This window comes from Notolepis coatsorum (genome assembly GCF_963971535.1).
Source record: "Notolepis coatsorum genome assembly, chromosome: 19".
Classification (NCBI taxonomy): Eukaryota; Metazoa; Chordata; class Actinopteri; order Aulopiformes; family Paralepididae; genus Notolepis; species Notolepis coatsorum.
In genome coordinates this window covers 35481746-35606730 of record NC_140183.1, presented here as the reverse complement: position 1 = coordinate 35606730, position 124985 = coordinate 35481746, and the positions used below count along the sequence as shown (strand labels likewise).

General features: G+C 42.1%; 2 protein-coding genes across 4 annotated transcripts; both read right to left on the bottom strand.

The window, feature by feature from the left end:
• Window positions 1-3928: 3928 nt before the first annotated feature.
• On the bottom strand, window positions 3929-34051 carry aldh5a1 (aldehyde dehydrogenase 5 family, member A1 (succinate-semialdehyde dehydrogenase)). 2 transcript variants are annotated; one of them, XM_084336467.1, is made up of 10 exons: window positions 33671-34051; window positions 18801-18884; window positions 17247-17417; window positions 14939-15055; window positions 13454-13597; window positions 10537-10680; window positions 9742-9900; window positions 8775-8938; window positions 7971-8029; window positions 3929-6210 (listed from the first exon to the last, which is right to left on the bottom strand). In XM_084336467.1, the coding sequence occupies exons 1-10, from the start codon at window positions 33956-33958 to the stop codon at window positions 5999-6001; spliced, it is 1542 nt and encodes a 513-aa protein (XP_084192593.1). In that variant the 5' UTR covers window positions 33959-34051; the 3' UTR covers window positions 3929-5998. The 2 variants fall into 2 exon arrangements, with proteins under 2 accessions (XP_084192593.1, XP_084192594.1); XM_084336468.1 differs by having other exon boundaries at window positions 18801-18881.
• A 1862-nt stretch (window positions 34052-35913) lies between these two features.
• On the bottom strand, window positions 35914-106072 carry dek (DEK proto-oncogene). 2 transcript variants are annotated; one of them, XM_084335993.1, is made up of 12 exons: window positions 105976-106072; window positions 105108-105254; window positions 93492-93590; window positions 92386-92495; window positions 84320-84414; window positions 74241-74364; window positions 73063-73353; window positions 64769-64939; window positions 51489-51561; window positions 44742-44887; window positions 44155-44223; window positions 35914-37775 (listed from the first exon to the last, which is right to left on the bottom strand). In XM_084335993.1, exons 2-12 carry the CDS (start codon window positions 105241-105243, stop codon window positions 37764-37766), a joined length of 1326 nt encoding a protein of 441 aa, XP_084192119.1. In that variant the 5' UTR covers window positions 105244-105254; window positions 105976-106072; the 3' UTR covers window positions 35914-37763. The 2 variants fall into 2 exon arrangements, with proteins under 2 accessions (XP_084192119.1, XP_084192120.1); XM_084335994.1 differs by lacking the exon at window positions 105976-106072 and adding an exon at window positions 105401-105576.
• Between the last annotated feature and the right edge of the window lie 18913 nt (window positions 106073-124985).

Genomic DNA, 124985 nt, shown 5'->3' with positions numbered 1-124985 from the left:
GCTATCACTGGTCAGGGGGCTGTTTTTTTTCACAATCTAATATAATAATTATATATATTTTTTGTGTTTTATTTTTTTTATTATTTTTTAAACAAACATATAGACAAACATGACAACACACAATAAGATATACAAGCATTATTAACAGTGCACATCCAATGAAATATAGTTAAATGTCTTATACAGGATATACCCCCAATACCTGCTATCTAATACCCTACACACATATGCTCTAGCTCGTACCCCCCCCCCTCCCGGACCCCCCATTGGATAATCCATCCATTATACCTCGCTCCTAACCAGACACTACCATTATATGCTAGCTTTTATTATCTCCACCACTTCTAACCACATTGTCATTTTGGATTCATTGAGACTCAAAATTCTAGCTGTAGATATTTCTTGATAAATCACATCGAGATATGTAATAATCCAGACCTTTCGGCACATTTTTTCCGGTTGGAACCATCGTGATGCTATCAGCTTTTTAGCCACTGTGATACCCGATAAAACCAATCTCTTTAGCTGTGGATTTACTGCATACTCAAAAACATCATTCAGCAATAGTACAGAGGGGTGTACAGGTATATTCAGAGTTAAGAGATTTGATAATTGCTGGGTCACCTCTTTCCAGAATATTTTAACTGGTGGGCAGTCCCAGTACATGTGCATAAATGTCCCCTCGTCCCCATTTGTACATAAGGAGCATTTGGAGTCTTGTTTAAGACCCATTTTTTTCAGTCTTATAGGAGTCAAGTATGTCCTGTGAATATAGTTAAGATTTATTTGTTGATGGTCCGGGTTCCTTGATGTAAATCGAATATTTGCCCAGGCTTCTTGCCAATCAAAATCGCTTTCCAGGTCTGGTATATCCCTCCTCCAGACGGAGTCTAGGTGGAGGGTTTCATATGAGGACGGTAGTAATTGATGATAAAAATCTGAAACAAAACCTCTCGATGTCTCTCTTTCATAGAAGAATTTGTGGTATCTGTGGTGTTCAATTGGTATCTTTAATGGAACACCGTGACCGTGAGACTTCAAACTTAACAATAACTGTGTGTAAAAGAAATTTGTGGACTTGGTGAGATAAATTTTTTTGCGTATTTCTTCATAGCTACAGAAACCCTGTTTGTTAAAAACATCACCTAATGAGTGTATGCCTTGCTTTTCCCATATAGGGAATCTTATAGGTCGTTTTCCAATCAAGAGTGCATTGTTATTGAATAAGGGAGTATGATTATGCCATTTATGTGGATTAGAATGTTTTTTTTGTGTTTCACGCCATATCCGGATCGCATGAGTAATTATGGGGCCAAATTTCCGTTCGCATTGCTTAATTGATAATTTAGTGTATGCTATGTCCTTCAGTCTATGTGGGGCTACTATATTTTCTTCTAATTTTCTCCAGGATACTAATGCTTGGGGATCAAACCATGTTGTCAATGGTCTTAAAGTGTACGCCTTAAAATAGTGGAAAAAATCAGGAAATGCCATACCACCGTCTGCTTTGTTTCTCTGTGCGGTGGATCTTTTTATACGTGGTGGTTTGTTATTCCAAATAAATTTGTATGTGGAGGAGTGTAATTTTTTCCAGTAACCCTCTGGAGGGGGTAACGGTAGCATTGAGCTGAAGAAGTTGATTCTAGGTAGTACGTCCATCTTAACTATTGATATCCGTGCCTGTACTGAGTTTTTAAGTTTTGACCACCTATCAAGGTCGTCTTTGATTTTGTTTTGGATTTTTATGTAATTGTGCTTCACCGTTTGTCTTATGGTGGGGAATATTTCCACTCCCAAGCATCTAAAGTGTTTTACCATAGGTATCTCTACTGGGAGGGTTATATATTTTTTTGCAGGGGCGTTAAGTGTAAGGAAAGCCGACTTCGGCCAATTTATCTTAAATCCCGATAAATCTCCAAAGTCCTCAATCAACTCGAGCAGATGAGGCAATGTGGTGTTGGGGTTTTGCATGAACAGTATTACGTCGTCCGCATATAAACAAATTTTATGTTGTGTGCCCTTGATTACGATTGGTTCTATGGATTGGGATTGTCTTATATATTGTGCTAAAGGCTCTAATGATAGATTGAATAGTCCGGGACTAAGAGGGCAACCCTGTCTAGCTGAGCGTGATACCGGAAAGATTCCGGAGGTGATTATACCTGTTGTAATCATGGCCGATGGGTCTTTGTATACTACTTTAATCATATCAATGAAACCTTTACCTAACCCCATCCTTTCTAATACTGCCCATAGATACGACCATTCCAGCCTGTCAAAAGCTTTCATTGCATCCAGGGACAACATCGCCTTAGGTATGGTGTCGTCCTTGTCAGCATCTAGTATGTGCAGTATTCGTCTTATGTTATCAGTGATCAATCGGCCTCTTATGAAGCCAGTTTGGTCCGGATGAACTAAAGACGTCATATGCTTTTGTAATCTGATGGCTAATACTTTAGAGTACAATTTGATATCGGTTCCGAGGAGGCTTAAGGGTCTATAACTACCGCACTCGGTGTGGTCTTTGTCTTTTTTAAGGAGGACTGTTATGAGTGCAATATTGTCGTTCTTATGGAAGTTCCCCTCCTTGACTGAGTATAAAATCATATTTAATAATAAGGGTCCAATTATGTCCCAACAAGAGAGGTACATTTCTGGACTGGTATAATATATATATATATTTTTTTACAAGTCAATTATTAATTTCAATATAGAATATTCGTTGACAGCCCTACAAGTACAATTAGTTACTGCACACTACCTCACCCCTGAGTGGAACATGGAAAGCCAAGCTTTCGCCCACTGTACCGAAAACCCGTACCGAACCTTGACTGCAAAACCGAGGTACGTACCGTACCGTGGTTTTTGTGTACCGTTACACCCCTATTTCCAGGAAGTCCAGCACAATTCCCATTTTCTCAACCCTCTCGCCCATCAAACCCATTTGGATTTGGAAAGTAATTCAGCTTACTCGAATCTGCTAACTTTCCCCTATATTTTTACATACTCTGATGAAATTGTTAGTAGCATAAAACTATTCTGGAATGTGTTATCGACAGATTAACCATTGCAATAAATGCTTACAAGCTACACATCTCAGTTAATTTTAAGCTCTCCCTTTTCTTTAAAGGTACATTATGTAGTTTGGGGAAAGACATATGTTGACTTTTCCCAAGCCTATAGTTTACAAAGAATATTTACTATTCATGTAATCCTTAGAACTATTCTATCTTCACAAATCAAAATCATTGTGAGCCACTGTGAACAAATCATAAGCCTAGAAGATACTACTTTAAATACTACTACTTCAAATTTCTTTCCCAAAAACGACATAATGCACCCTTATAAGTACCCATATGCTACAGGTGGACGTCAGCGACAACTTGTAGGCCTAATGCCCATGTGGGAATACATTTAAATAAATATGTATCTTCCATTCTCTATGTATTGATTCATCAGTGTCCATACGGTGAGACTTTTCTGCCTGTTCACCATTCTCATGATTTCACTGTCGCTGTGGCGTTGGAGATAGTGTTTGAGTGATATTTATATGTCACTGACTTGGCTCGTCTGTGGTGCTCTGGGGGTCACTCCATCTCGTTGTGAAATGACTGCTGCTTTGTATAGGCTACTAATACTATTATAGCTTAGTTAACTATGAACACATTCAAACTCAACACAATGCACAACCCCCTCCTCTGACATCTTCGCTCATGTATGTTGTGTTTTGCAGTTGGTTCATTTCTCTGGTGTTTTACTGGTAATAAACTCCAAACCGTCTCTAAAAGTCTTCTCAATGGTATTAATTAAGTATGCATTTTCAGACTAACTAATTGGTTAACTAATATCCATTCCATTCACAAACATTTTGCACAAGCTGTTAAAAGTTTTAAACAATTGTTTCTTTAATTTTCCCCCATTCACATTTACAGTAGTTAGAAATACTTGTTTGCACATTAAGAATATTTTTTTTTACATAAACAATCTATAGGGCTTGTGAAGTGGGTGGGAAGTTAAAACATTTGTTATGGATGCCGGCCGCCATCTTTGGAGGATTGTGTTGCATTGAGAAATTGCAAAAAGCACAAAAAAGGAAGAAGGAATAGAGAAAAGGAAGGGTGGAGGTTTCTCCCTGGATGGTCATGAGATTTTCTGTGGCAGCTTTTCACACAATAAGACTTCAAACCAAACCATCTTTTAACCCAAAGATCCACCATTCAACACACACAGTCAATGGGAATGATCCCCTACAAATGGTGGCTTGCCCCCAGAAATGTAGCATAACATTCCCAATTGACAGAATTAAGAAAACCATTCACACGGCACTTAAGGGACAACATTGGCAAAGGACATGACTATGATTCAGGCAACAAGCATTAACATTACAGGCTCAGAAACTACATACTACTGTATAGTTCACCCTGTGTCAACATTGTCAGCATAAGAAAATGCCAGCTAATATCTATGACAGTATTAATCAACACAATAAGCAACATGGCCTATTCAGTAAATTTTTATGAACACAAATAAAAGTACAATTGATTGATTGATTGAAAAGTTTATTAACAGATTGCAGAATGGGTACAGTACAGTACAGCTCAATACATACAATTGTTAAGGGGATGCAGACCAGAGAAAGACTTTCGTCTTGTTTACATCAGGGTCCCCCATTTTACAATACAATAAATCTTAATGTTTACTTAGGTTATTATCCCTTCACTGTTACAAAAATAATTTAATACTGAAAATGTTACATCATAATTACACCTACTTCTAGTTCATTATAGGATGTCAAGCAATGAATACAAAAGGAATCATTTTCAAAAAGAAAAATACCGCCAAAATAAATCTGCGTTTGTATACTTTTTTTTATAATTATAAATTCTGTGCTTATGCGTCCTCACCTTTTAACTCATTTAAATCATTGTGCGCTGTATTCCTCAACAACTTTTACATGACAAAAAAGGGTCTAAATTTCACATCTTGTTTTAACATACCGATGATACTACAGATTTTGCACATCCTATTGGTAATATCTCAAGTAAAGATTCAGAAGTCAAGGTTAGAGAACTGATCAACCAAAATCGAGTACATGCATATAGTCCCACACAACCGATGTCTGCTAGTGCTACGACATATTTAATAAGCTATGCTTCCACGTGTAGAATTTCCCCCAACAGAGGGAGATGGGAAGACGTGACTTCCAGGCAGGGGCTTTCTGTCTACACACTCCACAGAAAGCATGGTGGTAGTAGTAGTAGTCTCTTACTCAGCCATGTTCCTTATGCCAATGTGTCAGAGTGGACACGGCTGTAGCTATACGTCAGGGTTGTACATCTTGTTACAGGCGTCGTCACTAAATATTTGGATGTTTTTAATCCATTGCAATTTGCCGAAACCTTGGAATCTGTGCTGCTATGACACCTGAATTACCCCAAAGGGGATCAATAAAAGAATATTTTGTCTTATCTTAACAGAAGTATATAGGATTTCCATTTGGTCTCACCAATTAAATTATGCGATTTGGAGCACACTTTCATTCTTTTGAAACGCCCTCTGAAACATACCATGTCTAGCTAGCGACTCCTCTTCCCAGACCCCATTTTATTCCCCATAAAGGAATAACAAAAACAAACAGGGAAGCAGCGATGCGGCCAACATCACTGACTTTCAGAGTTTTAATAATTTTTTCTTTTATTCAGTTAATTCCACTGTTCGAGTGTACATGGTCCTCATTCCAAATGATTTAACATTACACCTATATTACACCTTTAAAATAGTGTGTTGTAAGCTAGACGTGAGCACATCCTGGCTATAATAACTGCATTACTGGTACCCAGTACAGGGTTGTTGACAGGTGACTCCTACCAGGGGTAAAACCTTGACTTCTCTCCACTGTACCCCATGTAGTTTGGATTAGAGGGGTAAGGTGGTCTGTCATGTAGTTTGGATCAGGGGGGGGGGGGGGGGGGGGGGGGGTAAGGGGGTTTGTCCTAATTCAAGGAGTCAGGCCTCCGAAGCACATGTACTTCACGTCCAGGTACTCCTCGATGCCGTACTTGGAGCCCTCTCTACCCAGGCCTGACTGCTTGACCCCACCAAAGGAGGCCTCTGGGGTGGAGAGGAGGCCCTCATTAACCCCCACCATGCCCACCTCCAGCGCCTCAGTCACACGCCAGATCTGACTGATGTCCTGGGTGAAGAGGTAGCCTGAGAGAAAAAAAAGCATGTCATTAAATACCAATCAGTAACAGCACTATGGCACCTTCTATTGAAAGAAACTAGCCACGTTCATGAGTAATTAACTTGAAGACATGACTACCAGATAGACTGATGTGAAGACATGACTACCAGATACTGACTTGAAGACATTACTACCAGATAGGCAGACTGATGTGAAGACATTACTACCAGATAGACTGACAGACCACTTGACACAAAGATAATTTGACAGCTAAACGTGAGGTTTTGCATTTCTTTTATAACATTAAAAGGTGTATGTTGCTAATGTTGGTTGACACTGAAGTACAACAGACCTGTATTTTGAATTGCATTGGGTTATGAAAGTCTCCAAAGTCATGATCTGAGAGGATCTATGTAAAATATAACCCACATTTATACATTTATAAGAAATTCTGGATTGGATGTTTAAAACCCATTGGAAGGTGTGGGTTTGTAGTGTTTCAACTTTCAACTTTATTTGTCACATCCCTGACTTTTTTACAGTAGATTCTTGTTTCTTGGCTTCTTGTTTCCGGCTGTCTCGTAGTGTTGACCGGAGTGCTGGACGTCCCACGATGATGACGGGGAGGTTGCGACCCTCTCTGCGCCGCCCCCTATCTCCCTGTCTCCGGCTGTCTCGGAGCAATGACCGGAGTGTTGAACGTCCCGTGATTAAGACGAGGGGGACGCAACCCTCTTTGCGCCGCCCCTGTGCCTCAAATAGATCCGCTATCAGCTCTATCTTTTAATTTGAATTTTTTTGATTATCTTTTTCCCCCTCCTTCTTTTTCCGATTTTCTCCCATCCCACTGTTAGTCGTTATGCCAATTCCCAACTCCCTTCCTGGTTGTTGCACACTTTTCCCCTACTGTTGGTCCGAGAGGCCGGAGACTGTCACATGCTTTCCTCCGACGCATGTGCAGCCAGCCGGCAGCCAGCCTGGCCGCGCAGATTCTCACCGGGAGAGTGTAACGTGTGGAAGGTCGCACTACCTCTCTCAAGATCCTACCCTTGCTGAGCAGGCGCCCCGACCGAACTGTAGGGGTCGCTGTCCACAACGCCCAGGACCCACTCACGGCTCCCCTCCCCCTAACTCAGCCAAACGAGTTAGTATAGCGATCAGCCCGAGCCAAGGCAAAAAAAAAAAAAAAAAAAATGCTGACTCTCCGGGAGTCGAGACCGCAGCCTCTTGCATTGGTGACAAGCACAATCTCCGCTACGCCACCTGACCGCCCCTATCAGCTCTATCTTTAATCTTTCAAAATGTTCAGTTGCTATCGCTATCAGCTCTATCTTAAATTTTTCAAAATGTTCAGTTGCTATTGCATGCACTCATCTGTGTTTCACTACACACATGAGTGCATGCTTACCAACTGTCCGTCTGCAACACTACTATCACCGACATCTAAGAAGGGAGATCCCCCCTTGAATGGGCCTTCTAAGGTTTCTCTCCTCCACACTGCCTGTGGTGCATTTTTTCCTATTGCTAGGTTTTAGTGAGTTTTTCCTTACCTTCGCGTGGGGTATGTCTGGGAGTGTTTGCATTCATTCATTTATTTTGCATTTATTTTAAATTTGTTGGACCTTATGGTGCTCTTGTTTTGTTCTCGACTTATTGTTATGTTTCTTCTTGACTTGTTTAAAGAAGACGTGTCCGGCCCATGGGGACATTAACGTGTGTTGTCGGGCCTTACAAATAAATTTTATTTGATTTGACATAACAAATAAATAATAACAGATATATTTACCTGCCAAACCCACGTGAGACGCATTGGCAATGGCAAGTGCTTCTTCCTCTGTATTGAACCTGTGAAGCATAACATTTTATTAAAAAGAGATTCTGGTTAGCCTGAAGCCCGTAGCATGTAGCCCGTAGCATGTAGCCCGTAGCATGAAGCCTGTAGCATGTAGCCTGTAGCATGTAGCCCGTAGCCCATAGCATGTAGCCCATAGCATGTAGCCTGTAGCATGTAGCATGTAGCCATAGCCCAATTCTCAGATTCTTGTTTTTCTTTCACTCCAAAATTAAATACCCACTATTTGGAAATGTATTATTGCCACAAACATAAAGCAAATTTCTGGGATACTTTTGAGTTCTTCGCTATCCCCAGCAAAAAGTTACATTGGTGTTTCCATATAATGAACCGATAGATTTCAGGTAAGGATTACTGTATACATTTTTTATAATAAAATGTAAATGGATATGTAGCGTTTTGGAATCCTTTTTGATGAATGGAGGACTCAGCGTACAATTGTTTTCAAATGCAACCCGGGAGAAGAGATAGTGTTTTAGCCAGTCAGACGCGGGAGTATGAAATTCCACCGAACAATTGCCTCAATGAATCAAAACAAACAACGCAGAGGATCGATAACACAGAGGCGATGAAGGCTGATCCAACTGAATGATCCAACACCGCAATCTTACACAGCCCAACAGAGCTTCACAAACATAAACTAGTACATACTAATTTAACTGTGTTCCACCCTCTTTAGGGGGACATGAACTGGAGTGCTCATAGAGTGCTCATGGAGTGTTGTTAGACTGGACCGACCTGATGACGGGCAGCAGCGGGCCGAAGGTCTCCTCTCTGGTACAAAGCATTTCGGTGGTGACGCCCGCCAGCAAGGTGGGCTCCATGAAGGAGCCATCCAGACGCTTGCCCCCTCGCACTATCTTGGCCCCCCGAGACACAGCGTCTGCTACCTGGTGCGCCACCTGACGGGAACAAAGGAGAACATATGAAGCTAAACATATCTTGGTTGGTAAACAATGTCATGACAACACTAGAGACCTGTAGATACTGTACCAATTTTACAATTTATCAAATATTTACTAGTTCATGTTGTTATTATATTGAATAAATCATTTAAGAATGGTCTGATTCTATTAGGAGATGGCTTGTACAAATGTTAAACATATTTTACCCTGTTGCATAATGACTTTCGTGCTTTCGTTCATCAATGAAAAGTGTCTAAATAAAGTAACTTTAGACCTGGTTTCAAATTTAAAGTATCTGAACCAGGTATAGAAAACTTTCCAAGCCAGATGCGTGCTGCCCCCGTTAGTCATTATAAGACACTAATACAGGAAATTCATTACAGATTTGCCAATGAAATGGTTCAATCAGTCGCCAAAATCCTAAAACCATCAGTCGGTTAAAGCGTAACTAAACCCATAGTAATTTAGCTGCTGTAGTAGTTGAAATCATCACCATGCTGCACACTCTGCCCCACCCCAATCTGTCAGAGTACCTCTTTTTCATCCCTAGACAGAAGTATAGTAGTATAGACATATTCGCATAGTAGGTTGTAATATAGGCACAGTAGATTACTTAGTAGTAAAGTGCATAATAGTAAAAAATAAGTACAATTTTTTTTTTTAATATTGAATAGAATAGAAATACTTGAATCATCCCGAGAGAAATTTTGATTGATAGAAGAAGTGTCTTTTTCGAGGGTGGAAAATAAGGCGGGTTTAGTACTTCCTCTGACATCACAGACATTGGTGAGCGGCTTTACCTTCTCAGCAGCGCGGACGTTGATGAGCGGTCCCTGGGTGGTGTTGGGATCTGAGCCGTGGCCCAGCCGGAGCTCAGCGTCCATGGCCTGGGCCATCTTTTCCACGAAGCGGTCGTGAATGCCGCTCTGGACCAGGAAACGGTTGGAGCACACGCACGTCTACGGAAGCAGTAGAGTGTTAACAATCACGTGGCTTTGTGTCAGATTCATACAAATGTTTCCAGTACCTGATTTTGGGTTTAGAGCACCACCTAGAGTTAAAAGGTCATACAGATTTGTTTTGGCGGGCCATCTTTGGTCAAACGATCTTTATTAACTCTTAACTAACTCAAGGTGGTAGAACCATTCAATCGAACAACAATTACACTCCAATTATTCAGGCAAAAATTCAATGCATCATACACCAGTCTTTTTAGATTTTTTTTTACCACGGTCAGCAACAGAATAAATGCCATTAAAACCGTGTACATTTAACATATTGATGTTGATCGCTTTTATTGATGCATCATACTACATAAAAAAAAATTACACCCATAAATAACATTGAGAAAGCAACTACAGTATGGTGCGATTTACAATAATAGTTAAGTTGGAAAGATTATCATTCGGTCTATCTGTATGTCATGTATGTTATATATGTTACGATGAATTGAAAATGGGGGACCCTGATGTAAACAAGACGAAAGTATTTCTCTGGTCTGCATCCCCTTAACAATTGTATGTATTGAGCTGTACTGTACTGTACCCATTCTGCAATCTGTTAATAAAGTTTTCAATCAATCAATCAATCGGTACCTGTCCTGAGTTTCTGAACTTGGAGCCCATAGCCCCCGCCACGGCCTTGTCTACATCTGCACTGTCAAACACGATGAAAGGGGCGTGGCCACCCAGCTCCATGGAAACCCTCTTGACCGTGTCAGCGGCATGCTTCAGCAAGATCTGGATGGAGAGATTTGACATTCAGAACCTTCTCTCCTGTATCGTGTCTCCCCTACTCTGTCTCCCTCGCAGCCTTCCTACTGTCGCAATAAAGAACCGTCTCTCCTGTGTCTCCCCTACTCCGTCTCCCTCAGCCTTCCTACCGTCTCAATAAAGAACCGTCTCTCCTGTGTCTCCCCTACTCTGTCTCCCTCAGCCTTTCTACTGTCTCAATAAAGAACCTTCTCTCCTGTGTCTCCCCTACTCTGTCTCCCTCAGCCTTCCTACTGTCAATAAAGAACCTTCTCTCCCGTGTCTCCCCTACTCTGTCTCCCTCAGCCTTTCTACTGTCTCAATAAAGAACCTTCTCTCCTGTGTCTCCCCTACTCTGTCTCCCTCAGCCTTCCTACTGTCAATAAAGAACCTTCTCTCCCGTGTCTCCCCTACTCTGTCTCTCTCAGCCTTCCTACTGTCTCAATAAAGAACCTTCTCTCCCGTGTATCTTCTACTCTGTCTCCCTCTCAGCCTTCATACTGTCTCAATAAAGAACCGACTCTCCCGTGTCTCCCCTACTCTTGTCTCCCTCAGCCTTTCTACTGTCTCAATAAAGAACCTTCTCTCCCGTGTCTCCCCAGTAAGAAGCATTTTGTATGAAAGTATTCTGTACTTCTGTATGACAACTATTAAAGAAACTTGAAACTTGAACTACTCTGTCTCCCTCAGCCTTCCTACTGTGAATAAAGAACCTTCTCTCCCGTGTCTCCCCTACTCTGTCTCTCTCAGCCTTCCTACTGTCTCAATAAAGAACCTTCTCTCCCATGTATCTTCTACTCTGTCTCCCTCTCAGCCTTCATACTGTCTCAATAAAGAACCTTCTCTCCTGTGTCTCTGCTACCGTCTCCCTCAGCCTTCCTACTGTCTCAATAAAGAACTTTCTCTCCTGTGTTTCTGCTACTCTGTCTCCCTCTCAGCCTTCATACTGTCTCAATAAAGAACCATCTCTATTTCTCCCCTACTCTGTCTCCCTCTCAGCCTTCATACTGTTTCAATAAAGAACCTTCTCTCCCGTGTCTCCCCTACTCAGTCTCCCTTAGCCTTCCTACTGTCTCAATAAAGAACCTTCTCTCCTGTGTCTCCCCTACTCTGTCTCCCTCAGCCTTCCTACTGTCTCAATAAAGAACCTTCTCTCCTGTGTCTCCCCTACTCTGTCTCCCTCAGCCTTCATACTGTCTCAATAAAGAACCTTCTCGTCTATATCTCCCCCACTCTGTCTCCCTCTCAGCCTTCATACTGTCTCAATAAAGAACCTTCTCTCCTGTGTCTCCTCTACTCTGTCTCCCTCTCAGCCTTTATACTGTCTCAATAAAGAACCTTCTCTCCTGTGTCTCCTCTACTCTGTCTCCCTCTCAGCCTTTATACTGTCTCAATAAAGAACATTCTCTCCTGTGTCTCCCCGACTCTGTCTCCCTCAGCCTTCCTACTGTCTCAATAAAGAACCTTCTCTCTCTCATGTATCTCCTACTCTGTCTCCCTCAGCCTTCATACTGTCTCAATAAAGAACCTTCTCGTCTATATCTCCCCCACTCCGTCTCCCTCTCAGCCTTCATACTGTCTCAATAAAGAACCTTCTCTCCTGTGTCTCCTCTACTCTGTCTCCCTCTCAGCCTTTATACTGTCTCAATAAAGAACCTTCTCTCTCTCATGTATCTCCTACTCTGTCTCCCTCAGCCTTCCTACTGTCAATAAAGAACCTTCTCTCTTGTGTCTCCCCTACTCTGTCTCCCTCAGCCTTCCTACTGTCAATAAAGAACCTTCTCTCCCGTGTCTCCCCTACTGTCTCCCTCTCAGCCTTCCTACTGTCTCAATAAAGAACCTTCTCTCCCATGTATCTCCTACTCTGTCTCCCTCTCAGCCTTCCTACTGTATCAATAAAGAAAACATACTAAGGGGAATGGACTTCTCACTCCTTAAAAAGGAGTAGAAGAAGCTCTGTCTTTTGTGTTTGTCCCGCCCTCAGCTCAGGACATGTCTTGGTCCCGGCTCCTGCTGAGTGAGTAGACCGTAGGGGTGGGCGGATCGATCCAAAATATTGATGTATAGATACCAACGTGATGAGATCGATACTTAAGTTTCAGTTTCTATTCTCTACGTTCAGCACACAACTCGTGTTACATCATAGTGGTTGTGCTCCTCTCACTCACTTCGCTCATGCTTACTCTGTCCCTCCCCTACATACTGTGAGTGTTGCCGGCATGCAGTCACTCAGCGCACTGCTGGATGATGGCAGAGATGAAGAGGAGCTCCGTTTGGTGTTGTTTTACAGCTATAGACAACTACTGCAAGCTGCACTGTTTGCAGAAAACAAAGTACGTACTACTGTGGCAACACCAGCACTAACCTATACAAACAAACATCTAAAAACACACCCAAGCAAAAGTATCACTATCTGCAATACTGGCCCTATATTTACTTGGTATCGGATCGATACAAAATTTTGCAGTATCGCCCACCCCTGGTAGACAGTTTGAGTGACGTACCAATCAATCAATCAATCAATCACTGTGTTCAGATTTAGAAAGCACAGTCATCAAACCCATTGGGTCAAATGATCGCTAACATTATAGCGTGCAATAATGGCACACTACAACGTAATGGAGAGGAGGGAGGTCTAACTAATGAGGCAAGCACAGTCATCAGCTGGTAACAGAATGAACTCTTGTCAGATTACAATGAATGTGAGTAGGTGTTGCAGGTATTCATTTTAATGAGTGGTTTGTGGTATGGTTGGTCCTACCTTGCCAGTGGCGGTGGAGCCAGTGAAGGAGACCTTGCCCACCAGGGGGTCTGTGCACATGACCTCTCCCACAGAGGGTGTATTGTCCCTGGAGCAGGGCACCACGTTAAACACCCCCGCTGGGATGCCCGCCTGGTCAGCCAGCTACATACACACATACACACACAGCAGATAATTGGATGCCTCCCATCATGACAGGGTTATCAAACTCACAGGGTGTATACATTTCAAATTACCATGTTATTCTTGTTAACACTTTGATTGCCACTCACGAGTTTTCTCGGATTTATAATAGTTACGTTGAAAGCCACTCACGAGATTTCTCTGATTTTTTTTTTTTTTTTTTTAGCGATCTGAAATCATATTGCATCACGCGAGCCTACCCTAGCCTGCCCAAGAGCCGCCGGCGATCAGATGTGGAAAAAAGCGCCCCCTATCGTCTCCCAGATGACATCAGGGATTTTGGAATGGACTCAATGAAAATGGATGGGGGAAAAAATCCTGTACTCCACATTTTCCAGTCCACTGATGCAGCCGGGGTTACCAGAGTTCATTATGGATCCTCTGAGCGCCGCGGATCATGAGTTCTACTGTATACACGTTAGATCTATACACTTATCGACTTTTTCGAATGGTGATCAGGAATTGGAATATACCAGTTGGATACCATCTGATGTCAGGTAAGGAATCTATGTTATCAGTGTTAGGATAATCAGACTCGTTTTGATGAAGATATAAGCTGTTTTGTGAAATGTGCTCTATCGGTTTCACTGTAAAATCCATGAGGAAATGAAAACGGCTATTATCAGCGCGCGGCTCGAATGGGCGTGCATGTACGTATAATATTGATCATCTAGTGTTTATTTGAAAACGATTCATAAATAGGCAGACAAATATCAACGTTCTGGAATATTCCAGTAAAAGACGATTATCACAGAATGGCCCAGAATGGGCTGTTTTTTACCTCAAAACGGGTGCTTTTCAAAATGCTCTCAAACGGAAATGAAGTGATAAAAAACCAATCTGCCTTGACAGCACTGACTGGAAAATGATTCTTTGATAAGCGACGGGCAGATTAGACACATAGCCATAATTTAAAACATAGATTAGGCGATATTAACGTTAACATTGAAGTGGATGGTGGCATTCAAGCACTAAGTCGTGCGCCCCCTGGTGGCACTGAAAGTGTTAACTAGATCTACCATTAGCTGTGCTTGATGTTAAACGTGTGAATTGGTTGGAAACATTAACATTAAACATTCAATTGAAATTTTTCAAATTGACGTTTTCCATGCCCGTGGGAACCCTGGAACTGAGCTATTCTGGCTTTCTGTCAGCTGACCCCTCTCAAACCCCGCCCTCTCCTCTTGATCCTCCAATCACGACTGCCACTTCCCTTGGACAAACCCGCAGGGGTTTGAGGCGGGTCAATTGTGCCGAGGCGAACATGGTGGAGTGGGCTGCTGCGTGTAGAAGAACACTGACCTCCGCCAGGGCCAGGGCAGACAGCGGCGTGTCCTCTGCTGGTTTGACCACCACGGTGCAGCCAGCGGCCAGGGCAGCGCCCACCTTCCTGGTGATCATGGCGCTGGGGAAGTTCCACTGAGACGACCAGGAGGGACGGGAGGAAAGTTAAAAAGGACACAGTTGTGATGTTTGGAACCCTAGCCCTACCTCTCACTTGATATTGATCGGTGGATGGTTTCTCAGCACAATCCATGCTGTTCCTCATACTAGCTCTGGATAGTTAGCCACAAGCTAATGCAAGGTCAACAGGGTCAAGCCGAATGAGGCTCACTGAAACTAAATGTGTCAACTTGCTACGTGGAGTGAACTATCTGTGGCACATTTAATGAGGTATTGATTTGTGAAGGACACTCAAGAGATGCCTACGAGTGATGCTGTCCCCCACCTCATTAATTTCAATGGTGGAAATTAATTCAAACATAATTGTTGGAGTGATTTTAAGAACATTGTGGAATTTAGGTCCTTGGCCTGCCGTCAACCTATGTGTGAAGTTTCATCCCAATCGGATCAGAACTCTATGAGTTATAGCTGGCATGGACAGACATTATCAGAACTGTATGAGTTATAGCTGACATGGACAGATTGATTGAATTGATTGACATTTTTATTAACAGATTGCAGAATGGGTACAATACAGTACAGCTCAATACACAGAATTGTTAAGGGGATGCAGACCAGAGAAAGACTTTCGTCTTGTTTACATCAGGGTCCCCCATTTTTTTTTTTTTTTTATTGGTCTTTTTCCCCCTCCATTTTCCTCCGATTTTCTCACATCCCAATGTTAGTCGTATGCCAATTCCCAGTCCCTTCCTGGTCGCTGCGCACTTACCCCCCACAGTCAGATCATCTGGGAGAGTGGAGGCTACCACGTGCTTCCTCCGACACACGTCCAGCCAATCACCGCTTCTTTTCACCTGGCAGCGCGGATTCTCATCGAGAGGGCGTAGCGTGTGGGAGGACCACACTATCCCCCTCGAGTCCTATCCGCGCTTAGCAGGCGCCCCGACCGAACTGTAGGAGTCGCTGTTTACAACGACCCGGACCCACCCCGCCAGCTTCTCCCACCCTCTAATACAGCCAATTGTATTAGTGCAGACGGCCAGCCAAGCTGGTGACAACCCCGGAGCTGTGAGCTGGATTCGAACAGGCGAATCCAGCTCACAGCTCCGGGGCTGGTGACGAACGCAATCTCCGCTCGGCCACCTAACCGCCCCGGGGTCCCCCATTTTCAATTCATCATAACATATATGACATACATGACATACAGATAGACAATACTGCTACATCTATACATTTATGACATACCAGATTTACAAATACAGTACCGTTTGTGATACAAAAAGAGTCTAAAAAAGAGAGTATATACATTTGACGAAGAAACTGTACATTGGAGGAGGTTGGGTAGGTGGGTGGAGGGGGGGTTGGGTAGGTGGGGTGGGGGAAACTGTACATTGGAGGTTGTTGGGTGGGTGGGGTGGGGGGGGTGGCTAGGCGAGGTGGGGTAACTACATTGGATTATCGACAATAAGAAGAAGAGGGTCTCGTGTATTATTGGGTTACGACATTTACTGTACATTGGAGGGGGTTGGGTTAGGACATTTACAGGGGCCAGTTTCGAATTGCAGTCTCCCGTAGGTGCTCTTTGAGAGTGGTTTTGAAAGTGGTACTGGGTAGTGATTCACATTCCTTTACAGCTGTGGGTAGGGTCGTTCCACATTGATGTGGCATAATTGCGAAACGTGTTTTGTCCCTTGTTTGAGCCGAATCTGGGATTCACATGATTTGTGGAGCTCCCTCTGGTGTTGTGGTCGTGGTATTCACTGACCTTTGGGAAGTATTTTGACATGTACATGCGTACCTTAGTCATGTAGTGCATCTTGTAGACCAGACAGGATCAGAACTGTATGAGTTATAGCTGGCATGGACAGACACACAGACAGGAGCGATCGCAATAACCCTTTGCGCGCGGTGTAATAATGACATCTCAGATTTTCTTTTAAACCCATTAATTTCATAGCCATTTCGGACATCACAGATGCGAGTCCATTGGTTTATAGCAGATTTTACACGTATTGGTTAACCGTTAATAACTGATTAATGGGTGGTCGTGACCGGTTAGAAGAATTCGCCAGAAATTGCATCCCTACACCAAACTAATGTTCCAAGTTGATAAAAGTTGTAGTAAAAGTATTAGAGTGTCTACATTTAGTAGTGAAAACGTAGTGGTTCTGAAAACTTATGGATCCTTGACATTCATCCTGCTCACCGGTGTTATGATTGAAGCCACGCCCACTGGCTGTTTGAGCAGGAGGATCTTGCGGTCCTTGGCGGGTGAGGGAACAACGTCCCCATACGTGCGCCGGGCCTCCTCTGAGAACCACTCCAGGAAGGAGGCGGCGTAGCCAATCTCTCCCAGAGACTCCTTCACTGGCTTGCCCTGAAAACAGAGCATGTGCACATACACACACAGCTCATTCGAGATCGACAACACACCATCTTAGGCAAACATTTATCACCAGTGCAATATCACTATCATATTTTTTTCACGTCATTGCCTGAAGCACATTTTGAACTAACCAGAAATTAAGTCTCTTGCGATTTGGACATTTCAGTCGTCAATATTGTGATTTTCAGCTGATTCGCAGCTTCAGTAAGCCTGTGTATTACTGCTTGTGCAGCTTCAGTAATAAGGCCTGTGTATTACTGCTTGTGCAGCTTCAGTAATATGGCCTGTGTATTACTGCTTGTGCAGCTTCAGTGTTAAGGCCTGTGTATTACTGCTTGTGCAGCTTCAGTAATATGGCCTGTGTATTACTGCTTGTGCAGCTTCAGTAATATGGCCTGTGTATTACTGCTTGTGCAGCTTCAGTAATATGGCCTGTGTATTACTGCTTGTGCAGCTTCAGTAATATGGCCTGTGTATTACTGCTTGTGCAGCTTCAGTAATAAGGCCTGTGTATTACTGCTTGTGCAGCTTCAGTAATATGGCCTGTGTATTACTGCTTGTGCAGCTTCAGTGTTAAGGCCTGTGTATTACTGCTTGTGCAGCTTCAGTGTTAAGGCCTGTGTATTACTGCTTGTGCAGCTTTAGTAATATGGCCTGTGTATTACTGCTTGTGCAGCTTCAGTAATATGGCCTGTGTATTACTGCTTGTGCAGCTTCAGTAATATAGCCTGTGTATTACTGCTTGTGCAGCTTCAGTGTTAAGGCCTGTGTATTACTGCTTGTGCAGCTTCAGTAAGCCTGTGTATTACTGCTTGTGCAGCTTCAGTGTTAAGGCCTGTGTATTACTGCTTGTGCAGCTTCAGTGTTAAGGCCTGTGTATTACTGCTTGTGCAGCTTCAGTGTTAAGGCCTGTGTATTACTGCTTGTGCAGCTTCAGTGTTAAGGCCTGTGTATTACTGCTTGTGCAGCTTCAGTGTTAAGGCCTGTGTATTACTGCTTGTGCAGCTTCAGTGTTAAGGCCTGTGTATTACTGCTTGTGCAGCTTCAGTGTTAAGGCCTGTGTATTACTGCTTGTACAGCTTCAGTGTTAAGGCCTGTGTATTACTGCTTGTGCAGCTTCAGTGTTAAGGCCTGTGTATTACTGCTTGTGCAGTGATTTCAATAGGAGTGTGTCTCTTGGTTTGGCAGTGTATTGCAAAATAACTTTTCAACAATTCAAAGACAATACTGTTACATAGTTTGTGGATTTTTTAAATGTTGTACACAATGAGCTAATGAGAACTTTTGGCATCTTGCCTGCTAAACTGATCCGCAAAGGTCTCAGACAAAACAGCACAATACTGGAAAGCGTACAGCCAGACAGGACGTACTCACACACTCAAAAGTGATCAGCTTAGCCAGGTCCTCCTTGTGCAGCGTCAACAGGTCGAACCACTTCCTCAATAGGACGCTTCTCTCCTGGGCACAAGATTCAGTTGGGCTGGGTATCACTGGAAATTACTTGTAACAATATATGCAGTGAATCTGTTACAATATGTTATGCTCCGTAATTCGCAATAGGGGGATTTTAAAAAGCATTTTCAAACTATAATTAACACTTTGAGTGCCAGCGACGCGTTTTGTCGTTAGTTCATGCCGCCCTTTGAATGCCACCAACGCTATATAGCGTTTTTATGTCGTATTCTTTTTTATTGGCGCAGCATGCGGCTCTTTGCCCCTAAAAAAAATTAAAAAAAAAAGATTATAATATTTTTTTTATTTATTACTTTTTACTTTTTTTTTTCACTCATTCCATAAGGACGTAGAATAAACAATTAAAAAAAATTAAATGGTCCATTTGCATGTTCTTGGTATCTGAATCTAGGGACATAATATGGATCAGTGTCAGAAATAGTGTGTCTGTTACTAGGCTTGAGTAAATTTTTTTTTTTTTTTTTATCCACTTTTTCTCCCATTTTCTATATTTTTCTCCCATCCCAATTTCGTATAATCCAATTCAACCCTCCCCTGTCACGAACGCTGTTTCTTGCCTCCCACAAGCCGGCTGCAATGTGGACTAAGTCATACATAGCACAAGTCCCCTCCGGTACTTGAGGTAACAGCAGTCGCATCTTTTCACCTGCGCAGCTCGATCTCTCAGTGGCGAGGAGTAACGCGTGGGAGGCTCACGCTGCCCCCGACACCTGATTCTACTGCGCAGGCGCACCAACCGACCTGTAGGAGTCGCTGTCCACAACGCCCGATCCCCACCCATCAGTTTCCCACCCCCTAATACGGCCAATGTGTATTAGTATGAACGACCAGCTAAACTGAAAGCAATGTGGAGCGCTGGGCTCGAACAGGCAAGCCCAGCGTCTCAGTCATTCGTGGCGCGCCTTGCCCACTACGCCACGTAGCCGCCCACTAGGCTTGAGTAAATTGTAATGAACCAAAAGGAGAATATCAATTCTATTTAAAAAAATAAATAAAATTCTCTTTGACTGTGAATAACACCATGCTAAAATTTACCAGACCTAAAAAATCTAAGCAAATGAATAAAGGGAAGATGATTAAACAGAAGGTTTTGTAGATACAGTACTGAATTCTGCCATCTTTTTTAGAATGTAAATTTCTCCACCGTTTTTTGCAAGACGTTCACAGAAAGGTAGAGAAACTAACTGTGTTCTGTTTTATGGCAATAACGTTCAGGTTTGTGGGAGATAATCCCAAAAAATAAAAAAGTAAATCCAGAAGTCAGATGATTGACAGGGGCTGGTGTGAGCTGGGCTGTGCCACTTCCTCCTGTCAATATGCGCCGGTTTCCGACTCAATGCCCTGAGATTTCTATAATCTTATATTTCACTAATAACAGTTAAAATAATTGGTAAACAAACGTAATGCTGAAAATACACTTGTACTGTATATCTCGGGTTTAAGAGGTTAACCATGTGAGGCCCAAATTAAAAATACATTAGCAACTTCAGAGGCCAGAGGGTGGGACATATAAAACACATTTACTATCAAATAGCATTATGAGGCTGAACAACAGGACCAATTGACTATACATGTGCTTAAATTTTTTTAAATAAACATTATTTTTTTAAATGGTTAAAAGTGATTTTGTAATTTTGCAACTTGGGTCTCACAGGGTACTTTTAACCCTGTGAGGCCCAAATAAAAAAGACATTAGCAACTTCAGAGGCCAGAGGGTGAGACCTATAAACACATGAAGGGTGCCGTGACTGAAAAAAAAGGTTGAGAAACGCTGGTATATGGTGTGGCTCTTTGTGGTACCACAGTAATTTTTGTGGCTCTTAGTCTCTGACTTGTTGGCCACCCCTGGTTTAGACTGATGAATGGGGGGGGGGGGGGGGGGGGGCAGTTTCCTCATTTTACTTTTCAGTCAAGCCAACTGAAGAATCCATTGTGATCGCCGACCATCAGAACAGCGTGGATTATGTATTTCCAGCACCCAACACTGAATCAATAAACGCAATCGATATTTGGAATGGCGATCAGGAATTGAAATAATCCTTTTGGATAACATCTGATCTGAGGTAAGGAATCTATTTGACCAGTCTTGGGATAGTCAGAGCTTTTTTCTTTTTTTGTATTTTCTTTTTTTATTATTTTTTAAACAAACACATAAACAAACATGACAACACACAATAGGATATACAAATACACATATGCTCCAGCTCGTACCCCACTCTCCCGGACCCCCCATTGGATAATCCAACCATTATAATTTGTTCCTAACCAGACACTACCATTATATGCTAGCTTTTATTCTCTCCACCACTTCTAACCACATTGCCATTTTGGATTCATTGAGACCCAAAATTCTTGCCGTTGATATTTCTTGATAAATCACATCGAGATATGTAAGAATCCAGACCTTCCGGCAAATTTTTTCCGGTTGAAACCATTGTGATGCTATCAACTTTTTAGCCACTGTGATACCGGATAAAACCAATCTCTTTAGCTGTGGAGGTACTGCATGCTCAAAGACATCATTCAGCAGTAATACAGAGGGGTGTACAGGTATATCCAGAGTTAAGAGATTTGACAATTGCTGGGTCACTTCTTTCCAAAATATCTTAACTGGTGGGCAGTCCCAGTACATGTGCATAAATGTCCCTTCGTCCCCATTTGTACATAAGGAGCATTTGGAGTCTTGTTTAAGACCCATTTTGTTCAGTCTTATAGGAGTTAAGTATGTCCTGTGAATATAGTTAAGATTGATTTGTTGATGGTCCGGGTTCCTTGATGCAAGTCGTACATTTGCCCAGGCTTCTTGCCAGTCAAAGTCTATCTCCAGGTCTGGTATATCCCTCCTCCAGACTGAGTCTAGATGGAGGGTTTCATACGAGGCCGTTAGTAATTGATGATAAAAATCTGAAACAAAACCTCTCGATGTCTCTCTTTCATAGAAGAATTTGTGGTATCTGTGGTGTACAATTGGTATCCTTAATGGAACACCGTGAGCCTTCAAACATGCCAATAACTGTGCGTAAAAATAATATGAGGACTTGGTGAGATAAAAAATGTTGCGTATTTCATCGAAACTACAAAAACCCTGTTTGTTGAAAACGTCTCCTAATGTGTGTATGCCTTGCTTTTCCCATCTAGGGAATCTTATAGGTTGTTTTCCAATCAAGAGTGCATTGTTATTGAATAAGGGAGTATGATTATGCCATTTATGTGGGATAGAGTATTTTTTTTGTGTTTCACGCCATATCCGGATGGCATGAGTGATTATGGGGCCAAATTTCCGTTCGCATTGCTTAATTGATAATTTGGTGTACACTATGTCCTTCAGCCTGTGTGGAGCTACTATATTTTCTTCAACATTTCTCCAGGATACTGATGCTTGGGGATCAAACCATGTTGTCAGTGGTCTTAAAGTGTACACCTTAAAATAGTGATGGAAATCTGGAAATGCCATACCACCGTCTGCTTTGTTTCTCTGTGCGGTGGATCTTTTTATACGTGGTGGTTTGTTATTCCAAATAAATTTGTATGTGGAGGAGTGTAATTCTTTCCAGTAACCCTTTGGAGGGGGTAACGGTAGCATTGAGCTGAAGAAGTTGATTCTAGGTAGGACGTCCATCTTAACTATTGATATCCGTGCTTGTACTGAGTTTTTAAGTTTTGACCACCTGACAAGGTTGTATTTGATTTTGTTTTGGATTTTTATGTAATTGTGCTTCACCGTTTGGCTTATGGTAGGGAATATTTCAACTCCCAAACATCTAAAGTGTTTTACCATCGGTATCTCTTCTGGGAGGGTTATATTTATTTTTGCAGGGGCGTTAAGTGGGAGGAAGGCCGACTTCGGCCAATTTATCCTAAATCCCGATAAATCTCCAAAGTCCTCAATCAACTTGAGAAGATGAGGCAATGCGGTGTTGGGGTTTTGCATGAACAGTATTACGTCGTCCGCATATAAACAAATTTTGTGTTGTGTGCCCTTGATTACGATTGGTTCTATGGATTGGGATTGTCTTATATATTGTGCTAAAGGCTCTAATGATAGATCGAATAGTCCGGGACTAAGAGGGCAACCCTGTCTGGAAGACCGTGATACTGGAAAGATTTCGGTGATTGTACCTGTTGTAATCATGGCCGATGGGTCTTTGTATAATACTTTAATCATATCAATGAATCCTTTTCCTAACCCCATCCTTTCTAATACTGCCCATAGATACGACCATTCCAACCTGTCAAAAGCTTTCATTGCATCCAGGGACAGCATCGCCTTAGGTGTGTTGTCTTCCTTGTTAGCATCTAGTACGTGTAGTAATCGTCTTATGTTATCAGTGATCAAGCGGCCTCTTATGAAGCCAGTTTGGTCCGGATGAATTAAAGACGTCATATGCTTTTGTAGTCTGATGGCTAATACCTTAGAGTACAGTTTGATATCGGTTCCGAGGAGGCTTAAAGGTCTATAACTACCGCACTCGGTGGGGTCTTTGTCTTTTTTAAGGAGGACTGTTATGAGTGCAATATTGTCATTCTTATGGAAGTTCCCCTCCTTGACTGAGTATAAAATCATATTTAGTAATAAGGGTCCAATTATGTCCCAACAAGAGAGGTACATTTCTGGTGGGATACCGTCTCTTCCAGGAGCCCTACCACTTTGCATTTCAGATATGGCCTCTCTAAGTTCATCTAGTGTGATCAGTGTTTCTAACTGTTTAGCGTCATCCTCTGAAAGTTTAGGGAGGTTAATTTGATTAAGATATGTGTCCATTTTGTTTTGATCGAAGGTCGTTTCTGATTTGTATAAGTTGGAGTAGAATTCTTTGAATGTCGTGTTTATTTCTTTGGGTTCTGTAACAAGTCCTTGTTGTGCTCTAATGGTAGTTATATCTGCAAATTTTGCGTTGACTCTTAATCGCATAGCTAATAGGTGACTTGGTTTGGAACCTTGGGAGTACTGCTGTTGTCTTGTGCTACGTATTTGCATTTCAGATTGTTGTCTGTATATGGCGTTAATCTCTTTTTTTAGTATATTGACTTGATTTTCCAGTTGAACCGAGTTGTTGTATTGTAAAGAATTAAATAACGTTGAGTAAAGCGTTTCCAGTTCAGCCAGTTTTGAGCATCGATTCTTGCGTATTTGGGAGGAAAAGCTATCAGTGAAATCCTTGATCATTCCCTTTGTCGACATCCATAATATTCTGGGGTCCTGCACCGAATTCTCATTCATCCGTAGGAATACCGTAAGAGCTTCTTTGATTTGTGTAATGAATTCCTTGTTATTAAGCAGCATCGTGTTAAATCGCCATCTTGGGGCTCGGGATGATAGTATACCAAATGTTCATTTTAAGAGTAAATAACAGTGATCAGACAATGCATTGGGTATCATTTCCACATCGTAGTTATCAAATAGTCTCGGGGTTGTGAAAACGTAATCTATTCTGGATAATGTGTTATGTCTCGCAGATCGACAAGAGTACTTCCGGGTCATGGGGTTGAGTGATCGCCATAAGTCAATTACACCTGTAATCTTCGACCAATCCTTTAATGCATTAGATGAATTTTTTTGTTCGTTGGAAAAGGAGGGGTTTGATTTGTCCATCCTTGGATTCCAAATGGCATTAAAATCCGCACCAATTATAAATGAGTATTCGGGAAGGTCTAACATTGCTCTGGTAAGTGTAGTGAAGAAACTAACTTCGTATAAATTTGGGGCGTATACCGCTACCAACGCTATTTTTCTGTTCTTGTGTAAAATCTTGGCTATAGTTATCCGACCATCTGCATCAGACCATACTCCCTTCAATTCAATATTCAACTTCCATCTAACGACTATGGCTACTCCCCGAGTTCTCGTTCCAAAGGAAGAGTGACTAATGTTATGATATGTGTTGTCCGCTAACGTATCTATGTCTTTCTCTAAAATGTGCGTTTCGCTTAGCAGAGCCACGTCCACCTGTTCTTTTTTCATCAGTGTGAGCACGCTTTTGCGTTTGTGTTGTTTATTTATTCCACCAGTGTTCCAGATCATTATATTCAAACTAGCCATAATCTATACATGTTGTTGTGTAGTTGTTGGTAATGCAATATTTTTTTAACGCTTGACCACATTATTTATACCCTTCACATTGAGGGTTATAATTTTAAGATCACTCATGTCAAAAACTCATATAATACATAATGTGTTGCATGAGTGCGTACTGGGAGCCTATTGAAGCTAATGTGGGCAGGTCTCTAAATGGCTGGAATAACATCGTTCCAGTGAAGCTGAGAGGAGTCCCGCCGCGGGAGAGTAAAGGGCCAATCTACAGAGTGATAAAATCCCTACAGAGATCGGCCCCTCTCCGCACACCCCCCCAATCCCCACACCGCCGTATCAAATGGTAGTAAATAGTTACAGAACCCAACAGTACTGGAGCTTCACTCCTTGTCTGTAGGTATAATTTCAATCAGATATTTAAAGATAATATAGGCTACTCGCATCCGATAATTTGACCAAAAATAGTATGACCATTTTCTTCTGTTTAATCCCTCTTATTTATTATTAACATTATTTCGTCCACATATTGTGGCCCTTATGGAGTTAAAGGAAACATTGCAATCAGGAGAAGAGGGGGGGGGGCTATATAATAATAATAATAATAATAGTAAATAAAAAAAATAAACTATGGGAATGAATCATATTTTTTGTGTATATATTCAAATTGGAGTTACATTGGTCTGTTTGTTTGTCTGAATTGCATGAATACTGTGTAATATGTGATAATAATAATAATAATAATAATAATAATAATAATAAGACAAAGATGGTTGTGCCACTGATCTATAATCATGATTTTGAATCCATTGTTTGATATCTGAAGGAGTTAAGAGTATTTAAACCATAAATCACGTGACTAAAGCATATCATGAAGCTATATAGCCCAGTGGTTCTCAAACTGTGGTGCGCGTACCACTACCACTAGTGGTACTTGGTGGTACTGCTGGTGGTACTTGAAAACATTTCCAAAAACGCAAAAAAAAAAAAAAAAAAAAAAAATTTGCAGTCAGGCCACTGAACTTAGAAGCAGGCCAGACCAGTGTTTCTTTAATTCAACTTCAGCCCTGATCATAACCATTTATTTTTTGTAATGTCAGATAAAAAATGAAATACTCCCACTTTTCTGAAAAGACTTGGTGTTAAATCTGACATTACAGAAAATCCATCAAAATATGTGTTGCTGCTAATCATTGACACATGCCTAGCCTGTAATAATCCCCCCCAGAAAAATGTACTTTGCATTTGATATATTGTAAATATTTTACTTTTTGTGTGTTTTTTTAACAATAATTTGTGATGCCATCACACAAACTGGCATTTAAAGGGTAAACATTCAAAAATGTATTGAATATGTGTTTTCTTTTTTACAATAATTTGTGATGCCCATCACAAACACTGGCATTTAAAGGGTAAAAATTCTAAAATTCCTGCACCAGAATGCAAGAAATTAAGTTTTTGTAACAAAATAATTGTGTGTGTGTGTGTGTGTGTGTGTGTGTGTGTGTGTGTGTGTGTGTGTGTGTGTGTGTGTGTGTGTGTGTGTGTGTGTGAGAGAGAGAATGACGGACAATTGTTTGCTGTGTGTGAGAGAGAGAGAGAGAGAGAGAGAGAGTGAGAGAGAGAGAGAGAGAGAATTAAGTACATTTGCTGAAATACAGTTGTTCTTAATTTTGTGGGTGAGAATGTTAGTTATTATTATGTTCTCAATGCCCATTGTATGAGTTGTGTGGAAGCGTTTGCTAGTTCTAGTGCTATCCCTTTGTACATTGTGGCTGTGTCTGACAAAAGTTAACAATAAATAATGGTATTAGGAATACATTTGCCTCCTGCGTGAACTGTGCATAGCTGAATAGACTGTATTTTAACGCCGGTCATATGGTGGTACTTGGAGAGCCAGCTACGTTCTCAGGTGGTACTTGGTGTAAAAAGTTTGAGAACCACTGGTAGCCCATATCAGATAAAGTAATACAAATTAAATTAAAAGAAAAGCAGAAAAGAAAAGAAAGGCGGGGAGAGCCCGGGAGATTACGGTGACTATGAGAAAATATCATCATAACCATGAACTACTGTAGCACTCCATAGGTTATAGATATGCTTGCCATATAGTTTTATCCAGACTACTCCATTCCAACTCATTGTGGGGGTTGGGGGGAGCCCCAATATTTGTGTGTCCGATATCAAAGCTGGACATTTCAATCGTAAAAACTAGTCTTTTAATACATAATAACCTATATCAGTATAATGTGAAGTGTGCCAGTAAAAAAGAAATAATAAAATGGGGAGGAAAAAGAGAAAAAAAAACAAGCAACAAAACTGGAGAGGGAGAGAGAGAGAGAGAGAGAGAGAGAGAGAGAGAGAGAGAGAGAGAGAGAGAGAGAGAGAGAGAGAGAGAGAGAGAGAAGAGAAAGAGAGAGAGAGAGAGAAAGAGAGAGACCTCAATACGTTCTGCATGAGCGCATTCCATCAGTCCGATTAATCAGTACCTTTAATCACGCCTTTCAGAAAGTCTTCCGCTTCTTGTGGGGTCTTGAAAAACTAGTCTTTTAATACATAATAACCTATACCAGTATAATGTAAGGTGTGCCAGCAAAAGAAATTGGGAGGAAAAAAAGAAAAAAAAGCAAGCAACAAAACTAGAGAGAGAGAGAGAGAGAGACCTCAGTCCGTTCTGCATGAGCGCATTCCATCAGTCCGATCCATGTGTAGGGTGGGCAGTACCTTTAATCCACGCCTTTCAGATAGTTCTCCGCTTCTTGTGGGGTCTTGAAAGAGTGGTCCTCGCCGTTGTGTGTAATAGATAGTTTCGAAGGGAAGCGCATTTTAAATCGTATCCCTTTTTTGATGAGCTGATCACACACAGTGTTGTATTTACGTCTTTCCATCCTGGTCTGATAGGAGATGTCTGGTCTGATCAGAAGTTTATTGCCCTCGTAGTTCAGTACGCCTTTCGCCCGTGCTGCTGTCGTAATTCGTTGTGCATCTTGCATAGTTTGAAATTTTATGACCACAGGTCTGGTTTTATCAGGCTGGATGTCTCCTGCAGCCCTGCGACACCTGTCAATCTTCACGCTGCCTTTTTCTGTATCGATATTAAGCAGAGTTGGAAGCCAGGTCTCGAAGAATTTAACAGGTTGTGTGCCCTCTGTCCCGTCTTTCAAACCCATAATACAAACGCTTTCACGTCGGCTTTGATTGTCGGCATCTTCCGCCCGCTGTTGCAGAGTAGTCACTGTTTTTTCCAGCTTTTTCAGTCTGTTTTCTGTTGTTGTTGTGTTGTCCTCGGCCGCTGAGATGCGGGATTCCGCCTCTGTAATGGGTTTGGTATTGTCTGACAGTCGGCTATTAAAGCCCTCAAGTGTTGCAGTCAGGGCAGTAAGCTTTAGGTCCATCAGGGCACTTATCTTTTCAGTCACATCGCGAACCACACGGGCAGCAATGTTTTCCCATTGACTTTCCTTGTCGCGGCCACCCGCAGCGCCAGGTTCAAGTTCAATTTCGACGTCGTCCTGTTTGTTTGTCGCTGAGCGAGTTTCAATTGTGGCGCGTCCTTGTCCTTCAGAGCTTTTTTCACAGATATATCAACGTGTCCCATATGTGTGTGTGTGTGTGTGCGTGCCGCTGATCAGGAAATGAGAGAATCGATATTTCAGCCCGCTTCTATAGCGTGCATAAGTACACATATACTATCGATAATCTAGCGTTTATTTGAAAACGATTCATAAATAGGCCGAAAAATGACAACGTTTTTGTGTATGCCAGAATATTCCAGTAAATGCCGTTTATCACGAAATCTATATATTTTCCCGAAAAACTAGGGCTTTTCTAAATGCTATAAAACGGAAATGAACCGATTAAAAAACAATCCGTTTCGACAATGTTGACTGCAAACAAGTCATTGATAAACGACGGGCAGATTAGACATAGCCATAATTTAAGACAGAGATTATGCGTTCACAACGCTATCATTGAAGTGGGTGCTGGCATTTAACCACGTTTTACCATGTTCACCAGTGGTAATCAAAGTGTTAATAAATGAGAGAATTTGAGACCAAGGCTGACAGACATGCTTCACACTCACACCCAGAAATGCAAGGAGATTGGTTAGTTATATTAGTAATATTGGTCATCACTGTAAAACCATAATAGACGGCATAATGCCACTCTTGCATAGCATGTAATGCCATATGGCTACTCTTACATAGCAGGTACATCATGTATTCCAAAAGTATGATTAAGAGGTTTAAAATATATGAAAAGGAAATGTACATTATAAACTTTTAGACAACTTAAAATATGACATTGCAAGACAGGCTATATTGTAATTGCAATAGTATCAACTGAAATAGTATGATAGTATGATATTTTGTCCAAATCCCTCAACCCTAATGTCAGTATGTCACCCAATACACTTCACCTCATATTTGGTTATAGCTGGCTTAATCCCAGCACACTTGCACAACATATTTTTATTTATACAAATTATTAATTAATTAATTAATCTATTTGAGCCTTGGTCAAAATGTTATGGTGCAATTCCTTTTTTCCCTAAATGATGGGAGTATAATCAAATAGGGTTGGATTAAATTGTTACATGCCTAATAAGTAAAGTATGATTTTCATGATAAATCCATGCAGCATCTTAGGCCCATGTCAGAATCATGTATGTTTCCCCATGGATTACCACAGGGTGGACTACTGATTGCAGGGATGGATTGTTAACCAAAGAAGCTACATAACTGACATTCTCCTTGCACTCGCCTCCCTACCCGTGAAGGTCTTTGAAAAGACACTCAAGCCCCACATCATCTCTAGCCTCCCACCCGGACTAGACCCTCACCAGTTCGCCTAGAGACCCAACAGGTCCACGGAGGATGCCATCGCCACAACTCTCCACTCTACCCTGTCCCATCTGGAGAGAGGGTCGTCAACTCGGCCCAAAAAAATCAGCGGATGCCCTCTACCCTCACTGGAAGAGAGAGGGTCGAGGGTCGTCAACTCGGCCCAAAAAATCATCAGATGCCCTCTCCCCTCACTGGAAGAACTATATAACTCCCGCTGTCTTAAGAAGGCAGTGAAAGGACCCACACCACCCGGGCAACAAACACCTCATACGGCTGTGCTCGGGCAGGCGTTTCAGCGTCATGCCCACCCGGACTAACAGACTCAAGTTCAGTTTTTATCCCAGGGCCATTATTAAGTGCACTAAAAAAAACTCAGCTAAAATTTAAAACAACAATCTCCCCTGCACCCCCCCCCCTCCCCACACACACACAACACCAAGGGAATAGTGCAATTTTCTTTTTTATGTCTATTATGTCTCACTCTTGTCTTTATTATTTTAATACTGTATTTTAGGACAGTGTTTCTATTATCTAGGACTGTGTGACTGTTAGCATCTAGGGCTGCATTTAAAATTTCATTGTACCATTGTGACAATGACAATACAGGTCATTCATTCACTAACCTAGGCTGAAGCTGTGTGTGAATGAATGAATGAATGAATGAATGAATGAATGAATGAATACTTTATTTAACAGATTGCAGAATGGGTACAATACAGTACGGCTCAATACATACAATTGTTAAGGGGATGCAGACCTGAGAAAGACGTTTGTCTTGTGTTGTGTACATGCTCCGTTTCATTCACTTGGCTGGCATACATTTACATGTGGAAATGTGACAAGCAGGGCTATTAAAGGAATGGGAAGAAACTGCTGAACTACCTGGTGACACGTGATGTTGGACTTTGCTATATTTGTAGAGACGTGTAAAGTGATTTATTAATTATTACCCAAGTGTGGTGACAAGGATTAATAATTGTGTGGTTGCATGCTCATCATTAGCGGACAGCAAAGGCACTGCAATATGTGTTAACCTCTTGGCAGGACAGCCTGACAAACTGTTCAATATTTAACCCACCATGCGTTATGCATTTAAAGGGGAATAGGCGACTGCTGAGTTTCAGGTTGGATTTTATTAATATGCTCTTAGAGCACATTATATATCTGAAGTCATTATTCTTTTAATTGCAAATAGATCAACGACAACATTTGCATCGGTATGACATCACATAATAATATATGTGACGAAATATAATTTCCTGTGACAAAATGGTATCCAATGTAATAAAAAAAGTCAACCAACGAACTAGATTCTTGTACCGGATCTCCTCTCTGGTAAACAAGAATACCCTGAATACTCTGGCAGGAGCACTCATTCAAGGGTACTACGACTATGCTTGCACCTCATGGTACCAAAGCACCTCAAAGGCGCTAAAAACAAGATTACAAACATCACAAAATAAACTGGTCAGACTACTACTTGACCGTACCCCCAGAACCCACCTCACCCCAGCCCACTTTGATAAACTAGGATGGCTTAGAGTAGACAACAGAGTATAGCAACTTGCAATGGGCCTGGTCTACAAGATACACTACACAACTAAGGTACCCATGTACATGTCAAAATACTTCCCAAAGGTCAGTGAATACCACGACCACAACACCAGAGGAAGCTCAACAAATCATGTTAAACCCAGATTCGGCTCAAACAAGGGACTAAACACGTTTCGCAATTATGCCACATCAATGTGGAACGCCCTACCCAAAGCTGTAGAGGAATGTGAATCCCTACCCACATTCAAAAACGTTCTTAAAGAGCACCTACGGGAGGCTGCAATTCGAAACTGGCCACCGTAAATGCCCAAACCCCCCACCACCTCCTAATAGACAGTCTCCTCCCCACCGCATGTATATATTCTCTCCCCGCCGTATGTATATTTCTCTCCCACCCACCCCCTCCAAATGTACAGTCTCCACCCCACCGTATGTATATTTCTCTCCCACCCACCCACCCCCTCCTAATGTACAGTCCCCTCCCCATCATATGTATATACTCTGTCAGAATCTATGGGTAACAGTACTGTATATTTGAATACCGTTTATGTCACAACTGTATCAGTACTAAATACCTGTATGTCATGCATGTCCCTATGCCATAAATGTCATGTATGTTGTGTATGTCAAAGGCGCTAAAAACAAAATTACAAACATCTCAAAACAAACTGGTCAGACTACTGCTTGACCTTACTCCTAGAACCCACCTCACCCCTGCCCACTTTGACAACCTAGGATGGCTTAGAGTAGACGACAGAGTACAGCAACTTGCAATGGGCCTGGTCTACAAGATACACTACACGACCAAGGTACCCATGTACATGTCAAAATACTTCCCAAAGGTCAGTGAATACCACGATCACAACACCAGAGGGAGCTCCACAAATCATGTTAAACCCAGATTCGGCTCAAATAAGGGACTAAACACGGTTCGCAATTATGCCACATCAATGTGGAACGCCCTACCCAAAGCTGTAAAGGAATGTGGATCACTACCCACTTTCAAAACCTCTCTCAAGGGACACCTACGGGAGACTGCAATTCAACACTGGCCCCTGTAAATATCCTAACACAACCCCCTCCAATGTACAGTCATTTACCTAGTATGGTTGTCAATAGTCCAATGTACAATTTTGTTTGTTTGTACAGTGTCCCCCCCCCCCCCTCAATGTACAGTTTTGCTTGTATATACAGTGTGCCCCCCCCCCCCCCCCCCCCCCAACCACCTCCAATGTAGATTACCCAGTATGGTTGTCAATATCCCAGTGTACCCAACCCCCCCCCCACCCAACCTCCTCCAATGTACAGTTTCTACGTCAAATGTATATACTCCCTTTTCCTGACTCCTTCTGTATCACAAACAGTACTGTATTTGCAAATCTGGTATGACATAAATGTATAGATGTAGCAGTACTGACTATCTGTATGTCATGTATGTCATATATGTCCTGATGAATTGAAAATGGGGGACCCTGATGTAAACAAGACGAAAGTCTTTCTCTGGTCTGCATCCCCTTAACAATTGTGTGTATTGAGCTGTACTGTATTGTACCCATTCTGCAATCTGTTAATAAAGTTTTCAATCAATCAATCAATCAATCATGTCATAAATGTCGATATGAATTGAAAATGGGGGACCCTGATGTAAACAAGACAAACGTATTTCTCTGGTCTGCATCCACTTAACAATTGTGTGTATTGAGCCGTACTGTATTGTACCCATTCTGCAATCTGTTAAATAAAGTTTTCATTCATTCATTCAATATAAAGCCTCCTCTGGTTTCTAGCGGTGGGCGTGTTTTATTTAAAAAAATTTTTTTTTAATGTATATTATTAATAGTATACTGACTCGGCTGTCGCCTCGCCATCAGGTCAATGTGATTTTCTTCACCTGTAATAACAATCCCAATTAATTAGATTTAAGAATCATATCTTGCAGAATTGTTTGGTACATAATGCATGTTGTGTATCAGTGTATGTTTACACTGTTATGGCATGCATGTCCCTATGCCATAAATGTCACTATGAATTGAAAATGGGGGACCCTGATGCCTGTGTGTATTGAGCCGTACTGTATTGTACCATTCTGCAATCTGTTAAATAAAGTTTTCATTCACTCATATTGCACGTTTACACTATGTTGCATATAAACCAACACACACGCGCTATAAAATATGTGCACGAATTGTGTAGAGTCAGTGTATGACACAATATAAAACCTAAGTGCACTGTCTCATAAGACAATCTGTATGTATTGTTAACACCTGCTTGCAGCAGTTAATGGCATTATGCCCATTGATAACTGACGGCAGCCTCTACTGAGGGGTTGGAACGTGCAGTAATACCTTGGCTGTGACCTGTTTCCAGGAGTAAAACGCTTTGTATGCCGCGTCAACGGCTTGCTTGGCTTCCTGTGGACCGCAGTCAGCGACCTTGGCGATCTCTTCCCCCGTCGCCGGGTCCAGCACCGGGAACGTCGAGGCCGCGGAGACCCAGCGCCCGTCTATGTAGCCTCCCGTCCGGAGGAGCTGAGCGGAAATGTCGAGGCTGTACTTTCGCTGCATAGCTGTGGGAAGGCCGGGCAAAACGCGCCGGAGAAGACGCTGACTGCTCAGCAGACAGAAGCTAGGCATTGTGCAGCAATAGTGTATTGAGCAGCGAGCTGAATGCTTCTCGTGGTTCTGCTGCTGCAGCCCGTGAATGGCAATAAGGAGGCCGTCACGGTCAGTGGATCTGTCGGGTTTGAACCAGTCTCGAAGGCGGTTCGGCTGCATCAACCACGTGATCTTGCACAAATACAATAGCTAACAAGCCAATAGTCTTCATTCTGAAGTGATTTATAGAACAGATATCATATAGCATGCAACAAATGCTAAATCAACGCAGTTTCCTTTTACTGTCATGTTGCATACTTGCATCGCTGAGGACGGAAACGCCGTTAAACATAATGTACCGGTAAACAAAATTATAATGCATTCGTTAATTTCATCAATCAACATTACTTGCAGTCCAACACAGTCGCTCGTCTGTTCAATGAAAGCATTCGCCTTTGTCGTTTCGTGAATCCACCTCACCGCATCCGAACCAGCAGCGTTAAGATCAATTCGTGCAAAGTTGCAAACCATTAATGTCTCGAACCCCGTTTAGAATACATATTTGAATTAAAGTCAAAATACATTATAGGCACACAGTACCTAGTGCGCACTAAGACTTGTGTAGTGATGTTCATAAATAGGAATACTAGTATTCTATAAAAGGTATATTATATACACAACTATATTTAACCTGGGATAGTTCTTACTTACACCCAAACAATACATTTTCGCAGAAAATACAAGTTAGTAGCTTTTCACAAAACTGCAGTCATGTATTGTAATATAAGTCATAAAGAGAACAATTCTAACAGACTTTTGTTCAAAAAGGCAACATTTAATTTGTAAGCAAATTGTTACAATTGTGGTAATTCTTAGTAAAAATTTACCTTGACCAGAAAGATACAACCACGATTCAACATCCTTCTATTTAAAATGATCAAACAATGATGGCCAAAGATGGATGTTCATCAACAGTTAAAACGAATACTATAACATAGTATATTTACATACAGAAATATAAATGTCAAGTCCTATAAATGGAATCAAGAGGGAAGGAAAGATTTGGTAAACAGAGCATTATTTGTAAACACATGACAAATAAATACTTCCAGAATTCAATCCAAACCCTCTTCATTTTGACTTGCAAAACGTTTCACGTGACCTATCCCAAGCCCCGCCCTGTCTTAGTTTGACTGAGGGAAGCAGCTTGTGATATAGGAGGGTTAAGACAAAATAAATTGTGATTGGAGGGTCAAGAAAATAGGGCAGCGCTTGGGATAGGTAAATTCTCAGATAATGTCTAGTCTGTTCAATCAATGTAACATTAGGCTAAAACTAAGGATGCTTTCACACCTGAGCTCTTTGGTCGTTTTAACCGAACCCTGGTTAGTTTCCTCAGATAGTCCGGTTGGTTTGGGTATAGTTAGCCCCTTTCGTGAATGCGGTTTGCAAGCCTGGGGCTTTTGTGACCGCAGTCACTTGTTTATATGACGCCACCACTTCAGAAAATACCAACCAAGCGTGATCGGGGGGCTCGGAGTGTGTCAAAGATATATCAGATATTAATTTCAAAGATACCCAGCGTACAATATGGGTTTAACACAGCTTTACGATGGGGTCTGGAAGCTCGGAGTTGCTAATAAACAGTTTAAAACATTGTTGGGAAACAAGAGTGGTACTCACAACAAACTCTGGCAAGATGGAGTCTTCTTCTTCTGCAACTTTTTCGGGGATAGGGAGCACAGTGATTGCTGGACGCACCAGGCATGCAACAAAAGTTGCAGAAGAAGACGCCATCTTGCCAGAGTTCGTTGCGAGTACCACTCGTTTCCCAACAATGTTTTAAACTGTTTATTAGCAACTCCGAGCTTCCAGACCCCATCGTAAAGCTGTGTTAAATCCATATTGTACGCTGGGTATCTTCGAAATTCATATCTGATATATCTTTGACACACTCTGAGCCCCCCGATCACGCTTGGTTGGTATTTTCTGAAGTGGTGGCGTCATATAAACAAGTGACTGTGGTCACAAAAGCCCCAGGCTTGCAAACCGCATTCACGAAAGGGGCTAGGGTATAGTGTGAAAGCTCATTCTGATTCTGGTGTGGACCAAACAACCAAACTCTGGTCTACCTGTAAATGTCGGTCTCGGTTCGCTTCTTTGTGAATCTTGGAGCGATTTGTCGGAGTTGTGAAAGCAAACTGGACCAAAGGCAGACAAAGACCAGAAAAACCATGTATTTAATTACCGTAAGCTGATTGGGCAGTTTTTGTTTACATTCCTGTATTATCATCATAAATCAATGAATTGCCCAGCCCTACTTCATACTGTTTAATTATTCCTGCACATGTTGACAACCCAGAGTAAACGTACAACTCGTCAGTGCATGTGCAGTCAGCCTCAGATAAAAAATTAGGACAAAACTACTCAAATTAAAGAAATAATCCTGCAAGTTTGAAGCACCTTTTTCACAGAATGTTGGATGGTATGGAATTCAAAATGATGTCCAATAAAAGGCTGACCTGTGTGATCACATGGCTTTGTTTGGTTCGTTTGTCAGAAAGTCAGGAAGTGTAGGGAGCTTTCACTCTGATATCCTGTCCAATAGACTGTGTGACCATTTCAACCTTTTGATATTTGTTTAAAATGTTTGGTGCGCTTGACAAAGTGCAGTGTGAAAGCTAACCCAACCAAATGAAGAATGCAGCAATGTTGCAACTTCACCCAAGAGTCTAATTAACTATAGGTGTGAAAGCAAAAGTAGTTTCTTCAGTGAAATTTGGGCATCAAAACGGATTCAAATAATTATTAATTTCCCCTAATGGGCCCACCAAATGAATAAATTCCATTTAGCTAATCTGAATGAATTCAAATTCCCATTTTCTCATATAAATTGACTGACGGCAGAATCCATATTTTGTTTTACTGAGAACGGTTTTCAAAATAAATGAATTCAAGAATTGCAAAGCATGAGGCGGCTAGGTGGTGCAGTGGGCAAGGCGCTCACCACCAATGCAGGAGACGCTGGGTTCGAGCCCAGCTCTCCGCATTGCTATCAGCTTGGCTGGTCGTTCATACTAATACAATTGGCAGTATTAGGGGGTGGGAAGCTGATGGGTGGGGATCGGACGTTGTGGACAGCGACTCCTACAGGTCGGTTGGTGCGCCTGCGCAGCAGAATCAGGAAGCGACGGGGGCGGCGTGCCCTCCAAACGCAGACCCCCGACGCTGAGAGATCACGCTGTGCAGGTGAAAAAGATGCGACTGCTGCTTCCTCGAGTACCGGAGGGGACACGTGATGTAAGGCTTAGTCCACATTGCAGCCGGCTTGTGGGAGGCATGGCCTAACAACGTTCGAGAAAGGGGAGGGTAGAATTGAAAAATGCGAGAAAAAGTAGATAAAAAAAAGAATTGCAAAGCATATCCTAGATGTCTACAGACTTTTCTGCTGATGGTTTGAAGCAGGAAATACGGTAGCTTTAAAAGGGGAATGTCACCCATTTTACAATGTTGTTCCTGGACAGTCCAGTACATTTTTTAAATAGTGCGTGTTCACAAATACTGAACTGTCCTGGGGACACAGGAAGAACATAGAATTCTTAAAACGGGTGGCATTCCCCTTTAATATAATGTTGAACCATTTGTTAAAACATTGACTTAACCAAACTATAAGCGTAAAGCATACACAAAAATCACCACAGCATGTATAAAGCACAGATGAAAATGAAAATAAAAATACAAAACAGGAGTAAGGACTTTTCACATGGTTATGCTCTATACATTCTTGTTAAATCATCTTCCAGCATTCCAACTTTCACTTGACCAGCAGTCATGATCCTCTCCTTTACGTGATAAGCTGTAGAGATCAAATGAAATACAATTAAGTGTTATATTATATATATAATATCATTACATTGAATAAACACATCTGCACTATACAAATCTCAACATACAAACTGACTTGGGGTGCAGCAGGGCCTGCTGGTAAGAAATTGCCCAATTGAAGTTTACAGGTTCAGAAACACTGAATCAGCATTTGTCTGTGTGTGTGTTCATTCGCGCCTGTTATACGAGGGGATTGTCTACCAGTAATCCATGTGGTTTCTTATGAGATGATGAAGCCAAAATGTCAAAGTGATCCATGATCAATGGGAGAAACATTTAAAAGCTAGAACAGTTACAACAGATGACCAAATAGGCTCGAAGCAGAGTGGTCGCCGTTAATGCCAAGTCGGTTAAATTAGGGGCAACTAAAATGTATTTAGTTAATTCTCTTGGGGTCATGAATCTGCACCGCACATTTTTAAAGATTAGAATGAAAGCCAGTGGAGTTATCATGTTCACAAGTAGGATATGAATGTTTTGCCTGATGGTGGTGCTAGAGGAAAGGTCATGAATGTTTGGCCTGATGGCGGTGCTAGACGAAAGGTCATGAATGTATGGCCTGATGGTGGTGCTAGAGGAAAGGTCATGAATGTATGGCCTGATGGTGGTGCTAGAGGAAAGGTCATGAATGTTTGGCCTGATGGTGGTGCTAGAGGAAATGTCATGAATGTGCACAGCAAATTAGAAAATATTCAAATGAAAGGTATTTGAAATGCACTAATTAGAAAATCAAAAGTTTGGCCCGAGGGTGGCTCTAGAGCAGGGGTTCTCAAACTTTGTCATACCCCATTTCATTTTGGAATTTTTTTCTACTCTGAGGCGAGATCTGTAACCAAAAGCTCTCTGAAAGTGTGTGGGGTTTCCCAGTCTTTGCGATCCAATTGGCAACAATAAACGAAGCATGTAGTCCTTTTTCGTTGACGGTTGTTGCCGTTTTCAGCACAGTTTCTCTGCTCTAAAACCGTAATCTTTTTTCTGAAAGAAAGGTAACGGTTCCGTTTTAAATTCAGGATGCTTAGTTTCCCGCTGTAATTACTTGGTTTAAAGCTCTCGTTAGCAAGGATCTCGTAACACAAAACGCACCGTGGTCTCGGGTCATCTTCTTGACCAGTCCAAGTAAATCCATATGCCAAGTATTTAGGATAACTTCTTTTACTCCGTTTCATAGTAGTGCTGTTACTACTAAATTCTGCCTTTCTCTTGCCAGCATTTGGAACACACGCACATGACGCGCCGCTTCTGACAACAAACCTATCCATTGCGAGTGTCCAGGTTAAATGAATCAAATCGGCTTTATATGCTTGGCCTGGAAAGTCCCCCCCCCCTCCCTGGAAGTGCTAGAATATGCAACAGCTGTGCAATAGACCCATCTCAAACCCTGCCCTCTTTTCTTGATCCTCCAATCACAACTGTCGCTTACCTCGGACAAACTTAATTCCAGGAAGGGTGCGTTAATGTAACACATTGTGACAGACGCTTATGCAGGGGAGGAAACTAACTTCTTGGCTTACCAGCCAACTGGCGAGTATATGATTTTTTTTACCAGCTGAACAGATTTTTTACCAGCCATAAATAAATCGCTAATTGTGATAATTACTTCTTTGTATGTCTTCGTCTAAATTGATTTTCAATCATGGTAATAATCACACCGTGTCTCTACTCTTTAAAATATTTATTACCATAAAACATTAATAAGTGTCTCTACTCTTCACAATATTAGCATAAAACATATATTAATCACACAGTCTCTACTCTTCAAAATATTAGGATATCACATATTAACATGAAAGAGGGAACTATTCTGGACTGGGTTGGGCTGAACTAGGCAGTGAAAGATGCTGGGCTGGACTGGGTTGTGCAGGGAAAGTTGGGCTGGTCTAGGTTGGACTGGGTTGTGCAGTGAAAGAACCAAGCATTTCACTGTAATGTAATAGCTAAATAAAACAACTTGAACTTGACTGGTTACATTTGCACTCTGGTTGGATGCCAAACGTATTCTGGTTGTACTGTACTTGTGCTGTATGATGACAATACATTGGAATCGAATCTCATGTCAACGCTAGGTGTTCAGCAGGTGTATTCTGAATGACAAGTATGACAACATCACCGTTGTGAAGGGCATATGGGCGAGTGGTGATATGGGGGGAAACCCGGTAATAATAAAATGTCACTCGGCTGCATTTAAGCAAAGCCGCGCAGTATAGTCGCCCACTATGTTGAACGCGTGTTATGGTAGCTTGTTACATGCTAGGTAGCTAGCCGGCTAATGCTGGTTGAATCGTTAGCCTCACGCCCACTTGTCATTCTCATCCGACTCGAAGGAGACGCGTCGCGTGCGGTTGTTCGCCCCCATGTCAGACCGCAGTCACCGCACTGATATCTGAAAGCAACGACTCTACATGCAATTATTTTCATCCACTGATGTGTTTTGTCTACGTTGTCAAGCCGGTGACAGGAGTCTGTAGGGCTGCACGCAGTGGTCTGTCCACTTCCCCTAGATGGGCGGCATCTTCTAGAAAACGAGTGTTCATTGGAGGAGCTTAGAGCGCAACGATGATGTTCATTGGTTATGGATTATTATGAGGCGCAAATGGGAGGAATCATAAGGGGGGAGTCAGAGTTCGGCTTGTGCCAGTGAGTGAATCAGCAGAATGCAGAATGATTTTTTTTGTTTTGTTTACTACTCGCCAATGTGGCGAGTGCTCTTCATGAATCACTCGCCAAACATAAAGAATACTCGCATTTGGCGAGTAAAATGGCCTAATTTCCTCCCCTGCGCTTATGTAACGTATAGTGTCTATGGGGAGAGGAGATGAGACAGTGTCAGGTCCTGGAGAGATGGCAGATTGCAGCCGATCACCTTCTGAGCAGAGCGAATGACATGCTGCAGTAGGGGTGGGAATCACCAGAGGCCTCACGATACGATATTATCACGATACTTAAGTCACGATACGATAGTATTGCGATAAAAAATATATTGCGATATGCTGAGTATTGCGATATTAATATTGCGATTTATTACCTTTTTTCAACTGCAAAGTAAAACTTTGTCAACGTGTTTATTTCAGTCTGTTCATCTGACTTCAATAATTTTTATTGCAGCAAATGGGATTTTCTCAAGCAGACAGATGTCAACACTGTAATCTGTGTTGCATGTACCTGACAAACTGAACTGTTTGTATTAGTCATATTCCAACTTAACTGAATGCACACATGTGCGTGTGGGGGGACTACTGTACTATTACAGGTATTGAAGTATTTCTTTTATGATAAATAAATAATAAAATATCGATACTTGGCGTCCTTGTATCGATACAGTATCGCCACACAAAGTATTGCGATACTACTACGTAGGGCTGACCTTCGAAGCTTTGGGTCGAGCTTCGATTTTAATTCGAAGCTTCGAGAAAAAGAAAAAGAATTTATAATATTTTTTTCTTTTTTTTAATCTTATGTTGTGGGACTTGTACAGCACTTTGGTAAACTTTGTTGTTTTTAAATGTGCTCTATAAATAAAGTGGATTGGATTAATTAATTAAGTAGCCCCTTTCGTGACTGACGCAGCCAACAAGGTTTCACTCGGTTGCGCTGCCTGGGTGCAGTGGGGCTGCTCTCACAGCCAACGACATGACATTACATAATTATGTTGCAACCTTCGTCTATCAAGAAAACAATATTATATTTAATTTATCATTTATAATTATATCAGACAATGCACCTACAAAAGCAGATGATTACAATTAAATTAGCCAACTTGGTAACACATTAGTCATAGCAGCATAGGCATAGCCTTATTAATGTTTTGTGTGGCGTCGCCGTCGTGTACAACGATACTTACGTTTCTTAGGTGATTTGACAAAGTTGTTGTAGAGTTGTGATATGCCATTTTCTTCTGGCATATCTGGCACTCGGCTTTGTGGGCATTGTCTTTGCATATTTTAAAGTGTAACCACACGTCTGATGACTTCTTGGTACTGGGCTGCTCACTAAGGTCTAATGTGAGCCGTATGCATGCCCGCCTCTCTTGGCTTAACGTTGAAAATAGATTGTCTTTTAATATACTTGTGCTGTTCAAGTTGGTCATGAGCAGTAAGACTCCCGTTTTTATACATAATCAGATTGTTTTTAGTAATACTGTGCACGAGCATTACACTAGAGGTTCCAGTAGTGGGCAGCTTGAATTGCCAGGTCCTAGAACCAGCGCTCTGGGGAGATCTTTTATTTTTAGAGCATTAACTCTGTGGAATGGCCTGCCTCGGAACCTCTGCTGCATTTACAGTAGATTCACTTTTAAAAATAATCTTAAATTGTTTTTAAATTGTTTTTAACACTGTAAAGTGGTTTTTTGTTTTTGTTTTACATTAATGTAATTTTAGCTATATTAATTGTTACAGTAGGTTCATTATGCATTGTGTGTACTGACTTTTAATAATTTTGTTTTTTTGCAATGGTGATTGTTTGTGTTTTTTTGTGTGTGGACCCCAGGAAGACTAGCTGGTTGCTATCGCACCAGCTAATGGGGATCCCTAATAAAATCAAAATCAAAATCAAAATTCTTCGTCGACATGTCTGCTGCACATGTCCTTGTTGTTTTCAACACAGATAATCTCCACGTGCTTGTTGTAGAGAGGTGGAGTCGAGGCACCGCTTACTTTCATTTAATTGGAATGGAGGCGGGAAGACGCCGCTTACTTTCGTTTCATTAGAATGGTGGCACAAGATTTGAGGCAAAATCTTTTTTGCCTCCATCTTTATTTTTTTTGAACTCGTTTTTTTTTTTTTTTTTAGCTCGTGCCATCGAACGAAGCTTCGAAGTATTTAAGACAGCCCTACTACTACGTATCGATATTTTCCCCCACCACTATGCTGCACTGTGGTGGAGGAGGCGAAGATGGACTCGATGGCTGTGTAGAAGTGCACCATCATCGTCTTTTGGAAGGTTTAATTTCTTCAGCTGCCGTAGGAAGAACATCCTCTGCTGTGCTCTTTTTTTTAACTTTTTTTTTTTTTTTTTTTTTACTTTTTTTTTTTTAGAGTTTATCGCTTTTCAAGCATGACCGACAGATACAGGGTGAAACGGGATATAGAGCAGGGGAAGACATTCTGGCAAATGACGGCGGGTCCGGGAATCGAACTCGAGTCCACCAGATCCGTGACGCAGCACTGTTTTCCCCGACGCAGAAATAGCGCCGAGATATGCGGTGAGCTACTGGAGCCCCCGCTGCTGTGCTTTTTTGATGAGAGCTGCTGTTCAGCTCCCACATGAGGTCATGGGAGATAAGGGTTCCCAGGACGCCTGATTATTTTTACCAACGGATTTCCAGTTCCGCGTTCGCATTCTGCGATCTGATTGGCCAATGACGTTTCTGGTCGTGTGACATCTGCGCCAATCGTGTGACGCCTGTTTCTATCACCGGTTAAGCTTAGGCACTCTTTCGAAGTTGGTTAAGGTTAGTTTGTCTTAGAGCAGGGCGATAGAACACCAGCCCTGATTCCAAACTCTAACCTTAACCAACTTCAAAAGAGTCGCCTAAGCTTAACCAGTGATAAACTAGGCGTTAGGTAGTTTGCAGGCTGTTCGAGGCGGAAATGGGCACGTCACGCGATTGGGCGCACGCACATGTCACATGACCAGAAACATCAGTGGCCAATCAGATCGCACCAGAAACGTCAGTGGCCAATCAGATCGCAGAACTGGTAATCCGTTGGTAAAAAACTAGATGCTCCCAGGACACGGAAGGTCTCCACAGTGTCTACCGGGGAGTCACACAGGGTGATGGAGGCGAGTGGGGCTGGGGTCTTTCTGTAGTCCACAACCATCTCTAGTGTCTTCAGAGCGTTATGCTCTGCACCAGGTCACCAGATGGGGACGATTTGAAAGGCTTTACGAGTACAAAAGTGTCTTTCTGGGCAGGTCAAACAAGTCATATTCTGATTGCATGTACAAACTCCCATCTGAATGATTTCAATCAGGTTGAGGGAATATTGTCCATGCAACCGCAGCTAGAGCCCCCTGAAACCAGCACCACCAAATTAAATTGAATCTAATTAAATTGAAGGGGACCTTGTGAATCGTGCCGATACCCAGCCCCATTTCCCATAAACCCTGTTGCTTCCTGAAGCAAAAGGAGATGTTGCAATTTGTTCCACCCCTCCAGCTTCCCAAATAGGATTTGTCCTGAAGAAGCTAGGACAGGATAAACAGCCCTTGCTAATCACGAACATTAAATCATTTTTGTTGATAAAGCAAGTTTTGTTTGGAAATCACAGATGGTTTTTATCTATTCCCAATTCCCATGGTTGCCATGTTACACAGACAAGAATATCCTAATCCTTGAGGTGACACTCACCGTTTTCACTGTCTGTTTGATGTAGTCCTTTCTACTAGTCAGGTCATGGTCTGGATATGTGTCGTATACCTGAAACCAATGGGCTGTCGTTAATGTTCAGCTTGTTACAGCCAGGGTGACACTGACCACTAACCAATGTCTCTCACCAATAACCGTATGTCACGTTCAAATATTAATTTACTAAAATTATTTAGTAACAGCTTCTATCCCAGTGTTGTGATTAGTCGAGAGGATTCTACCACATCTGTGATATATTACCAACAGTGAAAATGCTCCTCTGTTGTAATATACACAACGCAAGTGCGTTCATCAATTGTATAAATAAAGAACATCATCTTTTAGAAAATCTTTTCCAGTTCATGCACTTTGGTTGAAAGACGAAGTTGTGACAGATTTTTCATCATTTGATGAAATGTAAATAACGTTTGGGAGACACTTATTATTATTCCTCATTATATCTTCTCGTATGACTCTGGAGAAGACTGTAAGCACATTGCCCATAATATTGGCATGTTCCTTTAATTTTCAAATTCACATAATAGCAAATCCAACTGTGAAGTAATGTTGAGGACAGTAGTGACAGGTACCCTCTGGCAGATCTGCTTCATGGTCATCTCCTCCAGGTTGGCTTCTTTCAGCAGGCTCTTCACAGTGTCCTTCAGCTGCTCATCTGACGGTGCCTTCTTGGTCATCTTGATTAGCGGCTCGTCATCGTCTGAACTGTCCTCAACCACTATGACAGACAGTGAACATAGGAGAAATGATACTGGCACATTTAGGCTAGTCTAGTCAACTGTCCTCAGCCACTGTGAACATAGGAGAAATGATACTGGTACGTTTAGGCTAGTCTAGTCAACTGTCCTCAGCTACTGTGAACTGAGACTATTCAAAAAACGATGCCCATCTCTACTGTTCAGAACTACCTCTGGTCAAGTCCCATGGTTTAAGAAACACTGTTCAGAACTACCTCTGGTCAAGTCCCATGGTTTAAGAAACACTGTTCATAACGACCTCTGGTCAAGTCCCATTGTTTAACACATTGAGAGCCACGCCCCTATGCCCAGATACCCCTTCCGTGCCAGCGCTTTAGTCAATGGGAGGTCGGGGATATTTGCGAACGCTTAAACTATATCTTAAATTATGGCTATGGGTCTATAAATAAATAAATAAAAAAACATGTACGAAACAGATTGTTTTTTATTGGTACATTTCCGTTTTATACCGTTTTGAATAAGAGTATAGTTTAGGAGAGGTCTAGTAATTTCAGAGAAATTCCGCGATAATGGAATACACAAAACACGTTGCTAGATTATCGATAGTATATGTGTACTTATGCACGCTAGAGAAGCGAGCTGAAAAATCGATTATCTATGCCCTGCCCGGCGCTAACGCCACACACACACACATATGAGACACATTGTGAAATCTGTGAAAAAACATCTGATTAACCCAAGACTGGTAAAATAAAGTCCTTACCTCACATCAGATGTTCTGCAAAAAGATTATTCCAATTCCTGATCGCCATTCCAAATATCGATCGCGTTTATTGATCCAACGTTATACCTCGAAAAAGATACCGTACTTTTCGGACTATAAGCCGCGGCTTTTCCCCCCATTTTTCGACCCTGCGGCTTATATAACGGTGCGGCTTATATGTGACTCAACGTGACCAAACCCGAAAATGTAAAAATCAAAATATAGCTTTTTTGACTGCATTGAAATGTTATTTATCTGTTCCCTTATTTGCTAAACTTAATACAACTTGTAAATGAGTTCATTCTTGTTATTTGTCCGACAGTATTGTGTCCCAATGCTAATTACTAGTGGCGAATTCTCAGGGCCTTCAAGGTATTCAGAGAAGGCCCTGTGAGCCTCAGAAGAAAGAAAATATGAATTTTAAAAATTACTTTTTTTATTTTTATTTTTATTTTTTTTAATCAAATGTATTAAAATAGTTTGTCGCTAATCTGTTAAAACCGCACTGTTTCACTCGCCATAGTTGTTTTCGACCCATTCACTGCGCATTAGAGCGTTTTTGTACAGGAGAAAATAACAGCCAATCTGAGATTTCTTTTCACAAGTCTCTGGGCAGACTTTCCTCCATCGGGTATTCTAGCTCGACCTGCCCAATAAACCTTAACAGGAGCCCAGGTGTGGAGTGACAGTTTGATCAGCCAATCACATTTGGAGCTGTAGTCAATGGGCGTAGTCTTTTAGATGCCAAAGTATTCTAGAGTCTGGCTGCGTCGGCCAATCAGAGCGCAAAGCGGCAAACGCGAGTGAGTGAACTATCAAGCAAGACAACACGAGACAAACTGAAACATGGCAGCAGCAAATGATACCGTCGATGTTGTTGCGGATTTATTAACAGTTCCCTTTTCAAGAAGAACATTCAATGAAAAGATGGACATTGTCAAAAAAGGCCGCCCAACCCCAGAAGGACTGGAAATCAGCCAGGCATCAAAGGCCGGTTACGAGCGACATTTCCAGGCTAGCAATTGGGAACGGTACCCCTGGATGACTGGCTCGGTTTCACGGAAGAAGCTTTTCTGCTGGGAATGTTTGTTGTTTGGGACCGACAAGGGTGCGTGGAACTTTAGAGGCTTCGATAACCTTACCTGTTTAACAAAGTCTGCACAAAAGCATGAAGGCTCGGCAAGTCACCTTAAGGCAACAATTAGTCTGAAAACATTTGGAGACGCAAGGATTGATTTACAGCTGGATGAACAGAAACGGAGAGAAACAACGATGCACAACGAAAAGGTCAAAAAAAATCGGGAGATTTTAAAACGGCTCATACACTGCGTGGTTTTCCTAGGGAAACAGGAGATGGCTTTCAGGGGCCATGATGAGAGTGGAACATCTTTGAACCGGGGGAATTACCTGGAGCTTTTGTCATTTTTAGCAGAATATGATCCAGCTTTGCACTACCATCTGACCACTTCCAAGGTATTTATTGGAACCTCAAGTCAAATACAGAACGATTTGATAAGTGCTGTTGCTGATGTGATGAATGACGAAATTAAAGAAGAAATAAGGAACGCGTCATGTGTAGCTCTAATGCTGGATGAAACGTCCGATGTGAGCAATGCTGCACAGCTGTCAATTGTTCTTCGTTATGTAACAGACGGTGGCGTAAAAGAGCGGTTCATTAAATATGTGGATGTGTCGGGGGGCAAAACAGCAGAAGAGGTTGCAACCCTGGCTCTTAATTTCTTGGAGGAATATGCATGCACAGATAAACTTGTAGCGCAGTGTTACGATGGTGCACCTGTTATGGCCTCGGGACTAAACGGTGTCCAAGCCAAAGTGAAGGAAAGGGTCCCCGATGCGCTTTTCATACACTGTTATGCACATGTCCTTAATTTAGTTTTATCTCAAGGTGTAAAAAAAATTCAAGAATGCAAAATCTTCCTCTCACACCTGTCTTCCATGGCCGCGTTCTTTACTAAATCGCCCAAACGTACGCAAGTGCTTGACCAGATGTGTCAAAGGCGACTGCCACGAGTTGCACCAACTAGGTGGAATTTCACATCAAGATTGGTTTGCACTGTATTTGAACAGAAAGATGCTCTTAAGGACGTGTTCCAGTACATAGTTGACCACCATGAGGAATTTGACGATACTGCTACAGGCGGTGCTGATGCTCATATATCATACTTGAGCACCTTTGAATTTAGCTTTTTAATTTCAACATTTTACGAAATGTTTTCCCATGCAGATGTTCTTTTTGACATTTTGCAGAGCAAGTCATTTGACATGCAGTTTTGTTTGGCTCGGGTGGATGAGTTTTGCATTCGCATTGAGGAGCAGAGGCCACGTTTTGAGCAACTCTATGACGAGACAGTGAACACCACCGGTGTGCCACCTGGGCGCAGAGCGTGCGGAGATCCACGTACATACTACAAGAAGGTGCATGATGGCATTATTGACAATATTCTAAATCAAATGACAACTCGTTTTAAAGATCACGAAAAGCTTTCATTCCTTTCCCTTCTGGATCCCACGCAGTTCACCATCTACAAGAAAACGTTCCCTGAAACTGCTTTCACAAGCCTGACTGACCGCTACGGGCCGCGTTTTGACTTGCCACGGCTGAAAACCGAACTCGGTGTCATGTATTCTATGGCAGATTTATAAACATAACTAAATAAACTGACGTGTTTAGTTGTAACTATCCCTGTCACCACCTCAACCGTGGAAAGGACATTTTCTGCCCTCAAGCGCATTAAAACATATGCGAGGAATACAACCGGACAAGCCCGACTCTCTGCATTATCCTCCATGTCAATTGAAAAAGAAATGCTCCTGGATCTGAAAAGGACTGATCAGCTGTATGACCGGGTCATTGAAAAGTTCACCCAAACGGACAGGAGGATGGATTTCGTCTTCAGGTGAACCACGTCAAAATGGTGAGTGAAACAAATTAATTTATATTGATTATATTGATCTGCCGCTGCGCATTTTATTTCCACACAAATATATGTCTGTCTTGAAATATTGGCTGGGCTGCTGTGCGTTTCATTTGGTAATTCTTGACTTGATCTTTCTTTGCATACCGTAACTTCCCTCTAAGCACAATTTGAATTGTATTAAAATAGTTACATTTGTTTCGTTGTTGAGTCACCATGCATGTCTAATAATGACAACTCGCTGGGAGGCGGAGATCGGCATTGGTTTCAGCGATCACGCAACGTTGAACCACTCTCTCGACTCTCTGCTTTCTCAATTCTTCGCTTGATATAATTAATACAAATGTCCAATATAACGGAATTCGTTAGCTCATACAAATGTGATTATAACAGACTGCTGTTTAGTGTCGGGCCGACTGCCCACAGAACGGTCTATTTTATTTCAAGTTAGCAGCAGCAGCACGGAGTATCGAGGGACTTATTTTATTTGGAATATAATATTAATAATATATAATATTATGAAGGCCCGGTTAACTCCGGTACGCTTCGCCACTGCTAATTACATATGGTAATTAAACATTAAAACACCTGCAGCTTATAGTCCAGTGCGGCTTATATATGTACACATCATTCAATTTAGCTGCTGCGGCTTATAGTGCGAAAAGTACGGTAATCGATGCTGCTTTCGGTTGCCTCAATGAATGCAATAGTCTCAGGTAGGGATGCACCGAATGGGAAATTCTTGGCCGAAACAGATAGCGAAAATAGGAAACAGTTGGCAGAAAACCGAAAATGATATATATATATATAATGTTTTTTTTCTTTTTTTTTTCAGTTACCTGATTATGGCAAAATACATGATTATGGCTAAACTTAACTTAAATAATATTAATTATGACTATTATGGGCCCATAAAACATTTATTCAGCACTTTTGAATGCATACATTAATTCCAGACTGACTGCTGAAAGATTGTACAATTTAAACATTTTCTCTTTGCATACAACAAAATGTGCATTAAAGTCAAGTGCATTTTCTTTTCTCTGTAGGATAACTACAACAAAGTGCATTCAGAACAAAGCCAAGGTGCTTTAAAACTGCATAAAGACACACACACAAGAGGGATAATAGCTTATAGCAGACTTAATGATGTTACTGTAGTGGCTACTAGGGGTGGGACGGTTCACAAAACCGTTTATATGGTGCTTGCCATTTTTACACAAACTGACTAGCACCTGGCTGCAGTGCTGCTGCTGCTGCTGCCTGCAGCCAGTGCTCACCTCTCCCGGCCCGGCTCCGCCAAATAATTAATTTTCTCGTCATCTGAACCGTACGATACAGACGCCCCGAACCGTGGGGGTCGTACCGTACGGTACACGGTTCGGATGCGTACCGTCCCACCCCTAGTGGCTACTGTCATAATTCATGGAATTATGGAAGGACTGTTGTATTTACTACATCTCCCGTGACTCTTAGCGGGGGATGACGTAGCTTACAAGAGACGAGTGAAAGAGGACCGGAAGCGGTGTTAGCTAGCTTAACACTTTGAGCGCCACTCGCGGCTAATCTCGGGTTTACGATTGTGACGTTGAAAGCCACGTCACGGCTTTTCTCGGATTTTTTTTTATTAGCGATCTGAAATCATATTGCATCACCCGAGCCTACCATTGGAGATCCAGGGGCCGCCGGCGATCAGATGTGAAAAAAGCGCCCTATAGTCTCCCAGATGGTAAATCACCCTTTTGGAATGGACTCAATGAAAATGGATGGGGGAAAAAAATATTCCAGTCCACATTTTCCAGTCCACTAATGCAGCTGGAGTTACCAGAGTTCATTCTGGAGCCTCTGAGCCGCGGCGAGCATGGGTTATACTGTACACACGTTGGATCAATATACTTATCGATTTTTTCGAATGGTGATCAGGAATTGGAATATACCATTTGGATACCATCTGATGTCAGGTAAGGAATCTATGTTATCAGTGTTAGGATAATCAGACTCGTTTTCATCGAGATATAAGCGTTTCCACTATATGTGATATGGCTGTTTCACTGTAAAAGCCATGAGGAAATAATAGCAGCGATTATCAGCGCACGGCACGAGCGTGCGTGCGCACACATATACTATCGACCATCTAGCGTTTATTTGAAAACGATTCATAAATAGACAAATGATAACGTTCTGGAATATTCCAGTAAATGGCGATTATCAGGGAATGTGTTGTTTTTTTCTTCGAAACACAGTGGTTTTCAAAATGCTATAAAAAGGAAATGAAGCGATAAAAACACAATCTGCTTTGCCAATGTTGACTAGAAAATGATTCTTTGATAAGCGATGGGCAGATTAGACACATAGCATAATTTAAAACATAGATTAGGCGATATTAACGTTACATGGGCCATGGACCGTGGCATCAACGGGATAAAAAGGAAAACACGGCCTGGCACTGAAAGTGTTAACGCTAACGTTAGTTTAAAAGGTTTTAACCGCGACAGGCATATAGTAATGGCGAGGATATAAAGCATGTTAAAGACGCATTTATTGGATGCGTTGCTCGCAGAGTTTACATAGAAACAGCGCGACTCCCAAGAGGAGTTAGTTATCATAGGCTGTAGAACGCAGGAAGAGCTGCCAAGCTGCTCACGTTATACGTTGCGCAAAGTCTGTAGCCGCGTTTTGATTACGTCATCACAACAACACTTTAGGTTACGAACGTTACGTAACCCTGTTCTTTGACATTCAGTGATATATTTTCGGTGCTAAAACCCTTTCGGCCGAAAGCCGAAAATGCATTTTTAACCATTTTCTGCCGATAATTTCCGGTGGCCGAATATTCGGAGCATCCCTATTCATAATGACCTCTGGTCTCGAACACTGTTCATAACAACCTTTGGTTGACTGAGGAATCACCATTGTTCTTACCTTTGCTTGCCATCTTTTTCCTGTTACTGCTACTGTCAGCTTTCTTGGTTTTAGCTGCTGGCTTCTTTTTGGGCTGTGGAGAAGAAATAAAGAATACAATCAACACTAGGGGCTAAATCCACAAAGAATGGATTGCACGGAGCAAGTTGCACCCTTACTTACAATTCATTATGAAATGAAAATGGGGGACCCTGATGTAAACAAGACGAAAGTCTTTCTCTGGTCTGCATCCCCTTAACAATTGTGTGTATTGAGCTGTACTGTATTGTACCCATTCTGCAATTTGCTAATAAAATGTTCATTCAATCAATCAATCTGCACAGTGATTGATTGAAATTATCTTCTCTAGTCTTCTTTCTCTGCCTCACGTGAAGTTAAATCTACTCTAGAAGTAAAACTGAAACTGAAAGCATACACCTGTGGGCGTGGGGGCTGTAGGCAATTAATTTACTCAGTGGTTGAACACAGAATGACACTGGTGGGATCAATATTAAATGTTTTCGCCATGGCATTCATAATTCATCCAGCCTCCCTCCAGGACTGCAGCTGGACCCTGTCTGATATTGCAACGCCTCAATACCGCCGCCTGGTGGATGTCGGGCGAGTTACACTCCAAGCCAAATCGGAAGTGGTGCTCGGTGCATCAAGGAAATTCCTCCGGTAGTAATATCTTGAAACTAACGTTATTTTCAGCCCGATTGTTTATTCATTTCACGGCAATCCATCTGATCAACGTATCAACACATAGTAAAAAAGACGCTACTGACGATCAAGGATTTATAAACGACCCCCCCCCCCCCCCTTTCCTTCACGCATGATGAAGCATAATGTATACCGATCATATAAAAAAAAATTATATAGTGTGTATAGGAAAGAAACGCCAATAGATAATCTATCATATGCGTCAGGGCCTATAACTCACATTTTAGGAATTACTGCAGAAAACCTTAAAAACATACTTATATTCACGACAGTATTAACACGACAATGTATGAATGAAAAAATATAACGTTCCCACATCCGGAACGATAGATACCCGATGTTGAATGGGCCATAGTAATGTCGATATAGCTATAATATTTAAAAAGTTATAGCCCTGCAAAGAAGGTAAACATCTCCATAGGGTTACAGCACTGGCAGACTGGGCATAAGGATGGACACAATGCCTGGCATACAATGTGTAACTTTAGAAAACAAATGCATTTTGAACCGTCACCATTTTTAAGTGAATCTTTACAAAGTTGGCTACAATTCCAGTATCACCCTCCAGACAAAGTAGATCAGATAGCTCAACAGATCTTATGGTTTAATTCAAGTATATTAACTCAATCAGTGCCAGACCAGAGGAAAGTCGGGTTAACTCGCCAACCGTTCAGCGCCAGAACAGAGTATAGTCGGGTTTTCATCGTTATTTCTTTTATTAGATATTTTTATTAATTTCTCTCACAGACCCAGGGCTCTACGCTAACCTTTTTCACTAGGGGCACAGGTGCTCCTAAATGAAAAAAGTTAGGAGCACACAAAGAAATTTAGGAGCACCCAAAAATATTTAGGAGCACAGTGAAAATATTTCAAGTAAAAAGAGTTTTTTTTATATGTATATTTGTACTGTGCGTGCATGTGTGTAAATTAGCTCTTGCTACAACCCTGCATGTTTACATTTTGTATTTTGTACTTGATGTTCATTAACATGTGCTGTCCCTATCAAATAAACTATCAAATCAAACTACTGCTACAAAAGTAACAGTCACTTAACTTTAGCTTTTGCCCCTTTTATGCATACAATGCCTATGTTTTGGCTGTGTTGCTCTTCTAGAGAAATAATCCTTTCAGGGTTGCCTATTGAAATACTGTACACCTCCAGTACAGAAACATTGTTTATGAGTTTGCTTTTCAGGTAGACCATTGATTGACAGTCGAGTCTGCCAATTACGTCACACCGCTTGCACTCCAGCCGTCCGGCGCTGCAGCTGGACCCTAATGCCCACCTCTGCTGTTCATAACGCTAGCCAAGTTAGCAGTACACACAGATACACAGTGGGCCAGTTACTTTGGTGTAGGGGTGTAACAATGCATCGATCCTAAGGGGGAAATTCAACTGCATCGATTTGAAAATGTTAGAATCGATTATCGCAATTTGAATGTGTACACAGTGTTATGTTGTTATCATGTCCGTTACAGTCAACACAACGGCATACGCTACTGCATCAATGTTATGATTAACAAAGCAAGGCATTCGTTTTGTTGCATTAACGTTATATTACTATTGTTATCGCTAAATCTAGGTGTTCTAAAATATATTGCTATTGGTAAGACTAGAAGTTACATGTCTCGGGAAACTCTCGCATATCGCAATGGTGGCGTTTCAGGAAGTAAACAAGCCAAATGAGAGCTTCCGATTGGTCATTTGCTTTCTTTCTCTTGAAACCAGTCACGTCACTCTACTGTGATTGGACCGTTGGCTTGAGTGCAATGTGGGACTTGTAGTTTTTTAACGTTTCTCGCGGTGGAGAAAAAAAAGACGAGGCTGTAATCTGTACTCGCACACCGTGCGCGTAATTGAGTTTTACGGTTCGCACACATATTTTTAGGGGAATATGCAAGCAATTTGGTCGCACTGTAGAGCCCTGAGACCTCAGGGTTACCATTCTCGAAGTCAACTTCCTGTCTGTTGTTGCTACGCAACTGCAGTGTGGGGGGAAACTGTCCCGCCTGGTACATTGTGTATGCTTCATTTAGTGGAGAAGCGGATCGTTAAAGCGGCAAATTAAAGACAATCAAGCGGAATTTTCTTCAGTCCTTCACAATGTCAAAGAGCTGCTGTGTTACGTGTTGTACTAATGACAAAAACAGAAATCCAAATCGCAAGTTTTATACCATCACGGAGGAAAAAGTGGCTGGCAGCTAACGTTAGCTACGTTAACCTAGACAAATAGCTACATGCTGAGCTAACGTTAATTATATCATATCGAACCGATAGGAGCTTATCTTATCTAATCTTACGTGGATGTTTGATCGGGTAGTGGCACACGTGGTACCACCACGTAAGATTAGATAAGATAAGCTCCTATCGGTTCGATATGATGTAATTAACGTTAGCTTAGCATGTAGCTACCACAACACCAGTCAGGGGGAGCTTCTTTGACTCATATCTCGCCTTAGAATCACCAGAAAGGCTTTTGAAATAGTGAAATGCCATGTTGGCCTCAATATTTTCAAAACAAATCGTATGAAAATGTTATGAAATGAACAAGAACGGAGCTCAACGCATGCATTTGATGGTAGAAATCAGTTTGTTACCCTCATACCAAGATGGCGGCGGTCTCGTGACATCAAAGTGTCTTCGAGAATAGGCCAGGGAACCACTCTGAGATCGCTAGAGTGCAATACCGGCTGCATCCTGATAGGTGGCAGTATCGCCCACCCTTCTAAACCTTTTTTCACACCCGGTGTTACGTTTAATTCACTCCGCGCTCAGTTTTTTTGGTCAGGCGAGTCTAGCAGTTGACTCGATGGCATTGAAACACGTCCAATGCCCCTGATGCATGTGTTGTGGTGGATTATGTTGGCGACACGATGGACACCAATACTGGAAATCGCGATCAGACCATTGGGGTACCTCCTAGTGAAGGTAAGGACTAGGGTCTAGGGATGCATGATATTGGCTTTTTTACCGATACCGATATACCGATAATTCCGATATTGTCCAACTCTTAATTCCCGATACCGATATCAACCGATATCACATTTGAATGCCGATATCGGCCGATAATATCGGACATCCCTAGTAAGGACTATACGACATCAATCCTGCTTTGATCCAACCATGATTTCACATCGATCGCAACGACCATGTGTAACGTACTCCAGAACGTATGCCGTTGGTGATCAAAGCATCAAAAAACTACCCCCCCCCCCTTTCATGCATTCATGATGAAACATAATACCTAGGGGTGTAACGATTAGGGATGGGTACCGAATTCGGTACTTTTGAGGTACCGAACCGAAACACGTCGGTACTACAGAGTATCGATTCAAGTGAGATTTCTTGTCAACGTTCACACGCACAATATATGCTTAATTCCCCAAAAAAATGTAATACACAAATGTGGCTGGGGGAACTGATTCACTCGGTATGAATGGACTATAGGTCAATAAACAAAAAAAAAAACATTATTTTTTTTTAATAATTGTATACTTTTCCCCCCCTCCTATTTGAGATCGATGTCATACTGCAACACTGAAATGAAAAAATATTTCATCAACTAAAATATTTAGTCAACTAAAATATACAGTATGTCACAGCCCACGCCTCTCCCTGCCAAGTGGCTAATCTTGCGTGTCCAACCCCCCAGTAAACTAACCATGGATAAATCCAAAAAAAGGAAAGTCTGAGGAAAATAAAGGGTTTAATTCAGCGTGGACAGATTAATTTGCTTTCACGACTAACGATGCAGGCTTACCTGTATGCCTGATATGTGGTGAGAAACAACAAACATTTTACTTTTTATTTTATAGATTTTCCACAAATAAGGGAAGGACTCAAATAGAGCTGCATAGTTCAGGGTTTTATTTCAAAGTAGGTCTACACATGGTACTCTTTTTTCAAAGTAGACTTCCGGTACTTTTTATTGGGGATGTCCGATATTATCGGCCGATAGGCATTAAAATGTGATATCCATAATTACTCATGCGATCCGGATATGGCGTGAATCACAAAAAAAAATCCTAAATAAATGGCACAATCATACTCCCTTATTCAATAACAATGCACTCTTAATTGAAAAACGACCTATAAGATTCCCTATATGGGAAGAGCAAGGCATACACTCATTAGGGGATGTTTTTAACAAACAGGGTTTTTGTAGTGATAAAGAAATACGCAAAAAATTTAATCTCACCAAGTCCACATGGCTTTTTTACAAACAGTTACAGCTATGTTTGAAGTCTCACGGTGTTCCATTAGACAGACCAACCGGAAAAAATGTGCCGGAAAGTTTGGTTTCTTACATATCTCGATGTGATTTATCAAGAAATATCTACAGCAAGAATTCTGGGTCTCAATGAATCCAAAATGTCAATGTGGTTAGAAGTGGTGGAGAGAATAAAAGCTAGCTTATAATGGTAGTGTCTGGTTAGGTGCGAGGGATAGTGGAGGTACTTCTCAAGGTGGGGTCCGGGAGGGGGGGGTTCGAGCTGGAGCATATGTGTGTAGGTTTTTTAGATAACAGGTATTAGGGGTATATCTTATATAAGACAATTAACTAAAATGTGATCTCATTGGATGTGCTCCGACAATTAATGCTTGTATATCTTATCGTGTGGTCATGTTTGTTTATGTGTTTGTTTAAAAAATAATACAAAAAAAAAAAAAAAAAAAAATTGATATCGGAAAATATCGGTATCAGTTTAAATTTTTTTTTTACTTTTCTATAACCTTTATTTACCCAGGCAAGCAAGTAAGAACAAATTCTGATTTTATTTATTGTCAAAAGTATGCATAATGTTGTGTTAATTCCACAACAAGAGATATGTAATGTTAATTACCTGAAATTATTACATTTTTTGGGGGGGGGGGGGACCCTGCATATATCGGATTCGGTATCGGTTGATATCGGTATCGGAAATTAAGAGTTGGACAATATCGGTAAAAAAGCCAATATCGAGCATCCCTACTTTTTATTTTATAAATGTTCCACATATAAGGGAAAGACTCAAATATACCTGCATAGTTCAGGGTTTTATTTCAAAGTAAGTCTACAGATGCCAGTGTTTTTTCAAAGTGGACTACTTTTTATTTGATAAATGTTCCACAAATAAGGGAAGGACTCAAATATACCTGAATAGTTCAGGGTTTTATTTCAAAGTCGGCCTACAGACACCAGTGTTTTGTCTCCTCTTCTGTGTTTTATTTAAAAATAGGTCTACACAGCCAGTCTTTTTTCTCCTCTTCAAAAGAGTTGAGGTTTTCCTTTGTTATAACAGGTAAAAACAGCAATAAAAAGTCAAACATTTTCTTTTTGTTGCTTTATAATTCCATTAATGCAACAAACTGTGTGCTATAAGTATAAAGTATAATAAATCGCTAATTACTTTGGGTATGCAATTGTCAGGCGTTTTATGCTAAATGTGGGGTATGCTTGGGGATAACTACCGTATATAAAATGTTATACACTGTTATCTTCATTTAAGGGTAAATTAGTTTTGCGGCTCCAGAGGTATTTTGTGGGAGGGGGAAATATGGCTCTTTTGATAGTAAAGGTTGCTGACCCCTGCCATAGGGAATGAGTCTGAGATCGCCAAAGTGCAATACCGGCCGCATCCAGCTAGACGGCGGTATCGAGCACCCTTTGAAACCTTATATCTTGGCCTGTGCAATGGTCAAATGTCTCCGGGCGCACTTTTCTGGGTCGGGCGAGTGGAGCGGTTCTCTCGGTTGCATTGAAGCGCGTCAAATATCCCCGATCCATATGTTGTGGTGGATTATGCCGTGGGCCAAATGGACATTGGCTGTACCAGATGGCGATCAAACAATTGGAATATTATTTTTGGAATACTCCCGATCACAGGTAAGAACGAGCAGACGTCAATTTTAGCTTGGTCCTGCAATACTTTTATACCGATCGAGCGTTTTTAGTAGGGATGCTCGATTTTGGCTTTTTTACCGATACCGATATTGTCCAACTCTTAATTTCCGATACCGATATCAACCGATACCGATATATGCAGGGGTCCCCCCCCCCCCCAAAAAAATTGAATAATTTCAGGTAATTAACATTACATATCTCTTGTTGTGGAATTAACACAACATTATGCATACTTTTGACAATAAATAAAATCAGAATTTGTTCTTACTTGCTTGCCTGGGTAAATAAAGGTTATAGAAACGTTAAAAAAAAAAAAAAAAAATGAAAACCGATAGATATTTTCCGATATCACATTTTAATGCCGATATCGGCCGATAATATCGGACATCCCTAGTTTTTAGTGTTCAATACGAATGCCGTTACTGACAGTCAAATAATCAGAAACGAACCCCCCTCTTTTCATGCATTCATGATGGAACATAATACCTATGTATAATAGATCTGATTTCGGAATAATAGCGTGTACAGGCAAGAAATGGCAATGTCTATAGTGGAATTGACGTATAGGGCTATAACTCAGCATTTCATGAATTACCCTAGACCACTCTAAAACCATACTTATATTCACCACGGTATAACACGGGAACATATGGATGGAAAAATTCATTCTTTTTCACATATTGAACGATATATAGGTGATGTCAAATGGGCCATAGTATTGTATCCATAGCTATAATATAGAATATAGTATAGCTCTACAAACAAGGTGACTGATCCCTATCTATCTTGCGGTGAGAGGGCTGCGTCTAATGGCTGGCACTACGGATGCATGTCCCGATCGCATTTCTTTGCTCCCGCCTCCCGATCCGATCCCGATGATGTGATTTTGAGTATCTGTCGATACTGATCTTTCCCGATCCGATCTTTCACATTAGTAACCAATTTGACGCATTTGTCAGAAACTGGCGAAGCGAGACAAGCCCCTGTTGCCTGAACTTGCCTCAATAGCCCCAGTCGAGCGCGGCGGCTCGCATTACATTCACCATACGAGAAATATTCAAAGTTTCAATCTGTTTGCACATTAGTATACATTCACAGTGTTCGACTCATGTAATGATTTGCTCCATTTTGGTCTGAAACGCAGACGAATAATCCTCACAAAGCGAATGTTGATGTTATCCAGGTGAACGTTCATTCAAGCGAGGCATTCAACACAGCCGTTTGGCAGAGCACCAGCCGTCCCCCATTCCTTTGCTCCAGGGAACAAAATAAGCACCCGCCAAGCGCCAATGGCCTGTAGATATAAGGTTTGGCGAGTAAAAATGAGGTCTGCCCGCCACCTGGCGTGTAGTTCATATCGATACTCTTATTTAGAAAATCCTGCGCGGGTCTCATTTCCGCCCCAAGCGCAGCTCTAGTCATAATATATATGGCTCCGGCAGCTAGCAACGTTCGGTTCATATGATACTCTTATTTTGAAAAACCCCGTAGCAACTCCGCACGTCATATCCGCCCAGTCCGTGCTTCTGAAAGTCAAGTCAAGTCAAGAGTTTTAATTGTCACAGCATACAGGTATACAATGAAATGCGGGTGGTCTTGCCCGCAACGATGTGCAATACAGTGGTACAACATATAATAGAATAAAAAAATGAAAAAACAACATTGTGCAGTAAACAGGTAACAGGTAACATGGAGTGACATCTCGGTATCTGTACATAGTTATTTACAGAGCATATGGGACATGCTAGTTAGCTTTGGTAGTGCAATACACTGTTCCTGTTATTCTAATTTAAAGTGTCCTTTCCTTTGGCCATAAGTGTGCGTGTGTGCGACATGAGTGTGTGCCCGTGTTAAGTGGCTGCTCGTGTGTGAGCGTGCACAGCGTGCGTGTCGTGTGTGCTTGTGTGTGGATAGTTCAATGTTCCGAGCACTCAATGTTCATTGTTCATGGCTCTGATGGCCTGGGGGAAGAAGCTGAGCCTAAGCCGCTCTGTCCTAGTAGCTGGGGTTCGCAGGCGTCTGCCTGACCTCAGCAGCTGAAACAGGCTGTTATTGGGGTGGTGAGGGTCTTTCATTATCCTGCAGGCTCTGGATTTGCACCTCTTGTTGTATAGAACCTGCAGGGGGGGTAGTGCAATACCCGTGGTACGCTCGGCTGAGCGCACCACTCTCTGTAGGGCCTTCTTGTCCTGTGCCGTGCTGTTTCCATACCAGGCAGTGATGTTTCCGGTCAGGATGCTCTCTACAGCTCCTGAGTAGAAGGACTGGAGTATCTTCCCCGATACTCTGAACTTCCTTAACTGTCTCAGGTGGTAGAGGCGCTGTTTCACCTTCTTTACTACTGTGTCTATGTGTGTTGACCATGTCAGGTCCTCTGAGATGTGGACCCCCAGGTACTTAAAGCTGCTCACCCTGTCCACGGTAGCCCCGTTAATCATCAGTGGTGTGTGCGTCTCCTGCTGTCCTCTCCTATAATCCACGATCAGCTCCTTGGTTTTACCAATGTTCAGGAGCAGGCTGTTGTCCTGGCACCAGCGTTCCAGTACCTCAACCTCCTCCCGGTAGGCCTTCTCGTCGTTGTCTGAGATCAGCCCCACCACCACCGTGTCGTCTGCGAACTTCACTATGGAGTTGGAGCTGAACTTGGCCACACAATCGTGTGTGTAGAGTGAGTACAGCAGGGGGCTCAGAACACAGCCCTGGGGGGACCCGATGCTCAGGGTGATGGTGTTGGAGGTCTGACACCCCACCCTGACCGCCTGGGGTCTTTCGCTCAGAAAGTCCAGTACCCAGGCGCTCAGGGCGGAGCTCAGACCTAGCTCGATCAGCTTGTCCACCAGTCTGGTGGGGACTATGGTGTTGAACGCTGAGCTGTAGTCAATGAACAACAGTCTCACATAGCCCCCCTTCTGACGGTCAAGGTGCGAGAGGGTGCTGTGCAGTACCTGGGAGACCGCGTCGTGGGTGGACCTGTTTGTCCTGTATGCAAATTGCATAGGGTCCATATCACTGGGGAGGGAGGCACAAATGTGGTCCTTGACCAGCCTCTCGAAACATTTCATGACCACAGAGGTGAGTGCCACCGGTCTGTAGTCATTTGGACATGTTGGGGAGGGTTTCTTCGGTACAGGGATGATGGTAGACATCTTGAAGCAGGCAGGGACCACTGACTCCGCCAGGGATTGATTAAATATGGCGGTGAACACTGGGGCCAGCTGGTTGGCACAGGACTTGAGTATTAGGGGTGGGACGATACATCGATCCAGATCGATACATCGATGTAATTATCAACAATCGAATCGGATCGATGCGATGTAATAAGATCGATTCATATCGATACTCTTATTTTGAAAATCCTGTGGCGAGTCTCATATCCGCTCAAGAACAACAGCAGTAGCTCCGTGTGTGTAGACGTTACAGCATAGCATTCTCCCTTTCTGTGTGTGTGTGTGCGCGCGTCTTTGGAAAGACCAGATGAGGTCAGAGGAGTTTGATGTTTAAATGTTATTTTAACATAAACAATATAATACATAATAAATGTAGGCCTATACATGATCATGCAACATCAACAAATTGTTGTAGGAACGGTTTGGGAGAGGGAGGTTGTGAGTTTTGAGTTCCAAAAAATTTAGCTTAAAGTTTAAAGCTCAATATATAAAAACGTGGCACTTTACAGTGAACAGGAGGTCTATTTGTATTCAAAATAATAGATTGATTTTCCTTTAAATGTCTGGAAGAGCTCAAAAATACAAATGTCAAATGATATTTTCATTACCTTTTTTTTGTTGATCTAAATGTTACTGATTGTGTTAAATGGGCATATGATATCATCTCATATCGATCGCAGGCACCTGAATCTAATCGTATCGTATTGTATCGTGAGAGACTTTGTGATATCGGCAAATATCGTATCGTTGTCCAAAGAATCGATATCGTATCGTATCATGATGAAACTGGTGATTCCCACCCCTATTGAGTATGCGTCCTGTTATGCCATCTGGGCCAGCAGCCTTCCTGGTGTTCACCTGCATAAATGCTCTTCTCACACTGTGTTCCGACAACGAGAGAGCGTCCCCGCCCCCCCGCGGTTGCCCCCCCCCCCTCCACAACAGCCGGCGCGCCAGTGACGTCACTAGCCGGAGAGCCAGCAGCGCCACAGTCTACACCAAACCGAGCGTAGAAGATGTTGAGCTTGTCCGCGAGGGAGGCGTCGTCGCTCCCCATTGAGGGGGCGCTGACTTTATAGTCAGTTATTGTCTTCAGTCCCTGCCATAATCCTCGTGTCGTTTTGTGCCATTTGTGTCTCCAGTTTGTCAGCATATGTCCTCTTAGCAAGTTTAACAGCCTTGCGTAGAGTATAGACTGAAGCCTTATACTCCTCCATGTTTCCTGACTCTCTACCCAGGTTGTAGGCGGTGGTACGAGAGTTCAGAGCTGCTCTAATAGTGCTATCCACCCACGGTTTCTGGTTTGGGAAAATCCGCACCGTTTTTCTGGGGACAATACCATCGGCTATTGTTGTAATGTAGCTCACCACTGTATCTGCGAGCTCGCTGACGTCACTGGCGCTTCCTTTGAACATATCCCAATCCGTATCTGTAAACACGTCCTGGAGCGTGGCCTCTGATTCGTCGGTCCACTTCTTTGTCTCACGTGACAAAGCAGAGCAGCGCTACACAGCAGTGCGCCTACACGACCCGAAATAAGTCTGTGGTGGTTTTTTTCTCTCACAACGGGTCAAATGCATCTACATGCTTTGCACCGTCGCCATTCCTTTATGCCCACATCGCCCGAAATTTACGTTTATGTACCATTACAATCACTACAACGTTAGCGTAAGCTAACAAGCTAATCCTGATCAGAGGCAGAGGCGCAGAGCCATAGAGAACAGCAGACAGTGTGGACTGGGGAAAGGGAAATGGGGGGGGGCACTCTCCCCTTCCCTGTGTGTGTGCGTGTTTGCGTTTGGAAAGACGATGAAGTCACTAGTCAGGACTCAGGACAGGAGTATATTATAGTAAACTGAGGATTACTGAGGATGGACAGATAATGTTGATATTAAAATATGAAAACGTTTCGAGAGGAGTGGAAGTTTGAAGACAGACTAGACTACAATATGATGCAGGGGTGGTGAGTTGAAACAGTGTGTGTGTGTGTGTCCCGACCCCACTTCTATGTTTCAATAAATTATTTGCATTTAAAACTATTAACGCTGACTCATTCCTTCAGTCCACTCAAAATGATGCTAATATTCCTTATGTTGTTTATGATATTAATTGAAAATAGCATATGAGAGTATTATATAGTAATAATAACACATGGCGATATACTAAAAAGCTATTTATAATTTTTGGCTGGTAAAAAATCTGTCTGGCTGGTAGTTTTTCAAATCTACCAGCCAAATGGCTGGTAAGTCAAAAAGTTAAGTTTGTTCCCTGCGTTTGCTCGCTCTAGTCACATAACGTTGAACGCACGCGGAACGTCCACCTTGCAAACATTGCAACTGGCTTCGGTTTCAATTTTAAAATGCTTCCAAACTTCTGACATTTTGTCTAGCTGCTCAGGTGTTACGAGTTATCAGGTGGACCTGCCGGTGTTTCAGGAGCGACGAGTTGTGAGCTTGTAGGTCTGCTATTTTCGGCACACGTCACTGTCGTGCGACGGTGTAAATCAAAGGAATTGAGTTTGTTTTGGCAAATTCTTCTGCTCTGTGTGACAATAAATAAATTAATGATATGTAATTTAAAACCAAAACTAAGGCCTCAGTATGAGATTAAGACGTGAACATGGTCATGTTTGTTGAATAAAATAAGAAGAAAAAAAATTTATTCCTGATTAGAATATTTTTTTATTCCCGATCCTGATCCTCTGAAAATCGGGACATCCCTGAAAGTGTTAAGGGAGGCTGCCATGGAGTTGATGTGCTTTTGGTTTTTTGATGCGTTGTGGCTTGTTCCGCCATCGCCGTTCGCGCACTGGGAATACGTGCACGGCTGTCTGCTGCTCATGTGGTGGTTGGTGTTTGGGTGGTCTGCTGTTGGGTATAGTTCTACCGATCCTCAATTTTCTTATTTTTTCTTGTTATTTATGTAAGCCTGGGCGGTATTCAGGATGGCGTGGAATTGGGGAGCAGGGGTGATGGGTGGGGTACTTATTGGAGTGTAGCAATATGATTTCATGTAATCATTTCTTGTGAAATTTTTATGAAATTAAGAAATTATTATTTGATGAAATGAATCTACTGTATCTTCATCCCTTTTTATTAAAAAAAATATAATAGAATACAATCAACATATATACTGCATATGGTAGTATATTACATTACAATCATCTAGGAGTACAGCTTGTCAGTCACTTTTGAGCTACTCATCAACTCCAGGAGAACCATACTAATGTGCTCTAGTTTTTGTAGTGTTAGGGGAGGGACTATGCTTTCAGGCCGGCCGAATAAAACAGTACTACATAGTTTAGTCTTTTCACATTTTCAGCAACTATTTTCTAACATGTTTAGAAACAAATCTCTGAATTTGCTTTACCTGGACTTGAAAGATTTCACATGAATACCTGTATAATGGCAACAGTATGGATGTGGCTCTGGGTGTGTTTGTGCGAGTGGATTTGAATGAACAAACCACTCAAACAACATGACCTATAGAGCAGGGTTCCTTTAGACCTGATGTACCAATACCTTACCTTCTCCTCAACTTCACTCTCGCTGTCAGAATCAGATTCAGATGGGTCTGAAACCTCCTTCTTCACCTTCTTTCTGGGGGGACCTGCCTTCTTTGCTGGTGCCCTCTGCCTTTTAACTGGTAGTATTTTCTTGGAGGCAGCCTTCCCTTTGCCTGGCTTCGATTTGGGGGACTGATGAGAAAGTATGGTGTTAACCTCTTTCTTTTATCGAATGTTTATATTTTTCCTTTTTCATGAAATATAAAACACCACAAGACACCACACAATAATAATAATAGACATGACTTCACAGAACAATAACACTAACCATAACAATAATGACAGTAGAATCACAAAAATAATAAATACAGAACCTAAAAATAAAAACAGATTATATGACCACAGACATCACAAAAGACATTTCCTTTCCCACTCCCACCCCAGGACCCCCAGGACCAACACCCCGATCCCGCTCAGCCGGCTATATGGTGGTCTTAACTTTCTCGGCCGCCACGACCCACAGCTCAATGCTGGCCTGTCCCACTCCAACCACATGAGCAGTCGAGATCTCCAAATAAATAACATCTAGCAATGTCAGGGACCAGTTAATTAATGTGAGTCTCTCTGGTTATTTCCATCTCATTGCAATCAGCTTTTTGGCTGCTGTAACGCCTGTCAGAATAATTATTTTCTGTTGTATGGACGTTGGTGGAATTGATATATTACAGATGTTAAAGCCCAAATCCATAATTAAAAAAAATAAACATATCAATGCAATATATGTGAATTATGTAGATGGAAATATGCTATTGGGAACTTTGATACTGTACGTCAGAACTGCACCGGCTGCAGCAGCAGGTGCTAGTCAGTTCGTAGAAAGTGCGTGGAAATGGCAAGCGCAATATAAATCAATCTTCATTACGACTTTAAAAACATTTGGCATTAACATTATAGGCCTACATCTTGCTATAAAGTTAGCACGGTTTGTGACGCTACAAGTACAACGCACGTTGGTAGCAGGGTTTCCGTTAGAAAAAATTGTTGCCGGTCTCCGTGACCTGCAAGATTTCAACTACCGGACAAATGAGATTAATTCCGGTCATAGTTTATTAAGCTTTAAAACAATTGATAGGCAGGCTATATAAAGAATGTCATCCTCAAGGCATGTAGATTTATAATATTATTACTTAAAACTAGGCTACTTTTGCGTATACAGTCATTAATATATTCCAAATAAAATAAGTCCCTCGATACTCCGTCTCCGTGCTGCTGCTGACTTGAAATAAAATAGACTGCGTATGTGGCAGTCGGTCCGACACTAAACAGCAGTCTGTTATAATCACATTTTTATGAGCTAACGAATTCCGTTATATTGGACATTTGTATTAATTATATCAAGCGAAGAACTGAGAAAGCAGAGAGACGGCAACATTATTGTGGTTTGCGTGACTACTCTCTCCACCTCAATGTCACGCGGTCGAAAAGGGCGCTTGTCTATTGGACAGTGGAAATGTGTGTGTGGCTGCGATCCTGTGTGTGCGCGCGCGCGTGTGTGTGTGTCTGTGTGTGTACTGCGGAGCCCAGATCAGCGGAGCCGAGTTTTGACATGGCATTGATCCATTGTTCTATTGAAGCACATTACCACCATCCTCTCGCTAAACAACTTGTAGACCACGGTGTTTTTATGAGTGCCCACAAGTAGCCGTTTTAATAATATAATAAGCCGCGCGCCTCGGTAATAATAATAAGCCGCGTTTTTTCTTCCTTCTTCCCAAGATGCACAGACATAGATAGATAGATAGATAGATAGATAGATAGAGAGATAGATAGATAGATAGATAGATAGATAGATAGATAGATAGAGAGATTAGATGCAGTGTGCTTGTTTTGCAGTGAGTGCTGCGAGCAGTGGTAATAATAATCACTTCCTATATTTGGTTCGCGTTTGGTCCGATGAAGCGAACCGAGACCTACGTTTTTAAAGCTCTCGCTGACAACGTCGTTGTCATTATTAGAAGCAACGAGGAAACAAATGTAATGATCGTTTCGTTCATCGCATAGGCTATTTAATTTTAGCCTATTTTAATACAATTCAAATAATCAAATTGTGCTTAGACTCAGGGAATTATTTTCACCGGACATTAAGACCGGAGAAATTAAATATGTCGGACTTCAAGAGATTTTGCCGGACAAATACCGGTAATTACCGGCTAACGGAAACGCTGGTTGGTAGCCCGCCAGCTCCAATACAGCCAGTGAAATCATTATCAGACATCAATGAAACGTTACTGTAGCTAGCAGAGGATAAAATGAGTCTGAGGCGGGGTGTTGAAAGACAATGACGTTTATTCAACATCCAAGAAGGCTAACATTGTGTTTACTAACTCCAACCGGGACTATTGCCGCTTTCCCACTGCATGGTATCAACTCGATTCGACTCCACTCAACTTCCACTGTAGGTAGAGTCCAGAACGAAGGTACCACACGCTAAATTGTCCGTGTGGACCCCAAAACCCATAGACAGTTCCGTGTTCACAATTACTGTGTTGCACTCAATATTTAAATAATGTTAGTCTAAATAAATGTAGACAGACAATGTATGTATTTTTTAAATAGAATGAACAGAGTAGTGTTGTTTTGAAACAGTAGGCCTACACAGTGTGTGTGTTAGTTTGATTTATGCTGCATTTTATATTGATGGCCTTCAATTTAATAAAATAACACACTTTTCCTTTTGATAAGAAATCCAGCCATTCCTTTCATTGTATTTCAAATACTGCACTTTAATTTCAAGCGGAAAACTAACCTTTCCATTAACACTTTCCGTGCCGGAGCTCGGTGCCCCGGAACCTCCTTGAATGCCGCGACCCACTTCAATGTTAGCGTTAAAAACGCCTAATCTATGTTTTAAATTATGGCTATGTGTCTAATCTGCCCGTCGCTTATCAATGACTCGTTTGCAGTAAACATTGTCAAAACGGATTGTTTTTTATCGGTTCATTTTCGTTTTATAGCATTTTGAAAAGCCCTCGTTTTCAAGGAAAATATAAAGATTCCGTGATAAAAGACATTTACTGGAATATTCTAGAATACACAAAAACGTTGTAATTTTTCGGCCTATTTATGAATAGTTTTCAAATAAACGCTAGATTATCGATAGTATATGTGTACTTATGCACGCTATAGACACAAGCTGAAAAATCGATTCTCTTATTTCCTCATCAGCGATCACAGCCAAACAGCCACATCACACATAGGGGACACGCTGTTATCTCAGCGAATACAGCTCTGATTACCCCAAGACTGGTAACATAGACTCCTTACCTTAGATCAGATGTTCTCCAAAAAGATTATTCCAATTCCTGATCGCCATTCCAAATATCGATCACACTTATTGATTGATTATTGGCTGCTGTAAATTCCAGGCTGATTTCCGTCCCGCGATCAGATCCCTCTTGAGCAGACGTCTCGCCAGCACAAGGAGCCAGTTGGCTCCACCTCTACAGATCTACAGATCCCAGGTCAGTCTAAGCGACTGACCTGCAGTTACACAGGTATAGACGATAGGGGGCGCTTTTTTCCAATCTGAGCTCCTGTAGGGGCTGGTGTTCCAACGGGAGACTCGTTGATGAAATATGAATTCAGATCGCTAATAAAAAAATAAAACGATAATAAGCGTTGTCGGCACTCAGTGGGGGGGCTAATAAAACGAGATATGACGTCCGTGGCACTCAATGTGTTAAGAACTGACAATCAGGGAATTTAAACATAGTTGACATTGTTTTTTTGTGTTTATTTTAAAGAAAGGAAAGTCTAGTGCTGGTTGAGCATATGCATACTTTATGTTGATGGCCTTTGTCTATAATGTGGCCACAAAAATAGAAAGGTTTAATTACCGTACTTTTCGCACTATAAGCCGCACCTGACTATAAGCCGCAGCAGCTAAATTGAATGATGTGTACATATATAAGCCGCACTGGACTATAAGCCGCATGTGTTTTAATGTTTAATTACCATATGTAAGGAGTGGAGCCTGCGGCTTAATTTGACTCAACACGGGAAACCTCACCCGGCCACGGAAAGGATTGACAGATTGATTGCTCTTTCTCGATTCTGTGAGTGGTGGTGCATGGCCGTTCTTATATTGAGCTTTAAGTTCCCACCTCTACAGAGAATGACTCCCATTGGGACACAATACTGTCGGACAAATAACATTAACTCATTTACAAGTTGTATTAAGTTTAGCAAATAAGGGAACAGATAAATAACATTTCAATGCAGTAAAAAAAGCAATATTTCGATTTTCGGGTTTTGTCCACATATAAGCCGCACCGTTATATAAGCCGCAGGGTCGAAAAATGGGGAAAAAAGCTGCGGCTTATAGTCCGAAAAGTACGGTATTTTGTTTGTTTGCACTAAGTTAATACTTTGACAAATGTAGCCTATATTTTTCAGTCAGTTCGGTCTTTGTGTGCCAAACATTATTTAAGGCAAACCGCTGTAACCTTTTTTTTCTTTTCTTTTTTTTTAATAAATGAGAAGCATGTTTACATTTTTGGAGTGTTACATTTTTTTTTACTACATAAACAACGTACCGGTATATCGAACCGAACCGAAAACCGTAACCACAAAACCATGATACAAACCAAACCGTGTATTTTGTGAACCGTTCCACCCCTAGTGTATACGTAGCTACCTACTAAATCCTCAAATATAGGACAGGTCTTCTATTTACCTCAGCTGCAAAGAGCACCAGAGAGAGGCTTATATAAGAGGCAGGCCTTAATTTCAAAAAATGACACTCATGGACATAATCCCTTCATTTTCAGACTATTATTGCATTATTATTATTATTTATTTTTAATACGTACATTGTCTGTCTACATTTATTTAGACTAGCATTGGTATTTAAATATTGAGTGCAGTTGAGTAATTGTGGGATTAACGTAATTCACACAGTGAAGTTGGAACTGTCTATAGGTTGCGGGACGATTTAGCGTGTTGTACCTACCTTCTCGACTTCCTCAGTCGAATCGAGTTGATGACATGCAGGCAATAGCTTTAGCTAACGCCATCATAGCATCATGATCTGTAATGTGTCAACTGGACAACGCCAGCCTCGCCTGCAAACGCCATATAGATAGCGAACGTTAACGTTTGCAAACGAAGTCAACGTCATCCAGCTGACACCACAGATCTAGATATTATGACAACGTTAGCTAGCGGCTAGCGCTAAAGCTAACACCAACCGGAGGGAAACGTTAATGTACGGTAGTCAGTGTAGTGAGAGGCAGCACTTGATTTGCATTGGCAAGAGTTTATCTCATTCTATATCACGGCACAAAAAATAAAAAATTAAAAAAAAAATTGCGACCTTATATTGGAGAAGAAGAGAACCAATGGTTCTCGAGCCGTAACGGCACATGGGGCAGGAGCCTATCTCCTGTTTCCGTAGCGTGAGGCAGCTTGATGTACAAGTACACCCCTTGGACATGACACTAGTATGTCGCAAGGACTTAAAGGGGAACTATTTTACTATTTCTTTCACTATTTGGGCACTTTTACACAATTCCTGTGAGTCTATGGAACACCTCTGTAATATATATATTTTTTTTATTCATTGTTTTGTATTTCTAATCAAGTCCTCAAAAACAGCATTTTTCTACCTCAAGATCTCGAGCCGTTTTGAGCCTGGGCTCCAGGTCCAGCCACTGTGTGCAGCTCATCTTGTATCTCAACATTAACATGCAGCGGTGTCTTTCTGACATCACAAATCATCACATTTTCAAATGACTCAGTTCAGTGAGGGTGAATATTGTGAGAGGAGAATTGGAAGAATGCGCCAATATGAGAATTTTGAGACATAGATCATATTAATATAAGTCCACATAGCTAGGAAACAATGCTAAACACTCAAAAAGGCCATTTATAAGATAGTTCCCCTTTAACCCCAAACCAACCCTTGATGCTGAGTGTCAAGCAGGGAGGCTATGGGTACCATTTTTAACACTTTCTTCGCCAGGCTTATGTACATCATTATACTAGGGCTGGGCGATATGGAAAAAAATCATATCACGATAATGATATTATTTTTTTTTTTTTTTTTTTTTTTTTTTTAAACAACAGATGTATGTTTATTTTGCAGCAATTCTTTGTCGTTGCCGCCATCTTTAGTGTTACATCCCCTCACACTCCAGTTCTCAGGCTGTAGCTGGTTTAAAAGCTAAAGTAAACCGGCTTCTCTGCTGGCTGTGGCTCCAGGGGAGTTGAACAGTTCTGGCTCTGCTAGTTTATTTTCTATCTTTTGGCCTATTTTTTGGTGGACAAACCACTGCACATGTGCACCGTGACTCGTGACTGGAGTCTAGTTCTGCTAGCACACATAGCCTACTGTGTACAGACGGTTTCAAACTGTATTTTAAATTAGAAAGCAAACAAAATAAATGGACAAGAGAAAAAGAAATCTCAATTTAGTCAGTATTGTCATTTGGACAAGCAAAGCCATTACTTTAAGTTGTAGGCAAGAAAGTCAAGTCTGTCCACTGTCTCTGGTTTTAAAACTGGCCTGTTGCAGGTCACAAAAAAAATATATATATATATATATAAAAAAAATTATTTTATTTCGATATTCGATATCGATTATTAAATTATATCGCGATATTTATCGTTATCGTTATATCGCCCAGCCCTACATTATACCCCTCTCTGCCAGCTCTATTTGTCTATGGAGAAGTTCCCCTTCTTTGCAGGGCTATAACTTTTTAAATTGTATTGCTAAATTGACATTACTATGGCCCATTCAACGTCAATTATCTATCGTTCAGGACGTAGGAACGTTATACCTTTTCATTCACATATTCATACTAAAATACGGTCTAAAGTATAAATATGTTTTTATCGTTTTCTGCAGCTTTCTCCAGAACGTGATTTATAGCCCTAAATGCATTATATTGATGATCAAATACAGTTTGATAGCGATCTGCGCGAGATAAAAAATGTCAAATGGACGTGCTTCTAGAAGTTACTACTTATCATCTGATGTTGACCGGATGGGGGGGGGGGTCGTTTATAATTCCGTGGCCAACATTAGATGATTCATCTAGTGTGGGTGATATGATCATTAGAGCAGTTTATATCGAACACATAAAAAAAAAACGCTGAATCTTACCCCAGTCTCCTCGGGCCATTGGGCGATGAGTGTGGAGCAAAAATATTCCTATTATGGGATGTAGAAATATGCGATCCATCTCCAGGTTGTATAATAGTATATACGTCCAAATCATGTTGTTTATCGAGTTATTGGTAACGGATTGCTATCCATTGTGTGTAGCTCGAGTCCCGGGATTATTAGCGAGTGATCGGACCGAATTGGAATGAGCACCAGCTTCCGTTTCCCGTTTCCGGTTTGGGCGATCCGCCGATCGGCCACCAGATAGCGCTATTGAACCGTTGGAGAGTTGAGAGGGGATCAACAGTAGATCTCAAGTCTCCGGGGGAGAAATATGATTGCGATCACAGATTTTTGAAATATTGATCTCAATGACGTGTTACGGCGTCATTGGCAGAATTAGCATGGCGGGGAATGACGAGTTTAGGCGTCTCTGGCAGAGAAAGTGTTAAATAGTCTTTGGTATGACTCGGCCGGGGCTTGAACTCCCAGCCTCCCGAACTCAGGGCGGACAGTCTACCCACGAGGCCACTGAGCCGGTATATTGGAGACCGGCCTTTATTTGTTTGCATGCATCAAAGCCTCGGCCATTATAAGAGGCCCGTCATTTATTCGAGTACCCTCCACTATTAGAGGATTTACGGTACCTTTGGCTACTTCTGATTGGTGAGCAATGAGAGCACAGCACTTCTGATTGGTAAGCATGACTGGCACGCAAGAAGAAACCTTGAATCAGACTCGCTGCATAACTTGTCCCAAATCGCAGGCTTTGCGATTTGCATCATTTCAAATCGCGATTAAAAAACAATGAATCATTCAGCCCTAGTCACAGCCCTGCCCTGTCTTTGTGGAGATAAGGTGTTTCCATGAATCTTCTGATCCCAATCACAAAGATCCATAGTTTATACACTAGTAAACAGAATATTGGTACAGATTATAATGGAAAAAGAACTTGCAAGATTTAGAGGTCTACATGCCTTAGTATCCAGGCAGGGTAATATTGGCAACCATCATAATATTCAAGTTTCTCACAGTCGTGAGGGAATTACTCCATAATGACCAGAATATCTCTTACCGTCTCTTACTATGTCTAACCTCACCCCACTCAAAACAACCTCACCTCATCACTCAACTCAAACAAACTCACCTCATCATCCTCCTCCTCTTCTTCCTCCTCGTCTTCAGAATCCTCCGTCTCGTCGTCTTTCTTCGATGACTTGTTCTCCGTGTCTGAGCCCTCCAGCTCTACTGCATCTCCCACTTTGTCATCATCCTCATCGTCCTCGTCGCTACTTGAGTCCATGACGATAGCTTTGGATTTGCTCTCTGCCTTTGACTTCTTGGGACTGGCACTCTTAGGCTCGGTTTTGGTCTTTCCCTTTGAGTCGCTGCCCGAGAGCTTCTTCTTGGACTTCTTCTTCTTTTTTGAGAGCAGAGGCTGCGGGGGAGGGGGGGGGGGGGGGGGGGTGTAGGAGGGTAACTTTATTAAATAATAACTTATGCACAAGATCTACTGTACGTCTAAGCAGTCTTAATTAATTTATATTCTAGGCGTTTATCAAGAGTAGATTGAGCTTGTGAGTAGATTGAGCTACCATATTATCATTTAAGAGTTGAGTAGACAATATGCAATCCTAGCCAGAGTAACAATAGCTACAATAGCCTATTCATGCTTGCTCATTTTGCTAAGATTGACAGGAGACCAACTGCAAGCAGTGTTGCAGCCAAACGTGACAGAACCAATGGTCCCGACTAGGGATGCTCGATATTGGCTTTTTTACCGATACTGATATTGTCCAACTCTTAATTTCCGATACCGATATCAACCGATATATGCAGCCCCCCCCCCCCCCCCCCCCCAAAAATGGAATAATTTCAGGTAATTAACATTACATATCTCTTGTTGTGGAATTAATACAACATTATACATGCTTTTGACAATAAATAAAATCAGAATTTGTTCTTACTTGCTTGCCTGGGTAAATAAAGTGTATAGAAATGTTAAAAAAAAAACAGATACCGATATTTTCCAATATCACATTTTAATGCCGATATCTGCCGATAATATCGGACATCCCTAGTCCTGACTTAATTATAGTTAATCAGTGTCAGCATTTCAATGGCACAAACCTCTGCATTGTGCACATAAAGTTGCACAGATGTTCCACTACAGTTAAGGTTTTAATGGCCATCTCCAGGTTGTAAGAAAGTACACTTGTAGCCTTCAGATTGCTGATTGTGTGATACTTTGTCGCCATCCTGTGGGCACACTCCATTACTGTTGTGTTGGCTACTGTTACACAGAACAAGAGACCCTTAGCTCACCCTTCCACTGTTTTTAGGTGCAATAAGGAAAGTCAGGATCCTGTCAATGAGATCGGCCTGGGTTCCTTTCTTTTCCTGGTCCAACACCTTGCAGATAGTCCGCAGTCTGGAGTTCTTGAAAGACCTTCATTCAAAAAGAAATAAGACATTGAGGCATACCTTCTCTGCTCTCAGACAAAATCGTAAGCAGGAGACAATGGGCCTCATTCATGAAGCGATATAAGAACAGATTTCGTTCTTAACTAGCATTTCCTCTTATTTTGTTCTTACCTGGGATTCAGCAATGTTTTCTTATTGTTGCTTTTCTCTCAGCCAAGACCAAATTCTAAGAGTGGTCGAGAGCACTCTTACCCAGATGAGAAACATTTAAAAAAGCCTACCATTCATAATAATAATAAATTGGATTTATATAGCGCTTTTCCTAATGCTCAAAGAAACTTTACAAAACAAACAATATAATACAATAGTTTTAGTAGATAAAATAAAATATATATAAAAAGGTGAGAGGAAGGAGTTCATGGGTTGAAAGTAGGGATGTCCGATATTATCGGCCTACCGATATTGGCATTAAAATGTAATATCGGAAATGATCGGTATCAGTTTTAAAAAAAAATAATCTTTTTTTTATACATTTATTTCAACTTTATTTACCCAGGCAAGCAAGTAAGAAGAAATTCTGATTTTATTTATTGTCAAAAGTATGCATAATGTATTGTAATTCCACAACAAGATATGTAAGGGATAATGTATGTATGTTGGTATGTACGAGGTCATTGTCACAAAATAATTGACCGACACGGAGTTTAAAATACCGAGCCGCCTCGGCGAGGTGTTTTAAACGTCAGTGAAGGTCAATTATTTTGCGACAATGATCGAGTATAGCTAATGCTATACATTATCCCGCTTATTACATGGCTAACTTACTAACAATATACCTAATTAATTTTACATCGACTCGCAACACTGGTTCTGGCTCCGCTCGTCGCTCCGCCCTGTCATCGCCGGCAGCTTCCCCGGCAGCCGGCAGTGTCTGATTGCACTGATGTCAGTGGGCTTGATTGCGAACAGCTGCGCACAGCGGTCATTATTGTTCCACAGAGGTCCGTTATCGGGTAATATTGGACCTCTGATGCGCGCTATTGACCAATCACAAGCAAGCATTTCGGCGAATGTGAAAACGCCATGTAATAAGTAATGTTAATTACCTGAAATTATTCCGTTTTTGGGGGGGAAACCCTGCATATACCGTAATTCCTCTAATAGTGACCGGTATTCAATTACAAACCGGGTCTCTATTAATGGCCGGGTGCTAGGGATGGGAACCGGTTCCTAATTGGCCGATGCCTGGAACCGTGTGGCTCCTGTGACTTTCGATTCCCTTATCGCTGCCAGGTTTGTCCTACAGTTGCGCAATAACGTTAGCGTTAGCATGTAGCCATGGCAGACTCTATTTGATTCATTAAGGGCCTGGGTTTTGGTAATATGCTCCCGAAATGCTCCCGCTGTTTGGCTACTTCTATGTGCAGTGAAAACTACTTGAATGCTTTAGAACCTAGTCATTGATTTAGTTCAGGGTGAGCTAAAATTAGCCGCGGAGCTAACACTAGCTAACGTGAGCTAACGCTAGTTAAGCTCTCAGAGAGAGATAAACAGCTGACAGCGGATAGTGCAGGTACAAATACAATAAAACAGCGGGTGGGGGCTGTTGTGTAAACCTTGTACTCTTTAGTTCACATATAATAAGAGACGGAGTGTTTGTTTACTAGTCTGTACTCTGTAAGACAGGAAGTACCGTGGTGCAACATACAAATGTGTCCGTGTAGCAACACAAGCAAATACCTTACAGGACAGGGGCCCGGGGAGGGAGCTCTGTGTGTGTGTGTGACAGAAGTCAGAGGAATAACGACCTGTTATTCAATAGATTAAATTAGTTTAAGAATAAAAAAATAAATACATTTTAAGAGAATCTCAAATACATTATTTTATTTAAGTGTAGGCTATAGTTAATGTTTTATTTTTTACAGTTTTTGTATTTTTCTGACATGGTAAATGGCTGCTTTTTTATATAGCGCTTTTATCCAAAGCGCTTTACAATTTGTTCCTTACATTTTACCCAATCACTCACACATTCACACAACGACGGCGGAGGCAACCATGCAAGGTGCCAACCTGCTCATCGGGAGCAGTTAGGGGTTAAGTGTCTTGCTCAAGGACATATCGACACGCTTCCCGGGAGGAGCGGGAATCGAACCGGGAACCTCCGGATTGCCAGACGACTGCTCTACCTCCCGAGCCACTGTCGCCCCTGACATGGGGGCTCAAGAATAAATGACAATCAGAAATGTCAAGTTGCATGTTGTTATTCTAACCAGCTTAGTTCTGTTGCATTTCCAATTTATTTATTTAAATTATAAATTGATCAGGTATCGATAAGGGAATCGATAAGCAGAATCGATAATGGAATCGTATCGATAAAATCCTATCAATTCCCATCCCTACCGGGTGCGCTCTTGAGCTAAGCAATTATAAGCCGACCTCCTAATACAAGCCGGGTTACTAATATACTGAGCTGCATACTGAAAGTTACTTGAGTTCACTTTGAAAACGTTGAAATGACCAGTGACCACCTGTAATTGCACTGTTTACTATTTCATACAGTACTTGGTTTCAATAAATGAACCCAGTACATACATGGGTTCAAACTGACACAAAATGTTGATTTATTCATTATGATCCGTTTGAAAATTTGAAATATAAGCCTCTCTCTTATACATGCCTCCTCCTAATAAAAGCCTGGTACCCGCTACAGTTTAAGCAAATACAAGCCCGGGTCACTATTAGAGGAATTACGGTATATCGGTAATAAGAGTTGGACAATAAAAGATCATGTTGATGGCGGCCAGAAAAGCAATAACAAGACTGTGGTACAAAGAAGACCCACCGACAATAGCACAATGGGTAGGAATAGTGGAAGAGATACAGGATATGGAGAGGATAACACACATGCTGAGGTTACAGGAAGAGAAATTTGGAGAAAGATGGGGAAAGTGGGAGGATTACAAGGGGAACGAAAACGACATCACAGAGGAAGAACCAAATACATCACAAGAGGGCGAAGGGTAAAGGAGGAAAGAGGTTCAAAGAGGGTCTCTGAACCCATGTCACACACTTAATGTTTTCTAATTTAATTTTTGTTTAAGATATGACAATTGTTTTATGTTTTTTCCAATTCATTATTTATGTATGTGAATACGGTATTTGCTTAAGTCAGTATTTTTTATTTTTCGTCTTTTGGGTATTAAATTTTTTCTTTATTATTTATGTCTGTTTAATAGTGTTGTTGATGTTATTGTATATGTTGTGTTGTTCGTCTATAAATGTTCAATACAAATTTAAGTTAAAAAAAAAAAAAAAAGTTGGACAATATCGGTATAAAAGCCAATATCGAACATCCCTAGTTGAAAGCAAACCATTGGTCAATTGCCCCCAAATACGACTTTATAAACCCAGAACTTTTCAATAATTATTATTATTATTATAACTTATTGTGTGCGTTCTGCTTCTGAAATGGATTATATATTGCTGTTAGAACAGTTAAGATGCTGGCTGCCCAGGCCGTACGCATATTTACAACCACTCCTCTCCTCTCCTCTCTTCTCTTCTCTGCTCCACACCTAAAGTTCTGAGCTCACTCTGGGTTTTAGCCACAGGGACCTTTCAGAGAGAGATGACAGGTGACAGATCCGGTATTATAGGTTCGGAAATACCGGATCTGTCACCGGTCATCTCTCTCTGAAAGGAGAGCGCATAGGATCAGCGGCATATACATATCAGTATACTGCGCGATTGGTTCTTGACAAGCGCGCAGTCGTTCAGTATTGACAAAGCCTACTTTGCTGGAACGATTTATTTCGCACTATACAATGCGTATACGTATAAGTAGGGCTGTCGCGGTAACCGCATCACCACAGGTTATCAAGGCACCCACGGATGGAGAACAAACAACCGCTGTCCGTTTTCCAGTAGCATGAGCTAAATTCACGTTTCCATACAGTTTACAACTCACCGTTGAAATCAGGATTTATTTTCATATCCCGGACTCGAGCGGGAGCCCCCAATGTATACCTTTTCCTGTATTAATCTGAACCGTAGTAGAGTACAGGGGAGCATTCTCCTAACACTCCAGGGCCGAAGTGCCGGTCATGTAACGTGCTTGTTATAACTAGCCGGACTTCTGGGTAATTCCCTCTGTAAGGTGGTCACAGTAGACCAGGAAATTGTTCTCTCAAGAACTGGGCATTTATTTCCGTTTGCAGCTCTCTATTCTTAATGTTATTGACTAACGTTACACGCAAATTAAGCGCTGCCTCTCTCTACTGTTCCCACTACACTCAAACTACATTAACGTTTCCCTACTCTCATTTCGTTAACGTTAAGCTATCATTCATAGCTATTATGGTCTGTAATGTCAACTGGATAATGTTAGCTTTGTTTGCAAACGTTAGCGAACGTTAACTATCTATATTATAACGTTAGCCAGTTTCCCCCCATGAACAATGACACAAGTTGTGATATTGTTATTGACTAACGTTACACGCAAATTAAGTGCTGCCTCTCTCTACCGTCCCCACTACACTCTGACTACATCAACGTTTCCCTACTCTCACTTCGTTAATGTTAGCTAACGTTATCATAGCTATTATGATCTGTAATGTCAACTGGATAACGTTAGCTTAGTTTTGCAAACGTGAGTTGGAGAAGGGATGTGTGACTGACTATTCGCTGCTTGCGTGGACCTATATATATCCCACAACGCATCACTCTTAAGGAGCAGGCAACACCCTACTACTTTTGTCACATTTCATAATGTTGAGGGACAAATGGATACATTTGAAATAGTTTCGGGACTCCTACGACCCTAGATTTTTTTTTAATAATGATCACGGGTAAACTCGCACGTCTTAATAATAAAATAAATATATACAGGTATATAAATCTTTTATTTTTAAGAATAAAAAATAAATTTTTATGATTTTTTTTAATACAAGTGCTGTACCACCACATCCCGCAGTGATTAGCCACACACACAACCGCGTGAGAAAATGTCATACCGCGACAGCCCTACGTATAACTAAGTACAAGTATAAGTCTTTATTTGTCATCAGATGAGACGTGCGTGTGTAATTTTTAGATCAGTCGCAAATTGCTTCTTGTTGAATGGATGAGACAGGGGGATCAGATGCCGAACCACGGCTGTTTTACACGCCTCATAAGGAGATGGTGAGCGTGTCTGTATGCAAATGAATTGAGCACGAACGGGCATTTCAGTTTAAGAACGAGTGGGATTAATCATGTAAGACACCTGGGTAAGCACAGATTTGGACGTTAAGAACGGCTTGATGAATGTGGCGGTGGCTTTTCTTATTGTTCTCTTAACAAGCAAGAATATAAGAAAAATTATTGTTGAATGAGGCCCAATGATTGGAAGGAAGATGAAACAAGAAGCTATCTATTATTTATAAAGCATTTAAAAAGAAACATGCCAAAATTAGACTCAGACTTAAGGCGAGACACTGCAGGTGAATAGGCAAATATACTTTTTTTGTTGATTTTGAGATTTTGTTATATTTTGCTTCCTAAACATGTCTTCTATGAAACTAGTGACAATAAAACGTCAATAACACACATTTAGTTGTTTATTTTACATAATTTTGCCTTATTGCATCCATAAATGTGCACATATTTAATGGGGAAGTGCCTCATTTGCATATATAAACATACATTTCAGAAAACTTGCAATATATTTTTTCTTAGTTTATATGTACATAACAAATTGGGAAAGTTTCATAGTGATATCTATTCAAATATGTTTTGCCTATTAGGGGGTACTACACTGTACTACACTGTTTGTAGCCTGTGTGTAGTTCTGTTCAGTTCAATAACATCATTATTATTATTCAGTTATCAGGCATGTGTTTAGGTTGTCTATTACTAATGGTTTGATTAGGTATTGTGTTTGTAAATATCTGTTTAAAAAAAAAAGTATGGCATTTTACAATACAGAACTTTGAAGGCGTTTTCCCAAAAATGAGTTTTAAGAGTTTTTCCTCATACTCTGAGCCAGAAATCTCCACTTCAGTAGCACTCACATACACCAAACCTTCCAGTTCTATTCATATCTATGTTCTGAAGGTATTTACAGAAGGGTTTGTTGATATCGCATTCATACCCTGATTTATATCACATTTTATTCCTAAAAACATGGCGAAATATGGAATTTCACCATAAAAATGGACTGAATGGAGTATTTTCTGATTTATGGAGTGATAAAAAGAGATATCCAAAATCCCCTCTGTAATAACCTTTGGCTCTAATATGTCAACTAAATGAAACTATAATTTTGAAAATGGCTTTATCCAATGTTCAGATTTCTGTCCTGGAATTATATGCAAATTAGTGCATATTTAAGTAGATAATGCCTCATTTGCATATTTAAACATACAATTTCAGAAAACTTGTAATACAAAAAAGTCTTGTCTTAATATAAGTAATCAACTGGGGAAGTTTCATTGTGATATCTATTAGTTAATTTTTTTACCCTATTCACCTGCAGTGTCTCCCCTTAAGGAGAACCATCTTATAAATGGCCTTTTCCAGTGTTTAGCATTATTTTCTAGCTATGTGGACTTATATTAATAGGATCTGTGTCTCCAATTCTCAATTTGGCGCATTCTTCCAATTCTCATCTCACAATATTGTCCCTCACTCAAGTGAGTCATCTTTTTTTTTATCCACTTTTTCTCCCATCCCAATTTCGTGATTCCAATTCTTCCCTCCCGTCTTGAACGTTGCTAGACTATGCCTCACACTGGTCGGCTGTAGTGAGGATAGAAGCCTTGCATCACGTGTCCCCTCTGGTACACGAGGAGGCAGCCTGTCGCATCTTTTCACCAGACAGCTCAAACTCTGTGGCGAGGAGTAACGCGTGGGAGGCTCACGCTGCCCCCGATACTTCCTGTTTCTGCTGTACAGGCGTCACCCAACCGACCTGTAGGAGTCGCTGTCCACAACGTCCAATCCCCACCCACCGGCTTTCCCACCCTCTAACACTGCCAATTGTGTTAGTATGACGGCCGGCCAAGCCGGTAGCAACGCCGAGAGCTGGGCTCGATACCAGCATATCCTGCATTAGTGGCGAGCGCCTTGCCCACTGCGCCACTCAAGTGAGTCATCTGAAATTTAGCGTATCTGTGATGTCAGAGGTTTCTCATCTGCATAATAACGCCCGCCCCATCTATGCTTGTAGCCAACTGCCAGCTATGCTTGTAGTCAACTGCCAGCTATGCATCTATGCTTGTAGCCAACTGCCAGCTATGCATCTATGCTTGTAGCCAACTGCCAGCTATGCATCTATGCTTGTAGCCAACTGCCAGCTATGCATCTATGCTTGTAGCCAACTGCCAGCCACCTGTATTACTCATTAAGAGAGACCGCTTGGCCCCTGCATGTCAATGTCTCTCTCTCTCTCTCTCTCTGTCACTCAAATCGCATTCCGAGTATGGGCGGAGCCCAGCCTCAAAACGGCTTAAAATTTTGAGGTAGAGTACTTGATTAAAAATACAAAACAATAAATAAAGAAAATTAAATACTTACGTGTTCCATAAACTCACAGGAATTGTGTAAAATTGCCCAAATAGTGAAAGAAATAGTAAAATAGTTCCCCTTTAACACTTTGATCGCCATGGTTAAATTCATAATTTACCATCCCTAGCCAGCTCTATTTGTCTATGGAGAAGTTCCCCTTCTTTGCAGGGCTATAACTTTTTAAATTGTATTGCTAAATTGACATTATTATGGCCCATTCAATGTCCTATATCTATTGTTCAGGGTGTAGCAACGTTATACTTTTTCATTCACATATTCATACTAAAATACGGTCTAAAGTATAAGTATGTTTTTATCGTTTTCTGCAGCTTTCTCCAGAACTTGATTTATAGCCCCAAATGCATTATATTGATGATGAAATAGTTTGATAGCGATCGGTGCCAGATAAAAAATGTCAACTGGAGGTGGTTCTAGAAGTTACTACTTATCATCTGATGTTGACCGGATGGGCGGGGGGTCGTTTATAATTCCGTGGGCAACGTTAGATGATTCTTCTAGTGTGGGTGATATGATCATCAGAGCAGTTTATATCGAACACGGTAATAATAAACGCTGAAACTTACCCCAGTCTCCTCGGGCCGTTGGGCGATCAGCTTGGAGTAGACAGTTTTCTATTATGGGATGTTGATCTAGATTAACCATTTCCAGGTTGTATAATACTATATACGTCCAAATAACGTTGTTTATTGAGTTAGGGCGAGCGATTGATTATCCAGTGTGTCGAGATAGAGTCCTGCTAACGATCGTGAGTGCCCGGACGAAATATGGGTGAGCACTTCCTGTTTGGCGCGTCACTTCCTGTTGGGCGATCTGCCGATCGGCCACCAGATGGCGCTATTGAACCGTTAGAGAGTTGAGTGGAGCTCAGCAGTATATCTCAGGTCCCCGGAGGAGAAATATGATTTCGATCACAGATTTTTAAAATATTGATATCAAAGACGTGTTACGGCGTCTTCGGCAGAATGAGCATGGCGGGCAATGATGAGTTTCGGCGTTTCCGGCGATTAAAGTGTTAAAGGGATAGTTCTGTGGTACATAAAGTGGTATGGAACTTGCCAGTCGTGTAATCAATACATAGCCATTAGCTGACTTACTGAGTCCTGTGTTCTGAGCGAGCTGTGTTCTGAGCGAGTGGGGCAGCTTCAGACTGGGCCTGCTAACAAAAAGGTTAAGCAACACCACAACATGCAAACAAAGGTTTTAACCATCCACAACAGAATGAAACAGTCCTTGTGCATTTCCAGTACTTGATTCTTGACCAACATGAATGACATCTTGGAACTAGCTAGCTCGATAGCCCCAGTGCATAATAATACACTGGCCTTCTTCAAGAAACAATATAGCTCCAAGATATTGCATCAGTGAAAATAATCAAGCATAGCCAATATAAATGGGCTGTTGTTTTCTATTGTGGATGGTTAAAACCTCAGTTTGCATGTTGTGGTAAAAAATTGTTACCGGACAACATGTGCTGCTCGTCTGATGCTGCCCGGCTTGCTTGGAACACAGCCAGAACTTCCCAGTGTGCTGCCCGACTCGCCCAGAACACAGCCAGAACCACCTGAAGCTGCTCTACTCGCCCAGAATCATCTGAAGCTGCTCTACTCGCCCAGAACACAGCCAGAACCATCTGAAGCTGTTCTACTCACTCAGAACATAGCCAGAACTTCGACCACGGAACTCAGTAAATCAGCTAATGACTGTGCATCGATTACACTACTAGCAAGTATTTCATATTTGTCAATTTGAGGGTTAATCTGTCTGCTTACTGTATTCTCCCCTTGCCAACACAAAATGTTACAGACGCCAAACACGAGTGAGATCACAGATGTTGTCGCTCCAAAATATTTAGCAGTATCTACGTTTTCTTCCAATTTCTTCTCTGGGGAACAAAAACGTGCAACTGTGAGGTGAATTCAACTCACCCCGTTTGAAATAGTTAATATTCTCTGTTTTATGAACAAGTAAGGCTGCCACCAAAAGTATGTGGTTTAGACAACAGCCGTTATGGATAACAATTTCTCAGGGGCAATTAGCATGATCGGTAAGCGAGCTAGAGAGAAATACATACATACAAAGGAATTGCCAGCACTCCCAGAAATGTCCTTTTAGGTGCTTTTATTTCATGGGCCCAGGCAGCAAGGTACACGTTTACACAGCCTTCCTCAGCGTTAGAATGGACAAAGTAGAAGTGACCTCTTGTATAGTAATCTACAGATGAGGCACAGTAAACAGTTATGTATAGACAATGCATCTAATTTGTATAAGAAATAGATCCATCTAATTAAACCCTAATTTCCGTGAGTGCCAGCAATAAACCGCACACCCGGTAAGAAACTATTGGATACCCCGATACTGAAACATTCTAAAAGCACTCAAATTATAAAACAATTAAATGGTTGGTTCTTTCGCACCTGGACATTTTTTCCCGCTTTTTAGTGTAGGCTTCAGTGTCCACCTCAAACGGGAACCCGTTGAACAGTCGCATGTTTTTCCTCATTGTGGCCATCTGAAAAAAATTATAAACAATCATTTGACATTTATTTCAATAATTTGCTTTTAAAAAAGGTAGAGATGATGCATCAATATCACATTTTCACTGCCGGTATATAGATTCGATCAGTTACTTTAACTAGAGCCATATAAAATCCGCGTTCACGGAATCACGGAATTGACCAATAAAAATGCAAAACGTGGAATATTGTAGAATTTGGCCTAATCTGGACTGAAATTCCGTTTTTGGGTGGAACGTTTGGTGCAAAGCAAATATGACCGGGGAGGCGGGGACGCTAGAGCGGGTTACACACAACATGCAGCAGTGCTCAAGCGTCTGGCTGCTTTGATGTTAAGATCGTCAAGAAGCTAAGAAATTCCACAATAAGCCCTCAATTCAGAGCAGAACAGTATCCTAATGACTTTTATGCCTCCGGCGATAAGGTGTTTTGCCAATTCTGTCAACGTTTCGTGGATTGGACCCGCAAAAACACGTGCGACACTATTGTGATTAAATAGCTACCGGTATGTAACGTTAGGACATAGGACTATAGATGGAAATGATAGCTTCTAGCTAAATCTAGTGCACCCATCCATTTGTTTAATGCAAACGATTGTCATTATACACAGTCCTTTATAAACGAAATAAACTAAAGGTGCCTAAATTATGCATTACTATATTTCATCACAATATAATAGATATAGCTAGGCTACTGACATTGTCATTGTGATAATGTCAGTAGTAGCTAGCTGTATCTATTGTTTACACTTGAAATGTGTATTTTTATTTTGTCACAATATTATTTGAAAATTATTGTGTAAAATTGAACTGTATTTCTGAGTTGCAGCACTTAAAAACATTATATCTTATTCAATTGTGGACATTTATTCATTCCCACTTATTAGACACTATTTCTGATGGTAAAATGAGCATAAAAAGCAAAATACAGAATTCTGAAATATTAAAACGGAACAAACAGAATTTGGGAAAAGATTTAATGGAATTTGGAAAATAATAAAACGGATTTCATATGGCTCTACTTTAACTCAACAGTATAGGCTTAGACTACTCATTTTGGGGACATAGTATTTATATATAATACATTTGTTCATCAATTAAAATGTTCTGTTACAAGTGGCTCTATATCTTGGCATCTTTAGTATTGGGGAAATTCTCCCGATATGATTCCCTATTTTAGCCAGGTACCCAATACCAGTATGTGTCGGTGCATCCCTACCTAAAGGGATACGCTTCTTAAAAATGTGAGTCATTTAAGTCCATCCAGAAAGCACTAGGGATGGAACGGTTCATGTAAAAAATCTGAACTCTGATTACAGCGGAAAAGAGAAATAAAAGTTATTCAGACATGCCCCCTTATAAAAGCCACCTATAAATTAACAAATAATTTCAAATGGACAAGTATGTGTTCCTTATGCTTTCAGCTAATTCATTGAAGGCTAAACATGTTTTCTTTTACCAAATATGATTTGAAATAGCAATGTAATATTTTCTCCCCATTGAACCATAATTCTCAATTCATGATAAAAATCACACTAACTTTTTTTTTTATAGTCTACTTTTTCTCCCATTTTTTTATTTGTTCTCCCATCCCCAATTTCGTATCGTCCAATTCTATCCTCCCCTGTCTCGAACGCTGTTAGGCCATGCCTCCCACAGGCCGGCTGCAATGTGGACAAAGCCTTGCATCACATGTCCCCTCCGCCTCTGGTACACGAGGAGGCAGCCGTCGCATCTTTTCACCTGCAGTGTGATCTCTCAGCGGCGAGGGTCTGCGACTGCGTGGGAGGGTCACGCCGCCCCCGTTGCTTCCCGATTCTGCTGCGCAGGCGCACCAACCGACCTGTAGGAGTCGCTGTCCACAACGTCCGATCCCCACCCAGTGTCTCTCGCATTGGTGACGAGCGCTTAGTCCGCTGCGCCACCCAGCCGCCCAAAATCACACTAACTTCTGAAATATCTCACCTATATTGTAATAAGTTATGAAAAAGAGACTGAGATATCTCAACTACACTCTTTAATATGTTAGGACAGGGGTCAGCTATCAAAAGAACCACTCGCACACAATCCCAATCAGCCCCCTTCTCTGTTCCCTCTCCCTCCTCCACATTTTACATGCAAGGCATTTAGCCCGATTGTCCCAGAGTGACAACAAGTGCAACAGTGGAACCAGCTCAAAGTCTTTGTATCACCATCATAGTTACCGAGGGCAAATGGACTGAGTGTTGTAGCCTGAGAACAAGTAGATACAAATAACAACAGCTTCCAGGTGGGTTACTGAGCGGACCTTTACATGTGCAGTACAGTAGGCTCCTCGTCCTCCTAGTGCAGGGGTCAGCAACCTTTACTATCAAAAGAGCCACTTTTTCCCCCTCCCACAAAATAAAATGCTCAGGGAGCCACACAACCTATTTACCCTTAAAATGAAGATAACACGGTGTATAACATTTTATATATCCCCAAGCATACCCCACATTTAGCATAAAACGCCTAACAATTGCATACCCAAAGTAATTTGCTATGTATTATACTTTATATTTATAGCACAGTTTGTTGCATTAATGGAATTATAAAGCAACAAAAAGATTTTTTTTTAACTTTTTATTGCTGTTTTAACAAAGGAAAACCTCACTCTTATGAAGGAGAAAAAAACACTGGTGTCTGTAGACCGACTTTGAAATAAAACCCTGAACTATTCAGGTATATTTAAGTCCTTCGCTTATTTGTGGAACATTTATAAAATAAAAAGTAGTCCACTTTGAAAAAAAGACTACCATGTGTAGACCTACTTTGAAATAAAACACAGAAAAGGAGAAAAAACACTGGCACCTCAGGGCTCTACAGTGCGACCATATTGCTCGCATTTGCCCCTAGAAATGTGTGTGTGCGAACCGGAAAAATCAATTACTCGCACGGTGTGCGAGTGAAGATTACAGCCTCAGTCGTGCTTTTCTCTCTCCGCTGATAATTGTTCAAAAACTACAAGTCCCACATTGCACTCAAGCCAACGGTCCAATCACAGTAGAGTGACGTGACTTGTTTATAAAAAAAAGAAAAAAAAAAGAAAAAAAGGGAAATATGACCAATCGGAAGCTCTCATTTGCTTTTTTACTTCCTGAAAGTCCGCCATTGCGATATGCGAGTTTTCCGAGACAGTAACTTATTCTAGTCTTACCAATCATAGCCGTCAACATTTCGATTTGAGAAAACGTGCACGTTTTAGCGCCGCCCCTTCTCCTGGCCCGCCCCCTCCCACCCAGCCCCGCCCCCTCCCAATGGAGCTGCCTCGTCGCTGCCATCTGCTGGTCAAAACCTGTATGTACCCAGCCATTCGTTGTAGGGTAACGCTCCTACTTAGAGTGTAAATGCTATGTAAATTATGGTTTTGTTGAACATTTGTATTTCACAGGAGAGAAACTGTATTCAAAGAAAGCTATTAAAATAGTCTTTGAATCTAAATATACTTTCTTTGTGTTGATTTTACATTAATTCCATGATTTTACTCAAGTAAATATCTGTTACAAGCTTCGGTTTTATGTAGAAAAATGCTGTTTTTAATCTAGATTAATCTAGATTGATTACAGAAAATTGTGAGATTGATTAGTTAATTTTTTTTATCTATTGGCGGCGCTGGTGTATATTATATATATATATATATATATATCGGTATATGTGTATGTGTATATATGTAATGTGTGTATATATGTCAGAGAATCAGCCCCTTGCGTCCTTAGTGTAAAGCATATGACATGGTGTATGTTTGTTCATTGATGTGACAGTGTCTGGCAACATACTATTGTTCTTTTTATTTCTTTGTGTTTGTGATTTGTCTTGATGTGTTTGTGAAACTATAAAAGCAATCAATCAATGTATTACCATAGTGTCTTTATACCTTCATCACTGTGAAGGTATACCTATGACCAAATACCTATGGTCATTAATTTAGCAGTGGGAATATCATTTTGGAACAGTGTGTGTCTACAGAGAAATGTGAGATAGAAAAAAAGCCAATGCGATTTTGTGTTTTTCCTCAATATCTCTGCAATGCCTGCGAGTTACCAGTAACTGTATTTGTCATACCATGACAATTCACGACAACTTTTAAAACGGATCAATTATTATTTATAAATCGCATTCAGGAAATTGGGCGTCAGAGTGAAGGAGGGGGACGCGTGAACCTTACAGGGGAGGCGCAGAGCAAACGGCTGATCACCAAGACATTTACACATTCCTGCATCACATACACAGTAACTTTGTATTGTTTTATCCACAGAAGATTTGCAAACCCTTTGTTCCAGAGACAAAAGCCACAGAGTGGGCAATCAAGAGACACTGGCTAAGTTGATTTGACACCCTCGGTGCCGCATCAGTCTCTCCCCTGAGCTCTGAGCAAATCCGCTCGCTGTTTTGTTCTTATTCTTCTTCGGCTCGCAACCGTCTACCGGTCTGACTTCCTGTGCTAACGGTCTAATCTACACTGCTGCCACCTGCCGTCACGGAGGAGAATTGCAGCCATTTTGTAAAAAATAATAAGTACAAAATACGTACCAATCCGTGAGCCGTGAACAGCGCGTGAAGAGGTTTGAAAAAACAGAATACCGGAAAAACCGGTAGGGTTGACAGCTATGCTTACCAATAGCAATAGATTTTAGAACACCTAGATTTATCGATAGCAATAGTAATATAACATTAATGCAACAAAACGAATGCCTTGCTTTGTTAAACATAACGTTGATGCAGTAGCGTATGTCGTTGTGTTGGCTGTAACGGACATGAGAATAACATAACACTGTGTACACATTAAAATTGCGATAATCGATTCTAACATTTTCAAATCGATGCAGTTGAATTTTCCCCTTAGGATCGATGCATTGCGATGCATTGTTTTACACCCCTACACCAAAGTCACTGGCCCACTGTGCGTGTGTGTGTGTGCTAACTTGGCTAGCGTTATCAACAGCAGAGGTGGGTGAAAGCGGTGTGACGTAATTGGCAGAATCGACTGTCAATCAATGGTCTACCTGACACGCAAACTCAAACAATGTTTATGTACTGGAGGTGTACAGTATTTCAATAGGCAACCCTGGGCCCTATTCCCCGTACCTGGTTCAACTAAGTCGATCAAGAGTCCCATTATCCAGATTCAATTAACCCGATGTTTGAATCCGGGATTTTCCTGTTCCTCGAAGGTGGATTCAGTCTCGTTCATTTGAATAATTGCGCGCGCCCGCCTCAGCTGAAAAGACAGCAAGTGTCGATAGCAGAAATCCTGATCTTCTAACGGCATTGATTGATTGATTTAAAACTTTATTAACAGATTGCAGAATGGGCGTGCCTGCTGGCAGTATAGGCTTATGGAATGAATAATCAAATGAGATCTTGCTAGCGAAAATAATTAGTTCAGCTCTTTCAGAATAACGATAAAAACAAGCCCAAATAGTATATCTAATTGATACGAATTATATCATGAGGATATCTGTATGTGCTTAGGTATTAATATTATGTACTATATAAATACATGGTTTCCAAAGAGAGGCTTGGAGGGAGGCTTGCAGTTACACTATTAATCAGGTTTTAATCTGTTTCAGACCTAATCCATACATGCATTGAATTGATTACCATTTGGTTTATACCAGTGACACCTCATGTTCATCATCAGATAACAGTGCTTGAAAAGATAAATGCATTTTCTCGAATTCATTCATCAAAAACGTCAAAGGCTCATTCAATTTATCAAGTCACGTCACGTCATCAAATCCATCAAACAGCGCATCTCCTCATATTTTAATCCCAGTTACAATATCACAATAACGTGTGACACCATCACAGTGATACAATTAAATAATCCACAGATTCAGATTCCTCATAATTCATATCCACAATCGGCGCATAGACGCTTCAGCTTGAATGAAACGCATCCGGGTGCTCCGTTAAGCAAATACACAGCGAAGAATATTAAACTAATCAGAGCCAAACACCCGATAGGTTTCATTCATTAAAAATATCCCAGCGGGATTCACATTTGCAATGATCCGTTTAGTCCGTTATTAAAATAACTGTCGCGACTCGCGAGCGCCGTATCCGTATAAATATGACGTGCATTATATAGGACAAAGTAAATTCATAGGCTGAATATGATTTATTATCAGCGTTACTGCAGACATATTATTTTACATTTCAAACGAAGCACAAGAACATAATTCAGAATGGTATAATGCAGATCTAGACTGTGAGAATCATTTCAGGAAGCGAGCTGGCATTTCTTTGCGGGGGCGTGGCCATGGTTCATCCAGCTAACTGAACTTAACCCTGCTCTCGACCAGGCTCAAACTTTTTGATCTGTTGTCATAGTGATTTAGACAATCGAGCGTCGGGGAATGGAAAGGTCTGGCTTAAGTCAGGCTATGCTGGATATTATCCGGCTAACTCAGTTAGCCAGGTACGGGGAACGGGGCACTGAAAGGATTATTTTTCTAGAAGAGCAACACTAGCCAAAACATAGGCATTGTATGCATAAAAGGGGCAAAAGCTAAAGTTAAGTGACTGTTACTTTTGTAGCAGTAGTTTGATTTGATCGTTTATTTGATAGGGACAGCACATGTTAATGAACATCAAGTACAAAATACAAACATGCAGGGTTGTAGCAAAAGCTAATTTACACCAGGAGACAGCTAAACTCTTTCAATAAATAAATAGCCTGCTTAGGGTAAAAGCAGTGACAATCAATGATAAAAACAACAATAAAAACAAGAAACAAGTTACATAAACTAAATCAGATTAAAAATGATCACAGTTCTGGTTTGCCTTAAGATGCAGTTTAAGATGAGTCTTGAACATGGAGTATGTGGGGCACTCTCTAATCACAACTGGTAGGCTATTCCAGTAGTTACCACCTTTAACAGAGAACACAGTTTTAGCAAAGGTAGTATACCGAAAAGGCACCTTACAGTCCCCTCTACTGATGGCTCTGGTGGTAATGCCAGTGTCTCCTTTTTGTTCAATGTCACTGCCTTTTTTATTAGGCCTAGTTGTTGGCTACAACTTTGCCACAGTAGGCATTAAACACTTAATAGTTCAAATGTCTGTGTCCCATTCCCGTTTGCACACACAGATACACGAACACGCACACAGTGGGCCAGTGACTTTGGTGGTATGTGCTATAGCACAGATGTGTCCCGTTCCCGCTTGCACATGCACGCACAGTACAAATATACATTTATTTAAAAAAATAGAAATAACTGTTACTTGAAATATTTTCACTGTGCTCCTAAATATTTTTGTGTGCTCCTAAATGTCTTTGTGTGCTCCTAAATTGTTTCATTTAGGAGCACATGTGCTCCTTGGGGAAAAGGTTAGCGTAGAGCCCTGCACCTGTAGACCTACTTTGAAATAAAACCCTGAACTATGCAGCTCTATTTGAGGCCTTCCTTCCCTTATTTGTGGAAAATCTATAAAATAAAAAGTATTTTTTTCGTTGTTCGCAAATTTCGCACCACATATCAGGCATACAGGTAAGCCTGCATCATTAGTCGTGAAAGCAAATTAATCTGTCCCCGCTGAATTAAAGCCTGTATTTTCCTCAGACTTTCCTTTTTTTGGATTTATCCATGGTTAGCTTACTGGGGGGGTCGGAAACTTTAGCCACTTGCAGACGGCAGGGAGAGGCGCGGGGTGTGACGTACTGTATATTTTAGTTGATGAATATTTTAGTTGACTAAATATTTTAGTTGATGAAATATTTTTTCATTTCAGTGTCACAGTATGACATCGATCTCCAAAAAAATATAAATTTGGCCAGGGAGCTGCAGGTTGCCAACCCCTGTGTTAGGAGGACAAAGAGATTTCTCAACTGCACTCGTAAATATCAGTCTCTTTGTCCAAACATATTTAAATCACACACATCAAGTAAGCTGGGTCTAATGATACATGAGGGCTTAGCTATTCCTCTAAGCATTCAGATATACTTGCCTTTCCTGGTCTGTCGAAGAGGATATTGTGGAGAGGTTTTAGATCAACAGGTTTCATCTTTCCAATATGGTAGTTAGTTCGAGGAATGTCCCCTAATTTATCTCCTCCACCTGAGGACAAAAAAGAAATGAAAAGAACACAAAACATTCAGACAGGGTTCCTTCCATTTAAAAACTAGATTCAGTTCAGACACGGTTTGGCCTGAACGCCCAACTGAGACCTTTTTATGTCTCATTGTGGCCTCAGCTTGAATTTCTGATGGCAGGCATTTGCCAATTAATTTATGCTGCAAACCAAAGTAGGCCAATACCATGAACTATGGAGCCAGAGAAACACCTTGAGAATACAGTCACACTCTAACACATATTCATTACAAAGATATGTAGCACAGCATAAATATGCATGTAATAAATAGTTTGTTAATAGACTCTCTTCCTTGAAAATATTTCACTGTGTTTCACACTAAATTTCGTTGTTTGTTCCTCCAATTATTTTTTTCCCATTTAGGAGCACATGTACTTCTTGGGGGTGGGGGGTTATCGTCATGGGGGGGGGGTTGTTAATTTGTTCAACTGCCAATGTGTCAACACGCTTATTATAGCCATAGTCAAAATGTACCAGCATTTGGCTGATGTTCATTTGCTGCCCTGATTATTCTTTAAACAATAAATATCACAATTAGTAAAAAGTTAAATGGCTGTGGGTCACCAACTATGTCTATCAGGGTTGGACATTACATATTAATCCATACCTTTCAGTGAAATTCCCAAACTTTAAAACGGCAAATTATGTTGTTTAGTTTCGTCCATTTTCCAGACTAAGAATCCTGCTTATATACAAGAGAGTATAGGGGATGTTCTCATGTAATTTCTTGACAACCAACAGGAAGCCACGGTAACTTATGACAGAGCTGCAACCAGCTCTAAACAAAATGACACCAGTCATCCTGGTCCAGCTGGACCTTTGCCCAACCCTGCCAAATAAGAGGGATTTGTGAGGCTCAATATTGTGACTTAGCCTAGTAGTTAGGGAGCAACGACTAGGCAAATTACTAGCAACAAAGTATTTTGCATTGGAGTTAGAATTAGTCATAGTTACCATCTTACCTTCTTCAATCTTTAGCTTCTCCTTTGGTTTTGAGATCTGGAAATCCAACCTCTCAATTGTCTTTTTTGTTCGCTTGCCTTCAACAATTTCTCCCATAGCTGAAAAAAAAAAATAATAATAATAAAAGGTGAGATGCTAAATTAAACATGGCTACTTTTATCATTCTGTCGGCAAACACAGAGCTGAGAGAAGGTAAGTACAGATACAACATTAGGCTTAAGGTGGTCTGTACATGGCACATAATATTATACCATACAGCTATCAGGTTACTAAAAACGCACAATGTTATTTTCATCCAATATACATTTAACTATGTTTCCTCTTAGTGATTGGATATCCGTAATTAGGGTACAAGACCCACACCGGCACCTTGTGTATACCGTTTACCTTTACTCATAGTATATATATTCAAATTTAAATAATGTTATTGCCTATATTTATTGTAACATTATAACCGATGCAGGGGTGTAAAGTACTTGAGTAATTGTACTTCGTTACAATACTTAAGTACTGTTTTGGGAGATTTGTACTTTACTCAAGTATTATTAGGTTTGTATACTTTGTACTTTTACTCCATTACATTTGAGAAAAAAAAACACACTTTTTACTCCTTACATTTAAAATGCAGACCTACAAAGTACAAAGTACAAATCGTGCAGGTCCAACCATTTTAATTAGTATATTTGAATTGTTCATCTGGCCAAACTAACGTTAACGTTATTAATCCTGCGACCGCAGGTAAACAGCCAATCAAATCCCCATCAATGGAAAATGAACCCGCCCATACACATGCTGATTGGTCCTTGTGCAAGACTAGAAAGCGGGGATATTTGATTAAACACCTGCTATCAGAAGAATAGATGCAGTCAGAGTGACAAGACATAGAAGACGGCCACAATGAGTGATGAAGAGGACGAAACGGTCGGCGACGGCGTGGATGGACAAGACGAGCATCCATGGCCCTATCTACATAAAAAATACATAGTTCAAGGACTCCAACCTTATAGTGTTGTTGAGTTGCCAGCCATCATTTAAAAACCTGATAAATGGTTTGCGACCAAGCACTAACGTCATTACGAGGCCCACTGTCCGCTTGAAGAACAGCAAAGCTGCTCAAACTATGTAAGAGAAAGTCAATGCTGCTATGAGTGAAGTTGAATGGATCGCGACAACAACAGATTGCTGGACAGCCCGACGAAGAAGTTTCATTGGGGTAACCGCTCACTGGATCGACACTGAAAGCTTTGAAAGGCGTTCTGCTGCAGAAGACTGAAGGGCTCCCATACTTTCAATGTTTTGGCCAGTGCCTTAAACCAGTGGTTCCCAAAGTCGGGGTCGCGACCCAAAGGTGGGCCGCGAGCAGCCACGGATGGGCCGCGAGATGATTTAAATTTTTTTTAAAAAAAATTAAAAAAATTAAAAAAAAACATTTTATTTTTTATTTTTTTTTTTATTTATTTTTTGTCAGGCCACTGAACTTAGAAGCAGGCCAGGACAGTGTTTCTAGTTGTATTCAAAAATTCTATTCTATTGTATTCTAAAATGTGACTATATGGTTTTATATTAACTTAATAAATAAACAAAAACGAAAAATCTACTTATTTCAACGAACATTTCAAACTAAATAACAGATTATGCACATAAAACGCTGAAAACAACCGAAGCAACAATAGTATTTTAATGAGGCTATTATTATTATCATTATTATTTTGCAACAAGTTAGCCCTCTCATAAATAGCACATATAAATGAATAACTAACTTGAACTAACTTAATAGGATTGAAGTGATATTTGGCTTAAAAAATCGGTCGCCTGGCAAAAAAAAAAAAAAAAAAAAGCCAGACGATGTGCATTGGGCCGCGGCTCTCTGACGCCTTATTTTCTGGGCCCCGGCCTGAAAAGTTTGGGAACCCCTGCCTTAAACGACATTCACTCGAGTACAAAATCCGCATTATGCTGTGGTTAATATTGTGATATTATTCAGGGTATACTCCAGTATTCTGTCTTTAATATTGTGATATTATTCAGGGTATACTCCAGTATTCTGTGGTTAATATTGTGATATTATTCAGGGTACTCCAGTATTGTCTTTAATATTGTGATATTATTCAGGGTACTCCAGTATTCTGCCTTTAATATAGTGATATTATTCAGGATAATCCAGTATGCTGTGGTTAATATTGTGATATTATTCAGGATACCCCCATTCTGTTTTTAATATTGTCATATTATTCAGGATACTACAGTATTCTGTCTTTAATATTGTGATATTATTCATGCTGTGATGTGAATGGTGTCCATGTTAGTTTACCTTCAATGGAGAAGTGCATTAAAATTAATCATTTTAATGCAAAAAAAAGTGTCCTCTGTTCTTTAATTTCAGCATGGTCTATCACAGAACATATTCCATTGTGGGCAGAGTGTATGCTTGGTTTCATTCCAGCCTTGCGTAAACACCAGCTGATGATTTCACTAATTGGCTCACCTCTTCAACTAACTCACCTGGTGCAACGTGTAGTTAAAATGAAAACGTGGCCGATGATGGAATGAGTTTGAGACCCATGGTATATCCCTTTCCAAAAAAAAAAAGAAATTTACTTTTTAAGTACATTTAAAAGTAGGACTTTTTTTTTATTACTTTTACTCAAGTGTGTTTTTAGCCAGATACTTTGACTTTTACTTGAGTCAAGATTTTGAGACAGTACCCATAGTTTCACTTAAGTATAATTTCTGGGTACTTTTTACACCCCCGATGGGGCATACAGACCCTCATCTGCACCTTTGTTTACAGTGTTTATTTCTCATATTGTTATATTCAGAGTTAATTATATTGTTTACACTATTTATATATTGAGATTAAATTGTATTTCCTATATTTATGTCTCTTCCATTACCCCCTCCCCCATTCTGCTATGTAGGGCTGTCTTAAATACTTCGAAGCTTCGTTTGATGGGCATGGGATTCGAATATGAAAATAAAATTCGATTACATTTTTTTTTTTTTTTTTTAAGAAATTATGATTTATTTTTTTGTGCAAAATCAACTCTGCCTCTCTTTGTTAATTACAACAAGCAATGCTGTTTGTTATTTAAGATGAGGTCGGAGTCTGCACTGACAGATTTCTGTTCATTGTGCTGCTTTTATAAAGCCTCAAATGACGGCTTACAATATTTCATGAAAGCAAAGTGTTTCATTTGTCTAAGATTTAAAAAGGTTTAAAGGCCAACTTGCAGGTTAAACCCTACTCTTCAATTAATGAGTTTACATCATTGGTATCTATTTTCATTATTTCTTTTTTTCCATTTGACGCCGGAAATTCCACTCAGAAAGGGTTCAAAAGGTCCATGCACGAATAACATGTATGGAGCAAATCAAAAAGCTTATCAGACGCTATCAGTCAGGGCTGTACAGTGCGATGATATCGTCGCGAATTGCCCCTTTAATTGGCCGTTGCGATTGGTAAATATTATCTGGGGGCGGGCTTGCGAGTAGTGCTTTCAAGCCTTGGATTCGCATTTCACTCCTAAATTATCCAAGGCGTGTGATGACGCCACTCACGCAAGCTGAGCAGTGAGCACTCAGCAGGTATGATCAGCGAGCTGCGGCGTCTGCTCCTCCCTCCTCCAGCCCTCTCGCACCCGTGGCTGTTGTAAACACTGGGACCTCGGTGAGCCTGCCAGCCGGCTAGCTACTGATAGCCATCAACAAATGCTCCAGTAAGTCTAGTAGTGCATGATAGCTTGCGTTAGCTTACTGTTCAAAACGAAACGTCCCATTAAACTAAATAGTTCAGATAGCTCCGTCCTGATATCAATGTCTTATAACACTGAGTCGATGCGTATTCGAGCTGAGGGCACGCTGAATATAGTCAATAGGGACCAGCTGCAGCGCCGGAGAATCCTGGCCGTAGCTGGAGGCTACAGTATAGGGCCCAGCTGCAGCTCCGGAGAATCCTGGCCATAGCTGGAGGCTACTCAGTACACACAGACAGTGGAGCTGGTTGCATATAGCGAGCATTTAGACTTGTTGCGTGGTGGCGATGTCTCGCAGATAATACAACTACAAGTATGATTATATAATATATATATTTTATTAAAAAAAAAGATATAAAATAATTTTTTCTTTTTTTTTCAATCAAAAACAATCGATATAAATAATGGTAAAATTGTTATTTAAAAATGTACCACTAGAAAAAGTGTGCCCCTAGTGAAAAAGCTTAGCGTACAGCCCTGTCAGTGCTGTGACGTCACTACCGGTAACTTATGCCTTATGCCCATCCAGGTCATAGTACCGCTGGCTATATAGCTCTGGCTAACGTTACGTGAACCATTTTAAATCGGGGCATGTAAAAGAGTTTGGGGAACGAGTAAAATGGGCACATCCTCTTCTCAGACCTGTGGGGCAAAGCACTGCACACGCATCATGCCGGCTAGCAAGCCACACGTCACGGCATGTTGATACGACAGCAGCCCCTCGGATAGCACTCGTTGCATCAGTCACGAAATGGGCTACCACGATAGCTATTAGCTAACTAACGTTAACGTTACAAGCTCAAACACCTTATAACTACTACCAACTGTCGTGTCCATAAATTACCTGGCAGAATACTTCGTTTGTGAGGACAAAGGTATACAAAGAGGAGAGAACCATTTTAAATCGGGGCATGTTAGGAGTTTCGAGAATGCTGGCTACCAAGCTAGCTAACGTTATATACACAATATGTACAACGACACAATGATTTACATTATTACAAATATGGTAACGTGGTTGTGGCTTTTACAAATAGTGGTTAGCTTTAGAGATAAATGGCTATGATCACGGAGCACTAGTGTTAGGTGAAACAGATACTAGATCCTCGGCTAGTAGTAGCAAGAAGGCTCTGCTTCCTGCCACTACCTGCCTGTGATTCTCAGCCCCTTGCTGCCCTGTACCGGGTGTGACGTCATCATTAAGATGACACATGCATGCACGTTATGAACCATGGATTAAAATATCCACGTGTGTGGTGGTTGTGGTTGTTGGGTCGACAAAATGTTTGATAAAAACGCTAAAACTGGGTCAATTTCGATAATATTTTTCCCCTCTTCATGAAAGTCACCGTTGGCCTAGTCTAGAGCCATATGAAATCCGCGTTCACGGAATCGCGGACGGAATCGCGGAATTGACCAATAAAAATGGAATCAACTGCAAAACGTGGAATATTGCAGAATTTGGCCTAATCTGGACTGAAATTCCGTTTTTGGGTGGAACGCTTGGTGCACACGCGACCGGGGAGGCGGACGCTAGAGCGGGTTACACACAACACAGGCAGTCTCCCAAGCGTCTCGCTGCTTCGGTGTTTACATCGTCAAGAAGCTAATAAATTCCCCAATAAGCCCTCAATTCAGAGCAGAGCAGTATCCTAATGACTTTTATGCCTCCGGCGATAAGGTGTTTTGCTAATTCTGTCAACGTTCCGTGGACTGGAGCCACAAAAACACTTGCGACACTATTGTGATTAAATAGTTATAACGTTAGGACATGATCGCTTCTTGCTAAATCTAGTGCACCCATCCATTTGTTTAATGCAAACGAGTCATTATACACTGCCCTTTATAATCGAAATAAACTTAAATAGCTATGAAACGTTTTACAGTACATAGGACTATAGATGGAAATGATAGCTATGATGAATTGAAAATGGGGGACCCTGATGTAAACAAGACGAAAGTCTTTCTCTGGTCTGCATCCCCTTAACAATTGTATGTATTGAGCTGTACTGTACTGTACCCATTCTGCAATCTGTTAATAAACTTTTCAATCAATCAATCAAGCTTCTTGCTAAATCTGGTGCAATCCATTTGTTTAATGCAAACGATTGTCATTATACACCGTCCTTTATAAACGAAATAAACTAAACTAAAGGTGCCTAAATTATGCATTACTATATTTCATCACAATAAAATAGATATAGCTAGGCTACTGACATTGTGATAATGTCAGTAGTAGCTAGCTCAGCTGTATCTATTGTTTACACTTGAAATGTGTATTTTTATTTTGTCACAATATTATTTGAAAAGTATTGTGTAAAATGTAACTGTATTTCTGAGTTGCAGCACTTAAAAACATTAAATGGACTGTTATATCATATTCAATTGTAGACATTTATTCATTCCCACTTATTAGACACTATTTCTGATGGTAAAATGAGCATAAAAAGCAAAATACAGAATTCTGAAATATTAAAACGGAAAAAACGGAATTTGGGAAAAAATAAAATGGAATTTGGAAAATAATAAAACGGATTTCATATGGCTCTAGCCTAGTCACATTGTTTATTGAACAAAAATACAACATGCAAGTGTAAGCTGCTTGACGTGAAAATAATTTTTGAGCGTTATTTTCGTGATTATATCTCACAGGTCGAACAAACCTGAACGTTATTGCCATAAAATAGCCAGTGGTTTCTTTACCTTTCTGTGAACGTCTAGAAGAAAAAAACTTGTTGCAATCTGATGAAAAATGGAGAGCAATGGACATTATAAAAAAGTAACTGTACTTACAGTATATTTCATTCCAGTCTTTGCCGCCCTGTGACGGGAGCCTGGTGGTTAGGGTGACCAGATGCAAAAAGTCCAAAAGTGGGACAACAGTAAGATTTTGGTGGGACAAAGTGGGACAACAGTACGATTTTGGTGGGACAAAGTGGGACAGATAGATAATGTAATTTTTTTTATTAGAATAACTGCCATGGTCTTCACTGAATATATTTAAATCAAAGGTTAAAGGTTAAATCAAAATAAATACAAATTAAATACCACCTAACATCTGTTTTAAATATTCAAACGTCATCACTTGACAGGAATGTCTTGTGTTTGATATTCCCTGTTAACACAGAACTAGGGAAAACAGTGTAGTATAATACAAAAATAATAATACAAATAAATTGTGTTTCTATATTAGAATAACTGCCATGGTCTTCACCGAATAGATTTAAATCAAAGGTTAAAGGTTACCACAGTCGGCTGACCTGTATGAATGGGAGTGTTGTACTGTGTGATAGACACTTGTTATCTCAGCTGCAGTGACCTTGTCCGTCTGGCTATCATTGTTTGGTTTAAAAAGAAACGTATCCATAGATCTGGATGTTTCTTTTTGGTGAGCCACTTTCAAGTGAGACTCACGTCCACTGTGGCGCTTCAAGTTGTATTCTCCTCCATGCGCAATTGAAAACGAACTATGACACAAAACACAGAAAGCCTGCTGCGGATTGCCTGCCATCTGCCTCACCCAGTCATGTGTCGTTTGCCAGTCTTGGTTGTAACTGCAGGTCCGTTTCTTTTTACTGCTTTCCATCTTGAACTAGTTCGCTTGTAATGTTGTTGTGTTTTTTTTGACCAATCAGATTTGCGATATGAGGTAGCGTCACGACTCAGTCTCAGTCACGTCACAAGCAGGCAAGCAGCACGCTAAAGTACTATAACCAATCAGAGCAATGTGTGTGGACAAGAGGCGGGTTGCTACGTTTACTGTCTGTAGGGAGGGGCTTTTAGACGCATGTTTTTTTTGGCTTCGAAAAGAGGGACATCCTCTCAATATGAGGGACGCAGGACATTTGGTCAAATGGTGGGACAGTACAACCAAAAGGGGGACACCTGGTCACCCTACTGGTGGTACTAAATCCAGATTGAACTCTGCCATTGATAAGGGGAGATTTTGCCCCGACCCATAGCTGTATGACTTAGCCATAATAAGGTAATTTAAAGAGTGCTCAGTGCCTGGAACTTTTGTTTTTTCAACTGGCTCCCCTTTATCCAAAGAGCACCTTCTAAAACACTGGATTCACACTACAAAGACGCTGCAGTCCTCCTTCCTGTTCAAGGTAATTTATAGGGGTGGGACGATACATCGATCCAGATCGATATATTATCAATAATCAAATAGGATCGATGCAATGTAAAAAGATCGATTCATATTGCGAGTTGTATCCGCCCAGTAGTCTGAAACGCTGTGTACTAGTGTGTAGCTCTGTACAGCAGAACAGGGCTACAGAGCGCCCGATATACGTCTGTGCAGTTTTTTCCCCGCAACGGGTCAAATGCATCCAACATCAGGGCTGTACGCTAAGCTTTTTCACTAGGGGCACACTTGCCCCTAAATGAGAAATGTAGGGGCAAAAAATATTTTTTTAGGGGCAAATTTTTAAATAACAATTTTACCATTATTTATATCGATTGTTTTTGATTTTAAAAAAAAAGAAGAAAATTATTTTATATACATTTCTTTTTAATAAGATATATATATTATATAATCATACTTGTAGTTGTATTATCTGCGAGACATCGCCACCACGCAACAAGTCAAAATGCTCGCTATATGCAACCAGCTCCACTGTCTGTGTGTACCCGAGTAGCCTCCAGCTACGGCCAGGATTCTCCGGAGCTGCAGCTGGACCCTATACGGTAGCCTCCAGCTACGGCCAGGATTCTCCGGCGCTGCAGCTGGACCCTATTGACTATATTCAGCGTGCCCTCAGCTCGAATACACATCGACTCAGTGTTATAAGACATTGATATCAGGAGCTATCTGAACTATTTAGTTTAATGAGACGTTTCGTTTTGAACAGTAAGCTAACGCGAGCTATCATGCACTACTAGACTTGCTGGAGCATTTGTTGATATCAGTAGCTAGCCGGCTGGCAGGCTCACCGAGGTCCCAGTGTCCCACTAGAGACTAGTGTTTACAACAGCCACGGGTGCGGGAGGAGCAGCAGACGCCGCAGCTCTCTCCGTGTGTCTGAGTTCAGTTCAGTTCAGTTCGGCTCACTATAGGAGGTCGAACGCGTCGAAAATATGAAGCAATACTAACTTTACTTTTCTTCATAGCTAAATGAATCAGACAGTCAGCCAGTCTATCAGAGTGAGTGCTCAGTCGATTGTTCCCGCTGATCATACCTGCTGAGTGCTCACTGCTCAGCTCGCGTGAGTGGCGTCATCACACGCCTTGGATAATTTAGGAGTGAAATGCGAATGCAAGGCTTGAAAGCACTACTCGCAAGCCCGCCCCAGGATAATATTTACCAATCGCAACGGCCAATTAAAGGGGCAATTCGCGACCATCTCGTCGCAGTGTACAGCCCTGAACATGCTTTGCATCGTCGCCATTCCTTTATGCACACGTCGCATGGGCAGACCTAAATTAACGTTACGTTAGCTGCTTAAGCTAACTAAGCTAAGCAGCTAACCGTGAGGGAACAGGAGAGGGGACTGGGGAAGGAGAGGGGGGGCGGGGGCATTCTGTGTGTGGGGACTGGGGGAGGGGCATTCTGTGTGTGTGTGCGTTTGAAAAGACCAGATGAAGTCAGGAGTATATTGATAGTATTTACTGAGGATGGACAGATAATGTTGATATTTAAACATGAATACATAATAAACATGAATACATAATAAATGTATTCATGATCATCATGCAACATAAAACAATTGTAGGAACAGTTGGGAGGGGGAGGGGTTTTAGGTTGCGTGTTGTGAGTTCCAAAACATTTAACTTAAAGTTTAAAGCTCAATAAAACATGGCACTTTACAGTGAACAGGAGGTCCATTTGTATTAAAACAATATTGTTTTTAATTTAAATGTCTGGAAGAGCTCAAAAATAAAAACGTCAATTGATATATTTTGTATATATAACATTTTGTGACTGATTTGTGTTAAATGGGCACATAATATCATCTCATATTGATCGCAGGCACCTGAATCTAATCTAATCGTGGGAGACTGTGATATCGGCAAATATCGTATCGTTGTCCAAAGAATCAATATTGTATCGTATAGTGATGAAACTGGTGATTCCCACCCTAGTAATTTATAGGCCTGATATAATATATTCATATTTCAAAATGTATGTATCCGGATGGCAAAATTCAGTACTGTATCTACAAAACCCCCTATAAATCATCTGCCCTTTATTCATTTTCTTAGATTTTTTGTACACTTGATTTCAAGAGGGTGCTGAATGAGTTCAGTGGCCATTTTCCACGTCTGGTCAATGTTAGCATGGTGTAATTTACCATCAAAGATGGGGGGGGGGGGTAGCCCCTTTCGTGACTTTCGGTCTGCAAGCCTGGGGCTTTTGTGACCGCAGTCACTTATTTATACGGCGCGATCATCCAGGAATCAAACAACCAAGCGTGATCGCGGGGCTCGGAGTGTGTCAAAAATATATCAGATCTGAATTTCAAAGATACCCAGCGTACAATATGGGTTTAACACAGCTTCACGATGGGTTCTGGAAGCTCGGAGTTGCTCATAAACATTTTTTTTTTATCCACTTTTTCTCCCATTTTCTATATTTTCTCCCATCCCAATTTCGTATCATCCAATTCAACCCTCCCCTGTCACGAACGCTGTTTCTTGCCTCCCACAAGCCGGCTGCAATGTGGACTAAGTCATACATAGCACAAGTCCCCTCCGGTACTTGAGGTAACAGCAGTCGCATCTTTTCACCTGCGCAGCTTGATCTCTCAGTGGCGAGGAGTAACGCGTGGGAGGCTCACGCTGCCCCCGACACTTCCTGATTCTACTGCGCAGGCGCACCAACCGACCTGTAGGAGTCGCTGTCCACAACGCCCGATCCCCACCCATCAGTTTCCCACCCCCTAATACGCCCAATGTGTATTAGTATGAACGACCAGCTAAACTGAAAGCAATGTGGAGCGCTGGGCTCGAACAGGCAAGCCCAGCATCTCCGGCATTCGTGGCGAGCGCCTTGCCCACTACGCCACGTAGCCGCTCGAGTTGCTCACAAACATTTTAAATCATTTTTATAAAACGAGTGTACTCACAGAGCGAACCTTGGCAAAATGGCTGGTGCGTCCGGCAATCACTGCGCTCCCTATCGGTCCCTGTTGGTCATTACCTATAGGCCATTACAGGGTAGAATCTGCTGAGCGCGTCTCCTGTGTATTGTTGTAATGACCAACAGGGACCGATAGGGAGCGCAGTGATTGCCGGACGCACCAGCCATTTTGCCAAGGTTCGCTCTGTGAGTACACTCGTTTTATAAAAATGATTTAAAATGTTTATGAGCAACTCCGAGCTTCCAGAACCCATCGTGAAGCTGTGTTAAACCCATATTGTACGCTGGGTATCTTTGAAATTCAGATCCGATATATTTTTGACACACTCCGAGCCCCGCGATCACGCTTGGTTGTTTGATTCCTGGATGATCGCGCCGTATAAATAAGTGACTGCGGTCACAAAAGCCCCAGGCTTGCAAACCGAAAGTCACGAAAGGGGCTAGGGGGGGGGATAATAATTGATATTCTCCTTTGGTTCATTACAATTTACTCAAGCCTAGTACCTGACACAATATTTTCTGACACTGGGAAATGGGAATACATTCCCCGAGATCCATAGATACCAAGAACATGCAAATGGTCGTTGTAGAAGTAGAGCAATCTTCCATTTACTTAGGCGTATTTTCTGAAAATATGGCTCGGGTTAAAGCTGCTAGCCATTCAAACTAAATTGTTTAACCATGCAATGTGATGCTTAACAGTGTGATCTACTCCAATACAGAAATGATCCGTTTGGTTTAAGAACTGAGCAGAGGGAGCAAGGCATCCATTGCACTTTACCATATGATCTTCGGCCCATCTTTGGGCTCTGGGTCTCAGTCTTCGGGTCCTCCTCAAGTGGTGTCTCAGTCTTCGGGTCCTCCTCAAGTGGTGCCTCCATCAACTCACTCATGTCTGCTGCAGAGTTATTATCCATGTGACTCAAGTCTGTCCAGAGAGGGAGGGAGGAGAGGAGCGCATCAGTATGTCATCATCATGTAGCTATTCGTCTAATCATGCATCAGCTCATGTTATCTTCACAGCAACATCAGTCGGCCAAATTCCATTTTAGAGGAACGTTAAGTTAACTTTACCCTTCGTAACGTGTGTCCCGGTATGAATGTCACACTTTCCAGTTAACTCCAGCTGTTAAATGTAACGTTAGTCACCGAAAACGTTGGGCTTTTCAGTAAAGTTAGGCTGTTGACGTTGGTCCTGAAAGCCATTATAACGAGAACCTAGTTTGCCTTGTTGTTCCCACGTTTGAGAGCTCGCGCCAGTGTCCAGCATCCAGCCCCGGATTGGCGCGCGACACGCAGTTCAAACCTGCTTTGCGCTCGTTAGCGCAACATCAGCTAGCCAACATTAGCTAGCGTACGCGTGATTGTTAGCCAATTGAAATGTTAACGTTGCCGTATTTCTTCGCCAAGCAGACAAGTTAGCCCAGTAAGTTCACGTTGCTATTCATGCCGCTAACCCGTTTAGCCACGTGTATTAAACAGTCCGCCTGTTATACGTTAGCTAACATTGACGCTGTAAGTTAGTCTGTGCAGTAACGTCATTGTTGTTGTTGTTAGCCAAAGCTAAAACACACAAATCACTATGTTGCTAATGATATATATAGTTAGCTAGCGGTATCTAACTAGTAAAAGGTAGTTCAAGTGTTTACCTTGTTTGTTGCTTGCTAGAGGACTGCGTACTGGTTATTATTTTTTGCACTTTTCCAAATGGCGGTTCTTATTCTTCTTCGATGGGTTTAATTGTAGATCGCGACCACAAAAGGCGCATACCGCCACCTACTGTACAATCCATTTTACAATGTCTTCTTCTTCTTTGGAATTAATGTCAGGTCGCAATCACAAAAAGGCGCATACCGCCACCTACTGTACATCCCACAACTGGCCGGATAAACAAGACGCGGTAAATAAAAGAAAACAATAAAGAAAACCACAAATAGCGGTTCGTTGGCAGATGACGAGAACATCCGGACAACGAGCCAATCATGATATACCTGTAGATGTCACAACCATAACGTTAAAGGGACATTTCACTTTAGTAGAACTTTCCAAGTTTCAGCAGTCTGAATGATGAATGAATGCATGAATGAATGAATGAATGATGAATGAAAACTTTATTTAACGGATTGCAGAATGTTTACAATACAGTACGGCCAATACACACAATTGTTAAGGGGATGCAGACCAGAGAAAGACGTTTGTCTTGTTTACATCAGGGTCCCTAGGCAAAATCTGCATATGGCTCGCTGATAACAAACTATCATTACACATGGGCAAAACAGAGTCCATTCTCTTCGGTTCAAATAACAAACTCAGCAAGACCGACGGCTTCTCAGTTACAGTGGGTGACAATATTGTCACAAGGAAAGACGAAATTACCTACCTGGGTTCCATCCTAGAGGCAAATCTTTCCTGTGACAAAATGGCATCCAATGTAATAAAAAAAGTCAACCAACGAACTAGATTCTTGTACCGGATCTCCTCTCTGGTAAACAAGAATACCCTGAGGACTCTGGCAGGAGCACTCATTCAAGGGTACTATGACTATGCGTGCACCTCATGGTACCAAAGCACCTCAAAGGCGCTTAAAACAAAATTACAAACATCACAAAACAAACTGGTCAGACTACTACTTGACCTGAACCCCAGAACCCACCTCACCCCTGCCCACTTTGCCAACCTAGGATGGCTTAGAGTAGACGACAGAGTACAGCAACTTGCAATGGGCCTGGTCTACAAGATACACTATAGTTTCAAGTTTCTTTAATAGTTGTCATACAGAAGTACAGAATACTTTTGTACAAAATGCTTCTTACTGTTGCGCTCCAGAGACTGTGCATGACAAGATAAGTATGAAATAAAAACATAGTAAAAATTAGAAGAAAAAAAAGAGGTCACAGTGTTCAGTTTAGACATATGTACAATGTTCGTAGACGTAGTTACCATACAATATACAATACTGTGCAGTGTACTAATATACAATACTATATAGTGCAAGGCATAAATGGACGAGGTGCAGTTTAGGTACAATTCACAGTAGGTGTACGAGTTGTAGTGCAAATCCTTTATCAATAAATATAAAGTGTAAGTGTGTTTGTGTGATCTAAGTGTGGAGAGTGGGTGCTGCAGTGTGTTGTTTGTTTGAGTGAGTGTGTGTGTGCGTGTGGGTGTGTGTGCTGTGTGCATTTGATGGTTGTTGCATAGTGATTATTGTTCGTTTAGCGATTATTGTTCGTTTAGCAGCCTGATGGCCTGGGGATAGAAGCTCCTTCTGAGTCTTTCTGTGCTCGCCATAAGACTCCGGTATCGCTTGCCTGACGGCAGCAGTTCAAAGAGGCAGTTGTTCGGGTGGCTCGAGTCCTTAATAATTCTCTTAGCCTTCCCCTTGCACCGCTTGTTGTAAATGTTCTGGAGGGTGGGAAGCCCCCCTCTAATTGTGCGTTCGGCTGAACGTGTCACTCTTTGTAGTCTGCTACGGTCTTGTGCAGTGCTATTCCCAAACCAGGAGGTGATGTTGCCGGTCAGGATGCTCTCTATTGTACATGAGTAGAAGTTCCTAAGGATCTTCTGGCTGACTTGGAACTTCCTTAGGCGCCTGAGGAAGTAGAGGCGTTGTCGTGCCTTCTTCACAACACTGTCAATGTGTGTGGTCCATGACAAGTCCTCGGATATGTGGGCTCCGAGGTACTTGAAACTGTTCACTCTCTCAACTGGTGCCCCGTCGATGCTGAGGGGGCTGTAGTCCTTGACCCCCGACCTCCTGAAGTCCACAATCATCTCTTTTGTTTTGCTGACGTTCAGGGAGAGGCAGTTCTCCTGACACCATTGTGACAGGTTCTCTACCTCTTCCAGGTAGGCCCTTTCGTCGTTGGCAGAGATCAGGCCCACCACTACTGTGTCATCAGCAAATTTGATGATGGTGTTGTTGTTCCGCTGTGCTACGCAGTCATGTGTGTACAGGGAGTAGAGGAGGGGGCTCAGAACACAGCCCTGGGGGGCCCCTATGTTGAGCGTGATGGATGAGGAGGTGCAGTTGCCGGCTCTTACCACCTGGGGTCTGCCCGTCAGGAAGTCCAGGACCCACTGGCACAGGTCATAGTTCAAGCCCAGGTCCCTGAGCTTGGCTATGAGTTTGGAGGGGACTATGGTATTGAATGCTGAGCTGTAGTCGATGAACAGCATTCTCACATAGTTCCCCTTCCTCTTGTCCAGATGTGATGCTGCTGTGTGCAGCACATGGGCTATGGCGTCCTCCGTGGACCTGTTGGGGCGATATGCAAATTGCAGAGGGTCCAGGTTGATGGGGAGGGAGGAACAGATGTAGCCCTTCACTAGCTTCTCAAAGCACTTCATGGCTATGGAGGTGAGGGCTACAGGGCGGTAGTCGTTGAGGCAAGCGGGCGTAGATTTTTTGGGTACAGGGATGATGGTGGACTTCTTCAGACAGGTGGGGATGACGGCCTGTTCCAAGGACAGGTTGAAGATGTCAGTGAAAACCGGGGCCAGTTGGTCGGCACAGACTTTTAGGACGCGGCCGGGGATGCCGTCCGGTCCTGCTGCCTTCCTGATATCCACTTTTTTAAAGATCCGTCTCACCTCATGCTCTGTTACCCTGAACACTGAGTCTCCATCAGCAGACCCCCCCCCCCCCCATTGCCGTGGTTTGTAGGCTGGTGTTGTTATTCACAGCCTCAAACCTCGCATAGAAGGAGTTGAGATCATTTGCTAAGGAGATGTCACTGTTCAGTTTGAGGGGGGTTCCTTTGTAGTCTGTCATTGTTCTGAGGCCCTGCCACATGCCTCTAGAGTCAGCCTGTTCAAACTGAAGTTCAACTTTATCCCTGTAACGCCGTTTTGCCTCTATTACTGCTCTCCTGACGTTGTATCTTGCCATCTTGTGTTCTTCCATGTTGCCTGTCACCAGCCCGGTGTTGTATGCTGATGTGCGCACTTTCAGAGCCTCACGGACGGATTTGTCTACCCAGGGCTTTTGATTTGGGTAGATATTAATTTTGGTGGTGGGGATTATTACTTCTACCTGAGTACAGACATAGTCAATCACCGTTTCGGTGTATTCGTTAATATTGGCTGTGTTATCACGGAGTACACTCCATTCTGTGCTTCCCAGCACTGCTTGGAGTGACTCTACTGACGTCACGGTCCAACGCTTAACCTCTCGCGAGACCACCGGCGTTCGCTTGAGACACTGTTTGTACTTAGGCAACAGAAAAATTGCGGCGTGGTCGCTTTTACCGAATGGACTAAGAGCCTGTGACTTGTACCCATTCTTAAATTGCGAGTATACATATACGACCGGGGTGCCCATGTACATGTCAAAATACTTCCCAAAGGTCAGTGAATACCACAACCACTACACCAGAGGAAGCTCAACAAATCATGTTAAACCCAGATTCGGCTCAAACAAGGGACTAAACACGTTTCGCAATTATGCCACAACAATGTGGAACGCCCTACCCAAAGCTGTAAAGGAATGTGAATCCCTGCCCACATTCAAAACCGCCCTTAAAGAGCACCTACGGGAGGCTGCAATTCGAAACTGGCCACCGTAAATGCCCAAAACCCCCACCACCTCCTAATAGACAGTCTCCTCCCCACCGCATGTATATATTCCCTCCCCGCCGTATGTATATTCCCCTCCCACCCACCCACCCCCTCCTAATGTACAGTCCCCTCCCCATCATATGTATATACTCTGTCAGGATCTAGGGGTAACAGTACTGTATATTTGAATACCGCCTATGTCACAAATGTATCAGTACTAAATACCTATATGTCCCTATGCCATAAATGTCATGTATGTTATGTATGTCATAAATGTCTATATGAATTGAAAATGGGGGACCCTGATGGAAACAAGACAAACGTCTTTCTCAGGTCTGCATCCCCTTAACAATTGTATGTATTGAGCCGTACTGTATTGTACCCATTCTGCAATCTGTTAAATAAAGTTTTCATTCATTCATTCATTCATTCCCCCATTTTCAATTCATAGTGACATCTATGACATACTTAAACATCTTCTTCACAAACATAGCCACAACACTGGTAAACAAACTACCCTCCCACTCAGGGCATTATGGGGTAGAACACATAGTGCATACTACAAAAACCTAGGGGTCCACAAAGACGACTTCAAACTTGAAATGGTAACAACCGATGAGGTACTCAAAAAATGTAGCGCCCTCCAACCTAACAAGGCCACTGGCCATGACAACATCCCCTCCAAATTCCTCAGAGACTCAGCAGCCGCCATCACCCCAGTCATGACAGTAAGGTTAGTCAGGGTTAGAGAAGATTTTTATTTTTTTATTTTTTTATTATCTGTGACGTACCTGGGTACGTGGGTTGGTCATTACCATTATTACTGTATTTATGACACCTTCTGAACATCAGGTTAGTATATTTAATGTGTTGTGTTTTGTATGTGATGTGTGTGTGTGAACATGAGAGCTAATGCTGTCTCTTTTCTCTCCCTGTCAGGTGCTGCCCGTCCCTACACTGAAGAGTGCTGATTGCCTAATGAATGACAGCTGATGGCAATCACCTCGAGATGGATGGGTAGCCAAATACCTGACAGCACACACACGTCTGGGCGCCTCCTTCTGTCAATTGCCAGTGACCAGAGTGGAGTGAGGTTGCCATTGTTTTCCACTGTTGTGTGGGATATATATATTGTTGGCCACTTTGGATTCACCCTACACCGTGAGCTATATGGTTAGAGTGGTGTTTCTCTCTGTTTATCCAGGTGAGCTTGTACCTTTAAGTGTATATATATATATATATATATATATATATTGTGGCCTCTGCGCCACTTGCCACTCATGTGGAATTAGTTAATATATATATCTATGTATCGGGCCTTCTGCCTTTTTGCCTCCCCTGTGTGGAGCTATAGTGTGCAGTACATATTACCACTTTGTGTGGATTCCCCATTGTGGGATTGTTATATATATATTGTTGGCCTGTAGGCCATTCTTGCCACTGTTTCCCCGTGGGAACTTTATACTGTGTTGGCCCTTGCCAACACTGGTATCAACTTAATTATAATTATCTTGTTTGTTCTCCCCTTACCCTTCTCCCTGTTTGTTAATTGTTTGTGGGTTGTTTTTTCCCTTTGTTGCCTATTTACAGTGGAGGTTTCAATCCCTACCCTGCATAATAAATATAATTGACTATTTTGGAAAAGCGCCTTGTGTACGTTATTACCTACCTGCCCAGGACTATTTTGAAAGCATTTACTGAGAGAGGCTGTTTGTGCTCATGTGCAGCCGGCTCCAGTTATTATTCTGTGTGGTCCTTAGACCTTTGTACATGACATTATCATTTCAGATAATGGTTGAAGAAGTGAGTCTTTAGTCGACGGCGAAAGATTGGACGGGATTCGGCTGTCCTAACTGGGGTGGGTAGTTCATTCCACCATTGTGGGGCAAGGACTGAGAATAGGCGGCTTCTCTTTGATGACCCTCCGGGAGCTTGGATAGGAGTAGGTCTGAGGCGGCCAGAAGATGCAGAGCGTAGGGGTCTTGAGGGTGTGTAGTTAGAGACCATTGACCGGAGGTAGGCGGGAGCGGTTCCCTTTGCCGCACGGTATGCTAGGTCGAGGGCCTTGAATCGGATACGTGCAGCAATGGGGAGCCAGTGCAGGTCCCTAAGAAGTGGGGTGACATGGGCCGACTTCGGTAGGTTTGAGATCAGGCGGGCCGCTGCGTTTTGAATGAGTTGAAGAGGCTTGGTGGCAGTGGCCGGGAGGCCAGCTAGCAGTGCGTTGCAGTAGTCGAGGCGGGAGATGACTGTTGATTGGACGAGGAGTTGGGTGGCTTCTTTTGTCAGGAAGGGGCGGATCTTTCTGACGTTGCTCAGGAAGAATCTGCAGGTTCTGGTTGTCGCTGCGATGTGAGCAGAGAAGGTCACAGCTGCATTCTCGACTGTGATGGAGAGGTCGGTCAGGAGGGAGGATTTGGCCGGCAGGTGGAGCAGTTCTGTTTTGCTTAGGTTCAGTTTGAGGTGGTTGGTCGTCATCCAGGCGGAGATGTCGGACAGACAGGCCGAGATCCGCTCAGAGACGTGGATATCTGAGGGAGGGAAGGAGAGGAAGAGTTGAGTATCATCGGCATAACAATGATATGAGAAGCCATGAGACGTGATAATGTTACCCAGTGATTTAGTGTAGAGGGAGAAGAGAAGGGGTCCTAGGACCGAGCTCTGGGGGACACCCGTCCGCAGGGGGCGGGTGGCCGACAGAGTCCCTCTCCATGACACTTGGTAGGAGCGGTCGTTGAGGTATGATGTCAGCCATGTCAGCGCAGATCCAGCCACTCCGAATCCTGCGAGGGCCGCGAGGAGGATCTGATGGTTGACTGTGTCGAAGGCTGCAGATAGATCTAGGTCTAGGAGAATCAGGACAGAGGAGAGGCCTTTCGCTTTTGCTAAGTGAAGTGCCTCTGTGACCGCAATGAGGGCCGTTTCTGTGGAGTGGCCAGTCCGGAAGCCAGACTGATTGGGGTCTAGGAGGTCATTCTGTAAGAGATAAGCAGTAAGTTGGTTGGATACAGCACGTTCAAGTGTTTTAGAAAGGAAGGAGAGAAGAGAGACAGGACGATAGTTGCCTATGACGGTGGGGTTCAGGGTTGGTTTTTTTATGAGGGGCGTGACTCTGGCTTGTTTTAGGGAGGTGGGGACCACCCCCGAGTTGAGTGAGGAGTTGATGGTTGCAGTTAGGAATGGGAGGATGTCCGGTGCTATGGTCTGGAGGAGTGGGGAGGGTAGCTGGTCCAGCTGGCATGTAGTCGGACGGTTCGACGTTATCAGTGTCAGGGTCTCGGCTTCTGTAATGGGACACATGCCTCCTCTATTTGAACGACCACATCAAACAAGAGGTGGACGCGGGCAAATACTGCGGCATGGTCATGCTGGACCTACAAAAGGCCTTCGACACTGTCAATCACTCCATTCTGATTGACAAGCTAAAAGCAATTGGTTTTGATAGTTTATCAGTGAGCTGGATGCAATCCTACCTGGAGGGGAGAGAACAGATGGTAGAGGTCAACGGTACTCTATCCCCCCCCCCCTCACAGTGAGCTGTGGTGTTCCACAAGGAAGCATACTAGGACTGCTACTGTTCCTAATTTATGCAAATGACATGTCGTCAGCCTGTGACTGCACCTTGTTCCTGTTTGCGGACGACTCAGCCCTGCTGGTCTCTGACAAGAACAAGTTGCAGGTTGAAAAAACCCTCAGCTCGGAACTAGGCAAAATCTGCATATGGCTAGCTGATAACAAACTATCATTACACATGGGCAAAACAGAGTCCATTCTCTTCGGTTCAAATAACAAACTCAGCAAGACCGACGGCTTCTCAGTTACAGTGGGTGACAATATTGTCACAAGGAAAGACGAAATTACCTACCTGGGTTCCATCCTAGAGGCAAATCTTTCCTGTGACAAAATGGCATCCAATGTAATAAAAAAAGTCAACCAACGAACTAGATTCTTGTACCGGATCTCCTCTCTGGTAAACAAGAATACCCTGAAGACTCTGGCAGGAGCACTCATTCAAGGGTACTACGACTATGCTTGCACCTCATGGTACCAAAGCACCTCAAAGGCGCTAAAAACAAGATTACAAACATCACAAAACAAACTGGTCAGACTACTACTTGACCTTACCCCCAGAACCCACCTCACCCCTGCCCACTTTGACAACCTAGGATGGCTTAGAGTAGACGACAGAGTACAGCAACTTGCAATGGGCCTGGTCTATAAGATACACCTCGGAGCAGGTCCTAAATTATAAATTATTATAAATTATAAATTATAAATTATTACATGTCGAAATACTTCCCAAAGGTCAGTGAATACCACAACCACTACACCAGAGGAAGCTCAACAAATCATGTTAAACCCAGATTCGGCTCAAACAAGGGACCAAACACGTTTTGCAATGATGCCACATCAATGTGGAACGCCCTACCCAAAGCTGTAAAGGAATGTGAATCCCTACCCACATTCAAAACCGATCTCAAAGAGCACCTACGGAAGGCTGCAATTCGAAACTGGCCACCGTAAATGCCCAAACCCCCCACCACCTCCTAATAGACAGTCTCCTCCCCACCGCATGTATATATTCTCTCCCCGCCGTATGTATATTTCTCTCCCACCCACCCACCCCCTCCAAATGTACAGTCTCCTCCCCACCGTATGTATATTTCTCTCCCACCCACCCACCCCCTCCTAATGTACAGTACCCTCCCCATCATATGTATATACTCTGTCAGGATCTATGGGTAACAGTGCTGTATATTTGAATACCGTTTATGTCACAAATGTATCAGTACTAAATACCTGTATGTCCCTATGCCATAAATGTCATGTATGTTGTGTATGTCATAAATGTCGATATGAATTGAAAATGGGGGACTCTGATGTAAACAAGACAAACGTCTTTCTCTGGTCTGCATCCCCTTAACAATTGTGTGTATTGAGCCATACTGTATTGTACCCATTCTGCAATCTGTTAAATAAAGTTTTCATTCATTTATTCATTCATTCATTCATTCATTCATTCATTCATTCATTCATTAGTTCATTCATTAGTTCATTCATTCATTCATTCATGACATCATGACATTTATGGCATAGGGACATACATGACATACAGTATAGTACTGTTACATTTGTGACATAATATACGATATGCAAATATACAGTACTGTTACCCATAGATCCTAACAGAGAGTATATACATATGATGGGGAGGAGACTGTACATTAGGAGGGGGTGGGTGGGAGAGAAATATACATACGGTGGGGAGGAGACTGTCTATTAGGAGGGGGTGGGGGGGTTTGGACATTTACGGTGGCCAGTTTCGAATTGCAGACTCCCGTAGGTGCTCTTTAAGAGTGGTTTTGAATGGGCGGCTACGTGGTGCAGTGGGCAAGGCGCTCACCACGAATACTGGAGACGCTGGGTTCGCCTGTTCGAGCCCAGTGCTCCACATTGCTTTCAGTTTAGCTGGCCGTCCGCACTAATACACATTGGCAGTATTAGGGGGAGGGAAACTGATGGGTGGGGATCGGGCGTTGTGGACAGCGACTCCTACAGGTCGGTTGGTGCGCCTGCGCAGTAGAATCAGGAAGCGACGGGGGCGGGGCCCCTCCAAAGCCCAGACCCCTGACGCTGAACGATCGAGCCGCGTAGGTGGAAAGATGCGACTGCTGTTACCTCAAGTATCGGAGGGGACTCGTGCTATGTATGACTTAGTCCACATTGCAGCCGGCTTGTGGGAGGCAAGAAACAGCGTTCAAAGACAGGGGAGGGATGAATTGGATGATACGAAAATTGGGATGGGAGAAAAATTGAAAATGGGAGAAAAAGTGGATCAAAAAAAAAGAGCGGTTTTGAATGTGGGTAGGGATTCACATTCCTTTACAGCTTTGGGTAGGGCGTTCCACATTGATGTGGCATAATTGTTAAACGTGTTTAGTCCCTTGTTTGAGCCGAATCTGGGTTTAACATGATTTGTTGAGCTCCCTCTGGTGTTGTGGTCGTGGTATTCACTGACCTTTGGGAAGTATTTTGACATGTACATGGGTACTTTAGTCGTAGTGTATCTTGTAGACCAGGCCCATTGCAAGTTGCTGTACTCTGTCTTCTACTCTAAGCCATAGGTAGTCAAAGTGGGCAGGGGTGAGGTGGGTTCTAGGAGTAAGGTCAAGTAGTAGTCTGACCAGTTTGTTTTGTGATGTTTGTAATCTTGTTTTTAGCGCCTTTGAGGTGCTTTGGTACCATGAGGTGCAAGCATATGTAGCGTGATCGAATCTGCGTTGTGTCTGGTGTGAGGTGCACGTAGACACGGACAACGGTACTCAGTTGATGGTGTTTTTATTTCCTGTTAACGAACCACAAACAGCATACACACATGGCATGAATTACCATCCTCGCCGTGGTTTAGTCCACCTGTGCTCTCGTGCTCGGCAATCTCAAAGAGAGGCGCGCGCGCACATTCAAAACAGCGCGCCGTCCACATTTACAGCCATTGTTAGCTACTCTTAAGTACATGTAGCTCAGTACAAGTCGACTTCAGCAAAAACATATGAAACAATATGAAATGAAAGACAGTGTATAAGCATTAATTAAACCGAAATACAAAAACAACGGTTCATACCTGTTAACAAACCACAAACAGCATACACACATGGCATGAATTACCATCCTCGCCGTGGTTTAGTCCACCTATCATTGTTAACAGAATATGAGTTAGTACACGAACGTACTGTGGCTGTTTTACACAGGGCGAATTAATGTCATTACACAACAGGGTATTTCAGTACCAAAACCAAAACATAAATCAATTTTACAAGTTATACATTGCAATTAAATCCCATATTAGGTAACCGAAAGTGCGTACCTGTGCTCTCGTGCTCGGCAATCTCAAAGAGAGCAAGCACTTCCGCCGGCGTGTCTCTCGTCGACAAACCGGCTAAACCATTGTGTACGTTAGTTGAACGTATTTACAATACAACAAATATTCAATGGAAAGATATCCTATCTTCTCTAAACCCATTATAAAAGACCCAAAAAGGAATTTCGTTTGGAGAATCAATAACTCAATGTGAGGAAATTAATATAAACTAGTATCCAAGGCACCCCTCCACAACACTAGAGTGAGCTCGGTCCACTTTGTTCCTTCAAAGTAAGAGTGTTTCCGTTTTGGCCTACGTATTTAAGATAAAAGATAACAGTTTCTGTCCATGATTCTAGCATAACAACTTCACTCTGCTACATACTCCCCTACTGTTTTATGCCAGATCATGGACAGTGTTCCCTTCAATCAACTCAACAGCGTAAGTATAAACCAAAGAAACAGAAAATAATAAAAAAATTACAATGAATCAGCGCGTCACATGTAACCCGGTGTATTCCCTTAATTCCAAACCTAGAAAATAGGTTGACCAGCTCAAAAGCTATCCGATAAAGGATCAGGAAAAATAAAGGGTAGCTAATCCCTCATCTAACCACAGGCAAAAAAACATGCCACGTACATATTTATACCATGGAATACACCAAAATTACCAAATCATGTCTAATGCAATAGACAACCGTAACTACCAGTATGACTCAAAGAAAATCAAACAGCAAAATCAATGAAAAAAAAAAAAAAAAAAAAAAAAGAAAAAACTCTAGTAATAAAAAGAATTACTCAAAAGAAAACAAAAAAAATTGTGTCATCTTTTAGGATGACAGCAGAGCCCTGACTCTTTGTACAGCCATCGTCTGAATGAGCCTGTTAACTGGCCTGATGAGTCTCCCCCGCCTAGTGTAAACCCCTTGAGGTACCTCAACTACACTCGGTGTGACAGTGACAATGGCCGATTCAGGTTCACTCACTGGTACAAATAAGGATGCACTACAAGGGGCCTCCTCCGAAGCCATCATGTCTCCAGTAAATGATTCCACAGTTGTCGTGTCTGACGACTGATCACTATCCTGATAAACAATTACAGAGTATGACTCCTCTGATTCAACATCTGCATCTGGTCCCTCCATCCAAAAGTGGCGTGGTTTCTTCAGTTTACACTCCTGCTCCTCACCATTATGTGTCTCAAGTGTAATTCCATGATGTTGATCACTACTCATGCTCCCCACCTGCTCCTCTGCTGGCTCTGATACACCCATCCCTGTCATGGTATCTACTACCCCCTCCACACTGGACTCAGGAAGATGAGCAACCCACCGGGCAGTTCTCAGCTCATCCTGATCAGAATCATCTGTCATTTCCTCACTCGGAACAGTGCCAGGAATAGACACCTCAATCTCTGGCTCGTCCCATGACGGCAGAGGCAGGAAATTGACGGGCATAATCAAGTTCCTATGAACAGTCTTAATCCTCCCTGTGACAGGATGACGGATACTGTATATGTTCAGCCCACTGTTTTTACACACCACAGTATAGACGGCACTCTCCCAGCGGTCAGCTAGCTTTTTCTTGCCTCGCTCCCCCTTATTTGCCAGTAAGACCCGATCCCCCTTCTCTACCGCATGTCCCTTTAACTGTCTGTTATACACCTCAGCTTGCCTGGTCTGTTGCTTCTCAGCATGCTTTTGAGCAAGTGCCATCGCTTCCCTCAGATCCTTTCCCAGTGACTGGACATACTTATCCACATCCACTGTATCTCCATCCAAAAGGACACTCTGAAACATGACATCGACAGGTAATCTCGGAGTGCGACCAAACATCAAAAAGAAGGGTGGGACCCCTGTGGTCTCATGCACTGTGCAATTATAAGCAAACGTCAAAGTGTTCAACATCTGAGGCCATTTCACCTTGGAACGAGGTGGCAAAGCACGGATCATACTACCTAAAGTGCGGTTTAGACGTTCTGCCTGTCCATTTCCCATAGGATGGTATGGCGTAGTATGGGATTTTTCAACCCCTGCCATCTGAAGCATTTCTGCTATGAGTGCACTCTCAAAATTAGCTCCTCTGTCGCTATGAATGCAGGCTGCAAAACCATAAACAGAAAAAAAATTATTCCAGAGCACTCTGGCCACCGTCTTTGCAGATTGATTGGGACACGGATAAGCACACGCTAGTTTGGTAAAATGGTCAGTTATAACAAGCACATCAATGGACTTATTATTGGCATCCTCAGCCGACCAAAAGTCAATACACACCAACTCCAGTGGTGCAGTGGTGACTATAGATACCAGCGGAGCCCTAGCCTCCGGCTCAGGTGCTTTGCTCAGTACACATCTCTTACAATGACTCACATATTCTTTGACATCCTTTTCCATGGAGTCCCAATAGAAACGTTGTCTAGTGAGCCACAATGTGCGCTGCTGGCCCTGGTGACCAGCCTCATCATGTACCCCTTTCAGCACCTGTCCTCTCAGAGCGCTCGGTACAACATATTGAAAGACCTTCTTCTTACTCACAACGTGTTTTGAAACACGGTACAACACTCCTAATTTTGTTGTGAGTTTTCCCCACTGTCTCAGTGTGCGGTTTGTTTCTTTCGACTCATGAACTCTCTCTCTTCGAGATGGGCGGCGGCCTCTATCTACAAAGAATTTGACTCTACCAGTAACAGGGTCTTGGCACTGCTTGTCGTACAATTCCTCATGAGTGAGGACAGGCAATGGGCTCTGTCCCATGGACACCAACCTTTCTAGCTGCTGCACATGAGAGACTGCTCTCATAGCGGCGCCATCCTCCCAACAGCGATGTGTGTGGAGTACAGCAGATACCTCTTCACGGGATATGCTCCCACTGTCACTACCCACCTCACCACTGGCCTTAACTGAACTCTGAGTGGACAACCCTAGGCCCTTCCTCCTCACCTCTGGTTCCTCACAGGTAAGACGGAACATGTTTTGCACGTCATCCACCTCCAAACCCTTAGCCTCCCTCAACAAGACATCATACGAGGTCCTTGTCAGCCTGTGCATCACCCTAGGCTTAGTAAACGGCTCCCTGCTCAGTGCATCACTTACTGTATTTTTAGGCCCAGGAATGTACTGAATGTCAAAATCAAAAGGTGCCAGCTTAGCCACCCATCTCTGCTCGCATGCATCGAGTTTTGGCTTTGTGAGGATGTACTTAAGTGGATTATTATCTGTCCACACTGTAAATGTATGTCCTCGCAGCCAATGGCTAAACTTGTCGTGTATAGCCCATTTCATGGCGAGAAACTCAAGCCTATGAGCGGGATATTTAGACTGAGCATGATTCAAAGATTTACTAGCAAAAGCTATGGGCCTGGCTGTGCTACACCCTTCCTGCACTTGTGAAAGCACAGCTCCCAGTCCACTAGTGGACGCATCTACAGACAATAAAAATGGCTGAGAAAAGTCAGGGTGAGCCAACAGAGCTTGTCCCACCAATGCGGCTTTTAACGCCTCAAAGGCCTCCCTACACTCCACAGTCCAGTCTGCTGCACTAAGCCTACGAAGGGGGGCAGCTCTCTTGCTTTTTACTTTGCCTCTCCGTGGCTTTTTCACACCCGTGGTCAACTGAAACAGTGGTCTTGCAACTACAGAGCAGTTCTCAATGTAATGTTGATAATACACCACCATTCCTAAAAATGACCGGATCTTATTGGCAGACGGGGTGACCCCATCCGACTCCATAATATCGCGCTCCGTCACACCCACTATCGCCTGCACCTTATCGGGGTCTGTGGCTATCCCTTCCCGAGAAACAATGTGTCCCAAAAACTTCAGTGACTTTCTCAGAAACTGACACTTAGATGGAGACAACTTCAGGTTGTGTTCTCGTAAACGCTGAAATACCATCTCCAGCCTCTGCAAGCTCTCTTCTTCCGACTTGCCAAAGACCAGAAGGTCATCTAAGTAACAAAGAAGACTCAGTGAGTTCTGATCACCAAAGATTGTGAGCATCATTCTCATGAACGTAACTGGACTGTTACAAAGCCCCTGGGGCATACGGTTATATTCATGTAAACCGAGAGGAGAGGAGAACGCAGTGTATTTCTTATCATCCTCATTCAGTGGGACATTGTAATACCCGGATGTCAAATCCATAGAACTGAAAAAGGCATTGCCTCCTAACGCTGCAAGTACATCTGCTTGATGAGGTAATGGATGTGCATCTTTCACAGTACGAGCGTTTAACCACCTGAAATCTGTGCACAGTCTCAATTCCCCATTCTTTTTCCAACAAAGAACAAGGGGGGATGCATACTCGCTACTCGACTTCCTAATTATCTCCCTGTCCTCCATCTCGTTCAGAGTCTCTCTCAACTTTTGGTAATGGGCGGGGGAGAGCCTCCGGTAAGGTAACCGAAAGGGCCGATCGTCAGTCAGTCGGATACGGTGACAGAAGCCACTAGCCTCACCACAATCCAACCGGTGTCTAGAAAACACATCCTCATAGTTCTCAATTAGATCAGTCAGTCTATCTTTCCAGACTGGTGAGACCTGACAGTCATCAACTGACAGGTTCTGGAGCCCTAGACTAGCCAGTCTATCATTCCCCCTAGCTACATTGTTGCTAGCACAACTCTTAGCTGTAAGACTGCCGTGAGAGCTGCCACTACTCACTCTACCGGCATTCTGGTGGACTGACGTGTTCGTATCACTGTCAAAATCTTCTAATGCAATGCATGGGTACACGTCAGCCACTTTTGCATTTCTTCTCAAGGTGATAGCCTTGGTAGTCGGATTTATAATCTTGACAGGAAGCCACCCATCCCCCCAGAGAGGTGTAACTACCCTGCCAACTAGTATGTTACGGTGCACACAACGAGAGGCGCTGGGCTCAACAATAACAGTACTTCCCATAGAAAGTTTTGTCTTGGGTGGGAGACGACCCCACACTACATGCTCACTCATCGGTTCAAGTGTTACGGCCTGTTTCAACTTGACTGTTCCCACTTTGTCAGGAATTTCCTCCCCCCTCCATCTCTCAAGATTGGCCATGAATCTGATAAACTGACTGTTTTCGTCCTGACATGGTGACTCAGCTGTTCCCAATATGCGCCAGTAGGCCCCCGTGGATTTGAACTGTCTAATTAAGGGCTTCATCACATTGGTGCCTATAATGAGCTCATCTACCTGACCCTCCACTATCAAGACTGGTACTATGTATTCAAAACCGTAAAGCTTAAGTTTCAGCTCACACGTTCCCACCGGGCTAGTTTGTTTCCCACCACACCCCACAAGAACAACATTGGTAGTCGATATTAAATCACCCGTCACTACTCCTGCCTCCCTCAGCCGAGGAACCACATCAGCGCGCAGAGAAGTAGCCATGGATCCGCTATCTAACATCCCCTGTAACTCAACCTTGTCTCCTGTTAATACGGTGGTGAAAAATAAACTGTCACTCTGGGATGTTCTGGTCACATTCTGCATAATTACTGTTTTGTCTTTGGGTGCTGCTTCACAAACAGACGTATATACAGACTGGATATCATCATTGCAATTGGAGGAAAAACCATAGGGGCCCACATTGTCCTCCTTTGAACGAGGGCCGGCTAGTTTTCCTGAGGAGGACCAGCCTGTCTCTGACCAGGGGGCTGTCTAGGAGTGGTCTGCCCACAATAGATACCAATATGCCCTGGACTCAGACACTTGAAACACAGCCTGTGCGTCCTACAATGCGTCCTAGTATTGTGCTCCGAACTGCCACAAACCTGACATTCTTGAGAAGGTCTGGGGAACTGTCTATGGGGGCCATTTTGTACATAAGGACCATTTTGTACATAATGACCATTTTGTACAGACTGAGTGTTGTTGCCTAACGCCATTTCTAACACTCTCAGAACCCTATCCATTGTGTTATTCTCAGATACAGGCGTCAGCTGCTCTAGCTCTGGACTACTGACAGCCACAGGTGACGCGCTTTGTTCGTGATTAACAACCACCCTCTCCTGTGATGACTCAATGGCGACCACTTGTTGTGTCAACCGACCTCGACTCGCTCTATGTTCTCTCAAATATTCATCCAAATGTCCCTGCACCTCACCTGCTGTCCACTCACGAGATGGCTTACTTTTGAACACTAAGGACAACTCCTTATCGGGGCAGTTACGGATGAACATGAGAACTAGATGCTTGCTCAGGCTAGTCTGAGATTCCCCCTTACTAAGAAGACACTGCTCTGTGGCTTCTGCTGCTTTGTTAAGCCTAATCCAATAGTCAAGAGGATTCTCGCTTGCATATGCTTTGACTGCATAAAAGTCAGCTAATGGAAGTTCTGAATGAATAATATCACCAAAATGTTGTCTCAAAATGCTAAAAATAACACCCGCCTCACTGACAGTTGAGTTGCTACGCAGCCATACTTTGGTAACGTCCCGGGCCCTCCCCATTAGCTTGTTCATAACCTCCTCAACTTGTTCAGTTCCAGTACAGTTATTTTTCTTTCTGAGATACGTCCTCATGAGTTCCTCCCACTCAAAAACAGAGCACTTATCTGTGCTGTCCCCTCTAAAATAGGGTGGGGCATTTGCATCTGAACGTAACACAAGATTCATTTTGGATGCATCAATCACAGTATTCCCACATTGGTCAGGTTGGAACGTCTGTTGGGGATTTTGAGAAGCTAATACAGGTGAAATCCCCGTGATTGTGTTCTGCATTAACGTCATTCTAATAGCTTCCCCTATTTCTGACCCAATGGATTTGATCAAATTGGCCATTTGACTGGGGGATGTTTCAACACTAGTGTTGTTAATTTCACCAGGTGAGGGAACAACCGGGGTGAAAAGTAACGATTGGGCATTTCTCTCAGAGTGACTCTCTACACTCCTCCTTCCAGGACTAGAGGAACCTGAACCACCTGGACTCGCCGGAGTAGACTGCATGACCGGTGTGTAACTCAGTACCCCCCTCCCTCTCCCCACAGTCAAGTTCCCTGTAGGAGTGTTTCCTTCATTCAAAGTTATTTTCAATATCAAATGGTACTTTCACCGTTTTACTCCTCAGCGTGTTTTAGGTAACACACTTGAGATCAATAAACTTGATTAGAGACTATCTTTTTCAAAGGATTCAGTGCTCTCCAGCCTCCTCAGGAACAGACCTCAGGAACAGGCGGCGAATGCAGCGTCCCCGTGACCAAGTCGCGCCAACAGCATCCACACGTCTAGGCCGCACATGAAGCCTCCACGTCTCTCCAGCAACACCGGTGGTCGGCTACCGCTGACCAGTTGATCCGGCTTGTCTCGGCACCAGTTGTAGCGTGATCGAATCTGCGTTGTGTCTGGTGTGAGGTGGACGTAGACACGGACAACGGTACTCAGTTGATGGTGTTTTTATTTCCTGTTAACGAACCACAAACAGCATACACACATGGCATGAATTACCATCCTCGCCGTGGTTTAGTCCACCTGTGCTCTCGTGCTCGGCAATCTCAAAGAGAGGCGCGCGCGCACATTCAAAACAGCGCGCCGTCCACATTTACAGCCATTGTTAGCTACTCTTAAGTACATGTAGCTCAGTACAAGTCGACTTCAGCAAAAACATATGAAACAATATGAAATGAAAGACAGTGTATAAGCATTAATTAAACCGAAATACAAAAACAACGGTTCATACCTGTTAACGAACCACAAACAGCATACACACATGGCATGAATTACCATCCTCGCCGTGGTTTAGTCCACCTATCATTGTTAACAGAATATGAGTTAGTACACAAACGTACTGTGGCTGTTTTACACAGGGCGAATTAATGTCATTACACAACAGGGTATTTCAGTACCAAAACCAAAACATAAATCAATTTTACAAGTTATACATTGCAATTAAATCCCATATTAGGTAACCGAAAGTGCGTACCTGTGCTCTCGTGCTCGGCAATCTCAAAGAGAGCGAGCACTTCCGCCGGCGTGTCTCTCGTCGACAAACCGGCTAAACCATTGTGTACGTTAGTTGAACGTATTTACAATACAACAAATATTCAATGGAAAGATATCCTATCTTCTCTAAACCCATTATAAAAGACCCAAAAAGGAATTTCGTTTGGAGAATCAATAACTCAATGTGAGGAAATTAATATAAACTAGTATCCAAGGCACCCCTCCACAACACTAGAGTGAGCTCGGTCCACTTTGTTCCTTCAAAGTAAGAGTGTTTCCGTTTTGGCCTACTTATTTAAGATAAAAGATAACAGTTTCTG

Bases quoted from the DNA above. Each gene is read 5' to 3' on its own strand.
- aldh5a1 (XM_084336467.1), bottom strand. From the start codon at position 33,958: ATGCCTAGCTTCTGTCTGCTGAGCAGTCAGCGTCTTCTCCGGCGCGTT. The intron at 17,418-18,800 runs GTGAGTACGTCC...CTCTGTTTTCAG, and splicing joins AGCTGATCACTTTTGAGTGT to GGCAAGCCAGTGAAGGAGTC. The intron at 9,901-10,536 runs GTACCGATTGAT...CTGCTTCCGTAG, and splicing joins AGTTCAGAAACTCAGGACAG to ACGTGCGTGTGCTCCAACCG.
- dek (XM_084335993.1), bottom strand. From the start codon at position 105,243: ATGGATAATAACTCTGCAGCAGACATGAGTGAGTTGATGGAGGCACCA. The intron at 64,940-73,062 runs GTGAGTTTGTTT...CTTTCTCATCAG, and splicing joins AAGAGGAGGAGGATGATGAG to TCCCCCAAATCGAAGCCAGG. The intron at 44,888-51,488 runs GTAAGAACAATG...TGTCTGTCATAG, and splicing joins GAAAAAGATGGCAAGCAAAG to TGGTTGAGGACAGTTCAGAC.